Source organism: Trichosurus vulpecula, chromosome 2, assembly GCF_011100635.1.
Source record: "Trichosurus vulpecula isolate mTriVul1 chromosome 2, mTriVul1.pri, whole genome shotgun sequence".
In the NCBI taxonomy this organism is placed as follows: Eukaryota; Metazoa; Chordata; class Mammalia; order Diprotodontia; family Phalangeridae; genus Trichosurus; species Trichosurus vulpecula.
The window spans coordinates 96,681,852-96,826,030 of NC_050574.1; the positions used below are offsets into that span (position 1 = coordinate 96,681,852).

The 144,179-nt window shown below is 40.4% G+C and overlaps 1 protein-coding gene across 1 annotated transcript; it reads right to left on the minus strand.

Moving 5' to 3' along the window:
- Positions 1-2,394: 2,394 nt before the first annotated feature.
- FAM124A (family with sequence similarity 124 member A) lies at positions 2,395-113,725 on the minus strand. The gene is made up of 4 exons (XM_036742683.1): positions 113,421-113,725; positions 96,534-96,565; positions 51,292-52,025; positions 2,395-3,656 (listed from the first exon to the last, which is right to left on the minus strand). Exons 1-4 carry the CDS (start codon positions 113,489-113,491, stop codon positions 2,841-2,843), a joined length of 1,653 nt encoding a protein of 550 aa, XP_036598578.1. The 5' UTR covers positions 113,492-113,725; the 3' UTR covers positions 2,395-2,840.
- Between the last annotated feature and the right edge of the window lie 30,454 nt (positions 113,726-144,179).

Genomic DNA, 144,179 nt, shown 5'->3' on the forward strand with positions numbered 1-144,179 from the left:
TAATGTGATTTTAACAGTGGAAATGACATTAAAGATGCATTATCACCCTAAGGACCATGGGACTTTTTCATCTGACTTACAGCTGACACCTTCTGTAGGTGCCGACTCCCACCTTGAGAACAGGGACTATCTTACCTCCATGTGTACCCTAGTGCTTTGTATATACTAAGCACGTGATGAATGCTTTTTCATTCATTCATTCCTTGCTTTACGATTCTTTACCTTTTTTTTCGGCCTGCTTAGTCCTTCTCTGCTCATTAATACATTACTTATGATTACAACAATTGACTGAGTGCCAAGTTTATAGGGTGGAAGGAAGGTAGTGGAAGGGGAGGCTCCTGATACATCTCTAGGAACTAGGGCCATGAAATGAAGCTAGCTGTGGTCTTCAGTAACTTTTGACTTTGAACCATATTAGTTTTGACTTAGATAGTTTTATTGGAACTACAGACCCCAAATAGCCATCACTTATCAACATTGGAAGCTGTTTTAATCTAATTCTTTGTTCTTTCCTCAGTGGGGGTGAGGATATTGAATCAGTTTGTATCCAAACTACCACTGTAGGCTGAGAAGAAAATGTCACCTTCATGTGCCAGACTAGAACTGACAAGTCCAAATTCATCCTCCTTTCCTAGACAAGGTGACTAGTCTCTAGGGCAAACCCAGCCATATCCCTAGTGCCAGGGCTCAGCAGGGCCATAAACACAACCCTACTGGGACAAAGGATGAGATTTAAACATTCTTTATGCTATGATAGGCAGGGACAAAAGGCAGGAAATGTTCAGGCTGATCCCAGTTCTTAATTCAAGCCTCTATGAACGAGTGGGATGACAGTAACCTATAAGTGAAAAACCTCCACAGTTTCTGTTGAGGATGGGATGAGGGGGTTGGGAGGGCAAGGGAGACGCTAATGTTAAATTTCTTGTTTTTAGTTTTCATTTCTGTTACTCCCTGTAATTGAACTGTGACTAGCGTTCACATTTTTTAAAGAAAATCTTGACCCAAAGAAGATGAGAAAATGTGACTCCTGCTCCTAGCAGAAGTGGCAGTGGGCAGGTATTATAATAATAACAGTGATATCTAATATTTGATCCTCAAGACAACCCTGTAAAATTGGCACTATTATTATCCCCAGTTTTTACAGATGAGGAATTGAGGCAGAAGTTAAGTGACTTGCCCAGGGTCACACAGCTAACGAGAGTATGAGGCAGTATCTGAACTCAGACTGTTCTGACCCCAAGTTCTGTAATTCTATCTACTGTGCCACCTAGTTATGGGTTTAAACACAGGGGTGGGGAACCTGTGGCCTTGAGGCTTCCGGTTCCCTGCTTCTGGATAAGATGTTGAATATATCATCAGGTTTTGTTGATGGTTTAATTAGTTTCACTGAACTGATTTTTTTTCTCTTTCTTTTTAATTCTTTGTAATAAGGAATGGCTTGATGGGTGGGGTAGCAGACATATTTGGAAATGAAGGTGAGATAAAAACAAAATAGAGCCATAGAAATATAAAAAAAACACCCTTAAGAAGGAGGAAACTTCACAGTTAACTGAGGGAACACTATTTTGGGTTAATGGGGGTCCAAGTCTATTTTATGTGTGAGTATGTGTATATATACACACATGTGCACACACATGAATGTACACAAGAGTTCCTCCCTGCCAAAGGGTATGACTCACCGCAAAGCACAGTGACTAGACCCACTGGACTTGGAGTTAGGAAGACCTGGGTTTGAATCCTGCCTCAGATACCAGTTGTCACTTAACTCCTCTGAGCCTTTGTTTCTTCATCTGCAAAATGGGATAATAGTGCTTCCCTTACATACCTAGCTTATAGTGCTTAGTGTGACCTATTATTAATAACCTAAGAGAGCACCACAAATTTAGGACAGTAGACTAACCTCTGCCATGCCCCTTTTATATAGTAGGTATGGTCCTGAAAAGACACAAGCAAATCCAAACTTTGTAAAGCAAGTCACATTTTAAATGTGCTAAGGCAGCTTGTGACCTAAAGGAATCCTATTATGTCTTTTCACTAGCAAAAGAAATTCTTTTTTAAAAGTAGACAATCTGACATTTGTAAAACTCATTTTTTCCCATATATTGGGTTTTCTTACAGTGAGGTACACTATGGATAAGTAGGCACCTACATATATATTATCTAGGTGTTCTCTGGTGGCAGAATTTGCAAATATTTACCTTGTTAGAGAGCTATAAAACCTCTTCTAGTTACCAGAAAGAGCTTTTGTAGGTCTCTAACAAGGTCATTTTCAGGACCCTGTAATGTTATATTTCATCATATTATGTATTCATTATATTCATATTAATAATTATATTCATTATATTATACATGAAATATTTTACATGCTTCTTATAAAAGTAATAAAGCATCTCCCACATTTCCAAATTTTAGCATCCTGGCTTTAATTACTTTGCCTTCATAGTTGTAAGAATTATCAAACCATAATTACATAGTTTGGCTTATTTTTTTCCATTTCAGTGGTAAAAAGATGTGTTTGAGTTATGCAGGCAATAAATTATGTCTGTAACTTGAGTCTCTTTTTAAAACAATATTTTGCAACTTAAAGATACGGGTTATTGGCATAACAACATCAGTGTTTCTCCATTGTCTCTGGAAAGAGAGCAGCTCTCTGCTAAGAAGTAATGATTATATCACATATGCTATGAATTTCTTAGAAACAGGGCAAGTAATTCATTTCCAGAGGAGTACAGATGTTGCTACATAAATACTTGCAGTATTTATAACTCAGCAGTGCAGTGGGGACAAGAGTAGGTGGGAATTTTTGAGACGCCAAGAACAAGGCGATAGTGAGGAGAACTTCAGATGTAGAACTCTTCTATTTCATGAGGTGGGGGCCCAGAGGACTCTGAAAGTCGTTGGAGGTTGTCACTAGTTTGCCTGGCTTCTGAAGAATGGGAAGTGGGGGGCTCAGAGATCTCCTTGAGTGTGGAGGAGGATGCAAAGGGAGAGGCTGCAGATGATGGGGGGGAGTCAGATGACCCTTCAGTAAATGAGGAAAGGGATGTGCAGGAGGCCTCTGCTGGCATGCTGCTTGAAGCAGAAAGCAGCCTTCCTCTGGAAGTTCCCTGCTTTGGCCAATGGGGGTGACATTTTCTTGGGGGAAGAAAAGTTTCCAAATTATTGCAAAAGCCACTAGGAGCTGAATAAGCTGAGACCACAGACAAGTCTGAGAAGGAAAGCTTTAGGCCTGTGTCCACATCAGTTTCCTGGGCACCTTCTAAGTCATCAACAGACAGCTTGGGGTTCTGTTTACATTCCGATGACTCTTCTGCTGGGGAGCTTCTGTTTAAAAGCCAGAGTGGTTCGGCCAAGGGCAAGGAGTCAGAGGCGAGGGTAGCTCCTCCAGTGGGCAGACAAAACAATGACTTGCTCCTCTGGAATGACCAGGGAGGGTGACGAGCATTGCTGTTTCTTTGAGTCCGGCCTCCCTGATTCCCGGGGGGTAGGTCAGGCTGGTACAGCCCATTGGCTGGACCGCCTAATTGTTGCTGCTGGCTGCTGCTGAGTGTGCGACTCCGTGGAATGAAGCCAGATGAAGGGATGAAGGAAGAAGTCTTCTCTGGGTAGCACTGAAGCTTGCTGGCTTTAGAAGATTTTCTATATAAACTGTGTGCCTGTTGGGAAAACAGGAAATAGTCCATTAATGTGGGATTGTTAGTCTCCTGGTGGCACATTTGCAAAGTTATACTTGTTATGAATCATTGGAAAAGCCTAAAGGAATACCATGACTACTCAGTGGAAAGAGGATATCGTATTTAGATATAATTTATAATATTACAACAATAAAACAATTAATAATGCCAATGATTAATAATATTAAAATTTAAATACATTGTACTTATGTCGGCAAAAAAACCCTGCCAAATTTTATAGGAAAGATCAACCTAGCCCAAGCATCAAGAGTCCCCACGAAGACTACTTTATAAACCATGTGAGGGGATTTAAACTTATGGTGAAATGAAATGTATCGAAAGGGAGATTTTGCCCTTCCTGAGCAATAAATTCCTTTAAATACCAGAGAAGAGTGCTACCAGAGAAGGAAGAACCTGTTTTCTTTCTTTCCGGAGCTATTTTAATTTTAGTGAAAGGAGGAATGAATTTGGTGTCAGAGGAGGGGAGATTCAAATCCCAGCTCTGCTCACTTATTACTTGTATGACCTAAGGCAAATTACTTAACCTCTCTGGGTTTCAGTTTTGTCATATATAAAATGGAGAGAGGAGTATACAACATGATCTCTTGGGTTCTTTCCACCTATATATCTATGACCCTAGGAGCCCAGGAAAAAGAGGGAAAGTAGTAGCAGTAGTAGTAGTAGTAGTAGTAGTAGTAGTAGTAGTAGTAGTAGTAGTGAGAAATCATGGAGGGCAAAACAGAGTATCTAACAATCTATATAGACACTGATGGTAAAACTACCTATATGACCTTGGAGAAGTGACTTAAACTCGCTGGGCCTCAGTCTTCTCATGAATAAAACAGGAGGTTGGCTAAGATGGCCTCTGAGGTCCTTTCCAGCTCTATAAGGCAGGGGACATAGGGAAGCGATGGTGGCTCCTCACTCCATACTCCCTGTCCTTTGGTATTACAGCACAGATGGAGAATGCTAGTGATGTATTACACGGGATTAGAGAAATGCATGCATGTAGTTTTGGGTTGGATCAAATTGGAAAGGCCCAGACTTAAAACCAGCCTGCTCAATTTTAAAGCATATGTCTGGGTTAAGATAAAATCCTAGGATTTGCCACAACTGAAGACGCTACAAATGAGTGAAGCACAATTAAGAAAAAAAATTGACTAGGATTCCATGAATTTCTCCCCAGAAGCTTACAAACAATTAGGAGGTATTGATTGCTCTCTCCCTAGTAGCCCATCCACCTTTTATGGTAACAGGATTGTCCAGTAAGCTGTGGGAGTCATTAACTACCAGGCTGAATCCCAACTGCCACAGATTCTCTGCAGGGATCCGGCATTTGCCTGTCCTTTAGTACTTCGGTTTTCTGTCCACTGCTTTCAGAAATTCAGAAGAGAAACCTGCTGTTTACTGTTGCTTAGAACCTACAAACCTTGCCTTAAATGCAGCCGGCCACTCGTCCCCTCCTGTCTTAGCCTTCTCTCTATTGCGTATCCAGAGTCCAGCACATCTGACACATAGGAAGGATGTCATCAATGCCCATTGATTGACTGAATGTGAATCTCTCCCACTCCACCCAGGACCCATCCAGAGGGACTGGAGAGGATAGTTCTCTCTGGGCTTCGGTTCCTGATTTACGAAGTACTGGCAGTAATAACTTAGTCTGGGCAACTTATCCGGTCCCTCATTCCTCTTTAACCATTGACCCAATGCTTTACAAAGCACTTTCCTCAAAAACATCCCTGTGAAGTAGGCAGTACAAGCAGTCCCCTTTGACAGCAGAAGAAAGTGAAACTCAGGTGAAATGGCTCCCTCAGGGTCACTCAACTAGCATGTGTGATGGTCAGAGCTGAGATTTGAACCCGGTTCTCCTGGCTCCAAGTCCAGTGCCAATAAACCTCACTGCCTCTAACAGTAATAGCTCACATTGACAGAAAGTCTTGAAGTTTACAAAGAGAGTTAGGATGGCAGAGGGGATATGGAACCACACCAGTCACAAAGACCTCGGTTCAAATCCTGACTTTGACATGTACTAGCTGTTTGACCATGTTAATTGACAAGTTAATTAACATCTCAGTGCCCTGGGGAATTTTCTAAGATTATAAGGAGTTCCATTTTGACATCTGGGGTGTCAAACATCCATATGTGGTCTACCAGACTCCCTAGCACCAGGACCAGATTAAAATGTAATTGGGAAATATTTAACAAAATAAGTAACAATACAATAAGGTGGATAGTATTAATATGTGGTTTTCTAAATCAATATGCAAACTTCAGGGACTTCATGTATGGTTTAGTGGCCCCCTTTGATCTGAGTTTGCTACCACTGCCTGACACATATCAAGTGATGCATCCAGACTTGAAATTAATATTCAGAAATAACACTGGTATTGTGTTTTATCCTTCTCTGGCATTAAGACTATATTTTTTATTGGTAAAGTGCTTTCTTTCTCAGTTTTTGAGAATAATTTGTATGGTATAGGTATTAATTTTTCTTTAAAAATTTGATACGATTCTCAAAATTCATCAGGCCAGGACTTTTTCCCCCTTTGTTAGTCCCTTTACAGCTAATTCTAATTCCTTAATGAAAGTGGATTAAGTATTGCTACTTGGAGATCTGTTAATTTGGGTATTTTATATATATATATATATATATATATATATATATATATATATTTGTGTGTGTGTGTGTATATATATATATATCTATATATATAGATATATATATTTATGTTCTTAATTTTGTTGGCATGTAATTCTCCATAGAAGGTTTTCCTTTTATTTCCTCTGGTTTTATCATGATTACAATTTGTTCATTTAAAAAAAACTGCTGAACCTTGTTTTATTTTTCCTCTTTTTAGTGTTCCTAGTCAGACTCTTTTCATACTGACTTGGATTTATTGATGGAGCGGGCCTTAGATATGAAGCCCACCCAGGGGTGGGGAACCTGTGGCCCTCTAGGTGGACTTCTAGGTCCTTGGGTGCAGACTGAGTCCAAGTTTTACAGAACAAATCCTTTTATTAAGGAGATTTGTTCTGTGAAATTTAGATTCAGTCAAAGGGTCGCACTTGAGGACCTAGAGGGCCACATGTGGCCTTGAGGCTGCAGGTTCCCCACCCACGACATGACTCATTGGCTAGGGCACAAATATCACCTTTTCTATATTAGTATTATTGTACCCATTTCGCAGAGGGGAAGACTGAGAGGTAAAGTGACGTCTCATAATTGCACAGATAAATTCTGGAGCCTTCAATTCCTGGAATGAATTCCTGAATTCAATTTCCTAAATTCCACGTCCAGAGATTTCTACTACAGCAGTCTCTCTGCAATGTTTCCTGGCATCTGATGGATTGAAGACCTCTACTAGTCCTCTAGACATCAGAGAACACCCAGCTACACAACTAGGCAGGAGGCTGTTTTTGTCTCAAACACAGCCCTAGTGAAACCTCAGGAGAGGCACTGAGGAAACATATCCCTGGCAGCGGTGTCAGGAAAAAAACATGGTGGCAAACAGTAACCTCTGCATGCAAGAGTCAATGAATGTGTTCAGTAGAAAATGAGGCAGGTCGGGAGGACCGAGGGGGTACAGGGAATGGTCCTATGACCGACAGGGAGACAAAACTGTAGCTTGAATGTGAGACCAGAGGAGGCATGAGTGATGGTGTATTGAGAGAGTGAGCCCAGGTAGTTTATGTGTTGGGAAACAGGAAAAATGCCGGTGTATTGGAGACAGAAAGTGAGACTGTTTTCAGGAGCTTTGGTGGTAATTCTGGGGAGAGGAGTTAGCACGACCACTAGGACAAGTATGGAGGTCTGCTCTTTCTGCACTAAGCCCGGAACTGAGAAGGAATCCAATGTGGGAGGCTGAGATCTAGCGACTTTCACACCCAGCAACAGCAATACTGGGGAGCCATGATACGTCTGTCTCTATCAGATTATATTTATTTGAAGGGCAAATTACTATTACTTCTTATAGTTGCAATGTGAGTATAGATAATGCCTAGGGGATGCAAGAAGATCCAGACCTCAGGATCTGAGTGAAACCAGTGGCAACTGTTTAGGAGTGGATGGGAGACCAAATGGGATGTTCTGACTGAACCCATTAACTAAATGATGATAGAAACCAATGGGGAAATTATTTTGTTTATAAAAAGTCATCTTAGAAATGAGGTTTTAGGAGCATATCTGTCTTGTAAAGTAAGTCACACCGTGTGTAGGAATGCAAGACAGGACTTCATGGCACCACCCATCAACTAATTGCTGGACCATCTCGTGCCTCATTGGCAAGATTTGGGGCCTTACAACCTATCTGAAGTGAACAACACCTGAATTATCTGTGATTCAAAAGCTCTTTTCCTTCCAAGTTTCACTGATGTGCATTTCTGCAGCCTAGGTCCAGACCACTCACAGAAGTAATCCTTACTCCCCCTTCACTTCAGCTGAAATCTTTATTCAGGTTTAATCAGGTGTCATTTCCATAGCAACTTTCCCCTGCTTCCTCTAGTCCTATTTGCTCAGCCTCAAGGATTTGCTAATGCTGCAGTCAAACACCTCTCTCCCCTCACACTGGGGACATCTGGCCATACTTTAAGCTCCTTATAGAGGCTTCCCATCAATCACAAGGCTCTCTGGGTATTCCCTCCATGATGCCATTTTGATTCCTTCTAATCCTCTCCCTGGCTGAACAGGCACTCACGTATACTCAGTCACCTTTTCTTTCAGCTGGGCTGTGTTTAGCCTGGAGCAGACTAGGTCTTCAAGTACTTGAAGCACTGTCATGTGGAAGACGAATTAAACTCATTCCATTTGGCCCCTGGTTCTGCAGAACTTGGAGCAATTACTGAGTTGAGGGAAGATTTAGGCTTGATGAAAAAACAAACCAAAATAATATATAAATGAACACAAACAAAAAACAAACACCCCCTGTCCTCCACAGACCAAATCCTAACAATGAAAGCAGTACAAAAATTGGATGGCCTATTTTGGAAGGTAGTGAGCTCTCCTTCATTTAAAGTCTGCAAACAAAGCCTGAATCATCACTTTTTGACATAGAAAGTGCATAAAGTATTAGCCAGGTGTTCTGGCTGGTTGTTCCAGTACATTTGTCCCAACAGTCTATATATGCCTATGTTTGTTGGGGATTGTATAGAGAGGATTCTTGATCGAATATGACTTGACCTGGATGGAATTTGATATCCCTTCCAACTTCAAGATTCTGTGACTTTATTTTCCATTGTTCCCTTTCTCCCATGCCATGCCATATAACTCTCCCTGAATTTTTATGGACAGTCATCTAAAGGAGTAAGTTTGGCTAGGTGGTGCAGTGGATAGAGCACTGGGCTGAGAATCAGGAAGACACATCTTCCTGAGTTCAAATCCAGCCTCAACTATTTACTAGCTGTGTGACCCTGGGCAAGTCACTTAACTCTGCCTAAGTTCCTCATCTGTAAAATAGAGGAGGAAATGGCAAACCACCCCAATATCTTTGCTAAGAAAACCCCAAATGGGGTCACAGAGTTGGATGTGCCTGAAAACAACCGAACAACAAAGAAGTAGAGAGAAACAATTATGGAATTTTAAAAGATATTTTATGGGATATGGCCCCTGCCCCCAGGTAAAATAACACATAAGCAGTTAGCCAGAATTTACTTGTCAATCAACCAGCATTTATTAAAAAGCCTACTATGTGCCAGGTATGACACTAAGCACTGGGAATATATTTCTTGCCTAGGTGAGAAGAGGTTTTAGGGCATAGAAGAGTCCAGGTCTGCAAGTATGTAAGATGTGTTGGCTACAGCTGGCTAAAGAAAGGCTGAAAAAAGAAGCAGCTGAAGGTGGGTCCTGATAAGCATGCCGATAATGATGTCAAGGGGGCATCTCTGGGCTTCATGTGTGACAGTTTGCTTTCATCTGTTTCATGGTCACAAATGATGCCAAACCCTGGCCAGATGCAACATCGGAAATCTGGAGCAAAGAGTCATTAGTATCTATGCAGGGAAAACCTCAGCCTTCTCACTTCTAGTGGGCATACAATTTTTCTGCATAGGTAAATCTCCCTAATGGGTACTGCTCTTCATTGCCTTTGAAATTACTTTTATGTAGTCTGTAGACAGTTTGTTCCCGTAGCTTCCCTGACTTTCTTCAAGGTTCAGTTCAAATATAATTTTTTTATAGGTGATCTTCCCTCTGAAATTGTATTCCATTGACTCAGTATGTATGTTGTATGTAGAGTTGTTTCTACATTTTCTCCTCCATTAGAATATGAACTCTTTACACACTGTATAAATCTTTTATGTGCTTGCATATTTTCTGCCCCATTTGAATATGAACCCCTTGAGGGAAAGCACTATGTTTTTGCCTTTCCTTATATTCCCAGTGCTTAATATATTGCCGGGCACATTGTTGTTGTGGCTGTTTGTCCTGTGTTTTCAAAGAGGACCAGTGACATCACAGCTGATGTCTTAACTTGTGTGTAAATTGTATTAAAATGAGGCAGAGTTGCACAAAGTCGTCAGCCTCACTCTCTCTTCCAGAATCATAGAAGTCCAGCGGCAAGACAAAAGTCAAGGCAACAGGCACTGGCCTGGGATGTAGCGGATGACCTTGGCATCTTCGATGTTCAACCAAGCTCTGAGTGCTCCACAGCACCTGTTTCAGCCGCCTTCATGGCCATTGGAACAAATTGTTATCTTCTATCCATTCCGCCAGTGCAAGTCTTTACATACTTGGCATAGACACCCTCCCAACTCGCCGACAAATCTGAGGCTTGTCAGTTACCATCAACCTTGGTTTAGCCAGTCTGCTGAGACAGTTTACTGAGTTATGGCTGCTGTGCATGCTACAGCGCATTGGAGTCACAGGTGAGAGGTGGGTGACAGATGGACACCAAAGGTGGATAAGCAGCCCTGAAAAGGGCTTGGCAAGCCCTTCCTTATACCAGATATGCTGGTTCTGCTGAACCCCCATACGTCCCTGGCACCTACTCCTGGCACGCAGTAAGTGCCTAATAACTGTGTTTACTAATTATTTAATTTTCTAAGTATATACTGGTTTTTCCCAATAGAATGCAAGGTCCTTCAAAGCAGAATCTGTTTTGTTTTTGTCTCTGGATGTCCAGGACTAGTACAATGCTTAGCACACAGTAGGTGTTTAGTAAAGAATGAAGGCTTTGACCACACATGTATAACCTACATAGATCTGCTTGCCTTCTCAATGGGGCGGGGTAGGGAGGGAAAAAGAGAGAGAATTTGGAACTCAAAGTTTTAAAAACAAATGTTAAAATTGTTTTTACACGTAACTGGGGAAAAATAAAAATAAAATACTAAAAATAAAATACCAAAAAATGAATACTTGTTGAATTAAATTGTTGTGCTCATGGGTCTGTTACAGTATCAGGTGCCTTTGTAAGGTCATTGTATTTGGTGATCTCTCTTTCCTGTGTCTGACACATCATAGCAAAGAAAAGTTATGTAGTATATACACTGTATGTTGTATATGTAATATAACAATGTAATATAATTAAAAACAACACTTAAATTTCAGTAGCTCATAGCTAGGGTTTTTATTTTCTAAATGAAGGACTCTGCTAGGGCATGCCAGCAATGGAAAGAGATGAGAGAAACATGATGGTTGTTTCAGTCGGCTTTTTTGCCTTCTTTCTCGAAGAGGGTAATGAGGGCATCATCGAAATCTTCCCGCAGAGCACTCTGGCAACAGATAAAAGCTGACAAGTTCTTGACTTGCCAGGTTGACCATTTCATCACTCGGAATGCAGAGGAAATGGAAAAAGGAACCCACAAGGAGGAGCTGGCTGGTAAAAAACCAAAAAACCAAAAACCCAAACCCTACATAAGGGAAACTTTCTGAGGCTGATCTTATCGTCAAGGTCAGGATAGATAAGGAGAGAATTTCTAAGAACAGTCTGACATTGACCCAAGAGGTCAGGAAAACAGACCTCAGAGAGATCAAAGATGGGGTTCCTAGGATCTCATGGTCTGAAGATGACATCCAAGGTCCTCTCTGTATTTCAGCATTTCAATAAATCCATGATCTCATCGTTATGAACATCCCTCCCCTGAACCAACAGAGATCAGGACTCATTCACACCTCTGTATCTTATGGGATTCTTATCACTGTATTCATATACCACCACTCCCCAAAGAATTCTCTCAATCCTCCAGGTTTTCCACTGGTTCCTTTAATATTAAAAAATTGTTTAATGATAGATTTTGTTTATATATCAGCTACATTTTTCCATTGTTCTTTTTCTCCTCCCTAAAATGTCTCCCTTATAATAAAGAATAAAAAAGAAGGCAAAGAATTCAATAAAACTGACCAACATATAAAAGAAGTTTGGTGTTATCTGCGATATACCATGCTTACAGTCCCTCATTTCTGCAAGAAGGGTGGAGGGAAAGAGAGATTTTCTCATCTCTTCTTTGGGACCAGTTTGTTCATAAACATCTAGGTGGTAGAGTGGATAGAGTGTTGGACTTGGAGTTAGGAAGACCTGAGTTCAAATGTGACCTCAGTGTGTGACCCTGGGCAAGTCACTTAACCTCTGTATGCCTCAGCTTCCTCTTCTGTAAAATAAGGATGATAATGAAGGGTTAAATTTTTGTGTATGACTATTATAGAATAATTCACGTTGACCCACAAGGTTGCAAAACAGAAAAAGGAGTCCATAGAATCGCTGATAAAATGCGGGACTGGATTTGGATTTGCTCAAGGACTTGATCAAGTATAAAAATTGGAGCATTTTAGGGGAATTTTGTAGTCTTTCTGACGGAGTACTGTCATGCATGGATCTAGCCTATCCATGTGTGCGTTCTGGTTATTGCATATGGCAGTCACCAAACTTCTCATTAGCTCGAGATCATTTCTGTCCTCCTGATTTTTACAACCCAACAATATTAGCACCTACCTGCCAGGGTTGTTGTGAAGAGAAAATGAAGCAAATTTATAAAGCATGCTGCAAATCTTAAAGCACCCCATAAATGCTAGCTATCATTGCACAACCTTTGGCTTCTATTGTTTCCTTGTTGTTCTTTCTATTTACATTGCTCTGGTCATTGTGCAAACTTGTCTCCTGGTTCTGCTTACTTCACTTTGCACCGATTCATATAAATCTACCATGCTTCTCTGAATTAACTGTATTCATAATTTCTTATAACACAGGAGTATTCCATGACATTCATGTCCCAGAACTAAAATTAAACGTTTTCCAAATAGATAGGCATCTACTTTATTTTTGGTTCTTTGCTACTATAAAAGTGCCACAATATATATTTTGGTGTCTATAGAAGCTTTCTTTTTCATGTTGGCTTCTTTGGAATATATACCTAGCCGTGGAATATCTAGGTCAAAGGTCCACGGACAATTTAGCTACTCTCTTCACCTAATTCCAAATTGCCTTCCAGAATGGTGGGACCAATTCTCTTTTGATAATTTGTGCAACCCTCAGGGCTCTGATTTGCACTATATGTTTAATCTGCTTCCTTTTTGAGTTAGCCACATCTGTAGTGGTATCTTTTGTCTTGCTTTGCATACAAGTCATCACTGGTAATGTGCTGCTGCCTGTTTACCGTCTGACATATATCTTCTCATTGCCCTTTGGGTCAGCTGCAATTGTGAATCTTCTGAATCCATGTCTTGTAGCTTTCCCTTGGCATACTGTCATTAAAAAATGTGCTTTTGCTACAGCAAACACCTTGGGCTGACCAAAAGCCCTCAGCAATCTCCCAAGTACAACTAATGCAATGTCTTCCTCCTGTTAAAGTCTGGGTTCTCATTGTTCATCTCTAGTATTTATCCCAGGTCCCTTCTGAGTCTGTGAAAATTAGCCCACCTACTTCAAGTACGAGCTATTTGACTGTATGGGGTACTTCTAAAGACAATATTCAGTGACAGGGTTTTGGCCACTAGACCCATGATCCTAGCAGTTCCAAGTACCATTTAAAGTAAGGACATGGGTGTGTATGTGTGTATGTGTGTGTGTGTGTATGTCTGTGTGTGTGCACTCATGCATGCGTGCGTGTTGGGAGTAGGGTGGGGAGGTGGCACGCATATAAGGAAGAGAAATTCTGAACCCAGTTGGACAGATCAGAACTCGAGGAGTACTATATGTGACTCACTTCCTTGGTATGCTCCAGATCATTAAAACCAGCCTGAGACTTGACATGCTAACCTGACTTTGGACAGATCCATTTTGCAGGAGGGGACTTGGGGGCTGTCACCAAATGAGCAAGTGCTGGAATAATATGCATATCTGCCAAAGTTGGCTTGGAGGACTCCTAGTATGGGTTGGAATAAGTTTGTTGAGGAAGGGATGCCTGAATGTTATATATTTATAGAAGGAAAAAAATTATTTTTCATGATTTCAGCTTGGCTAAATAAGTAAGTCACAGGGTTTCCAGAAAAGGAAGACTTTGTGCATGAACTTGGCTTCCAGAAAACTTTGTAATGACTATGGCAAAAAAAAGTAAAGCTCGGCTGCACTTTCCCAGGAGTGTCTGTTCTCTCTGGTTCCCTATGTCCTTCTCTTATTATTTGGAAAAAATCAGTCTTTATTTGCAACTTTTGCAGTTTTTTTCCCAGGATTTTCAAAGAATGTGACCATTATAAGGATTCCTGCTCCATGAGTCTATGTTTTTAAAAAGTCCCTACTGCTATTAGTTCATGATGAGCTAAAGGGCAGTGTTCATTGCATGACCCTTCAAGAGGCTATCCAAAATTTTCCACTGTTTTGGAATTTGATTGTATTGAATATGGCTCAAAGGAATGGTCCACTGTCTGAGAATTGGGAATATTTGCTTTATAGACACTTGTTGCTATAGTATTTGGAATGGTATGCTGTTTAATTTTGTAATTGTATAATTCATGTCAGAGTTGGATTGATTCATATATTACTCATTTGAAAAGCAGACAGGTATATGAGGAAGGGGAATGTGCCCATGCAATGGGAAGAGGATCGTTTGCACACAGAATGTGAACTCCAGCTAAATAGCAAGGTATAGCAGAAGGAGCCCTTGCATGGGAGTCGGGAGATCTGCTTTCAAGTCCCAGCTCTGCTGTTGATGATTCTATTACTAGTAATAATAATAACTCACACTTAAGTGGCATTTTAAGGTTTATGATGTTAAGATGCCAGTCCCTATGCAGATGCTCTTCCTTGGGGGTAAGTGACTTGATTCTGCCTATGATTCAGATATATAATACCATACCTTTCATTGCTTATTCCACACTGTTATAACCTGTGTTTGTGCTGTGGTGGAGGAGATACTAGCAACCAAGCCCTAAACTTAGCCTTATTCCCAGTGGTGGCATTCAGCCGGTTTGTACAGGTTTGGTAGAACTGGTACCTAATTTTAGGTTGAGTTTGCAAAACCAGTTGTTAGCGGGGTCAGGGCCTGCACCCGCCATGTCAGTGGCAGGGGCAGCACCTTGGCTTGGTTCCAGGGAGAATTGGCTGTTATTTCATTTGAATCCCACCACTGCTTATTCCCCATGCACTCCACCCCGAAATACACACCATGATGACCATAAGAATTCCCAGCCACTCCTTCTCTTCCCTTAAGTAGAATGCATACTGGTACTCTGTGGTACAACAGAAAAAGCATAGGATTTGAAGCCAGAGGACCAGAGTTCAAGTCTTAGCTCTTCCTCTTGCTTTTTATATGACCATGGTTAAGATGCAATTTTCGCATCTCTATAATGAGGGAATTGAATTAGCTGATATCTGGGGGTCCCTTCCTACTCTAGAGCTATGAACTAATGATTACTACAAGTTAATAATGACTGTTGCCTTTTAGGGTGAAACACAGTCTTTCTTGCCACACTTGTGGATCTGATCATATCAGTCATCTTCTCAATAAACTCCAGAGCTCCCTATTACTTCCAGCATCAAATGCAAAATCCTGACATTCAAAGCCCTTCATAACCTGGCCCCTCACTACCTTTCCAGTCTTTCCTGCAACCCTTCAATCCCAGTACCACTGGCCTCTGTGCTCTCCCTCAAACAAGACACCATCCCCACTCTGGGCATTTTCTTTGGTTGTCCTCCATGCCTGGAATGTCCTCCCTCCTTATCTCTGTCTGCCTCCTGGCTTCCTTCAAGTTTCAGTTGAAGTCCCATCTTCTGCAAGAAGCCATACCCAACCTTTCTTAATTCTAGCATCTTCTCCTCTTTCTGTTATTTCTTATTTATCATGTATATAGCTTGTTTGTACATATTTATTTGCTAGTTGTTAGATCATGAGCTCCTGGAGGGCAAGGATTGTCTTTGTCTCTTTTTGTATCCCTAGAATACAGCAAGCACTCAACAAATAGTTATTGACTGACTGTCGTGGTACCCAGGTCAGTCTCTAACTATAATGTTTCATATGCCAGTCCTTTGCCTTTTTCCTGATGCCACTCAATGCCCCCTGTGGAATTGTACTTGGCATATAGCCACACCTGAGTCTGCCTTCCCTTTAGCCAGGACCTTAACTCATACAATGACTCTGTTAGACAGTACAAATGTTAATACTGCCATTTTTGCAGAGAAGGAAGCTGGGGCTCAGATAATTGAAATGACTTTGCCAAGGTTACACAGCTAATAGGCAGTAGACCCAGCCTTCAAATCCAGGTCTTCTGATTTCAAGACCAAAACTTTTTCCTGTTGTTTTTCAACTTTTTTTTCTGTGTTTGTATCCCTAGCACTTAGCTTGGTGCTTGGCACATAGTAGGTGCTTGATAAAAACTTACTGGCTGACTAACCAGCCGGGAATTCTTGAGTAAGTCATTAAATCTCTTTCAGCCTCTACAAAATGAGGGGAAGATGTAGGAACAGCAGGAGACTTATAGAAGGATTCCAAAGAATGAGGCTGTAGTCCTGGCTCGACCTAATTACTGCATGACCAGGACATATCACTTCTACTCAGCTTCAATATCCTCTAAAAGATTAGCGGGATTAGATTGGAGGATTTTTTTCTGTCTCTAACATTCTGTGCTGATGACTAGATGGCCTCTGAGCTCCTTCCTGGCTATAATGGTCATATGATTCCATGATTACCCAGGGCTAGACCAGGGAAGATATGCATGCATTCAGAATGCCAGGAATAGACAACAGTACAGATTCTGGAGTGGAGGAAGCAGGGTGCCAAGGCATTCAAAAGACCTTTAGCACCTGGAGCAGGGGTGTCATCTGGGGGTGGGAGAGAGGCTCAGAGCAGTCCTGGGGTCAGGGAGTTATGTTGGCAGGGTTCCAAGATCAGGACTGACCCTCAGCCTTGGAGGGCTAGGCTGATTGTGGCTAGACTGTAGCTGCAAAGCAGCTGATAAGCCCAAGGGATTCAATTACCCTATAAGAAAGTGTATGGAAACAATAGATAGTAGAAATGACTAATCACCCCGGGTGTCGCAGAAGGGGCCCTTCCAGAATGAATAATAACTGGTGAGCTTCATTATATTGGAAGTCTCTCCTGGACTCCCTGGAGTCACCTTAGAATTTTCCTCGCAGGCTACTCCCAATGACATTAACAAATTTACTGTAGTATCTGCTTCCTTTCCTTTTGAAGTAAGAGAGAGGGGAGAGAGAAGGGCTCACATTCCCAGACACCCCCCTTCCCCAAGTGGTTCATTGGTCCAGGGAATTCCTTTGATGTGCGGAGTAAACACCTTTCACTAAGTAACCAAATAGCCTTCCATAAATTAACCTGCCCAAGAATGCCAAGGGGATGGAGATGGATTTTCCTGGCAGAGAGATCTGGTTCCCTCCCAGAAATCAGCATAAAACCAGACTCCGGGGCAAGTCTTAAGGGTTTTTGATCTAACGTCTGCAGACAGCTGGCACACAAGTAAAAATACATTCAGTGAATGTTTTTAGCATATAGAAGGTTATTAGCATGGCTGAAGATGTCAGAAATGAATCCATGCATTTTCATGGTTCTTAATGACAATATTATAGCCAGTGAAAGGGGAGAGAGGTTGTTATCATCTAGTCAATGGTTCTTGAATTGTTGTTAAAATTTTTTTTGATAACTATTTCAATATAGTTGTTTTCCTTTTATTTGATACATTTAAAATCCTTATTCTGAGAATTTGCTGTTGTTCAGTTGTATTGGATTCTTCATGACCCCATTTGGGTTTTGTTTTGTTTTTTTTGGCAAAGATACTGGAATGGTTTTCCATGAGGAAACTGAGGCAAACAGGGTGAAGTGACTTGCCCAGGGTCACACAGCTAGTAAGTATCTGAGGTTAGATTTGAACTCCAGAAGATGAGCCTTCCTGATTCCCAGCCCAGTGCTCTATCTACTGCACCACCTACTTGGCCCTATTCTGAAAAAGGGTTTCACTAACTGCTTAGAGGGGCCATGGTGCCAAATTGCTTAAGAAATCCTATTCTAGTCCATGTCCCTGCAGATGGACAGCTATATACATACATTCATACATATATATATATATATATATATATATATATATATATATATATATGTAAAATATGTGCATGATGTATAAAACGTCCCAAGAAGGAGATTCCACAACTTCAACTACATTCACTGTGGTGTTTAATAATTCTCATGACAGAATTCTCTTTAATTTGTCTTCTCATCCTCTTCTTTCCCCTCCTACTCCTCTGGAACCTTATTTCTTCTCCCACTAATACAAGAGTACTTTCTTTTATTCTCTTCTGTGGAAATATGGTACAATGCAATATCTGAGCATCATTTTCTGTGTAATGATTTGGCCAAGAAAATCACATACCCATGACCTAAAAGAAATCCCAGAATGTCAAGTGGCAATCAGCTACAGGGATTAATAAAGATCAATCCATTAGAAGGAGAAGCAGGTCTATTTGTATACCTTATCTGGCCTTTCACTAGCCTTCAGGGAGCTGCTTACGCCATTTATCTTGAACGTAGTGGGCCCAGGCAGAGCTTGGACTTTGTCCAACTTAGTACTATGTGTCCCAGTAGAAAGAGGTGAAGACTGTTTGGAAATGGAGAAAATGGCATACTTGTAATAAGAATGCCTCAAATTTGTATAGAGGTCCCACAGATGGGACCTCTAAAGCCACTTTCTCGCTCTAACTCTATGACCTATTATTTCATTTGGTGCCAGCAGGACCAGTGATAATTTCATTTTCACAAGTGACTCCACAGAGACTGAGAGGGACACCCATGGCTTAGTAACATGGCAGAGCTGGGACTAGAATCCAACTGTTCTGTCCAATGTCCTTTTGACATCATGCTGTTTCTACTGAAAATGATGCTGCTTTCAACTGTACAAAAATCAATTTTTTTTGAGGAATCGTTTTTGAAAATTAGTTTTTTTAAAGTAAGAAAACAAGAAACTAGTTGTAAGAAAGTGGTCATTGTATGGTGAATATAGAGAACATAGATACACACGCACATATATACATTCACACACATATACACATACATGTACATGCATGTACATGTGTGTAGGAAGGTTTGTTTGTTGTTCAGTCATTTCTAACTCTTTGTGATCCTATTTGGGGTTTTCTTGGCAAAGATACTAGAGTGGTTTGCCATTCCCTTCTATCAGCTCACTTTACAGATGAGGAAACTGAGGCAAACAAGGTTAAGTGACTTGCCCAGAGTCAAACAGCTATTAAGTGTCTGAGGCCAGATTTGAATTCGGGAAGGTGAGTCTTCCTGACTTCAGGCCCGGTGCTCTGTCCTCTGCTTCACCTAGTTGCCCTCTGAGGCCTGGAGGAGTTGTTAAATGCTTTGGTGGTGGGAGTATTCATGAGAGCTATAATAGTTATGGTTATTATTGTCTGGCGGTTAACTCTCTGGTGAGAATGAACTTAGCCAGGCTGGCCCTTGGATGACAAACAGTCCCTTACTAGGCCTGTACTCAAAGTCCTTCTTGCTGGGTTAGAACTACCAGAGCTTAAATTCTACTGGCATAGTCATAGAGAATTATCAGACTAAGATGTTGTTAGAGGCTGTAATTTTATGAAACTCTGCCAGCTCCTCAATCCTTGGCAATATTATAAGTAACAACTGATATCTTTCGGCTATTTAGATGGTGATGGAGGAGTATAAAATAACTTCTCCCTCCTTCACTTGGCTCCAGCCAAGGTCATGAATTGAAGGAGAATCCTTCTGTTCATTAATGGGAGAGGACCTTTTTGATTCATAGCTGTGGTCTCTAAATGAGTCATGTAGACTAGATTAAGGAGGTGGTTTTTGGTTCACTGATAGAGTAGGTTTCCTTTAATTCAAAGCTGGCTTCTTTCCTGGAAAAATTCAGAATGTAGAAGGAAAGAGATATTGTCCTTACCCTTGGGAGTGGAACTGGGGAAACAGTCATGGATGCTAGCAAGAACCCACAAGGTTAGGAGCATGTGACCTGACATGACCAGCAGTAGGAGTCAGGGCTTCAAGGTCAAGGTCATTTGAAATTCTTATTTTAACCTCTCTTGTCTTCTAGTCAACCACGGAAGTAGTAGCTTCTTGGCCCTGTTCTGATTTTTCTCTCATTTCTCCTGGGTTAAACAGAGGAGAAGAGATTGGGCTTTCCCCCTTTTCCCTCAGGTTGAGCAGAGGAGCAGATGGTTGGCCATGTTCTTACATTCTTTCTATTTTTCCTTTTTTCCCCTGGATAGAGGTGAGAAGAGATGTGGTCATGCTCTCGTGCCCTCTCCTTTTTTCCTCTCTTCCTTGTCAGTTGGAAACATACTCTCTCTCCTCTCTCTCTGTCTCCCCCCTCTCTTTTATCTGTCTCTCTTCATCTCCCACCCTCATCTCTGTCTCTTCTCTCTCTCTGTGAGTCTCTCTCTGTCTCTGTCACTCTCCTTTGCTCTTCTGGAAGATGCAACAGTAAGGAATATAGTGATCTCCTCAAGTGCTCTGTGTGTGGGCATGGATGGAAGGTCACTCCTCTGTCAGACAGAATAGCTAGTAGTCTTTGTCTTCCCTATTCTTTCTTTGCCTCTCTCTATGTGGAGTTGGAAAATCAATGGGAATTTATTTCAAGGTAGACTTCCCCCCCAACTTATTCCTCACCAGGTATCTATTATTAATACATTGTCCTCTTTTCAGGAATAATTTCATGCCTTATGTTTTTAGGATCATCGCTAAAAATTCTATTTTCATCATATACAAGTCATTTTTGATAGATCTGTATGTTTGTATTGAGCTAGGAATTTCCCATGGTAGACCATATGTTTGATAGGTCTCAACTTTCACTGGATTTATATCTTCATTATTGAGCTAATAATTTCCCCTGGTAGTCTATGTGTTTGATAGTTTCCATTAAATCTCTCTCCTTTTTTCTCTCTCTTGAGCAAAATTTATCTTTATTTCATGGGATTCAGCTTCCAGGTACTCTCATGGACTATATCTAGAAGATCTTACAAACATTGGTCCCCCAAAGATCTGGGATGCAAGTAGGCTTGAAAACAATGATTAATAAACTCTTTTAAATTACAATTTCCTCTCTCTTCCCTTCTCACCCATAATAATAACTCACATTTATATATCCCTCTAAGATAGGCAACACTTTCTTCACAGCAGCCCTTAAAGGTAGGTAGTTCAAGTGTTATAACTTCCAAATTATAATTTAAAAAACTGAGGCTCTAATGTGTTAAATTACTTGCCAGGATCACAAAACTAGTATCTGTAAGGATTCTAACTCAGAACTCCTGACTCTAAGTCTCATACTCAATACCACACTCCTTCTCAAGAATATGTTCTAATTTGTTTTTAAAGTCAATTAGTTGTGGCTAACTCTTTGTGACCCCATTTGGGGTCTTCTTGGCAAAGATACTGTCATGGTTTGCCATTTTACAGGTGAGGAAACTGAGGTAAACAGGGTTAAGTGACTTGCCCGGGGTCACACAGTTAGTAAGTATCTGAGGCTGGATTTGAACTCAGGTCCTTCTGAATTCAGGTCTAGCACTCTATCCACTGTGCCACCTCATTGCCGTAGGATCTAAGAGTCATCCAATTATAGCAAAGTCCTAAGCCAGACTATTTTGTTTCTTATGGAATGTAAGATATGAGATTATCCGCATGAATTGCTAAAATGATCACAAAAGTCTGTTTTGTGCATCTGAAGGGTATTCCCCTCACATATGCTCTTTACATTTTTGGTATTCTTCTTTCTTGAATAGAGAAATTTAAAGTTAACACTGCACATCTCAGAATCCTTCCTTATCTACAATGGTCCTCTGAAGGAGGTGATTTTCAGGATGACTGAAGCCTCAAGTCATTCCTTCCATCCTTCCTTCCTTCTTCTTCCCTCCCCGCCCTCTATACTTCATCATTTCCTTCAGCAAGTATGAATCAGTCCAGCTATGTCTTTAATACAATGCTAGGTTTAGGAGCCATGAAGCATTAAAAAAGTTATCTTTATCCTCTCTTATGCTCTGCTGCATACATGGAAATGTCTTTTTTTTCTTTTCTCATTTTGTATTTAAGTTTAAAATGAAATAAAAACTCTGTTATCTTCCTTCAAAGAGTTATATACAATACAGAACAGGACTGGCTGAATGGTCAGACCCAAAGAATAGTAACTGGTGGATTAATACCAACCTGGGGGGAGATGTCTAATAGACTACCCCTAGGAAACTGCACTTTGGCCTTTGCATTTAATAGTCTCATCAATGTTTTGGATAAAGCTGGAGATGGCATGGGTGTCAAGTTGCTGAGACAAAATGAGGAATGAGTAATGTATTGGATAAAAGAATCTAGATTACCGCCCCCCCCCAATTCCATAGAATGCAATGTGGGGGTGAGTTGAATAACATGAAGTTTAAAAGGAATAAATAAAAATAAAAATAAATACAAAAGGAACAAATACAAAATAAATATGAGTCTGCATGTGGTTTTAAGCTATTAAAGTTGAGAAACTCACTAAGAATTTTGGGACACCCTGTATAAATCTCTCCCTGGAGTTAAAGTATTTATTGAGCCATTAAATATCCAGAAGACCAAATATGCCATGGATAGATCATACACCAAGTGATAATCACAATTCAAAAGATCTTGATAGAACAGAACATTGGGCTGAATATAAGAAGGTGAAATGTGAAGCTGATTTTTTGAACCCATCTGTAAGATTCTTAATTCACCATCTGGAAGAGATGTTGGGGTAGGGTAGTGGATTGCACCCTCAACATGAGCCAAAAGTATGATAGGAGAAGCAAAAACATTCATGTTATCATACACTGAATTAAGATGGGCGTGGTGTACCAGTGATAGTCTTACTGTGCCCTGCCCTGGTCATACTTCAACTGAGATACTGTGTTAAGTTTTGGGGATATCGATAAACTGGAAACCACAGAGAGGAGGGCAACAAGGATGGTGCAGATCCATGCCACTGGGGTGCCTGCTGATGGAACTGGAGATGTCTGGCCTAGGGGAGAGAAAACCCTGTTGGGGCAACATGGCAGCTACCTGTGAGTACAGAGGCTCCCACACTCAGGAGAGGTTAAATTTGTTCAGGCAGCAGTGAGAGGAAGTGGCAAACAGGTAAATTTTGGTTCAATATTAAGTAAACTTGCTAAAAGGAGAGCTATCCAAAGTTGGAATATGGGGCTTTGACAAGTAGTGAATCCTCCTCACCTGAGTTCTTCAAGCAAAGACTGTGTGGCCACTTTTCAGATGTTTTGTTGTGGGAATTTATTTGGGGTATGACTTGGACCAGTGGGCTTCTGAGGTCCCTTCCAACTCTGAAATTCTGCATTCTGGGTTACAGATCTGCTACACCTAGCCTCTGTATGAATACTCTCCAACAGGGAATCTGGAACAAAACATACACACATGCACACACACACACACACACACAGATACAGACACACAGACACAGACACAGACACACACACACACACACTGACCAGTAGGAAAATGGATACACAGTGAACTTCCTCCACCAGCTCAGAATAAGAAAAACATTGAGAAAGAGAATGATTCTGTATCGCTTCTTCCTGGATGATGTCTATAATCTTAGATTTATGCAATTCTAGATCTGAACTTGGCAGGATTTGGGAGTAGGGGAGGGTGGTGGTGGTGCTACACACTTGCGGAAAAAAAAACACAGTTATGGAATTCCTACCCTTAAATATTTAGGTACTTAAAAAAATACATTCAATTCTTAGATTGAGGGAAAGGATGAAAAGGGATATAACCCAGCTGTCTAATTTTTATTTCAATATTTCTACAATAAACCTCATAGATACCCATAAATAGATATACACAGTTGAGTCAAAGGGGAGCTCATTTCCTCAGAACTTCAGACCACAGAATATGGTTGTGGGATTTTCAACCTGGGAGAGATTGAAAAAGAGGCCTAAAGGTTGCTTGTCTTAGGTGGTTAGAGCTCCCTGGACAACTAGGACTTAGAACTTATTGACCAGTTCAATAATTCTGTAAATATTCAGATAAATAGCCCTCTGGGCATAAAATATTTTTGCTTGATAAGTAACATTTCATATGAAAGAAAAACATGATAATATTACATGGTGTAATGAAAAGAATAGTCAATTTGGGAGAAGAAGGTGAGTTCAAATCTCTATAGTCTGAAACCTTGGGCAAATCAGCTCTTCTGAGCCTAACCGTAAAATGGGAATGATAATACTCCTTACCCCCCTTAACTCTAGGGAGAGGGACTAGATCTATGATTTCATTGATATAAGATGAAGACAGTCCCTCTATTCAGGCAGGGACATTGCGTTTAACAGTCTTAGAGAGTTGCCCTAAACCCTGGACCATCCATCCAGATAGACAGATAGACAGACAGATGGATTGTATATATCCATATAATACACACACACACACACTTTATATATATATACATATATATATAAAATATATATATATATACACATATTATATATATACACATATGTCCATCCATCCAGATAGACAGATTATATATACATATTATCTATATCTATATATAAAATCCATCTATCCAGATAGATAGATTGTATGTATCCATATAATATATATATACATACACACTCACACACAACCCATCCCTCCAGATAGACAGAAAGATTGTATATATCCGTATTTTACATATATATATATATATACATATATATATATATATACACACACACACACACACACACATCCATCCATCCATCCAGATAGACAGACAGACAGACAGATAGATTATATATATCTGGTCACTCAACCAGTATATGTCAGAGGCAGGATTTGAACTCACATCTCCCTGGCTTTAAAGGCCCATTATATCACTCTACTTCACATCGTAAGCTGTAAGGCACTATAGAAATGTGAGTAATTATTACTGGATGTTTTACGAAGGATCCTTTTAATCCCTGTCTTCCTGCTTTCCAATTTATTCGGTACCCAGTATACAACCAAAAGCCCACTATAATTTGGTTTTGCTATGAATAGTGAGAGGACTGAACCTCCTTGCAAGAGTGAAAACAAGAGCCAATGATAAATGGCATTTCTCAAGTTGAGAAGAATTGCCAATGGGGATGCCACAGGGACTGGCTTTATTTATCACCCGCAGTCACTCTTGGGAAAAGGTAGGAAGGAGCACATTAAGTCAACCTCACAGAGTATATTAAATTGAAAAGACTACGAGCATTGAAGTGCTAAGAAACAGCCAGGTTATTAATCTGTGTTATATATTTAGAAAGCTTATAAATCTAAATAGGAAACAACAGAAGGACACCTAACTCAAATAAGCTTACTCATATATCTGGGGGGAAATGGGCTGAAACATAAATATTTGATGCTAGTGAGAGACATGCAGAATAAGATAGCGCAAAGAAAGAAATTTCTTTGACAAAAGAGTAGGCTGTTTCTCCTTCTGTGTAAATCTGATGAAGTTATTCCTGGATATTTTTGTTTATTGAGGAATATTTTTAGTGTGACATACATAACCCATTCTTCCTACTGGTTGTCACTCTCCCTCACAAGGCGCAGAGCTGCCCATATCGACTGGTTCCTATTTTCATTAAAGGGTGAACAGAATTTTTCCACCAGGTATTTTGAGTTTATTCTATGGACAAGTCTACAGCAGCAAGTAAAAAGCAATTAACCAGATAAAGCAAACAAAAAAAATCCATTTTTTTTTTATAACTTGGGAAATTATAGGGAGGAAATCTGGTGGGGGAGGGGACGGAGTGGGATGGGTTTCTCAAATAATTGCTTCAGTTCTCCATTTTTCTTTGCTGATGTAGAGCCGATTTGACAATTGTCTTCTCAATCTAGGTATTAGTCAAAGACGGTTTCTATTGCCGCTTCTCTCTCTGACATTATATTGTTTGATATTTTTCAAAGGGAGTTGTGCTTGAGTGCAGGATAATAGGGTCCTGAAGAGGAGGATGTAACTGAAATGACTTGGCAACAATGAGAAGCTATAGCCTGACAGCTGAATCCAGCTCACTGCCTGGTTTTGTGCCTTAAGTTAAGAATGTTGGCTTGTTGTCTTTTTACATTTTTGTAAATTAAAGCATTTTTAGCTCCGGGGCCATACAGAGAACTGTGTGGGAGAATCTGGCCCTTGACCTGCAGTTTATTGACCCCCTCCTTTAACGGATAGAGATAAAAAGACCTGGGTTCAAGTCTTGCCTCTGACAGATACCAGCATTTTGACCCTGGGAAAGCCATCTAACCTCTCAATGCTCTAGGCAACATTCAAAAACTTAAAACAAATTTCTTTTAAACAAACATCTGCCTTCTCTTCCTTTCACCTTCCCCATTAAGAAAGCCTAAAACCCCAAATCTCTTTTTACAAACATGTATAGTTAAGCTAAACAAATTTCCACATTGGCCATGTCCAAAAATACACATATAAATTATATGGCTATATACAATCTATCTGTCTGTCTATCTGTATGTATGTATGTATGTATATATAGGTATGTATATTATATATATAAAATATGGCTACATATAATCTGTCTGTATGTATATATACATTATATGAATATATACAATGTCTGTGTGTCTGTCTATTTGGATGTATGCATGTATGTACATATATATTACATGGATATATACAATCTTTCTGTCTGTCTATCTGGATGGATGCATGCATATATGTATATACATATTATACAGATACATACAATCTGCCTGTCATCTATCTGGATGTGAATATATGTTATATGGATATATACAATGTGTTTGTCTATCTGCATGTATGTGTGTATATATATATATATATATATATATATATATATATATATATATATATATATATATGTAATATGGCTATATACAATCTATTTGTCTGTCTGACGATCTGGATTGATGGATGTCTCAATCTGCACTCTGAGTCCATCACTCTTCTATCAAGAGGGAGGTGACCTGTTTCATCTTGAGACCTCTAGAATCATGGCTGGTCACTATGTTGATTAGAGTTCCCAAGACTGAAGACTATAAGTTGTAGAGAAGATGCCAACCTGCAAAGGGAGAAAGAGTTTCCTCATCTGGGAGTTCTCTATCCAGGGCTTCTTAAACTTTTTTCACCCTTGACCCCTTTTCCTGTTGTGGTGTTTGTTGACATTGCATGGTCTAACGGCATGCACAGTGCAGAGCGGGCATGCTTTGTGTTCAAGGCTACAGTGACCTTGTCTGATGCAACAGGGGCAAGCATGCCAGAAACACCTCAGATTCATTATGCATTTGATTTTTATTTAATTTTTGGTCGTTGTGCGTTCAGAAACCTTTTGCTGTTACTAAATTTTTCCTGACCCCTACACACAATTTAAGAAGTGCGACGTACTAATAAAAGTAAAGGTTCAGTCCTTATCCCTAAAAACTTCAGATGAAATGATCAAACCAAGAGGTACCAGATGAGACCAAAGAGCCACAGATCAAGCAAACATGAGCAAAAGGCTCCCAAGGTGGGATTAGTCTTGAGCAAATTTATTTTAACAGTTGATTTATTGATTATCCAAGAGAGAAACTAATTACTGTAGCAGGAACTTTTAGGGGCTATAACCACTATCCTTCTGTTTTAAAAGCTGGACTGCCTTGGGGGCTATGAGATACACAGTCCAAAGAACAAAACCGGTGTCCCAGTTTGGATACTATATACTCAGAGTGGCTCGGTGGATAGAGCGCTGGGTCTAGAGTCAGGAAGACCCAAGTTCATGTCCAGCTTCAGACACTTAGTAACTGTATGACCCTGAGAAAGTCTGACTCTGCTTCCCCAACCGTAAAATGGAGATCGTAATAGCACCTCCCTCACAGGATTGTTGTGAGGACCAAACGAGATAACCCTTGTCCAGCACTTAGCACCTGGCCTGGCACATAGTAAGCACCGTATAAATGCTAGCTATTATTATTATTGGTTGCCATGGTTGTTGTCGTTAAAGGAGATATTTGTAAAGTGCTTAGCATAGCCTGCCACATGATAAGCACCACATAAACGATAACTTTTATTATCACTATGATTATTGTTAAATGAGACATTCGTAAAGTGCTTAGCCTAGCCTGGCTTGTAGAATTGGAAGGTGGTTGATAGAAATTGGAGGGAGACATACCTTCCCTCCTCTCGTCATACCTAGGCTGCTTTGTTCCTTCCTTCCCACTCTGAATCATTCAGCCCAGTGCTAGGCACGTAGCAAATGCTAAAAAAGTACTTGGCTAATTGAATTGAATGTTAACCTTCCAGGGTGTCAGCTATAAAATGAGTACATCTCTAACATTCTTTTTATCTCTAAAATTCTATGATCCCACCAGGAGTTTGAAAGAATATTGCCTGACAAGGTCTAGTAGCTCAGCAATCTTTGAATGTTCATGTACAGGCTTTCTCTGTGATAAAAACATCTGGTATAATTGCCACATTGCATCATGATGGTTTGGTCATCATTCCACTGCTCTATAGTCTTCAGTGACTCCCAGTTGCCTACCTGATAAGTACCAGATACCTTAGCTTGGCATTAATGCCCTCTCTACTCTTGCTCTGACCTACTTTTTGCCTTTACCTATCACTCATATATTCATATTCTCCCTCATGTTCCCCTACCTTCCAATTAAATAGGAAACTTCACTGTGGCCAGACATCTTCCGTGTGTCTTGGTTCATGTCATTGTCTATGCTTGGAATATCCACCTGCTGCCCTCCTACTTAACCTTTAAGGTCTGGCTGAAATGTCACTGACTCCATGAAATCTGCCTTGATACCCCCCAGCAGGTAGCAATCTCTCCCTCATGGCAGACGTTTTAGACTTTCCTAATACACTTGGCACGTCCAAAATTGTACCATAGTTATTAGAGTACATTCCTTTTCTCTTTCCAGTTACTACTGATTTAGAGTCTTGTAACCTCTCTCACTTCCTCCTCTCTGAAATAGAGAGTGTAAAATTTGCCCTACCGCATTCACAGAATCGTGAAGAGAAAAGAGCTCCATACAGCATACAGCACCATGTTAATGGAAGCTATTATCACAAGACCCTAGGCAGGAGCCATGCCCTTATCATTGTATCTCTCCCAGTTCCAGTAAGTCAGTTTTGCAAACATACTGAACAAAACAGTCACTTGGCTCGCAAAGCTGGCTCTGGCTCCAGTCACACTGACCCGTGCTTTCCTCTTCCCCTCCCAGCCAGTGCTAACTTCTTCTCCTATGACACCTATCATTAGGCTGACAGAAAATGATACTCAGGGTTGGTTCCCTCAGAAACAGATTCACATGGAGATAAAACAAAGGGAGGAGAGAGTCTATTTCTTCAGCCCTCTGTTCGATTTCCCTTCATCTTAGGCTTGGGGTGGGGGGCGGGAACCTGTGGCCTAGAGGGCCACATGTGGCCTCAAGGCTGCAGCTTGCCCACCCCGTTAGACCTATTTCCCACACGGCTAGGACAGAGACTTACTTTAATGACCGCTCATCCTTTCTAAGTTTACAAAAAACTCCCCCCCCCCCAATAAACAACCAACAAAAAATAAATGTGTAACAGTGGCAGATCAGGATGGGCCCCTATCTGTGTATATGTGCTTTTCCACTAATCCTTACAAAATTGATGGGAACTCACTTCTGCTATTTCCTCTAAAATAGTATGACTCCTGAGTGTTTGAGATTCCTACAGTACATGGTTCCATTGCTGGATAAGGAAACTGCAACTTGAAAATCAGAGAGAAGGCCCTTTTCTATGGATGCTTCCCTATTGCCCCATCCACCCCCATCCTCTGTGTCTGGTCTAGCTGCTTTGCAAATCTACATTTTAGTAACAAAGCCCAAATGGATCCCACTCTTCTTTCACTGGTTGGATGTTTTCAGCAGTATCTATTACCTCCCATGAGCCTGACCCAGAGCTGTCTAATACACTTGTAATGTCTGTGCCAGAAACAAAATGCCACAACGATCAGAAGAGGCTTAGTTCTTTAAGAGAACAAAGGTCTATCAGAGAAAACATATGAACATTAGACTTCAGTCTTAACTTTTCATAGCAAAGGCAGAGTTAATTCTTTCCTTCAATTTGCTTGACTGGAAAACAAAAAAAATCTTGATTGGATAGATTAGGTTTATAATAATAATTCCCTTCCCTAGCAAATGCACTTTAGAAATACGATGCTAGATTTCTTACTAAATTGAAACTATTACCTAAACAGATAGGGGAATTCTATTCCATTCCATCCAATTCAACAAATGCTTAATAAGTTCAAGGCACTGTGCTAAGCTCTTGGGATACAATTTGGCATTTGTTAGAACTGTGAGCTCCTTGAGAGGGGAGAATTCTGCTTCCCCCACCCCTGCCTTTGTATCTCCAGAGCTCAGCACAGTGCCTAGCACATAATAGGCACTTAATAAAAGTTGATTGACTAAAGAATAATAAATGACTGACTAACTACGAAGATGAAAATGAAGTAGTCCCTGCACTCAGATGCTCTAAGGAGCTCACTTTCTATACTGTTGTAAACAAAATAAATATGAAGTAATTTGGGGGAGGGGGCATTAACAACTTGGGGGGTTGTGGAATCAGGAAAGGCATCTAAAGGCATCTTATAGCTTAGCCTTGAAAAGTTCCAAGAGGTGGAGGAAAAGAGGGAGAACATTCTAGGCATAAAGAGCAGTCTGTGCAAAGGTGGGAGATAGAATGATGTGTGCAGGGAACAGAAATTAGGTCAGTTTGGCTACAAGTCAAGAGTGCATGAAGGGGACCAAGACAAAGGAAGGTGATATGGTTTAGTGAAAATGGCATAGGGTATGTTGTTAATAGGACACAGTTCGGCCAATTACCACCTGGGGCCCTTTGCCAAATCTCTTGCCTTAGTTTCATCATCTGTAAATTTAGGGGGTTGGATTGGATGAACTCCACAGTCCCAGCTTCAAATCTATGATCTCAAGTTTGAAAAAATGCCTGTAGAGTCGAATTAGTTATATATTCCAAAGATATCAGGCCCAGTTTATCTGTGAATGAGGAAATTCTTTTGCACATTCTCCATCTCCTGATTTGGGGAGTTTTCACTGGCTGGCTGTCTTTCCAGGAAGGCTCTCCCTTCTTATCTTTGCCTCCTGGCTTCCCTGACTTCCTCAAGGAAATCTCAGCTGAAACACTACATTCTGCAAGAAACCTTTCCCAGTCCTCCTTAGTCTTGGTGCCTTCCCTCCGAAGCTTCTTCTAGTTTATCCTGTATATATCTTGTTCATACGTAATCGTTCGCCTGTTGTCTCTCCCATTCAAGTATGAACTCCTTGAGGTCAGGGGATGGCTTTTTGCCTCTCTTTGTATCCTCAGTGCCTGGCATATAGATAGTAGGCTCTTAATCAATGCTAGTTGACCGATACATTCTCTGGACTTTTGTGTTTTCCTGCTTGCAATTGGAAGTATCCTAGAAGGACTTTCTGTTTGTTATCCCAAAGTTTTTTTTTCTGTTTCTGCCTGTATATGAAAAGAAATTTCTCAAGCTGTTAGAAATAATTTTCTCTGGCAAAATGGTGCAAATACATCTGACTCCATTTACTTAATTCTCCAAGCCTGAGAATGAGTATTTTTGATAGAAACATAGAAGAAAAACAACGAACAGTAGGGGGCAGCATTCTGTACTGCAGTAGTAGTAAAAGTATTGTACCTAGAGTCAAAAATTTTGGGTGTGAATTCTGACACTTACTAGCTGGGTGGCCTTAGTTTGTTTAACCATAAAATGGGAATAGTAATTCTTGTCCTCCTTCCTTTACAGGCACTCCATAAGCCTCAAAGCTGTATAGAAATAGGTGTCATTGTCGGGCATGCTGATGAGCTTGGGTCCAATTGGTGGCATATTCATGTTCTGGAATATAAACAAATATTTCACAAAAGGTCCTTTGCCTTTTGTTAAAGACAAAGTGAGCGACTCTGCAGTGGGGACAAGGCCCTTCCCTTTACATCCTTTGTCTTTCCCAAAAGGCAGGGATGCTTGAGTAACACTCACAACTGCGGGTTCTGGGAATCTGGATATCCCAGATCTGCTCAACTGTGGCCAGGGACCTATTTAGCTGCCTTATTCTTCCCAAACTCTACATGGTGGGACAGGGCATGATACTTGCCAGAGAAATGTGAAAGATCAGCCGATCAGCAGTAACATGATGCTGCGTGGGGCTCTGCAAAGCAAGTTCAAGAGAGAACTTTGTGCTTAAGGAGAGGGCAAGTTAAGCTACTCATGTAAACATAATTACCTAAAAGAAAATATTTACACAGACACTCAACAAATTTGTCATTGAGTTGTCTCAGTCACGTCCAACTCTCTGTGACCCCCATTTGGGAGTTTCTTAGCAAAGATACTGCAGAGTTCGCCATTTCCTTTTCCAGCTCATTTTATAGGTTTGAGACAAACAGGGTTAAGTGACTTGTCCAGGGTCACACAGGTAGGAAGAGTCAGGCTGGATTTGAACTCAGGTCTTCCCGACTCCCAACCCAGTGCTTTATCCACTGAACCACCTAAAGAGTCTTTACATTATCCATAAGAAGTGAGCTTGTCAGTGTTTCTATTTTCAGAGGTGGCACTACTCTCCCAGTTCCCAACCGTGTCTTGGTCTTTCATTGGCTTTGGTCCAGTATGATAGCATCCAGGACTGGAGAAGATTTCGAAGTCTGGGCTAGGGCCAGATCTGAGGTTTCTTTGGGAAATCTCATATTGAAAAGGACTCCACATCACCGACATACCTGAGGCACAGCCTGAAAGGAAAGGTGGGGTGAAGTGGAGAGTAGAGAAAGAAGAAGCCAGACTGATGGAAAAAACCAAAACATGGAATGTTTCTTTCAGTAAATCTACAACGACTGGCTCAAAGGGGTAAAATGTGTGTACGATGTGTGTAGACTTTTAAGTTTGATCTGCATTATTAACATTTTCCCGTTCTTTTCTTAAGTCCGGACACAATCAACAAAACAATAAATGCAGCCAAGATTGGTTTGATGATTTCCAAGGTATAAATACTCACGCCAAAAATTTAACAATCAACTCCCTCCAATGCAGAAGGCTCGGCACCTCCCCTCCCCCGCTCCAGGGACGCTCACTCTGTCAACTCAAATACTCCTGGGATTAGATAAAATTTTACTCACTCAGATAAGAACTGGTAAAATCAGAAAAATTTAATGAGTGTTGGGGGTGATGGAAATAGGGAACTTGGAAGGAGATGAGGCTCAGAGGGTGACAATGTAATTGGTGATTCTTAAAAAAACAAAGCTCACATTTATATAGCGCTTCCTATGTACCAGGCATCATTGCTAAGCACTTTATAATTATTATTTCATTCGATCCTCACAACAACGCTGGGAGGTAGAGGCTATTATTATCCCCATCTCACAGATGAGGAAATTGAGGCAAACAGAAGTTAAGTGACTTGCCTAGGGTCACGGCTGATAAATGAGGCCAAATTTGAACTCAGGTCTCCCTGACTCCAAGTTTAGCACTTTTCACTCTCTCCGCCACTGAGCCATCTCTATAAACTTATATCTTGTATTTCTCAGGCTCCTACAGCTTGGATTTCTCTTTCATTCTCTTTACCTCTCCAAAGCCAGGCAATGAAATCCATCCATAACTTTTTTCTACAACCTCCCCTTAGGCCTTTAATGGCTAAAGTTCTGGACATCTAACACCAAGAGCCTTCCAATGACCAGTTACCACTTTCTAACTTATATAAGGTCAACAAAAATCCATCTTCCTTAAATTTCTGGGATAATCCTCCTCAGTGTTCGGTACCCCCTAATCAAATCTTTAAGGCCTGACACCAATGGACCCAGGCGGCGTAGCTGACCATTTTCATTTACTTCGTTTCAACCCTACGCTCTTGGCACAAGCAAAATAAATTGCTGTCGATAACATAATGTATGCTTTTCTCTCTTCCTCTTGCCATCTCATGGCTTTTGTTGTTCAGTCATTTCAATCATGTCTGACTCTCTGTGACCCCATTTGGGGTTTTCTTAGCACAGATACTAGAATGGTTGTTCTCCAGCCTACTTTAAGATTAGGAGCTAAGGCAAATAGGGTGAATTGACTTGCCCAGGGTCATACAGCTAGGCAAGATTTGAACTCAGGAAGACCAGTCTTCCTGACTCCAGGCCTGGTTCTTCAGCGTTTGAGCCACTTAGCTGCCCCATCTCTTATGGTATCTTCTCTATTAATTTCTTCAAAACCTAGGTCACTGCTTTCCTTTAAGATTCTTCTGTGAATCATTAAGCAGATGAGTTCTATCTAGGCAACCTAATTCACGAGTTATAATTTATAATAATTTAGCCTTTACAATAAATCTCTTCAATTATAATTGTTTATTCCCATATGTTATGTCTGTACGTATTTGAGTTCTGTTTATTAAATTGCAACTCTAGTGAGAAATGGTAGAGAGCATGATTGATTTCAAATTGGAGACTCTGTTTCAAATCCCAGTTCTTCCACTTAATACCTGTGCACCCCAAGGCAAGTCACCAAGCCACTCTGGGACTCAGTTTCCTTATCTATAAAATGACCTGGTTGGACTGGAGGACCTCTAAGTTCCCTCATATGTTGCAAGGGTGAGTGTGCAGGAGCCAGCTTGACCCAGCTTGCAAGGGCCGAATGGTACCTTTTCAGTGTGAGTATTTATAAGTTGGAAATCAGAAAACACTACCAATCAGGGCTTGATATATTATTCTGTTGGCTGTCTAAAGAAAGTTATGGAGAAAATGTTAAGAATGCAGTTAAACTTAAAAGCGAGTCTATTTTTTTTCTTTTGGCTCTAAATCCATTATCTTTCTTGCGGCTAAACCTGTTGGAATTTCTTCATGTCTATACAACATGAACACTCAGTATCTTAGCTAAGTTTATTTTCCCATCATGTTTGAATCGTCACAAATGAATAGGAAAATCTTTGAATTTAATTCACCTTTCCCTGAATTATACATTATAGCAGTATAGATTTGTGCTGATTTTTTAAGTACCTTATATGTAGCACTATTTTTTTTAAAAGTACCATTTGATTGTCACATGGTATAGTGAAAAGAACACTATATTTAGAGTCAAGAGATCTGGTTTTGAATCTTGGTTCTGACACTTGATCTGACCCTAAGCAAATCAGTTAATCTCCAGAAGCCTCAATTTTCTCAATCTGTAAAATGGGGATAAATAATACTTATATTATCCACCTCCCAGGATTGTTAAGAGGAGCGCTATAACAGCATACCTTACTGTTATTGTCATAGGCCTTCAAAACCACAGATCCAAACAAACTTCTAGAGGTCAGTTAGTCTCACTAGCCATCTCAACTCCACCTTAACTGAGACAAATGGATGTCTATAATTAAACATCCCTAGGGCTGGGAATTGTACATGTGTGTTTCTCTCTGTTAAGTGTACTTTTTACCCTAGGATCCAAATCTCTCCACAATGCAGCCCCAACTTCCTTTTCCAAACACATCTCCTAATACTTCCCAGTATGGCATCCTCACAGCCAGTTCAGTGCCTCTGACTCTGCCCAATACCTTTCCTGCCTTTTCTCACACTGTTAACTTTTCCTGGAATGAGCTCTGCATCTTCATTCAATCTCACCAGTTCTCCAGCATCCAGCTCATGTCCCAGCCCCTCCATGAAAGCTTTGCTGTCCTCTCCAGCCCACAATGATCTCTCCTTCTCCTGATTTCTCCACGTCAATCACCGGACACCTATTATATATCATCTTCCGTCATTAACTTTTTATGTATCTGCATGTCCTGTGCTCCTAAAATTCCACACTGTGTGCCAGTTCTTTCTGGAGAAAGCTATCGTTGAATCTCAGGACTACTTTGGGGTATTAAGTTCATTTCAGGCAGTGCCTGCCTCTTAAGTTTGTGCCAGTTCTTTCTGGAATAATCAAAAGCCATAGTTGAAAGTCAGGACCACTGTTCTTTTCAGGCAGTACCCCCATACTAATCCCCTACAATGGCTAGCACTGTGTTTTACCATGGTAAGTGGCCAATTATTTGTTGACTGATCTGAAAACAGGAAGCTCTTCTTTGTGGCTAACATGAGTACCTTTAAGCTCCAATTTAAACTCCTATCTTCTAGCTATAGAGGAAAAAAAAAACCAACCCAGTCCAAAGGCTTCCTTATAACACGTGAAGGAAACAATGTGTTGAGTTGTATGTGGACAATCAGGGTGCCACGAAGATGTTAAAGCCTTGGGAGACATTTCTCAGTGCCAGGCCAGCTGCCCATAGCTTACTTTCTGTTCTCCTTTCTCCAGAGCCCTGGGCTTTAATCTCTCTTGCTCCACTGCCACTGACCACCTCAGTAGGCCTCTCCTTTTTTTTCATTTCTCTAAAGCAAGTCACACACCTTTTTAGGATCTCCAAGTAGAAGGCTTCTGACTTTCATGGGGTTTGTCCCTCTTTAAGAACTTGCTGCCCACCCGAGCATCATTCCTGAGTCTCAGAACATTGATCCTGAGTTCAGGGTTTGATCTGGCTCTTCCCCTTTCAGTTACACAGATCTAACAACTTTTCCAGATTTACTCTCATAACTCATTTCTCAAGAAACTGCTGAGGAATTCCCCACCCCGCCCCCGACTTCCATCAATATAAATTTACAAGAGAAAATACTTTAAGCATATAGTAATAATAGGCAGCTTAGTGGTGCTGTGGATAGAGGGCTGTCCTTGGAGTTAGGAAGACCTGAGTTCAAATCTTGCCTTAGACATTTATTAGCTATGTGACCCTGAGCAAGTCACTTGACCTCTCTGCCTCAGTTGCCTCAACTGTAAAATGGAGATCATAATAACTCATACCTCCCCAGGGTTGTGAGGTCATGTTTGTAACGTCCTCTATAAATACAATCCCCAGCCGGGCCTTCTCTCTCACCAGGTATTTTTTCTCTTTCAATTCTTCAGTCAATAGTAGCAGCTCCTTCATACTTTTCCCCTTGCTCTCATTTTCTGGCCATTTAAAAATGCATGTTTATATTTGTATTTACATATATATACATATATGTTTATATGTGTGAGTATATATGTGTGTATGTGTATGTATATGTGTGTATATATATATATATATACATATATATTTGCCTCACCTTCCACATGAGGCCATTACTCACCAACCCCAAGTCACTAGACCCTATCCCCTAAGGTTGGGGGCAGCTAGGTGGTGCAGTAGATAGTATGCCCGCCTGCAGTCAGGAAGACGCATCTTCATGAGTTCAAATCCAGCCTCAGACACTTACTAGCTGTGTGACCCTGGGCAAGTCACTTACCCCTGTTTGCTTCAGTTTCCTCATCTGTAAAATGAGCCAGAAAAGGAAATGTCAAATCACTCCAGCATCTTTGCCAAGAAAACCTCAATGGGGTCACAAAGAGTCAGACATAACTGAACAAACAACATTCATCCCCTGAAATTACCTTGTACTTATTTCACATAGCTTCATAGGTGCAGACGTGTTACCCCAATAGAATGTAAGCTTTTTGAAAGCAGGCACTGATCCCTTTTTATGTCTGTAACCCCTACACCTAGCACAGTAAGTGACCCATAGCAGGTCTGCTGCATGATTGATTTCCACAAGCCTTTTACAATGTAACAAACAAAACTGGACCTGGTCCTCCTAAGACAGAGTTGACCGATACCAAATATAGGCAAATAGAGCACTCCTAAATCTTACCTATCCCAGCATTGTTCAGGGGCTCAGAATTACGTTAGCTTTTTAAATAGAAGCATTGAACTGTCCACTCGTATCTTAATGAGTCATTTCAGTTGTGTCTGATTCTTCATGACCCTGTTTGGGGTTTTCTTGGCAAAGACCCTGGAGGGGTTTGCTATTTCCTTCTAGAGTTCATTTTCCAGATGAGGAAACATAGGCAAACAGGGTAAAGTGACTCACGTAGCTAGGAAGTATCTGAAACTGGACTTGAACTCAGGTCTTTCTGATTCCAGGCCTGGCACTCTATCCACTGTGACACCTAGCTACCTGTAATACCTGCCCACTCATATACAACTTGCTTAAATGTAATTTCAAATCTGGAAAGGAGATGATCTTGCCTGAATTCCATATAAATGAAAAAACATTATGGGACTAGGAAGATTGTGAAACCTTCCTTCCTGGAAATGTTCAGAAAGAGAAAAAATAGCCAATTGCCAGGGGTGATTCAGGTGTGACTTCAGCCCAATAACTCTAGGTATTTTATTTCCTCTTCTATTTCAGCAAAAGGTTTCTCTCCCTTTTTGAGAACATTGCATTTTATTTCTCTGAAAGTCTTCAGACTTCTATTTTCCAAGTATTTCAGAGTAGCTGTAAATGTTTAAACTAATCATGAAGTAATAGATTTCAAAGTAAAAAGATGCAATAAAGGTTCTCCCAAAGAATTGGATTGGCTCAGGGTTGTTGTTGTTGTGTTTGTCCTTTGTTCTCAAAGAGGACCATGATGTCAGGGAGATGATGAAATAGATTGCATTTGACTTTGATTTGAGCGAGGGAGGGATGTTCCAGGTCACCAGCCTCACTTTCTCCTCCAGAGCCATCTGGGTCCAGTGGCCAGATATTCATCAGGATGACTGGAGATGGCCCAGGATGCAATGGGAGACCCTGGCCCTTTCAGGCTAAGGTCTTTTCAGGTTTTCATTTTGAGTGAGGTAATGCCCATTCAGTGAATGGGTCTCTTTAAGAAGTTAATCAAGGGATGGCTCCTTTAATCAAAACAAAAAAAAAAAATCAAACAGGGAGGGGAAGACCTTTGGGGCTCCTGGCCAAAAGAGAAAAAGCTACTGTTTGGTATTTACATTCACTCTATGCTGGGAGGGCAGGGACCTATTGTCCAATCTATGAGCTCCAGAGTGAATTGGATTTAAGGCTTGGTTTTTGAGAAAGAAATCTAGCCAGTAAATCCGAAGTTAAGGAGGCAGCTTTCAGCCATCAAAATGTAGCAGGGAGAAGAGGCAGAGGTTTAGCAAAGCAGGTAAAATACATTTGGATTAAATTTCTTCTTAGAAGGTCACAGATCCAACCCTAGAAGAGACATATAGGGTCATCACATCAAACTTTCCCATTTCATAGATGTGGACCCTAAGCCAGAGAAGTTAAGTGTCTTACTGGCCCAGGGTCATACAGGGAAGTGTGAACTCAGGGCCTGTGACTCCAGGGCCAAAGCTTTGCTCACTATACCATGGAAAAAAATAATTCCTTGGATAATGGGGGGGGGGGGGGGCGGAATGCAAGATGCGATAGCTATCTTTAAGTATTCCAAGCAATGCCATGTGGCAGAGAGATTAGACTTGTTCTTTTTGTCCCCAGAGTAAAGAACTAGGAGAAATGGCTGAAAGTTTCAGAGAGGCGGATTAGGGCTTGAGTTTACCATAAAGAAAGAACTTCCTAATAATTACAAAAATGAAAAAAAAAATAAAGCTGTCTCATAAGGTAGTGAGTTCCCCATCACTGGTAGTATTCAAGTGAACACTCTCTCCAGTAGAGCTGGGGGATATCAATCAACAGACAAGCATTTATTAAATGCCTACTAGGTTCCTGGCATAAGGAATAAAATTATAGAAGTAAAACAGTCCCTGCCCTCAAGGGAGGATATTAAGGTACTGTGGGGGAGACTTTTATTTGAGTATGGGTTGGCTTAGATGACTTTTGGGGTCTCTTCTAACATTGAGATCCTGTGATTTATTTAGGCATGGACAATTTTTTTGAGATAAGTTTGAGGGGTGAGTGGGTATTATGGTCCTGTGCTGATTTCAATGACTGCTCTAAAGACTAATCACCTCAAAAGCTTCCTTCAAAGGACTTTTCCAGCCTAAGGTTACATGTAAATATTTTAAAAGCAATTATAGTTTTAAAGGTGTTTCCAGTTTGAAAGAATGTTTCACATCTTCTAAAAATTATCATTTCACTTTTCTCCAATTGACACAGACAATCTCTTAGGTTTTTCTTAGAAGCTAGAAGTTGAAAAATATTCTTTGACTCCAGAGTCAGTCCCCACAGTAGGGAGGGAAGATGATCAGAGACCTGCCTGGGGACCTCCTGTGGAGATTCATACAAAGAGAGAACGGATCCTTCTTCACGGTCAAATGCAGAGCTGCTACCCAGGAACGCCACAGTCCTAATGAGGCCCTCTGGATGGAAAGTCAAGGTTTGTGGATGGAACCACTATAGGGGTGCTGACAGCTGTCATGGTCCGGATGGCACAGATGGCCAAAAGGATTATTCTTACCCTGGTGCCTGAGGGTTTTTCTCTCCACGAGAACAGAACCCTCTCACTGTTCTTCCCACCCTTTCCCAAGCCCTTGTCAAAAACAATTCATGTTTACTGTTAAAAAACAAAACAAAAACTAACATTTATAAAACACTTTAAAGTTCACAATCACCTTACAGAAGTGATTTCATTTGAACTTTCCAACACCCTCACTGAGTTGGTACTTCAGGAGGTATCACCCCATTTTACAGATAAGGAAACAGTCTCAGAGATGTTAAATGACTTACTCATGGTCATATGCTAAGTGCCAAGAGGTAGAATTTGAACCCAGGTATTTCTCGATCCCAGCTCCAGAGCTTTTGTTTTTTTTCCAGTAAAGCACCAGCTTTGGAGGTAGAAGACCCTGGGTTTGAATCCTGCCTCTGAAATTATCTGTATGACTTTGGCCAAGTCACTTAATGTCTCTGAAATTCAGTTTCTTCACCTATTAAATGAAACGCTTTGTCTAGATGGCTTCTAAAGGTCCCTTCCTGGTTCTTAACGGAAGATTCTACGATCCTGTTTTATATCATTCGTAGATATGTCATGTCCTCTAAAGCTTCAAGAAGTGTTTATCTGATTTTAATAGTAATTGTAACAGTTACAGTAATGCCAACATTTACAGGGCACTCCATTCACTGTTACAGAATATCTACTTCTGTCTACATCTCTACACAATGTACATTATCTAAAGAAAAAGAAAAGCTGAAATACAAATGAAGAACCCTGACCTCTGATATCATTGGTATAGGGGACTTCCAATGACGCCATTCCTTCCACCAATCTCTGCAATTTATAATCTTAGAGCTGTTTCTGGTTGGCAGAGAGGCTCAGTTCATGTCAGTGGTGGAACTTGAACCCAGGTCTCCCTGACTACAGGAATGCCCCGCTTCCTCTCTCAGGTCCATGCTATCACGTAGCACAAACCACCCAATGTGCTGAAAGTATTATGTATTATGGTATGTATTATGACTTCCCTCCTAAGCAATGCAGGCAATGTACAGTTCTGCATCCGAAGGGAATCATTCATATCTCTTCACTCCTGGTTCCCTTGGCCATAAATCCACTGAACCAATTTAGCCTCATGCTTATATGTGTGATTAACATTCTCATTGTAACTCATGTAGTGATGGGATGTCATTGTCGGCAATTCTTCTGGGACTTGTCAGCTGTGGAACAGATGCAGTGCTCTCCTAGCTGAGGAACAATAGCGCAGCGAGGAGCAGGATGTTCTGAGACAGTCAGTAAAATACACCACAGAAGAGAGAAGGCAGAGAAATAAGAGGCCCACATTAATGGAGCACAGTTACTTGGGTGAAGGCTCATCATATACCATTAATGCGTAGTCTCAATCCTAATTGTCCCCTTCAAACATACAAGAGAGAAAGGGTGACTATCTTTTCAAAAACAGAGGTGAGAAAGTCCTCTCCTTGAAGACGGAATCCAGAAGCCTTTTTCCAGGGGACAATCATTTCCCCAGATGAGGGGATGGAAACTTATGACATGTGCATCAAAAATGGGAAAGAATCAGCGAACAAAATTTGTCTCCAAAGAGGAGATGAGATGATGTAATTCCTTCTCTTCTTTGCAGAGGTGGCAGATTATGGTGCAATACTGCATGGATGGTCCGACTCAGGCAATGTGTGGATTACTTTTGCTAACATGCTTTTCTAGTCTTTCTTTTTTTTTCTTAGTTACAAATGATGGCCCTCTGGGTGTCCAAAAAGAGTCAGTCAATTCATAGACCCTCCTCCTTGGTTACCACTCTCCCTCCCTACTTTCACCACAACAGTTGCACTTCAGACCACCCCATCCCTTAACTTTTCATAATCAAAGAACAAGGGTTGAAAATGGGCACTCTACTTCCAAAAGGTTACCTTCAGTTCTGTAAGTTCTGAGACTTTATTGTAATCATATTTAGAAAATATCTGGCTGCAAAATGATGGCCCTAAACTTTGGGGAGAGTTTGGTTTTATATATAATGCTCTTGAAAAATGATCCTATTTTTGACCCCAGAGGAGGAAATATTCTCTCCAATTTGTTTAAATCTCTGGAAGACATCTATCTGGAGATTAATGACTATCTGTCCTTCCCAATGTGGGAACAAAAACTGGGTTGACATTTTAATGTCAAAATACATATTATAACTTCTAATTTTATTAAAAATATTCTGAGTTTTTTGTGTTAAAAAATCAAAAGATATAGAGCTAGAAGGGAACTCAGAGACTATCAAAGTCCAACTCTTTCATTTTTCAAGTAAGGAAACAGAGTTCCAATGCATTTAAACAACTTGCTCAAGGTCACTGATGTCATAAACGGGAAATCTGGGAACATTCTGAACCTAGGCACTCTGACTCTAGATTCAGCACTCTTTTTCATGGAACCATGTTATCAAATAACAAAGTGAAAATATGTTTTTCAGAAGATGGGACTATACATTTTGCATGGCTATAGTAATATATTCTTGTTAAAAGAAAAGGAAATAAGAAAAAATGCATTATGGAAAGTGATATTACTTGCTCAAAAATGAATGTTTTTAAAAAATTTTACCCAAAGTATTTCAGGTGTCTGTTATGATCTAGATTCCTTCATCATGGCCACATCATGTAGACCATTTAATGCACATACAAATTTTTCAGAAATAAAGGATCTTTAAAAAGATTGGGCAAACTCTGATCAAGGCAATGACCCAGGACAATTCCAAAGAACTCATGATGAAAATGCTCTCCACTTCCAGAAAGAGAATTGATGAACTCTGAGGGCAGATTGAAGCATACTTTTTTTGCTTTATTTGTGTGTGTGTGTGTTTTCTTTTGCAGCACAGCTAATACGGAATTATGTTTTGCATGACTTCACATATATGATTGATATAATAATGCCTGTCTTCTCAAGGAGTGGGAGAGGGGCAGGAAGGAGGGAGAATTTGGAACTCAAAATTTTAAAAAATGAATGTTAAAATTTTTTACGTGTAATTGGGAAATATTTAATGAAATTTTTTTAAAAGAATTGAGCAACTGGCTCTGTTCTCTATTAACGAAGTTCCACTAAACAGCTTCAGACACCAAACCATTTGAAAACTCACCCTTAGAAGGATGGGAATGCTAATCCCTCTTGGAAGCCGACTGACAAGGGAATATTGTGCTCCATGGCAGAGGCACCATGCTTGGGTGGGACTCCAACACCAGGCTGCTGCAGCATCACCTGCTATTCTAAGAGCACCCACGCCCAACTGACAGCAGCTGTTTCTTTGGAACATGCAGAATGTGATACGTTTTAGACTGAAGCCCCAGAGAGAACAAATTTAATGGACCATGTGAAACAAAAAGATATTTTTTGAAAGAGTTAATGCAGAAACTTTAAACTTGCTTCCCTCCAGGAGGCAGCAAGATACAGTGGAAAAGGCCTTCACTGGCTTTGGAGTCAGAGGACCTGGGTTCAAATGCCACCTCTGGCTTTTACTCCCTTTGTGACTGTAGTAAGCATCTGCTAGCTGCTACTGTGGCTGTGTAAGACCAACAACAACTAGCATATAGAAGGGCTGCTAACACAGGTTCTTTGATCTGCTTTACTAAGGGAAGTAACTTCAAGGGCTTAACAATCTTACTTTAATCACACATGCAAAAATAACTCACATAGTTCAGGAGGAAAAGCCAGCACCCTGAACTTTAGAACAAATACAAATAGAAATTATAAACATCCACAGACAGACCTGGTCTGATTCAAATCACAATTGTAGTTACCAGGAAAGCATCAATATCTGGGTTTGCAGGCCGGGGTGGGGGGGCACTCTTAAGGGCTGCCCAGAGTCTCTTCAAGTCACACACTGCTCTTCCAGTGAGTGAGAGCCCCCAAAACAAACATCTGGGTTTCTTCAGAGCTGGAGGGCTCTTAACAACAGCTACACAGAGTCTCCACATCAACACTCCTCCAGTGAGTGAGAGCCCCAGACAGAATCCTAACCTTTGGGTTTTTGTAACCCCTTCAGGATTCACACTTAATCAGCAAAAGGGTGTGAGCCTGGGGCTTAGTACCTAGTTAGCAAAAGGGTGTGGGCCTGGGGCTTTGCACCTAATAAGGCTTAACCAAAAGCATTTGACTACTTTCGCGTTTCTAAAAGAAAAAAAAACAGTAAAAAAGTCCCACCTTAATTAATATTACAGTGACCCTGTCAAATCAATTAGTTTTTTGGGCCTCGGTTTCCTCATCTGTAAAAGGAAAAGGTTGGCCTGGATGGCCTCTGAGGTGCCTCCCACCTTTATCAACCTATGAATGTTCCTTAAAAGTCTGACATGAAGTCATACCCAAGACCACTGGGCTGGGTCCTTTGTATCTTTTGAGAGAATCACTCTGCCTTCCCAACCTGAAGCAGCTACAAGGTCACCAACTCTTGGGCAGGAACATCAAACCAAGCTCTGGGAAAGTCTTTTCTGGGATTGCTTTTCCAAATACTCTGGGCATCATGCACGGGGAAATAAAACCCAGGTTGGGCAAAATTAACCACAGTGAAAAGTAACAATATATAGCTAACATTTATATATGGCGCACTACATTTTTAAAAACACTCTACATAAATTAATCCATGTCAGAGCTAATAGAGCCTAGAGATCATCTAGTTCAAATTCCTCATTGTACAGATGAGAAAACTGAGACCGAAAGGAGTGATAATGACTTGCCCGAGGTCACACAGCCAGCTAATGGTAGAGCCTAGACTGCATGGAACCCACATCTCTATGCTCAGCTCATCCCAATACACCGTATTGCTACTCAAGAAATACCATGGAATGGGGCAGCTAGGGGGCACAGTGAATAGAGCATCGGCCCTGGAGTCAGGAGGACCTGAGTTCAAATCCTGCCTCAGACACTTGATACTTCCTAGCTGTGTGACCTTGGGCAAGTCACTCAACTCCCATTGCCTTGCCTACCCCCCTCCAAAAAAAAAAAAGAACTATCATGGATTTAGCAAATACAAAGTTGTTGTAGAGTACTAAAATAAAGGTAACTTAGTGCTTTTCACCCAAGTGCTGCAGAGTACCTTTGTTTTAGTATAATAGTAAGGGCAGGAAGAGCAGGGAAAGGTACACTGACAAAGCCTCAGGGCCTCTTGAGGAAAGTGGTGGAAGGCTGTTGTCCTCTATCCACAAATTTGAGCTTCAGAGGATAATTCCAAGCGCTGGTGTTCCTTCTCTGATCGAGAGACTGCCTTCTTTCCTCTACCTCAGCCCCCTAGTTCGATGGTTCTGCTGCTGCCTGTCAGATTACCAGGAATCTAGATAAAGACCCAGGCAGCGCTCAGACACAGCAAGAGTTTGTTGGGCGTGTTTCTCCTTTTGTACCATTGTTCAGTCATTCAGGTTGTATCAAAGTCTCTGTGACCCCGTTTGGCGTTTTCTTGGCAAAGACACTGGAGGGGTTTGCCATTTCCTTCTCTGGCTCATTTTACAGATGAGGAAACTGAGGCAAACAGTGTTAAGTGACTTGCCCAGGGTCACACAGCTAGTAAGTGTCTGAGGCTGGATTTGAACCCGGGAAGATGACTTTTCCTGATTTCAGGCCTGGTGCTCCATGTGCTATGGCGCCACTTAGCTGCTCCTTTGTACTACCGCTGAACATTAAAAATTAAAGCTAGTATTATATAACGCCTACTTCGTGCCAGGCACTGTGCTTTACAAATATGGTCTCATTTGCTCTTCACAACAACCCTGGGATACAAGCGCTGTTATTATCCCATTTTATAGTTGAGGGAACTGAGGCAAACAGAAGTTAAGTGCCTTGTCCAAGGTCATGTAGCTAGTAAGTGTCTAAGGCTGGACCTGAACTCAGGTCTTTCTGATTCCAAGCCTGGCATTATTTCCACTGCACCATCTAGCTGCCTGCTTCATTCCCCATTCTGTTAGCTCAACCTTGGGGATGACTGCATGCCTACCTATTTTCTCTAGTGAAATCTTTTGAGTCTGTATTGCTGTTAGTGGATCCACCTGAGGCCCCGGGCCCATAGCTAACCAATGAATTTACACAGCAAGGTCAGTGGAAACTTTGTCCTTCGTTGATGGTTCCGAGTTAAAGGTGCCAGTAGGTGCTAGTCACAGGACCCCTATTCCCCAGGCTAGCCCATTCTGTATGACTTTCACACTAGTGTTCCTTTTCATCCTATTTCAAGGCCAGAATGTTTCCCAAGAAGTTATTTCATCCAGTTCTCCATAGTAAGGTCTGAACCACAATTCAATCATACCAGAAATGACAGCTTTAAAGTTTCCCAGTGAAGACTTCAGAACCCTCGGGAGGAGCTCATCTCAATTATTTATTTAGAATTTTATTTATTTGTTGAGAATATTTAGAACTTTTATTTTGTATCAGATAATTTTTTTCTATATGAATCTAAATCTATGGCATCAATTTAAGCCCATTCCCTCATCTAGCCTCTATGGTGATAAACAACTGGTCCCTATTTCTATGAAAGGGGCTTGCATATATATATATATGCATATATATGAATATCATTATTAAATCACTCTTCCACATTCAAGGACTTAAAATATATTCTTAGCTGGCTACAAATTCCCACTCCCTGCTCTGACACATGGCATCTTTTGTTCCATATCCCATGCATTCATTCAACAGATTTATTGAGCACTTATTACATACAAGAGAGACAGTGTGCCATAGTAGTTAGAGTGCTGACCTCAGAGCTAGGAAGACACGAGCTCAAGTCTCGATTTAGACGAATACTGGCCATGTGACCCTTGGGAAATCACCCAAGCTCCCAGTGCATAAGGCGAAAAGACTACATTGCAGAGACGCTGCCAACCTGCATTGGTTAAGGGGAGTTTCCTTGCAGGAAGATCCTCATGCCAATGAAATCACAGGTACAGTTTCTATCCCTATTACATGCAAGACATTGAGCTAGGTGCCACGAAGAATGCAAAAATGTACACGGTCCTTGCCTTCTGTGAGCTCATAATCTATAAATGCCAGCTAGGCGGGCACATTGGATAGAGTTGGACTTGGAAGTAAAAGAGACTTGAATTCAAATCCCATCTCAAATATTTACTAGCTGTGTGATCCTGAGGAAATCACTTAATCTCTATCTGCCTCAGTTTCCTGAACTATAAAAGGGAGGTGTGTGTGTATAATAGTACCAAATCCCCAGGATTACTGTGAACACAAATGAGATAACACGTTATACCTTTCCCCTGCAAATCTTAAAACGTTATATAAATGCTAGGAAGCTATTAAATAATAAAGCAAAATCTTCTAAGTTAGTGAATGACCAAGAGGTTTTTCTATGGGACCTGGTAAGTTTCTTCATGTCTACTTCTCTGTTTCTGCTGCTACCACAGCTTTTGTATCTTTCAGTCATGGATACCATAAAGAAGGAAGGGAAGGAGAGCCTACTATGGGGCAGGTTCTGGGCTAAATGCTTTACAAATATCTCATTTGATGCTCACAACAACTCTAAGGGGTAGGGGCTATTATTATTATTTTTAAGGTGAGGAAACTGAAGCAAATGGAGGTTAAGTGACTTGCCCAGGGTCACACAGCTAGCATGTATCTGAGGCTGGATTTGAACTCAGGTCTCCCTGATTCCAGGCAGAATACTCTACATTGTCACCTAGTTGTCTCTTAAAGACATATATAGGGAGTAGAAGAGGTACACAGAGAACTGGAACCTGGGGGCCTACCATCTCATCAGAACCCAGACTTATTTCTATCTACATTTTCAGTTGGTGCTGAACAGTTCTAACAAAAATATCTCTGCTATCCTGTCCTAAGCCACATGAAGTTTAGAGAATTTACAAACATGTTTTAATGTCAAATTTTTCTTTTCTCTGAAGAGGAAATGCAATCTTACTTCAAACACAAGTATCTACCTAAGGGGAAGCAGTCTTCCTGAAACATGGGAGAGGGGGAGTAGGGTTAAGTTGATTAGACTGAGAATGAAATACAATCTGTATTTGAAGTAAGCAATTAGACCATATTCAGTTGAGCCCGTCTTCCACCCTGATTTCCCACAAACTGAACAAAAGGCTTTGGCAGAAACTTGAGTAGAAAAAACAGCTTAGGAGAGGGGATGCTTTTAGTTGTAAACTTCTGAAAAATAGGGATAAAAACAGGTTTTCTATTACTGTTCTCCCACCAGACGTTGTGGCCCATGCCTGTAATCCCTGTTACTAGCTGAGGCTGGTAAATAGCTCAGGAGTTATGGGGCTCAAGCTGAAAAGGTGCATGCACCAAGTTTGTCATGGTATGGCGAGCCCCCAGGAAGGGAAGTGGGGGACCAGGTGGCCTAAAGAGGGCCGAACTGGCCCAGATTAAAAAATTGAGCTGGTTAAGGCTTCCATGCCCATCAGCAGTGGGATTGGCCCCTGGGTACCTTGCATTTCCAGGGTGGCTGAGTAGAGAGACAATTTTTAAAAGCAAACGAACAAATAAATTAGAATAAAATGACCAAATAAATTCTCCCTTCACGACATTCATCCCTACCCATGAATACCTTAATGCCAACCATATAATGTGCCATCCACGTTTGAAGATTCCTTTAAAGACCCTAGAGGCTTATATTCCGTGATAAAGCAAAGGATTCTTTTCTACCACAATCCACCAATGTTACCCCGTCAAACTAAGTGTTAAGCACAAGTTATGACTCCTACATGGCTATTTTAAAAGGGTCAGTTACTCCTTTCTGTCCACATTGATTTTCTCTCCTCCACGCAAAGTTCCCTTTTATGTCATGGATTACTGAGCCCAGAGGATGGCTTCGTTTCTCTCATGTTCTTCACACTTTGATGCCAAAGCCTCAAAAGTCTCCACTCAGATAAATTTGAGGGACTAGATTTGTGCGTGGCTCCTCTTTGAAAGACATCTCTCAGAGGTCATTCTGAACCAAACACAGGTCAAGCTTTCGTACTCTGCCTCTTCACTGGTTAGTGTGGGGATCAAAGAGAGGGAAAAAAGATTCTCAGTTTCTGGATTGTTTCATTTGCAAAAGTCGTTCTGGCAAGCATTTGATTCTTTCTGGTCTTTCAACACTATAAAATGCTAGCATTCATGAATTTTGATTCAATGCCACTGTCATGCCAAATGGTGCACAAAGAGTGTGGGCAGCCTGAGACTAGGTTTGCTGACATAGTCAGACCATGTACCCCATGGGTATAGAACATATTTTGTACAGAGGAGTCTGGATTATTTGCAAAAACATAAGAAAAATTCCTTCATATTATAAAAATGATTATAGAAGCAATATGGCAAAGTTGATAGGGATCTGACCTCAAAATCAGGAAGATCTGAGTTCAAATTCTGCCAATGACACATACTGACTGTATGACACTGGGCAGTCACTTACGCTCTCACTGCCTCAGGCAAAGCTCTAAAATTACAAATTGCGGAGCGGGTGCATTGGCAGAGGGACGTTCTTCATTTAGATTTCCTCATACCAACAAAATCTCAGCTCTAATTTCTATCCCTATTAAAAATGATTAGAGATCAAAGATTAGATTTGTAGTGTTTTGTTGTTGTTGAATATGAAGGAATAGATGATTGAATGAAAAAGCATGGATTAAGTACTTACTATGTGACTGTCGTATTACTATGGCACCATGTATTTAGCACAATTCCTGAACATTATTCAGCCAGCATTGATAATCAGGCTGAATAATTCCCATCTCTAGGTGGCCCTATTTTTGGCTTGAATTATGTAGCCTGACTGCCTGTTCTAAGCAATTAACCGCATCATTGCCAAATTGTAATTTCCGTTCATTCTGTGGGAACATAGTCCGTGTTTAAAGCCAAATATAGCAGATATGATACAGCTTTACCTAAATACGGTCATGTCAACGTTTTGTGACTTCAGCAATAACATCGGCTAATAGCATTTTCCCTAATTGCAAAAAGCTTCCTCTTTCTCCGTAGCTATCATATGGGAACTCCAAAGCTGACCACAGAGACAACTACAGAAGTAAGAGACCCCTTTGAGTCTCAGTTTCCCCATCCCTACAACAAAGGAGTTATACTAGACCCTTAAATACCCTAATTTCCACAGAGGTTCCTAACTTTTGGAATTAATTCACTTTTGGTTCAAAAATATCTTCAATCTGGAAAGCCCACATATGAAAGTAGCTTCCAGACAGATGTGGGATGAATTGAGGCTGTGGATTTTGAATTTTGGGGCACAATTAATTATCACTAAAGGGCTAAAAGGATCTAGTAAACCAACTTGTGGCATGGGGGTCAGGCGAGAAGGACTCTGGGATTGTCTGTGAGTCTAGCTACTATAGAGAGGCATATAGTCAACTGAGTAGATTTCATTAAACTTCATTTCCCTCCTCTTTCCAAGGTTAACCGACAAAATCAGGTGCATAAATTTCTCAGAAATAACTTACTCTTTAGATAAGTTTAAAAAAGAAGTATTTTTTCCCTAATGTATTGCTCAATCTAACAACCACATATAATGCCCTCTGAACAACTGGGGACAAGAGGGCATGGAACAATGAATAGATTCTCTCTAATGGACAATGATGTATTTTGCAATCAACAAGCAGTAGGTGGGCGCTCTCTGTAGTTTCTGCTTGGGGGCCCAGAATTGAAATTTCGGACAACTCACTGAATTCAAGAGGTTGCTCCAAGGAATGTTTAAACCAAAAATTGGCTACTTTGAAAACCATGCAGCATCTGCTCTATCAGAACCTGACAGCCACTGCAACTCGAACCCACTGGCATGCCTTGCTGTAAATGCAGGGGTGGATGCTGAAACACAGGGGTAAAAGAAAAGCTACCCCAAGAAAGCTGATTGCGCCAAGCTGAGGCACAGCAGGAAAACGAAATGATCCAGAGATCCAGAGATTCCTCCAGGCTTCTTACTTTCTTGGAGATAGAATAGGAACAACCTGCCTTGTACTTTTTGGTAAAGAAAAGTGGGCAGATAAAGAATGAGTGAGTGGGCATTTTTTCCTTCTTATTTCTTATAGGATCTAAAGATGGCAGCATGAGCCAGTTGACTCAATTCCCCTCACCCACAGACAGACACCTAACACAGGTACCTGCAGAAGGATCTTGTTCCCATCGTGATCTTCCGTCTGCCATCTTCCTTCACTTATTGGGCTACATGGATTGGGCAAAAGAGGGACAAGCTGCCCGATGTCCTTCACTCGGAACTCTAGCACAGAGGAGTCCGTGGGCACTGGTGTTTGGCCACTGGGGAGTCTTTTCAGAGAGAACTGGATGTCCACATCCAGATTCGAGTAAATGGGGAAAATGCAGAAGTCTGACTTCCTCTGACTTGGGTTCCTTTTCAGGATCAGCTCATAGAGCTTCAGGATGTCAGCAAAGTTCTCATGCCGGCAGTAGATGGAGAAACGGACAATTTCTTTTCCATAATGCACTGGGCGGATGGCCCACAGTGGGGTTCCTGGGGCTAGGGTAAAGAAATCCTGACTACAGGGTAGGTAGGGGAGGAACCTGCCATGAACTCGCTCTGTGTGGTGGTAGTGCCATGGTGGCCTCTGGAAAGTTTCATGGAGTTCCAAAATCTGCTCTTCTCCATATTCCTCCTGTAGGAAGAGAACCACAGCGAGGGCAGGCTGGGAAACCTTGTTCTGTCTTTTTCGTTTCCGAGCCACTCTCCTTTCAGACACACGGAAGAGCTGGAGATCTGGGTGGATCCAAGCCAAAACCTTGTCTATGGCGTCTTGGAGGGCTTTGGACTCACCTGGGTCTGTGATAACATGGACGCTGACAAGGAAGGGATCCTGGGTATCTTCCACAGAAAGCTCACCTGAGAGAACCAACAGAAACACAGTGTTAATGGGAAAAATTTTCTCATGTGTGTGCTCAGGAATCTTTTATGGTAAAGACTAGGCAGAAAAAGGAAAAGCACACACACCAGCCAGGCTGTCCTCCGTGAGTTCTGCCTGTGACTGTGTCTGCATCATCGGGAGATGTGACTAAGTGAGACTGCCCTGGAGAAAATAACCCTGCAGCTAAACATTTATTTGGGAAGGATTCTCATATGGTATTTGATCAGTCACAGAATACTAAACTGTTGCAATAGAAAAGGAAGCATCTGGCTAGTATGGGAGTTTGTTGTAGGGGCCAAAGACAAAAAAAAAATTAGAAATGAAATACTTGTCAGATTCAAACTATAAAAATAACAGGTATGTACTATTGCTCAGTTGTTTTCAGTCGCACCCAATTCCTCATGAAACCATTTGGGTTTTTTTTCGGCAGAGATATTGGGGTGATTTGTCATTTCCTCCTCCAGCTCATTTTACAGATGAGGAAACTGAGACAAACAGGCTTAAATGACTTGTCCAAGGTCACACAGCTAGTAAGGGTCTGAGGCCTGATTTGAACTCAGGATGATGAGTCTTCCTGGCCAGGCACTCTGTCTACCTCCACCTAGCTTCCATACTACCTACTACCAATATTTCCAAGGAGCTCAAATCAGTATTTATGTAGAGCCGCATTAACTCACATCAAGACATCCTATTGGACGAGTGTGGGTCATATAATCATCCCCATTTCCCACGGAGGAAGTTAAGGCAAGGTGAAGAAATAGGAATTGACTTGATCAGGGTCAAATAAGGAATCAGGGGCAGAGCCAATTTCCTCTTCTGGGCTCTTTTCAGACAATGTCATGTCTATGTTACCTACAGCTATATAAATACTTTCAATATGCCATGTGAAAGATTTGTAGTTTCTTCCACGTTGAAATTCTCTCTACCAAAAGCAAATCTTGGAACAGGTCATTGACCCAGATAAATAATCCTAGGGAGTTGCCTGCGGCCAGGATAGGTTAAATGTCTTGTCCCAGGTCATACAGTTAGTAAGAGTCAGAGGCCGCTTCTGTGAATGCTAAATTCTGAGCCCAACACTATTCGCTACACAAGTCTGCTTCTGGCAATTAATTTTTTTAAAAAAATAGACACATATTGAACATATGGTTTAAAAGGTAAGAAAAACCATCCAATACAAACAAACATATTTATCTCAAATCCACAACATAAAGCAATAGGATCAGGATGTTGAAAGGAAAAGTACCCAAACAAACAAAAACTTTGATGAAGAATGAAAAAAAACTAACAAGTATGGATGAATTTGGGATCGGAATAGCTGGAACTATTTCTAAAACATATGGCCTAGACAGAAATGCATCTCTCTTCCTTTTATAAGCCTAATCATATTCTAAGTTACATTGAAGTGAGCAGACAAAGACCTTGGTGCTGAGAAGCCCATGTAATGGAAACAAGGGAGAAAGCCACATTTTATTTCTTTTTCTCCCACCAGCAAAGTAATCAAGACCTCCTCTCCTCACCCCCTTTCAAAGGACCTAGATGAAAAAAGTTGTAATAATAAACATGCAAAAATTGTAAAATGCACTTCTGGGCAAGATAGACGCCTGAAAGGAGGTAGCTAGCTACCACATACTTTCTCCAGGAACAACCTGAAATTCACACCAGCCTTAATAATGATCAAGAAACTAAATGAGAAACCATAGTGACTTCTTCCACTTAATAGGAAATAGGAAAGGAGATCCATCAGCACCAACAGAGGCAAACAAGACAACAGCTTCCTAGCATGGCCAGAGACAAAACACAGATACAGGTAGTTTTTGAAGGCTTTGTGTCCGGAAGTAGCAAGAAAGGAGCCCTGAATCCCTCAACATCCCTGGGGAGCTCTAAAAGTCCCATGGCAGTGAGAAAGTCCCAGGGTGATGACCTCAGGAACCAATGACCAGTACTGTGCAGCAGCACTCGGACCAGGAGATTCTGGGTGTCTCTGGGCCCCTAGCACTTTCCTGACATGGTGGAGAGGGCCTTGAAGATGCAGTGCTCTGAATCTCAAAAATCCAGGAGGGCCTAAACCCTGGAAGGTAGAAATCAGGACAAGAACCAGCTCACCGAGAGGACCTATCACTGCAAAAGTATATCAGGAGCCAGAGCCTGGCCCTGGAAAAAAGTCCCAGTTTAGGAATTAAAGCTGGAGAGATTATTAAACCAAAGAAAACATTGACTAGTATACAAAATTACTGTAGATCTAGAGACGTCCCCCCCCCCCCCCAAAGAGGAAGAGAATAGTTATTATAGACCTGTAAGCAGAGACTCAAAAGAAAAAATGATTTTTCCACAAGGATTACATGAATAGCTCAAAGAACTGAGCAAGAGGTAAAACAAACAAAAACCAACAACAATAACAAAAAAACCCAACCCCACAAAATATAAACTCTGGAGAAAAAAAATTGGAGGGATAATTAGAAAAGAAAGTGGCAAACCTTATCTAACTGAGGGACTTCCTAAAAAGAATAAACAAATCAATAACTCCATGAGATAGCAAGAAATATTAGAACAAAATCAAAAGACTGAAAAAAGTAGGTGAAAATGTAAGATTACTGATATCCACAACAACTAACCTGGAAAACAGGTCAAACAAATTAGGAATCACCGAACTCCCTACATACTATAATTTTTTCCCTAAAAGCCTGAATATTATATTTCAAAAAATCATAAGTGAACATTGTCTATTAAGATCTATTAGAACCAGAAGGCAGAGTGAAGATAAAAAGGATCCACCAATAACATCTTTAAAGGAAAAATCCCAGCAATGTCATGGCCAAAATTCAGAGCTCCCACATCAAAGAAAAAAAACACTGCAAGCTTCTAGATAAAAGCCATTCGGGTACCAAGGAACCACAGTTAGAATCACAGAAGACCTGGCAGCTTCTACTACAAATGAGAGGAAATCTTGGAATACAATATTCCAAAAGTCCAAAGAGATAGGCTTACAACCAAGAATAACCTACTCAGCAACACCGACTATAATTGTATGGGGTGGGGGGGGGTGGGAAATGCATCTTTAAGAAAATAGAAAACTTTAAAGCATTCCATATGGGGGAAAAACCAAGCAGAATTAAAACAAAAACAAAAGCCAAGAAAAACCTAGGAAGGGAAATTTATTTGAGCAATTGGAAGAGGCCATATGATGTTGTAGTGTTAATATCCTGATGGGGGAGAAGAAACAAATGTCTGCTCAGAACCATAATATCTTCCAAGTGTACTGATGGAGTTAAATACGAAAAACATCAGAAGGGAGGGGAAGGTTGGTTTTATTAGTATGGTTTTAAAAGGATCAAGAGAAGGGAGGGCAAATGGAGGAACAGAAATAAGGGAAGGAGAATAGAAAGGAAGGAAAAGAAGGTGGAACTTGCTATGTCTCTTAATTGTGAATAATATATATAATTGTGAATAATATATATAAAAAGAAAAATATGCACTTAAAAGACTAAAGTTATTGCATGAATAAATACCAACTATCTGAAACTCAGCTGTGCTTATTGGCGTAATCAGTTTTATTAATAGTGTACTTTTTGTAGGTCTCGGTGGCAAAGTGGATAGAGTGCCAGCTTTGAGTTAGGAAGACTCATCTTCCTGAATTGAAATCTGGTCTCAGACAGTACTAGCTGTGTGACCCTGGACAAGTCACTTAACCTTGTTCATCTCAGTTTCCTCATCTGTAAAATGAACTGGAGAAGGAAATGGCAAACCATTCCAGTATCTTCGCCAAAACCCCAAATGAGTCACGAAGAGTTAGACAAGGCTGAAATGACTGAACAGCAACTGTAGGTCTACTGAACATAAAGCTGTCTAGCCATGTTTTCCAGAAGGATTAGCTAAAAAATGCTCACTTGTGTCCAGTATCCAATTCACTAGTTCTCCAGTCTTTGTAGATTCTGGTCACATGCATAACTATATTAGGAAGAGCTGATTTTCAACTGAAAAATAGACTCATTGCACTCTGGGGCAAAATCATGGGTCCAAGGTCTAGGATCCCATGGAAGGGGAAAGTAGAAGAGGCTGCGTCAAATATGTGTTTATTTGATGTGCTGTATCAAGAGTCAAAGATTAAAATCCAGATTCCTGGTAACTCCGACTTCTCATGTACAAATGCCCAATTTCAGGGGAGGGATAAACAGAGTGATCCGGCTTTATTTGTCCTCTTGCCTGGAGAGGCACAAAGGGAGCCACTGGTAGGCCACTCCTGTTGTCTGCAGCCCACTCTCACTCTTGGCGCTATGAAACGTCTGGGAGTGGAAGAGGTGAAGCTTCCATGTCAATGCTTTGCCAATTAATTTTTTCGGGTGGGTATAGGGCACAATTGCCGTGTCATCTGGCCCAAACCTAAGTTTACTTCGCAGCCTGGTTACTGTCAGAGTGTCTTCTTGCAAAACAGTGAAGCGTGTGTCCATTAGCCTTGAAAGAATGCATGCCTGGAGTTGGCTGTTTAAATTGGCCTAACCTTGCAAAACACTAAAACTTTTGGGGATATTTCACCAAAATAATGCTATTGCTTATTTCAGGATCCATAGATTTTTAATTCAGTTAACTTTGTCCCATAAGGGATGTATTAAACAAAAGAGGACTAATTTGAATTTACAAAGATTTTCAGGCAGATTAAGTGAATTTCACCCAAGAGATATCATTTAACCTAGAGATGACTTATCTTTGTTGGTGTATAGTTGTTATAGTCGTGTTTTGTGACTCTATTTGACATTTTCTTGGCAAAGGTAGTGGTCTGCCATTTCCTTCTCCAGCTCATTTTACAGGTGAGGAAACTGAGACAAACAGGGTTAAGTGACTTGCCCAAGGTCACACAGCTACTATGTATCTGAGGCTGGATTTGAACGCATGTCTTCCTGATTCTAGACCCAGGGCTCTAACCACCATACCACCTAGCTGCTCATCTAGATTATACTATACCGTGCACAGTTTTTTTTTTGACTGGTGGCTTGACTGAGCTGATTGGTGGTTTTGGCATTTGGGGTATTCAGCCTCACATTTATTTCTTTATGATCTTCCTCCTCCTTCCTTTCACTCGGTTCCAGAGCTAATATGTTCAATAACGCATAAGCACCAGGAGGATTCAGTTAAATCCAAGAAATTCATGCCTGTAACTGCTCAGTCAGTATAGGTTAAAAATTAAAATTTCTATTTACTTTTCCAAAAAAAAGAATATTCATATAAATTATAATGGCCAATGTTGGTCCTAGAGAAGAGTTGAGACAACACCTTTTCCTATCCCTTTTTGTAGGAGTGGAAGAATACAGATATGGAATAAAACATACACTGTCAGATTTGACTGAGTTGTTAATTGGTTCTGCTGAACAGCTTTAAAAAACTTCTTCCTTAATTTTTGTTATAAAGAATGACTCACTGACTGGTAGATGGGGGGGGGGACATAACTGTAAATGAGGATGATCTAACAACAAAGGACAGCAAGAAAAATCAGATCGAAAAATGTAGACAGAGAAGGTTCAGATTAAATTGATCATTGAGCCTTCAATGATCAACTCCAAGAGAAAAAAATTTCACTCTTTGGCATAATCCAGGCAACACTGCCACATGGCTCAGAACCACAGACTGAGGAATGGGGCTTCTGGAAAAGGCTCTCCAGGAGATCTTAGCATAGCGTGGTGGGAAGTACACTGGATTTGGAGTCAGAGGACCTTAGTTCAACTCTTAACCCTGGTCACACACTGCCTATTTGCCAGTACAAGTCACTTATGTTCGTGCTTCAATTAACTCATCTGTAAAATGGGAGGGTAGATGACCTCCAAAGTCTTCCTTCTTGCTCTAAACTCCTGACTCTTTGACATCTAAGTTTTCATCCCAACTCTGAGGTTAGAATCAATCGATCAATAAGTATTTATCAAAGCCTTTATTCTTATTTATACTAGCACTGCACTATATGTTTGGGATAAGAATCCCAAAATGAAATTATCTTGGCCCTTGAGGAGCTCACAGTCAATGGGGGAGATATACAAATATATAAATACCTACATGTATAAATAAATACCTACAAAAAAATGCATGGCAATTTTTGGAGGGCAGGAGGAACTAGAAGCTGGAGAGAGAAGTAAATGCTTCATGTGAAAAAAGGTATTTGAGTTGTTTTGGAGGAAACAGGGATTCTAAAGAGTGGAGGTGAGGAAATATTGCGTTCTAGGAATGTAGGAGAGTCAATGAAAAGGCATGGAGGCACCTAGGTGGCACAGTGGACAGAATACCAGCCCTGGAGTCAGGAGGATCTGAGCTCAAATCTGACCTCAGATACTTACTAGCTGTATGACCCTGGGCAAGTCACTTAACCCTGATTAATTCCAAAAAGAAAAAAAGAAAAAGCATGGAGGTGGAGGAGAGAATGTCATGTGTGAGGAACAACAAGGCCAGTCTAGTGGGACTATAACATGTGGGATATCTATAATATATAAGAAATACATTTACATAAATATATAAAATATACAGATGATATATTTATAATAAAATATATTTATATAAATACATAATATATAAAATATATTCATATATACTTATACAGATAATATATTATATATAAAATATAATATAAAAATATTTGATATATAATAATATATTAAAAGACTGGAGATGTAGGTTGGAGCTATATTACGAAAGTCTTTAAAAGCCAGAGTAGGTTATGTTTGATTTGAAAGTCATTAGGGAACCAATGGAGAATAATGAGTAGGGAGGTGACATCATCAGAACTTGGATTTAGGAAAATCACTTCAGTAGGTTTGTGGAAAATGAATTGAAGTGGAGAAGAGATTTGAGGCAAGAAGACCAATTAGAAAGTTATTGCAACAATCCAGATGAGAGGTAATTGCAGCCTGAACTAAGATGGCGGTGATACGAGTAGAGAAAGAAGAAGGATACCATGAATGTAGAGACAACAGAGCTTGGCAACTGAGTCTCTATGTGGGGCAGGAGATTAAGAGACAAGGATAAAAATGAGGCTGAGACTCTGGCTGACTGGAAGGAGGACAGCAGTCTTGACAGAAACAGGCAAGTTATCAGAGCACAGGGCTAATAGGGTCATGGGCTACATCCGCTTTGGTGGCAGTTGGCTTCCATCTGTTTCCTAACTCACAAGTTGTGTCCTTGACTCCAGTCAGCTGCCTGGCAAACGTAGGCACTTAGCCATAAGAGATACTTGGTGGGAGAACGCATGTGGATCTATGGAAATTTCTTATCTCTCCTAAAAAACATAACTCCAAATTGCCCTTTATTCAGCCCCATTACTTTGCTGTCTCCCTTTGACTGCATGCCCTTTGGCCATTTCACCGATATTTACACTACCATCAGAAAAGCATGGGAAACAAAAAAATGCTCAAACTAAAACCAATTAATTTTTCCACTTGTCAACCACTCTGGCAAGAGATTTAGCTGGGGGGAGGATGTTGACACTATGCACTAAAATAAGGTTTGGGGATTTTATGTGAATTTCAATTATCTAAGCTACCTTTGCCTCCTATGAGTATGAATAATTGTGATTTCTCTATATATTAATTGATACTCAGTCATAATGAAACAGGGAGGACAAAGACCTCTGAATAGTTGGAGAGCAAGGAAATGATTTAGGGAAAGCCCCCCCCCCCCATCTGATGCTTTCTTATTGATGTCACCTCTTGAAAAGAGGTTGTGCCTGGGTACTGAAGTAGAAAGTAACATTTGGAAGTTGGGGATAAAAAAAAAGCAGAACAGTGAGGCAAAGAGGATCGATCCGGTTCTATGAAGAGGCTTGAAAATTAAAATAATTTTAAGCATCTAAACAAAGCCATCAATGTGCCCGGTTTTCCAACATCTCTTAGTGAGACAAAGGTTTCTGAGAAGGCAGAGACAAGGGTCATTGTTGATGTCTATATGGATAAATGAAACCTTGCTGCCTTGAAAGGGGCCAAGACAAAAACGCTGAAACAAAGAGGCAAGACAGAAATCTTAGCCAAGACACCTTTCCTAGGAGCTGTTATATCTGTAGCCAAAAAGCAAACAAGCGAAGAAAATAGGATTGAAAAATGACCTCTATTCCCTTTGCTCAGCAAGAACTAGAGGACGTGAATACCCAGACCATGTCTAATAAAGAGGCACTGTGTGAGGACCAGCCTTGGCATTGGTATTCTAGAACCAAAGGAGTCCTCAGCACCAAAGGGTGAAAAAGCTTCCCAGGACAACTTAATAATCGTTTTAGATTTCAAGATTATCTACCCACCAGAGAAAATAAGCTCAGTAGAATCAGCAGAAACTGTTACAGTAAAAGAGGGGAAAGAAATTTATGTCACTCATCCATAGTTAATGACAATTAATAATTAATAATAATTTTGCTTTGTAGAAGCAGAGACACAGCTATTTTATCTTCATGCCTTCCATTATAATCTTCCTTTAGGATCTCTGATGCCAGCTACTCAGAGAGGGAAAAAACCAAACCAAACGAAACAAAAAAACCCACCGCCACTACCAACTCACAGAAGAAAGAATCTGATAAGTTTGCTGAACTTTCCTATAGTGATTAGAGAGGATATTTTCACAGTGAGCTTGGCTTTCAAATGAGTTTGATCTTCCCCCAAAATCATCATCATTATAATCAACCCTTATTAAGCACCCACTATATGCCAGGCACTGTGCTTAAGTGCTGAGGATACAAGAAGAGGCACGAGACAGTTACTGCCCTCAAGGAGCTCACACTCTAATGCAGGAGAAAAGAAAAAGATATATAACTCCTTTCCATGTAATCATATCCACTCCTTTCCTCTCCCCTTGCTTTTACTCCCTATGAGATTGTACTTCTGGGATGAAAGAGGAGAATCAAAACTAATTAAAGAGGACAGAAAAGGATTAAGAAAGAGTAAGAAGAATGAAGGAGAATTAGGGGGAAGATTTGAAAGAAATATGTTCAAGAAAAAGGAGAAGGTAGTCGGCAAGACAAGGCAAGGTTAGAAAAGGTAAGTGAAGGAATTAGAAGGTATAGCAAATTGATAGAGAAGACTAGTGAGGGGGTAAATTAGTGAAACAGAAGGCTGACACTAGGCTGAAGGGAGGTAGAGGGGACCGGAATTGTTGAGACTAAGAAAGGAAGTTGACTACCATTATAAAGTAATTTAAGGGGACAATTGTCTATGAAAGATTTAACTAGATGGAAATAAGTGCAAATACCAGCAAATCATTTTTTAAAAGCCAAGACTAAAAATCTCTACCATTATGGAGAGTAGCAGTTGCACAGTGTTAGATGTTTGTATATATATTATAGTATGGCTGAGTGATCTCCCTCCTGGAAGAGAAGGTTTAAAGAACAGAAACGCCTCTCTACCCTCGAGGTTTTTAAGGAAAATTAAGTTTTCTTAAAGGAAAGAGGATCTAGGCTTCAAAGGGGAACTGAGGGAATTGAAGTGGAGGAGGTGGGGACCTAAGAGTTATCTAGATATTAGAGAATAGAAGAGGGTTAACTGAGAAAATATCAGTTTTGTTATAAATACAAATATATCTTACTACACAAAATTGAATTATTTGACTCTTTGGGGGATAATAAATATCTCGTCTAATCTAATGAGTAGAAGTTGAAAACAAGATAATTTTGGCTTAATGTCAGGGAAAACTTCCCAATAATTAGAGCCACAAAATCGATTCTACATATAGTTTGTACTTGGTTACTTTTATGTTGTCTGTCTCATTAGATTGGAAGGTCCTTGAGGACAGGGCCTTTCTTGGCATCCTCAAGCATTTAGCATGGTGCTTGAAAGATAGTGGGTGCTTAATAAATGTTTATTGATAGATTGCCTGAATAAGTGGTAGTTTCCTTATCCTTAGAAGTCAAGCTGGACAACTGCTTATTGGGCATGTTACATAGTGGGGATTCCTTTCAAATATGGCTTGGATCTGATGGCAGAGATGGTCCCTTTCGAATTCTGTGTTTTTTGATTCTTTGACTCCTGACAGCCAATAAAACCCAGCAGAATAAAGCATCATGCATGGTTTGTTCAAAAAAAGCTATCAAGATAAATGGGGGATAATCGACAGAGAAAGAAGGCACTAGAATTATGAGGGATGAGGAAAGACTTCCCGTAGACAGTGGGAGTTTAGGTGGGACTTTAACCCAGGAGGTGGTGATGAGGAGAGGATGCATTCTAAGTATGGGGGACAGCCAGAGAAAATTCTCAGTTAGAAGACTGGGTGTCTTATTCAAGGAGCAGCAAAGAGGCCAATATCACTGGATGGAAGAATGACATGGTGGGGGACGGGAAATACAGAAAGGTGGGCTGTGAGGTTTAAGAGGATTAGAAAGGGAGTCGGGGAAGGTTGTAAAGGGCTTTGAATGCCAAACAGAGGATTTTATATTTGATCCTGCCTCCACAAGCAACCTGACAGAAAATAAGCATATATGTGCATCACTAATGTGTTGCTTTTCTTTTTCTGTTTTTGTATCATTTTTCTTATGTATATTTTGCTTTCTGTTGTGTGATTCTGACTTGATTAATAGAGTTGACTTGAAAGGGCAACTTTAAAAACACACAAAGATTATTTTATATTTGTTTCAATTATTTTTCAGCAAACCTGGACTAAATATGGGCAGGGACTATTTTTGCCTTTGTAATCCCAGCACCTAGTCTAGAACCTGGAATAGCAAAGGACGTAAATAATTGCCTGTGGTTGATTGATTGAAACCCAAATGGATCCACTACAAATTTATGTTACATAATCTCCACTGGGTCTTCCCTGCAGCAAGGCACCTTTTATACCTTCCTAAGTGATTTGTTTCCTGTTACCCTAATAGATTCATTATCCTACTCACCACAGCAGCTGTTCCAAACTTTTTACTCCTCTTCAAGCCTCCTATGGAACCCCCTTTTCCCATTTTTCAAGTGAGGACCTTGCCTCATATTTCATCAAAAAAAACCAAGGTGAGCTTTCTCTTCTCCCCTCCCCCACATCGCATATCACTCAAAGGTCTCCTCTCTTTCACCCTGTCTCACATGAGGAGGTGGTCCTTCTTTTTGAAGGTAATCCACCCTAAATGCATCCTTAATCTCATTGCATACCATGTTCTCCATAAATTTCCCCCTTTATCATCCCTACTCTTTCTCTGATTTTTAATCTCTCCCTGTTTTCCAGCTGCCTCCCTGCTGCCCACAAAGACTTGTTGAGGTTTAGTCTCTGCCCACCCCAAAAACTGTTCGAGTTTAGGCTCTGCCCACCCAGGGACACCAAAAACTGTTGTGTTTCATGATGTGTTGTGGTGGGACAGTCTCAAAGAATTCAGTCAGACCACCTCTAATCCAAGCCTAGGCATTTACCGAGATTGACGCCACTCACGAAGCAGGCTAAGTTTCAAGAGGAACCAGCAGCTTCAGAGAAAGCAAAATGGATTTTTATAGGGTAAAGATGCTGTTTACACAACCAAAATTTACACAGAATATAGGAATATGATTAATATGAAAAAGGCAGGAGGAGTTTGTTAAGGGATTAGGTAATGGAGGAAGGGTCCCTCCTATGGTTCTGTGGTTAAACATTCTGGTCGTGCAGCCCTCCAATTGACTAGCTGTTGTGTTCCTGTCTGGTCAAGATGGATAGTTAGGTATCGTGGTTCTGTCTTGGGCTGGATGAATGATGTGATTGTGGTTGAGTACAAGAACACATCTGTTCAAATATATGGAATGGGTCTGGGGGCAGTGACTGGGATCCCATCACATGGACATGCCTGTTCTAGTAAGCAGTGAGGCATATATGAAGAAGTTAAGATATTGAGTGTGTGTGGGGTGGGGTGGGGTGAGTGGTTAGGTAGTGGGCCTGCTGTTCAGTGGGGCCTATAAGGAAGTTAGAATACTGGGGCTGAGGACAGCTTTATTAGAATTCCATCACACTCCCACATCTTCCACATCCTTAAAAAAATCTTCACTTGATCTGACCATCTCCACTAGCTATCTTCCTATATCCTTCCTCCCCTTCCAGGCTAAATCCTTTAAAAATTTGTATGTACACGGCACTCCCACTTTCTCTACTCACTCTTTTCTAAACCCTATGCAATATGGCTTCAAATTTCATCACTGTATTGGAACTCCAAAGTTAACAAGACATTCACTTCATCATTTAATGGAAAATGTTCTCTCCAAAGTTATCCCCAATCTCTTAACTATTTTAATTATCTCTTAATTATCAAATCTAACAGCTTTTTTTTCAATCCACCTTCTTTACCTCTCTGTAGCCTCATTCTGTCAATCACTCTTTTTTCTGGGATACTCTCTGCTCTCTAGGTTTTCATGACACTGCTCTCTCTTGGTTCTCCTCCTACCTGTCTGACTGCTCCTTCTCAGTGTCTTTTTCTGAATCCTTATTCCAGTTATACCCATTAACCTTGGGTGCTGCCTAATGGTCTGGCGATGTCATTAGCTCCCATGGATTCAATTATTATTTTGATATACATGATTCCAAGCTCTATGTTTGCAATCTTTATCTCTCTTCTGAGCTCCAATCTTAAATTACTAACTGCCTCTTGAGGATTTCCAACTGAATGCCCCACAGACATTTCAAATTTCATATATCCAAAACCAGAACTTATTATTTTTCCTACTAATCCCATTTTTCTTCCAAACTTCCATGTATTGTTGAGGGTACTACCATCCTCCCGATCACCCATGCTTACAACTTCACGTGGTGCAGTGCTGGGCTTGGAGTCAAGAAGACTCATCTTCCTGAGTTCAAATCTGGTCTCAGACACTTACTTGTTGTGTGACCCTGGGCAAGTCAATTAACTTGGTTTGTCTCAGATCCTCATCTGTAAAATGATCTGGAGCAGGAAACGGCAAACCATTCAAGTATTTTCGCCAAGAAAACTCTAAATGGGTTCACAAAGAGACAGACACAACTGAACAGTAATGTCATCCTTCACTCCTCATTTTCACTTATTTCTCCACACAATCTGTTACCAAATCTTGCTGTTCCTAGCTCCGCCATATTTTTTATATGTCCCCTTCTCTCTACTCACAGAGCTGCCAACCTGGTGCAGGCCCTCATCTCTATGCCTTGACTACCTCAATAGCCTTCTGGTCAGTCTCCCTCAAGCCTTTCCTGACTCCACTCCATCCTTCACTTGGATGCCAAAGTGATCTTCCTGAAGTAGGTCGCTCTCCTTTTAAATCAACTCCAGTGTTTCCCTGTTACTTCCAGGATCATATATAGAACGTTTTCTTTGATTTTGAAAGCCCTTTAGAACCCGGCCCCTTCCTGCCTCTACAGTCTTTATATACAATCTACATACATTAACCTTCTTGCTTTTCCTATACTTGACAGTCCACAGCCCAACTCCAGGTCTTTTCATCGGGTATCCCCTATTGCTCCATATCCTCACCTCCACTTCCTTCTCAGGCTTCCTTCAAGACAGCTTAAATCCCACCTTCTGCAAGAAGCCCTTTCTGGTCCCTCCTCATCCCTATCTCCTTACCCCAATGATGCCTACCACACTTGCCCTCCCTCTGGCTTTCCCTCCATTTACACTGTATATACCTTGAATCTAATTTTTTGACATATTGTCCCCCCAATTTGAATGTGAGTTTCTTGAGCACAGGATTCCTATTTTTGCCTTTCTTTGTATCCTTCATGCCTAGCACAGTGCCTGGCACATAATAAGCACCTACCAAATGCTTGTTGCCTCATTGACTTTTTGCCAGAAGGAGGGGAGGAGGACAATATCTTTGGAAACAGAGTGATATAGTGGGCAGGTGTCCAGTGGGGCACTATTGCTGGGGAGAGACATATATAGTAAGACCCATATAGCCTTTCTCCCATCCCCCTCAACAGTATAAAGGTATAAAAGGTAGCTGAGGAATAACAAACCATGCTAATAATTTAGCAAATCATGCTAATAATTTAGCTAATAGCTAAACCAAACAAAGAGTGGAGTAGGCTTCAGTGAGAATGAATATGTTTGGGGGGGATAGGGTGTAAAGCACAGGAATAACTAAAAGGATACAGAGGATACATAGAGGAATTGACACTCCTGGTGTGGAAGTTCCTTCCACCAATGAAGAACAGCCCCTGATTTCTAACATACGGTCTTAGAGAAGTTTTTACAGGTAATAAATGATTTGCTTATGGTCACATGACCAATATGTTTAAGAAGCAGGTCTCAAACCTGGGGTTTCCTGACTCCAAGGCTGACACTGTATCCCCTATACCACTCTGTCTCTTTGTTTTGCTCTACCTGCTGCCTATCCAAGGTGGATGGTCACCACCCAGGGAGCAGGTGGATTAAAGGAACTAAATAAAGGACACCTACAAGATCTGGTAAGGGGATTGATCAAAGGCACTGTGTAAGTAGACAAGAGGAGCAGAGTTTTGTCCCTATGAAAACAGAAGGTCAGAAGTCTTTTCAGAGGATGGACAGATGGCAAGTGGTTTGTCCCTTCAGGGCACAGAAAGCCAGGGGTCTGTCCCTAAATGGACAAGAAGCCAGGAAGACCATGTAGAGGGTACAGGAAAACTGACTTAGGGGAGAGGGCTAAAAAGGGAGGAGTGGATTCTCCATTAGAGCTTTACAAGTCAGAGAGTCCAACATCTGACACAAACATATACAGAGCAACAGCTCAGCCAGAGACACAGCCCAAAAGATACCAACAGCCATAATGTGGATAACAGCTCTGTCACTATCTGCCTCACATGGCTGTTGTAAGGAAAGTGCTTTGCAAACCTTAGACACTATACAGGGTGTCCCAAAAGTCTGAGGGCACTTTCAAGCTTTAATAGCGTTAAATGCATACATATGCAAACACTTACGGAGAGTGTCCAAAAGTCTCAGTGCAGTTTTAAGCTTTTGAAGTTACAGGGTATCCCAAAGGCTTAGTGCAGTTACAAGTTTTAAGAGTTTAAAAATGCATTAAGATTTCAGGACACCCTATATACAGGTGATCATTATTAATATGAAAGGAAACCAAAACCCACTCTCTTCTAGATTATTGCTTACACTACAGATGAAGAGCTTTGTCCACCACAGAGATTAGAGACTCCAGACATTAATCAAGGGATCTATCACTGCTATCAGTATGGCAGCTCCCAGACACCAGGTGTTGGGCACCCAACACACTGGAAGGCTGATGGAACCTGGAAATGTCCCAAAGGGACAGAACTTGGCTGACCCAAGCTGCTGACACATTGGTGTCTGGGACTTTATTTCTGGAAAATTGGCCCCAGACCTTGGCTGGAGACCTTTTCAACCTCGAATGCCAGAGGTTGAATAAATATCTTGATTGTATCATGTCGCTTATTAGCTCACTCTGCCTGTGAGAATCATCTTCCAGAAAGGGGTCAAGTGGCAAAAGTCCCAGCTGAGACCATGTACCAGCATACCAAGCATGTAACATAAAGGTGAATAGGTCGTGACTGGATAAAAGTTCAGACTGTGAAAAGAGAAGAGAGTGCTAAGAAAAAAAGATCAACACTAAAAAAAAGAATTAAACTAAACAACTTAATAGAAATGGCAAAGTAAGAGAGGCAGCATGGGAGTAGTAGTGAATCAGCCTCAGAGTCATGAAGACTTGGCTGCTCCTGACACGTTCTAGTGCCCTGATCATGGGCAAATCATATCACCTGTCAATGTTCCAGAGAATTCCCCCAAACTCAATGGTGCAGATTAGATGCCAGTATACACTGGGGTGGGAGTAGGGGATTCCTTCTTCTAAAGTCCCTAAATTAATGAAATCACAGATTTAGATTTTTTTCAAAATGCAAAATAATAATGTTGTCAGAGGTTTCTAAATTTCTCATTGCTCAATACAGCAACTAGTGAGAAGGGACGTGTGAATTACAGGATGGTGACGTAAATGGCTCTCAACATAACTCCTAAACCTTAATAACTCAAACCAACAATAAATGCACAGTCATTAGCAATTAAAAACTGCACCAAGAAGTAAAGATGCTAAACAATTTCACACAACGTAAAGTCTTCCGAAATAAAAGAGAGATGAATAAAGACTGAAGCCCTTACCATCCCTCTAGCCCGCCCTATGCAACCTATCAGACAGGCTTCCATTTTGATCTTTGATGGTGGCCTAGAGGCATTCGCTAACTGGCGTACAGTGTGGGAAGAGTGCTGAATTTGACTAGCCCATGTGACAGAGAAGATTCAGGACTTAGAGCTGGAAAAGCCATCAGAGGCCATCTGGTCTAATCCCTTGGTGCTGCCAACTCCCCCCACTCCCAACCATGGAGTTTAATAACTCCCCTGGGGTCACAAAAGTAGTATGCGTGTGAGGAAGGGGGAAGGGAGGGGAGGTGAATGCTGGTCCACTACACAATGAGAGGGTAGATAACTTTATGTGTATGAGACCCAGCAATGAAAAGCTGGTCTTTCCTGTTGAAGGAGAGAGGAACATAAATCCAGCTACGATATCTCCCCAGGTATCTATGTGGCACACCAGGCAGCTAGGAGGTATAATGGATAGAGTGCCAGGTCTAGAGTCAGGATGACTCCTTTTCCTGAGTTCAAATCTAGCCTTAGATACTTCCTAGCTGTGTGACCTTGGGGAAGTCTCTTAACCTGGTTTGCCTCAGTTTCCTCATCTGTAAAATGAGTTGGAGAAGGAAATGGCAAACCACTTCAGTATCTTTGCCAGGAAAACTCCAAATGGAATCAGGAAGAATTAGATGCGACTGAAAATGACAGCAATGATATCTCCTACAGGAACTTTCATGAAATAGAGAATCAGTTATATACTGCCATTTGGATGTGCTGATAAACAATTAACTTTCTAGTGGAAAAAAAAGATGAGAGCTCATTTTAAAATTTAATCTGCATTAATAACATTTTCTCTATCACTTTCTTCAATCTAGGTGACCAACGAAACAATAAATCAAGCCTGGATTTGCAGTTTTGCTTTTTCCTAGGGTGTAAATACTCACCCTGAAATTTTTTTTTGACACCAACCAGACTTTATTTATTTATTTATTTTTGTTTTTTGAACATCTGTTTTTAAAACTTTGAGTTCCAAATTCTCTCCCCTCTTCACTTCCCACCCACCCTCCCTAAGAAGTCAAGCAATTCAACATAGGCCACATGTGTATCATTATGTATAACCCTTCCACAATACTCATGTTGTAAAAGACTATATTTTGCTCCTTCCCAACCTATCCCCCTTTATTACTCCCTTGACCCTGTCCATTTTCGAAAGTGCTTGTTTTTGATTACCTCCACCCCCATCTGCCCTCCCCTCCATCATCCCCCACCTTTTCTTTATCTTCTTCCCTCTTCTTTCCTGTGGGGTAAGATACCCAATTGAGTATGTATGGTATTCCCTCCTCAGGCCAAATCTGATGAGAGCAAGATTCACTCATTCCTCCCTCACCTGCCATCTCCCCTCTTCCCACAAAAGAGCTCCAAAAAGCCAATGAGAAGAATGCCTTGAAAGGCAGAATTAGCCAAATGGAAAAGGAGGTCCAAAAGACCACTGAAGAAAATACTACCTTAAAAATTAGATTGGCGCAAGTGGAAGCTAGTGACTTGATGAGAAATCAAGATATTATAAAATAGAACCAAAGGAATGAAAAAATGGAAGACAATGTGAAATATCTCATTGGAAAAACCACTGACCTGGAAAATAGACCCAGGAGAGATAATTTAAAAATTATTGGACTACCTGAAAGCCACAATCAAAAAAAGAGCCTAGATATCATCTTTCAAGGAATGATCCAGGAGAACTGCCCTGATATTCTGGAGCCACAGAGCAAAATAGAAATTGAAAGAATCCATCGATTGCCTCCTCAAATAGATCCCAAAAAAAATCACTCTGAAAATTTAACAATCAGGGAGATTTAACACCAGCTGGCTCCACCCCATCACTGCCTCCCACATTTCAATGCTTTGAATCTTTTGAAGTTTTTGAAGCTGCTCCACCTTAGTGGTCTGGACGGAAGAAAGTGATTACAGAAGTATCTGGGGAAGGGAACAAACTGTGCTGAAGCCCAACATAATGCTAACGTTTAGAAAGGAAAGGGCAATTGACAAGAGTCAACAGAGAAAGGCGATGGCAAGCTCCGGCCCCAAGCTGCAAAAAAGGGAGTGAGGCTCATAAAGGCAGAAAAGAAAATGAAAACTAGAAAAGTGTGCAAAACAATGCATAAATATGCAGTGAGAGAAAGCAGAAATCCCCAATGAAACAAAGAAACAGCAAGAAGACTACTAGGAATAATAGAATGACAGAAAATCCAGAATGGTTTTAAAGAGAAATAAGAAAACTAAAAGAGGAAATAAGGGTGGAAATCAGGATCAAAATTAAGGCAGAAATTAGAGCTGGCTCTCAAGAAAATAATATGACAAAGGAAAGAGGAGACAATTTAGAACACACATTGGAGAATCTGTCCAAAACTATAGAGGCTCTGAGAAAGAGAATGGTGGTTATGAAACTCAAAAATATAGATGTGGGGGAAATTTGATAGAACAAAGGAGAGTATCATTAGAGGAACATGTGACTTCTATACAATCCAAAGCAATCAACCTTGGGGATAGGATACATAAAAACAATTTTCTGGGTCTCTCAGAAAAACATCACTAATGGAACAATCTAAAAAATGTACTGCAATAAATAACACAAGCAAATTGTTTATAAATATTGAAAACAGACAATAAAGTACTAACTGATAGAATTTACAATTACTAAGAGAGAAACCCCAAGATTCAATCGTGAAGAAATAATAATTAGAATACAGTTAAACTTCTTAACACAGATGTCAAACAATATTGGAAGGAATCAAGAAAAAGATGTTTAACTATCAAGGAAAATTAATTTAAATAACCCAGGACTACTTCTTGCTGAAAAGGAACTGAAGAAGTTGGAATGTGATATTCCAAAAGGCAAAGATTAAACTGCATTCCAAAATAATATAACCTACGAAGCTGAGCATCAATGAAACAAAAAAAAATCACTCTCAGCAAAAGGGAAACATTTTGATTATTCTTCAAAAAGAAATCAGAGTTGAGCTATTTGATGTGTGAATATATCATATAAGAGAAACACAAGAAAGGTAAATAAATAGAATTAAAAACCAAAGACTAACTAAACAATGAAATCCATATTCTCAGAATTATAGGATAAAGCAAGGCTTCTATTAAAATTTTTTTTCCACTTTTGTTAAGTACCAAGAGGGAACAAGGAGAAATCATCTTGAATAAAGGTACTTAATCTTTAAACCATGAACTTGTTTTCCTTTATGATTTGGTAACTGTTTTTCAATATAATATTACAAATACAAAAAGCTGGAGGTGAATTTCCTCAGGTGGGAGAATGACTGGGCAATATCATAACATGTGTAAATGGAGGAGATGGACAGCAAAGACATCTTCATCGTTGGTTTCATTCAGTGGGAGTGAGCACCTCAGGAGATCACCTTCTCTGAGTAAGGCTTATGCTTTTCAGCTCTGCATCTCATCCTAAGAGATAGTATATGGGTCCCACGGATGTCCAGCACCCAGGGAAGACAGAGGAATATAGATCCAGAAGTAAGATATATAAATATGAAGATAGACAATGGTGTGGATTAGAACCCGTGACCTCCAAAAACATAGTAACATTCACTGTCTGGTCCCCAAAAGGTTTGCAAAATACCTCCAAACATTATCTGATTTGATCCTGATACAAAAATACTCAAGGATTCATTGATAGGTACTGATGCCAATCATACTTATCAACACAGACATTTTGATAATGTGTTTATTATGTGCTCAGAGCATAGTCCTACAGAACACAAAAATCAATGGGTCTCAATAACAGTTTCAGCAACTCCATTTAGTGTCCAGTTATATCAGCAAGATGGATACAGTTGGAAATTCCACAAAAGGCACAGGAAAAGGGAAAGATTTACAGATCGAAGAATGAACAGCAGAAGGGGAAGATCTACAAAAGGCAAAATGATAAACTTATTAGCAAATGCTAGGAGATTTAACTGGAATTTTCAGAAAGATAAAACAAAAACTAACCAGATAGCCACAGGGCTGCAGTTGATGTCTCAGCTTAAGTAAGTAGGGGTAATAAAGCTGAGCCAGAAATTCTTCTGTCACTGACCAGTTAATTACCTAAGCTAAAGTCTGATGTCTCTGCTAAATTCTGCAAGCTCTAGCTTGTGATGTGACTAGCTGTCTTAAAAAGAATTTCAGGAATACTAAAATCCTCTCACCACAATCCTCACGACAAATACGAAGAGACTCAAGAAGGCTATATGACTTTCCCATGATCACAGGGCTAGTTCGTATCAGAGACAAAATTCGAACCTCACAGCTTTCCTATTTCATGGCAAATGCTCTCTCCACTCTGCCATGTTTGGGGGGGATTTTTTGTTCATTTTTCTTTTGTTTTGGGTTTTTCGTTGCTGTTTTTCTGGTTGTTATTGTTGTCTTACCAATAATTCTAAGAACAGAGATCCTTTTAAGGATTAAAGCATCTTTTATATGTTAGGGCACCTAGGTGTTGCAGTGGATAGAGCGCTGAGCCTGGAGTTAGGAAGACTCATCTTCCTGAATTCAAATCCGGCCTCAGACCCTTGCTAGCTGTGTGACCCTGGGAAAGTCCCTTATCCTTGTTTGCCTCAGTTTCTTCATCTGTAAAATAGGTTGGAGGAGGAAATACCAAACTCCTAGAGTATCTTTTCCAAGAAAACCCCAAATAGGGTCATGAAGAGTCTAACATGACTGAAAAACAGCCAAACAACACAAGATGTTAGCTAAAAAAAAACTATCAAGTTTTATATAGTTAGAAATTTTATACATGAAGCGCCAAATCTCCCCGTTCTCTAGATCTATCATTGATCTCAAGACAGCACATTCTCAAGTTTTATTATTCATTTACTTTTTCTCACTTGTTTATTTATCCATCCTTCAATCCATTCATCTGCCTATCTCAGTCTGTCTACCTGCTTATTTATTTGTGAGGCAGGTCTCCGTCACTTGCCCAGGCTGGAAGTACAGTGGTCACTCACAGGCTAATCCCACTTTCCACTATTTATCAGCACAGAAGCCCCCCAATCCCAGGGAATAATCATATTGGTGCTAGACCTAGCAGGGACACTTGACTGGCTTTAGCCCTACTACCCCTCAGAACTCCGGAGCTCAAGCCTCTGGGATTATAGGCACGCTCCAGGACATCTGGAAAATTCTAATTAATTTTAATATAAATAATAAATTGATACATCTTGTATAATTATAAATAATAAAATATTATATATTTTATATAACTACATTAAATTTATAAATATTTATAAATAAATAATAATTTTCTATATCTTGTATAGTTATATATAATAAAATATTATATATTTTATATAACTATATGCATTAAATTTATAAATATTTATAAATAAATAATAAAAATAAATAATAAAAATAAATAAAATAACATAAAACGATAAAAAATTTATGCAAGCAGCAAGTTGAAAATCAGTCTTTAAGAATCTCTGTACCAAAAAAGATCTGAAATTATGTCTTATACACTTAATAGGAACCTAGAAATATGCTGGATCAACTTTTACATCTGTTACTGATCTTTCAATGTCTATACTAATTAAGGAACCGAGGCAATTACCTATACCAGAGGTATCAATCATGCTGCCAGCATAGCCACAATACTCCAGAGTGGCACCCCACCCCTCACCAGATTAAGATGTAATTTTGAAATATCTAATAAAATAAATAAAAATGTAATAGGACATAGTTAATATGAATATGTGGTTTTCTACATCAATGTAAGGCCAGCAGGGATCTTTTATGTGTGGTTTAGTGGTCCTGTTTCTATTTGAATGACACCACTGATCTATGCCATTCAAGGAAAAAATACTTTTGTCTCAAGTTATGTCAAATATTTTGATAATTCTTCATACTGATAGTGTAGACCAGCCTTGGCATCTTTTTCTCAGTTTGATAAAGAGTGTAAGGTTCCTTGAAGCCTTTTCAGAAGGACTTTGGAAGGACCAGTGAAATCTATGGATTAGCACGTATTTTTTGAATGCCTACTAGACTCACAGGCCTCAAACTAGAAGGGACCGTAACAAAAAGCAGTCTGGCAGAGTGGAAATATAATAGTAATAAAAACCACAATAACAGAAGAGCTTTATATAGTCCTTTAAGGTTTGCAAATCTTGTTTGGTCCTCACACAATGTTGGTAGGCAGGTGTTATTAGCATTCCCATTTTACAGCTGGGGAAACTGAGGCAGATGGCAGTTAAATGATTTGCCCAGGGTCACACAGCTTGAACGGTCTGAGGAAAGATCTGACCACAGGTCTTCCTGATTCCCATTCCAACACCGCAGGAGCCGCCACCTCCTCGCCGAGCTGTCCGGGTGCAAGAACCCGGATTCACATCCTAGTTGTGACCTCGGGAAAGTCATCTACCCTCCCGGGCTTCAGCTTGGGCATCTGCAGGATGGTAAATGGGAGGAGAAGGAGGAGGGAATGTCATTGACTCTGATGTCTGGCTCTACATTTAAGATCCTGCAATCTAGCCTGAGACTCTCCCATTGTATAGACATAGAAACTGAGGCCCACGGAGACAAAGAGACTTGTCTGAGGTCACACAAATACCGTCCTAGGGGAAGTCTGAAATTGGGCCCTTTGGTTACAGCCGATGCTCTTTCCACAAACGTACGGTTCCCCTCTAGTCCTAAATCCAGGGAAGTAAACTATCAACCCACAGTTTTTTTTTTTTTAACAATTAGTCCATTAAGAAGCATTTATTAATCTCTTACTGTGTGCTGGGTACTGGAGATACAAAGCCAAAAGTGAAAGCAATACTACCCTAGAGGAGCTAACGTTCTATTGAGGGAGACATATATAGAAGGGGATTGTTGTTCAGTCGTTTCAGTCCTGTCTGACTCTCCGTCTCTGCATTTGGGGTTTTCTTGGCAGAGATACTGGAGCGGTTTGCCATTTCCTTCTCCAGCTCATTTTACAGATGAGGAAACTGAGGCAGACAGGGTTAAGTGACTTGCCCAGGGTGACACAACTACTAAGTGTCTGAGGCCAGATTTGAACTACAGAGAGGAGTCTTGCTGACTAGAGCCCCAGCACTCTGTGCACTATGGCGCCTCCTAGGGGTCCCTCTAGGGATGGAAACCAGACCTGTCATTTGATTGCTATGGGGAACTCTGCGAGGAGGAAACTCCCTTCAATGAAGATTTGTGCCTCCGCAGCTTATAGTCTCAGAGTGTTGCCTAAAGCAGCCACATCTGCCTGCAACAGAAAAGTGGTCTAAAGACCATACAGAAAGTTCCCTGAAGGCCCCATACATACTTAGAAAACCACACATTAACATTTTCTATATTCTGTTGTATTTTTATTTTGTGAAATGTTTCCCAGTTATATTTTCATTTCATGGGAGAAGGGAGGAAACTGGAGTGTTTGTAGACAGCAATGCAGGTGTTGGACACTTCTGGCCCAGAGAACTGAGAGGTCATACAACAGATGTATGTCAGAGGCAGAACCAGACCCCAGCCCTATCTGTGTCCAAAGCCAACTCTCTAGTCTGCACCGTGTTGTCTCTATAAATATACAGTAGGGATATAAAATTAAAATACATTAATATACAAAATAGAGACAAGAGGATGAAAGAGTTAAGCCCTTATAGTTATAGCAGTCAGAAAAGTCTTTAAGTATTTTACAGATATTTTTAAAATTTCCCTTTATTATTTGGGACTTAGAACCATTTCTCCCACAGTTTTTGATTAACTAAAAGTCTTTTTATATTAACCTCACCTGAACAAAAGCTGTCCCATGGGATGTAAAAATTTACTTAAGAGTCTTAACAAGGGACTGCAAGGTGGCACAATGGACAGAGTGCTGGCCCTGGAGTCAGGAGGCCCAGAGTTCAAATCCAGCCTCAGACGCTTGACACTTACTAGATGTGTGATCCTGGGCAAGTCACTTAACCCCAATTAGATCCAAAAGGAGAAAAAAAGTCTATGAATTGTTGGGGCAGGTAGGTGGTGCAATAGATAGAACACCAGCCCTAGAGTCAGAAGGACCTGAGTTCAAATTTGACCTCAGACACTTGACATTAGCTGTGTAACCCTGGGCAAGTCCAACTGCCTCGAAACCCCAACTGTCTCACACAAAAACAAAAACAGTATTAAATATTCCTTAGAGAAGAAGCCAGAGGAAGAATCTCAACAGACCCAGACCCTTCATAATGTTTGACAGAATTTTGTTTCCCTAGCGGATATATGAGATTGTGACTCTAACAAAGTTTGCTCGATTTTTACGACATAGAAGAAAGTATGGGATTATGAATTTATCTTCTTTTTAACTTTTAAATGGCCTAAGAGGAATGTACAAGACTGCAATATGTCAAAGAACTATTTCTCTGTCACTCTGATGTAATTTTGTCTATGAGAATCCTTGTTGGAATCCTCACGATGGTTCAGGTTATCTTTGAGGCTTGAGCCTATGCGTGAGCACGATACTAAAGCCTAGATTTTTGCCCCCATAATTTCAGTGTTGCGGTAAATGCACATTTGATGGTGGTTGCCCACCGCATGATTTCAGAGAGGAGACATTTCTCCTGTAACAAGTAGAAGGCAATGCTTGAGTGAGACATGAAGAAGACAAGAGATTTGAAAACTCAGAGGAGAAGAACGAATGTATTCCAGGCCTAAGGGACAGGTGTAAGTGTACAGAGATGGGAAACGGAGGACTGTTTAGTATGAGAAACCGTTTGCTTCGCCAGAATGTAAAGTATGGGAAGGGGAAGACTATGCAACAAGGCTGGAAAAGTAGGTTGGGGGCTAGGCTGTCAATGGTTTCAAATGCCAAACACAGCAGTTCACATTTGATCCTAGAGACAATATGGAGCCACCAGAATCTATTCAGAAGGGGAATGACATGGGCAGATTTGCAAAGCAAACAATTCCCCAGGAGTTGCAAACACTAGATTGTTGAAGAGCTCCTCTTTGTTTTCTGCGACGATCTTGAACTTTCTGGACCTATGTCACAGGAAGTTACAAAAGCATATCATCATGGGTGCCAAGAATTTAGGACTTCAGCTAATCCCATTGTCTGGGGCTGATGGTGCTACAGTTTTCCCACAATAGATTCCCCCCTTCCCTTCTTCCAGTGGAGTCCAAAGAGTCCATGGTTCACAAAGGCAGAGTCTGTTACAACCAGAGAGTAAGGAAGTGTCCTGCAGAACCTTATCCAGTGTTATAGGCTACCTTGATAAGATTGCTTTTTCTACTTTTTGGCGGGGAGAGGGAGCTGCAGCATTATATCATCTCTTTTAAGTTAGAAAGCAAAAAAGAGGGGAAGCAGCACGATATAGAGAGAAAGAGCATGGGACTTGGACTCAGAAGACTTTGGGTCAAGTCCCCACTCCACACTTAGTAGCTATGGAGCTTTGGGAAAGTCATTTAATCTCTCCGAGCCTCAGTTTCTTCATCTGTAAAGCAGGACTAATGATAACTGAACTATGTATTTTAGGGGGCCATTGTTGAGAAAACATTTTGTAAATCTTAAAGCACTCTAGAAATGAATGATCCTTAATTCAGCACATATAAAATACCTACTGTGTGCAGATTACTATGATATGAAATGCTAGGGGCACTGAACAAATTTAGATCACAAAATTTGTGATCTGTTCCAAGCCTATCATTTTTTAATTGAGGAAACTCACCAAAATAAATGAAGTAACTTGCCTAAAATCATATAAGAAATACACAGCAGAGCTGAGATTTGGATCCAGATTCTCTGACTCCCAATTCAATACTCCTTGCACTATGTCATTATGGACTGGGAGGATGGGGTGGGGGTAGGGTGTGGAAGTAGAAAGAGGGCAAAGACTACAGAAGCCTGAAAGGGAGGGGATCATAGGATTTTAAGCTAGAGGGGATTTTAAAGATCACCTACCAAACACCCCATTTTATTTTATTTTATTTTATTTTATTTTCAAACACCCCATTTTATGGATGAGAAAATTAAGGGCTAAAACTTTGAAATGACCTGCCTAAAATCACAGAGGTAGGATAAACAGTACTTCTGAGATTCTAACCCAAGTCTTCTGATTTAAGGTCTAGTGTTCTTGGTACTATCCCTGATACATGAGACACCACCCTAGTGAATCACAGCCCAACACACTGATTTTCTCCTAACACAGATTGATTCTAAGAGCCAAATCGAACTCCTTTGAGAGGACTCTGTTCTCATTTTCCATAGCCCTGCCTATAAGGCTGCTACGTGCTCACCTAGAGAAGGCACTAGGTACCTCTAGCTTAACTCACAAATGACAGATTACTTGTTCTAGACCAAATCCCTGAAGGGGCACGGGCCAAAGAAGAGCATATAATCTGTTTTCTTTCTATATTGTGCAGTAAGATAATTTTGGTACTCCCTTAATGAAATATTTTCTCATTTTGTAACTGTTAAGAAGACTGGAAGATACAATGACCTCAGATTGTGAAAATTTTTATACAAGTAGAGAATTTTATTTTTGATGATTTATTAAAGTATTTTAAAATATATTTTATTTCTTCCAATTACATATAATGACAATTTTTAACATTCATTTAAAAAATTCTGAGTTCCAAATTTTCTCCCTCCCTTCCTCCTCCTTCCCTAAAATGGTAAGCAGTTTGATATAGGTTACATATGTGCTATCATGTAAACAAGTAGAGAATTTTAGGACTAGAATATCTTTATAGATTATCTAATCCAACCTTCTAATTTTACAGATGAGGAACTGAGGGCCAGAGAGTTCAGGTGATTTGCCAAAGGTACCTCAAAAGTAGTCAATGACAAAGCTAATGTTCAGGCACAGGTCTTCTGACTTCAGAACCAGTCTTCCTTCCATTAACCACACTGGTCCAAGTTAAAACTCTAGGAATTTATAGACACAATTTTTGGAAACAAGTAAATACATTTTATTTTCCTCACCCAGCTAAACTAAACTATTCATCGCGAGGCAGGACTGAACCAAGGCTTCTACTAAAAAAGAAGAAAACTCAAAAGTTAAAAACTTTGGCAGGAAAACTGAGGACTAGAAGGGCTTTACACGTAAATGTAATTATATTATAAGGAGTTCATACTATATAACTATTTCTTCTTCCTAAAATCTACAAGATAAAAGAGAATTCAAAGAAGTCAAAGGGAATGGGTTGAGAAAGAGGACTTTTAGCTGACTGCTGACTACAAATCCATCCATCCTTCTTTCCTTCCTTCCTTCTTTCCTTCCTTCCTTCCTTCCTTTTTTCTCTCTGTTTCTGTCTCTCTCTATCTGTCTCTCTCTCTCTCTCTCTCTCTCACTAGGTGGCACAGTGAGTGGATAGAGTGCCAAGGCCTGGAGTCAGGAAGACCTTAGTTCAAATACAGCTTCAGGCACTTTACCACCTGCGTGACTCTGGGCAAATTGCTTAACCTTGTTGGCCTCAGTTCCTCATGTATAAAATGAGCTGGAGAAGGAAATGGCAAACCATTTAAGTATCTTTGCCAAGAACACGCCAAATGGGGCCACAAAGAATCATACACAACTGAAAATGACTAAACAACTCTCTGCCTCTCTTCCCACTTTTTCTCCTTTTCTGTCTCTCTTTCCCACTTCTTCTTTCAATATATTAGAATTCCTGAATTTTCAATGCCCTATACGATGTAACTTTATTGTAAGCTACTTTGTCTATCCTCAGTGGTTAGCCTTATGCCTAGTACATAGTTCTTCATAATGTTTGTTGAATTTGAATTGCTTTACTAGGATGTCAGCAATGGAACATGATAAACACTATTAGAGTGTTTAATCCCTATGGAAATTTAAGAAGCAGGATATTTAAGAGTACCAACAAGTGGATGACTAGACAAATTTTCTTCTCATGTCTACTCTAAACAATGAGTAAATGGCTACTAGGATAGAGCTTCCATTGGCAAAATAAAGGATGCTGTGGACTTTCCTTTTTAACAAAGTAAAGGTCATTTTTATGGTATATTTTTGTTGTAGTATCTCGGAGTAGTTTTTAAAGCTTAGTTGCTAGTTTTACTAATAAACTAAATTTTATATATTCTATTTTATCTCTTTAATTTTTAGAATTTCTGCTTTTGTGTTTAGTTGGGGCTTTTTATTTATTGCTTTCCTAGTTTGTTTTTAGTTACCTGGCCAATCTATTAATCTGTTTCTTCTTTCTCTTTTTTTGTTCTACAAATTAGCAGTTTCTGGCACATGGTAGGTGCTTAATAAATGTTTATTTATTGATCGAAAGTGTTTAGAAATATACATTCTCTCCCCACCCTCCTCCTGGACAGCTTTGGTGATATCTCAAAAGTTTTGGTAGACCATCTCACCGTTGGATCTCTAGGATCCCTTTGCCATTTAAAGCATTCACAAGCTCACCCCTTCTTACCTTTCTAGTCTATGTATACTTTACTCCCCACTTCTCCCAGTCTACATTCCTGCCACACTGGTCTACTACCGCACTTCTTGCATGAAACTCCATCTCCCGTCTCCATGCCTGTGAATGGCTGCCCCCTAAGTCTGGAATGCACTCTCTCTTTGATTCTGCCTTCTTCATGAAACCGTTCCTGTTGCCTGCAGCTGCTAGTGTATCTCTTCCTCAAACTACCTTGTATTCACTTTGTATATACTCTCTAAGTATTCATGGTCCATGTTGTCTCTCCCATTAGAATGTCTGTATCCCCAGGGCATAGTACATTGCCTGGCACATACTGGGTGGTTAGTAAATGCTTCTTGATGGATGGACTGATGATCCAATACTCCTGGGATCCTTTCAGATAACTCCAAATTTATACATAAGCAGTACCAAATTTCCTGCTGCTGCTGAAGCTCAGCAAATTCAGTCTCTAAAATGACTCCTCATAAAAACCAGCAAATAGGCTCTTGTTTTGTCTAAATTTTATGTGATTAGAACAATAGAGATTATTCAGCAAAACACTGTGTGCTGAACACAGAATGTGAATTAGAAATGTTAAATTATAGCTTCCGTTTAAAATTGTATTCAGGTAAGGCACAGATATACTATGTAGAAGATAAGATGTTTTCCACTGTGTTAAATTCACAAAGGGAATATAAAGCTAAACTGAGTACTATAAGCCTTGCCATCTCTTTGAGGCAATCTGTGACAAATGCTATCTCTGTATGTGAGTAAAATCTGTAAGCCACTACTTCCTATTATAGAACAGAAGAAAAACAAATGATTGCTATTAATTTTAGTCTGAATTTGACTCTTGGATATTGTACACAGCTCATGTGCAATATTCTAAATCATTCATTAATTTTGCAACGTGTAATCAGCTCTTCAATTTCCTTGCTTATAAAAAAAAAAACCCAACCACTCCTTTTAAAAAAATCAGCTCATTCACATTAGCCAATTTCTTTTTAATGCAGAAAAGCCGAGCAGATGTGCACAAAAGCAGATGTGGGCACTTGACGCTTTCAAAATTCCTATTATAGCTTCAGCTATCAAAGCATGCTATGTTTCCATTTCTTCAAATTACAAGGTAATGATGTAATTAAAGGAAGGTTAGCAAACATGAGTGAGGGAAAGAACCATTGCCATAATTATTGGGGAAAGAGGTTAGTGAGAGAAAAAGCAGCAATGTGTGATCTGGATTCCTTCTAGAAGATTTACTTCTACGCAGTAAGAGAATTTAAACCCTTCTCATGAAAAAGCAGTCTGTCAGACAGAAGTCTGTAAGGACCAGTTCTAGACTCCCTGCATTGTCCAACATAGGACAATTAACCTTTATGTGCCTCAGGTTCCCATTTTGTGAAATGGTGGCTTTCTCAGCTATGGGTCTGACACTGGACTTCGGTAAACCTCAAAGTTTACTCGGGGCTGAGGAAGGGGATAGATTTTATTTATGGATAGTGTGGGAGTGACTACTCACAACCATCTGTTTCCATGTGCCACAGACACATGGGAGCCATGGACACCCCTGGGGAACCTCCTGCGGGCAGAACACTGAACCCAACTCACCATCCCCACCTCCTGTGTCTGAAAGTGTATTGAAAAGTACTAAGCCTTGTTTATACAGATGCTATAGAAGGCAACATATAGGCTACCACACCAGAGATCTGAAAGGGAAAATAGTGGTAAATCTTCTTTTCTTCTGCACTAAAGAATATGTTCAAATGTAAGGGAGGACTAAAGTGAATAATCTCATTTGTCTTGGTATTGTTCTGGGTTGTAAGATCTGAAGATCAAAGGTACCATAATAATAATAGCTAGCATTTACGTAGCACTTAAAGGTATGCAAAGCACTTACAAATATCTTATTTGATCCTCTTAACACTTCTCAGATTGGGGCAGCTAGGTGGATAGAGAGTGGGACCTGGAGTCAGGAAGACTCATCTTCCTTCCTGAATTCAAATCTGGCCTCAGACACTTACTAGCTGCCTGACCCTGGGCAAGTCACTTAACCTTGTTTGCCTCAGTTTCTTCACCCGTAAAATGAGCTAGAGAAAGAAATGGTAAACCACTCCAGCATTTTTGCCAAGAAAACCGCAAAAATGGAGTCACAAAGAGTCAGATAGGACTGAAAATGATTGCAACAAAGACTTCTAGGGAGTAGAATTTTACTGATTGGGAAACTGAGACAATAACTTGCCCAAGATCACACAACTAGTCAGTGTCTGAGGCCAAATTCGAACCCAGGTCTTCCTGACTCCAGGTCCAATGCTTTATCCTATACCACCTAGCTGCCTACATAAATTCCTCTGCTGCTGATGATATATGCCTACTATGAAAATACAAAGTAAAACATTCAAGGTTACATTACCTTTAAGAAAAAAGAAAAAGGAAAAAGAAAAACAGCCTTCAGATTCAGTTCTGAATAGTTTAATGACCATGGTTTTATTTATAAGAAAATATTTAGTCCTATCATGATGAGAATTTCACTAGCATGACATGGAAGTATTGAGTTTTCTTGGCATAACTGTTGCTTTTCTTTCCTGCTGTTTATAAATCCTCCCCCTCTTGTTTAAATCCATAAGAACACAAACTATACACTGTGGCTTACTAATCTCCTAACCAGACCTTCTGGAAACAGTTTAATATTCTAAGAAGGTAAATTCGGCGCATCTTCCTCAGGACAGATTGTGATTGCTAAAGATTCACCATGTACCAGTGATGCATCTCACTTTTTCAGAAAATGTTAAGAAAAATCCTGTCTGGTCTGTCAATCTAAAAAAAAAAGACACAGACGTATTTAGATGGGGGCGGGGAATCCCCGAACAAAACTGATGTTAGCCATGAAAGTAAAGCACCAAAGATGGGCAATAGATGGATCATGCCTCTCTAGATAAGACCATCCTAGTAGAAAGGGGAAGATTATGACTGGGTATCTACAGTGCCAGGGGCCCAAATGATTGACCTAGCCACAGCATACCTCACCTCACATATTATTCTCACCTCACATATTATCTTTGTACCAAAGGGAATAAGGTAAAGGCCGCTGCTGCCAACACACATGCTGTTGCTATAGTAACAGACATATAGATGAGAAAAGCATATGGATTCACTGGGAACTAGCTTGTGCTTTCTCATTAATGCTGAAGGCCAAAATAGGTATTTTCCACATTCTGCTAACCAACTTCTTTCTCCCAGGTTTTTAATGTGACTCACACGAAGCCATGTCTAAGAGGGTTTATCTTTCTGAAGATCATCTCGATGGCACGCAAATTGATTTAAACCTGATTCAGTTAAGAGAAGAATGAGCAGACAGAGAGACGGGTCCATGGCTGGGCCAGAAAAGATGGCCACTAAGTATTAATGCCTGATACTGGAGGAGGAACTTGCAACAATTTCTTGGGAAGACAAATATAAGACAGAGATAAAATACCATCATTCATATATCATTTAGTTAAGTATGTAAACTACACATTCACACAAAAGTCATGAGGCATTAATTATAAATGGGACATCTTACTCCATGAACACATATGTGGTTGTAGCAAAAAGAGGCATTGTTTGAAATGGGGTTTGGCTTAAATGGAGAGAACATCCATACCAATGAAATCATGGATTTACTAATGTAACAACAACAAAGAGGCCAAGTTGGCTGTGCTAGCCAGGCCATGGAGGGTCTGAGCTCTAGACCTAGTTAGCCCCGGGCACGACATTCCACATTAGGATATGTGTGTGTGTGTGCGTGTGTGCATGTGTGCATGTGTGTGTGTGTAAATAGTAAATACATGAGATGTAAAGGAGGGAGTACAACGTACATATTGAAGAACAGCTATGAGACAAGGGGAAAAAATTCCATTTTTTCATCACCTTCTTCAGTAAAGGGTACATGTACTCATTATGCAGTTTGTCTCAATGCAGAAGTTACCATACAAGCACGAAACTTGTCACATGGTCAGTCTCCCGTGTAAACAATTCCAATGGCAGAAGCCTCCAGCACAATTGGCTGAACAGGCTGCCAGCACCAAACACTAATCCCTTTCAGGACTGACAAATGGTGCTTGTGAAAGTGCAGTGGTAATCCCTGCCTTCTGGATAACACTGGTGAAGGGGTGGGGGGCGGGGGTGGGGAAGGGTAGCATCTCTGAGCTGCATTTGCCAGCTGCAGGGAACATGAAGCAGAGTCTTCTGATGGGGTAAATAATAAAGTTATTAGCCTTATAAGAAGGTTAATCAAGGCCACTCATGTCAGACACTACAACTTTCAGTTCACTGAACAGAAACATGAAAACACTCAATTATTTGCCCAACAAAGATCTCATTTCGACGGAGGTGAAATTTTGAGGATCTAATCTGGAAAACACTTTTCCTTATGCCTAGAGACATATCGTTGAGCTTAAGCTGAAGTTCTGAGCCGCTAAGCACAAATTTTTGGAAAGGTCACCTTTGTAATCTTCTGTTCACTGAAGCAAATAATCAGAGGCTAGGAGTAATAGGAGAATTGAGGAGCATTGCACATACTCACCTATAAATAACACAACATCTGAAAGGGAAAATTACAGTGATTTTTAAGTAGAAAAAAAATTGATAATGTAACACTGATACCTGTTGTGCATTTGTGATCACACACACACACACACACACACACACACACACACGTACCAACCAGAGAAATGCAATAAAAAATAATGGTGATATTGGAGAATCAATCAATACGCATTTATTAAGCTCCTACCATTTAACAGATACTTATAATATCTTAGGGCAAACAACATGCATACATGCACATCCACACATGGGACAGCTAGGTGGTGCACCAGGTTTGGAGTCAGGAAGTTCTGAATTCAAATATGGCCTCTGACACTTACTCACTGTGTGACCCTGGGCAAAAATCACATAACCCCTATTTGCCTCAGTTCCTCAATTGTAAAATGGGAAGCCACTGGAGAAGGAAGTGGCAAACCACTCCAGTATCTTTGCCAAGAAAACCTCATGGACAAATCTATGGGGTCACAAAGAGGTGGATACAACTGAACAACAATATAGTATATATGTGTATATGTGTGTGTATTTTATATATATATACACACATAATACAAACACATATACACACATATATACATATACACAGGTATATGTGTACACATATACACACATATATACATGTACACAGGTATATGTGTACACATATACATGAAACTATGCCTATATATATTCCCATATACACACAAACACACACACATATGTATGTAAGTATCTATGAAATGGATATAAACTCATTTGGGATGGGGGACTCACAGCTATGGTGATCAGGAAAAGCTCTTTGTAAATGGTAGTGGCTGAGCTTGGTCTTAAAGGAAACCAAGGGGTTTAAGAGATTTTGAAAACACTGTGCTCTCATGATTCTCTTCTTGGATCTCTTACCCCTGCTTTCTAGCTCATTCTCCTTCCTTCCCCTTACATAAAAATGCCCACTAGGTTTCTGTTCATAAGCCTCTTATCTTTACACATATTCTGCCTTAATTGGGGCAGAGAAGATGATTGAATCTACTCCTTTGGCTCCAATCATCACCTCCTACTCAGATGATCCCCAAATCTATATTTCCACCCTAACTTCTTCCCAGAGCTCCAGGAATTTATTTCCAATTGCCTATTGAATGTCTCAACTATAAAGTGGGCACTTACCTTACAGGGTTGTTGTGAGGACCAAATAAGATAATATTTATAAAGCACTTAGCACACAGCAGGAGCTTAATAAATGCTTATTTTCTTCCTTTTTCTCCTTCCTAGATGCCCTACTGGCACTTGAAACTCAGTATCACCAGTCTGACTGGTCATCTTCCTTCCAAAAGCTACGCCTCCCCTGACCTTCCCTATTTCTATTGATAGTATAACCATCCTCCCAGCCACCTAGGATTAAAATCCAACAATTGCTTTTTGACATTTTCCTCTCCCATGCCTTCCATCCCTAATCAGCTCCCAAGTCCCTTTGATTGTATTACTTCAGCCTTTCACATTAGTATCTTTTCCCCCATTTCCACTGTAACCACTAAAGTTAAGATACCTTTTCACACTTTTACCCTCAAAAAGAGAAAAAATAAGACAATGAGTCTCCTCCTTTATGGTGGACACATGAGGGACTATGGGTGAAAATGCTGCTTCCATTTTCAGACATGGCCAATATGTCAATTTTGCTTAACTTTTTTTTTCTTTGTTAGAGAACATTTATTAGGAAGGGGAGATGTAAGCAGTATATCCTGGAATGACTTATGTATAACAAAAGTCATCAATAAAACTTTTTAAAATGGTGATAAAAATAGCCTTCACAAAACAAACTACCCACTTCTCTGGCTAGAGAAGGTGCTTAACCTCTTGCCCAGATGGTCACGCTGGATTTACAAATTCAGCAGATATATTACAAAATCACTTTTCAAATTTAATGTCTTGGGAAGTATAGCCTCTTTGTGAGTGGCAGAAGTCTAGGGATTTCCCTAACTTTAAAACTGAAAAGGCCTTCAGGGGCTGAAAAGGTACACCTGCAAATCTGTTTGGCATTCCTTCTGATCCTTACTGACAGTCCTCAGCTAGCAGCTGCTCACGGGGCTATCAGCAATTACTCAATGCCCTTCTACCAACAACCAGAGTTTCTATGGTACCAACTTATTGCCTCAGAACTTACAAATATCAAGTACATTTTTTCTTTTTCTGATAGAAAATAACTTCACAACCAGCAAGTTGGCAAAGATGACAAAAGAAAGGAAAAGTAAATGATGGAAAGATGGGTACATTAATACACTACTGGTAGAGTTATGAATTGGTCTGACCACTCTGTAAAGCAATTTGGAACGCTGTTAAGAATGCAACAGGGGCAGCTAGGTGGTGCAGTGAGTAGCGCACATGCCCTGGAGTCAGGAGGACCTGAGTTCATATCTGCCTTCAGACACTTGACACACGTAGTAGCTGTGTGACCTTGGGCAAATCATTTAACCCCAATTGCCCCCCCCAATAAAAAAGAATGCAACAAAAATGTTTTAAGATGATAGACTTATTAGAGCTGACAGAGACCTCAAAGGCCATATAGTTAAACCCTCTCATTTTAAGATGAGGAATTCAAGGCCTATAGAGGTTAAGTTACTTGCTCAAAGTCACATAGATTCTGTCAGAAACAGGATATCCTGTGACCCAGAGATTTCACTGCCCCAAGAAGGCCAGTTACCAAAAAAACATTCCAAAATATTCCAAATTCAATTCAAATCCAGTTCAAAAATATTGCAAAATACCAAAAAATATATTCCAAAATAGTTACAGAAGTATTTTTATAGTAATAAAGGATTGTTTAAAAGGTAGATTCATATTAATTGGGGAATAGCTAATAAAATTGTGGTGCAGGAATGTAATGAAATATTACTTTGCCTTAAGGAATGATTAATCTGATGAAACAGAGAAACATAGAAGACTCATGAAATGAGGCAAAGTGAAATAAACAGCAGCAACACACACATATGTAATCACTACAATGTAAATGAAAGAACCACAAAATAATGGCAATGGAATGCTGTAAAATTATAAACGACCAAGCCTGACTCCAAAGAAAAGCTATGAGAAGACAGCTCTCTCCCTGCTTTGCTGGGATATAGGACACTGCAGGTAATGTCAGAGTTGGGGGCCTGGGGTATTGAACACTGCAGGTGATGCCAGCCTCTTTCATTGTTAGCTAGTTTTGCTGAACGGGGTTTTTTCTTTTTTTATCTTCTGTCATTAGGCATGGCTCTATGGGAAAGGGAGAGTGGTGAGATACATGGAAAAATCTAAGTGACAAAAAAATCATTAAACAGTTTTTTAAAAAGAACAAATCAGATTATCCATGAACAAAATAGTTTAATTAAGTGTTTACCTTCTAAAAATAGCCTAGTAGGCTAGTGAAATAAGCCAAATTGGACCAGGACTAAAAACTCTATATTTACTGATTCATTAAAAGATATAAATCTTTCATTGCTTCATAATTATTTAATGATTTTTATAGAAAAGTGACCAATCTGAATGACTTTGATTGCTCAAGCAGTAACAGTAATCCAATATCTCATGAAAAGAAGACAACTTACTAATGTCATCTAGTCAGAACTTGAAAAATAGTTTTTTACAGAAAAATCTGTTACAACTTGTGTTTCTGGTCCCGGACCAGCCCACAAAAACCTAGTTAACTCAGAATGCACCTGACATATATATATATATATATATACATATACATACATACATATATATACACACATATATATACACATATACACACATACATACTTGAGTATATATGACATATATATATAACATATACTTGACATATATATGACACACATATGCATATTTATAGATATGACACATATACATAGTATAAACCTTTGTGGGTAGCTATGTTTCTATGGGAAAATGCATTCTAAATACCATGTCATGCCAGAAGCAGATTGTCCTGCCCTCCTCAATGGCACCAGTGACTTCTCCCACTTTCTGCTCTAACCAAATGTGGGATTAGGGACTTCCTTAACTCTAATACATTATCAACGACTCTGTTGGCATGGAGCTCCTGCAGAGTGACAGCTAGGAGGTTATAGGATTGTAGATTTTGAACTGAAAGAGATGTTAAAGGTCATTTAGTATAACCCTTGCATTTTGCCCAGAGAGAGGAAGTGACCTTTTAAGATCACAAAGGCCGTAAGGGGGCAGGACTGGGATTCAAACTTAGGTCCTCTGGCTTCAAATCTAGTGTTCTATTTGGAGAACAAGTGGGAGGGATGAAGGCTACAGTGTCTTGGTTTAAGGAATGATGAGATGGCAGAAGTTGGAGACTGGGAACTTAGGATCACTGGGGTAGGGAAGGATAGCTGCATAGCATTACCTTCTGCCTCTCTCTCCCCCTCAACCTCACTAATATCTCCACAAAAGACTAAATAAAGACTTTGTCCTGGGCTGGTCCTTGTATGAATTGAAATAAGGGATGGAGTCAGGGAGGGCTTGGTTCCAGGCAACAAAGACTTCTGCAGCAAGAGAGAAAGGAAATGGAGAGAGAACAGGAGGTAAGTAGGGTCAGTGGAAAGGAGAGCGGACTATCACTGGGACACTGTACTAGGGAAGATGTTAACATAGAAGAAAGAAATATATGCCAAGAGGATTCAGGAAAACTTGGACAGACCTGTATAGGAGCTGATACAGACCAAAGTGACAAAGAGAACAATTTATAAAATGACTATAATCATGTAAACAACTTTGAAAGACAACTTTGATAATGCAATAGCCAGTCATTACTTTCCTTTGTATCTCCCACCCCCGACAGAAAGGAGATGGACTAGAGGCACAGAAGAAACATACATGTTCAGCCCCAGAGAATGTATAGATTTGTTTTACTCGTGTAACCCTATGTCAGAATTACCATGCAAAATCCATTAGCTAGTGATGTCATGGGACTGGGGTATTTAGAACTGTTTTGCAGTGAATCTTGAGAGAAGGACAGGGAAGCCAGGTCTACAATTGGAGAGTGCAGAGCTTCTTCCTCCATATTTGCCCTATGTGGACTTTTTTCAGAGTCTAGCACTTAGCTGGTCACCAATTTGTGCTCCTCCATGCTTCCCTAAAGGCTGCTGAGAGTTAGCTGTGGCAACTGCTACCATTAACAATATGGTTAATATTAAGCTAAAAAGAGACCCAAAAGAGTGTGTGACCAGTAAGTGTGGTGCTGACCAGAACTGGTTTGGAGACATGGTCCCATTTATCCCTTAGAGACAATATCCTTCTCCCAGAACTCCAAGCTGGAGAAAGAAGGAAGCAAGTGCCTTGACCTCTCTCTGGGACAGGAAGGAGTTAAATAAAGCAGCCAACTAGTTCTCCCTGCTGTAGTTGGCAAAATCTTATGCTATGCTGCCTGCAAACACACAGAGATTATTCCCCTCCCCCCATTGCTTCTCTGTTCTTTCCCTCAAAGCTGTTCATTTTCATTTTTATAAGAAGAAATTAGCGGCTACTAACCCCCATCGGGTGGCTAATGTTATCCACAGCAATGGCAAATGGAAAGTGGGGAGGCAGTCTGAGAAAAGTCCATGGCCCATCCAGCACTTAGCATGAGGCATAGGATGGGAAGGCAGCCAAACAATGCTTTCTACCCTGGAAGATTACAAAGCTTTTCAGTTACATTGCTCTAGTGTCTCTTAGCCAGCCTACCTAGGTGGTAAGCAGAAAGATATTCTGAACATGAATCAAAATCCCTTAGACTAGAGATATCTTGCGAGCCTACCCAGAACAAAGAAGGAGAGAGGAGGGTCCTTCTGAAATCATTTATTGGTGCACACTGGATTCCCTCCCCTTTAAGCAGCAATTTACAGATGGGTGAAGATACTTGTAGAGTGAGGGACCCTGCTTACTACCCTCTCTCCATCCCTATACCCATTACCAGTATTTTATATTGTAGATGGAGGATAGCATCCATAGAATTATTAATCATCTCTCTCAAAGAGATCAATCTTCTCAAAACGTATATGTAGGAGACTGGGAAAAGCATAACTCTCTTAAATCATGGGGACCCAGGATTCATTTTATTTGTGGGAGACACTTTTCTTCAACTTTATACTTGACTATGATTATTTGTTACCAGAGGCCTTCTATTTGTGGGGAGAGGGGGCATTGAGGAGTGTGTTGGTAATGGAAGTGATAGAACAAAGAAGGAAAGGAAAGAAGTGTTAATGAACCACGAAAAGTATGCGCAGAAGAAAGCAGAAGGAAATTCGGGAGGGTCACAGACAGCAGGGAAATTTCATTGCTATTATTAGATTTGCAGTTTCAGGTGCAATCATCTTTTTTATTATACTATGTTATGGAAATGCTTGTTTTATTCCAAAAAAAAAATAAAATAAAATTAGCAGCACAGAAAAAAGTTTGCTAGTACCAGGTTTGATCTGCATGTTTTTGGACCAAAATATGTAATAGACGTTCAAGTTTAACATACAAGCCTCTTCTGTTCTCTGCATATTGAAATGTTAATGTTTATTGAGATTGGTCAAGTTCAAAATTAAAAAGGAACATTAGAAGAAAAAGAAATATTTGTCAGGCATTCCTCAGTCAAGGTATCCAAGTCACATGTATATATTAGATATAGTCACATTTTTTTGCTCCCAAGCCTGCTGAAACAAAAATGTACTTTAAACTTGGGACAGGGCTACTCATCTACTCATCTCATGATTTCCAGAAAAGTCCAGAACAAGTGTCATCTGCTACAGGGAGCAGCGCCATCAAAAAGATGAGGAGAAGGCGCTACAGAATACACTGAGGGTAGCCATGGGAGGGGAGGAACTAAGTGGACCTACAGGGGACCTGCAGCAGAGCAGTCCAGCCCCAAATAGTCCAGATAAAAGGACCTCAGAGGGGAGTTCACTGGCAAGAATTTTCCCTCCTTACCCCCACCCAGGGTAATACTGTCAGACTAGCTTGTGTCTGGACCCTGGTGAGCCTCACTGCATAGAAGACAAGCTAATCCCCGTAGATAGGGGCAATAAGCCAGATAAATAAACGGTCCCCAAAGTGTAACCAGTTCTTCATTTCAGGAGCAAATCTCTGACACAAGGCTAACAAAAATAATCATGTTTCTATTGCTTTCATTTAAAGACCAACTTCAGGTTAAGGATATAACTTTGAAAAGCCTTTAGAGATAGGTGGAAGCATGTTATTTGAGACTTCTCTTTCAAAATTCTTCCGTCTCATTATTCTTATTTTGTTTCAGATCATATTTAAAGTTTAAAAAAAAGTTGGCTCCATTCTCCTCATCTATACTGATGTTTATATCTAAAGGATTCATTCACAGGAAAAGGTTTCTCTAAATACTGAGTATCTTTTAAACATGACCACATTTCTCTCCAGATACAGACACATTAGAGGGGGAAATCCCATGAGGCTTCTTTGTAAATTAGGTGAGAGTATAACCATGTGGATCTGGGGAATTTGTTTTCTGTCTGCCCTTAATGGACTTCAGTCTTCAAATGCTTTATTAAAAGTTGACCTTGCTGAAAACCTTAACATATTTTCTTCCACATTCCCAATCCCTTCAAGCGAATTATACTCAAGGGTCACAGAGCTAGGAGGGGCCTCAGAGGTCATTTCACAGTCTCATATGATAAATGACAAAGCTGATTCCCAAGAGGGTAAGTGACTCAAGACAAATCAAGAATCATTTATTAAGCACCCACTATGTGCCAGGCACTGTATTAAGCCCTGGGGATATAAAGAAAGGCAACAGACTTGCTCTCCAGGGGCTCACAGTCTAATGGAGGGGTGTAAGGGTAATGGGGAATAAGATCTTCCCTGCCTGTCAATAAGCCTCATGTGGAGCCCATCATGGGAAGCTTTCTTGCTTGTAGGAAGGCTTACACATCTTTTGCTAATTTCTAATTAGGCACTGAGCCTATTAGCTGAAGGAGTATATATTCTGAGAGCTTTTGCTTTGGGGGCTTGCTTACAAGAAGGACCTTTTGATTCCCGGGCTGAGACTCTTGAGTGGCTGTATGTTCAGATCCCCCGACTGCTCAGAGGTAAAGGCTCTCTCGATCCAGTGGTGAATGTAAAGTATATATAGCAGTACTGTTTTGATTCAAGCCATAGAGCCCTCTCTGTTGGTCTTTATTTCTCTTCTCTGTATCTCCTCTGTTTGTATTTTATGTGATTAAAGAAGATTGTTCACCCCTGAAACAGCTATCTTTCCTAGTAAAGCAGATCTAAGAACCTGGGCTAGCAGTCATCATGGGCGTGCCAGTATAGTTGCTGTTACAAGGGGACAACACGAAAACCACCATATAGAAACAAAATATATACAAGATAAATTGGAGATAATCTCAGAGGGAAGACACTAGCATTGAGGGATATCAGGAAAGGCATCTTATAGAAGGTGGGATTTAATCTGGGATAAGAAGGAAGCCAGGGAAGCCAGAGTATGGAGATGAGAAGAGAGATCATTCTGAACACAAGAGACTGTAGCAAAAATGCCTGGGGTCAGGAGATAGAAAAATCATGTGCAAGGAATAGCAAGGATGCCAGTGTCACTGGATTGCAGAGTGTGAGGGAGGTGGGAGCCAAATGTAAGAAGACTGGAAAGGTTATGAAGGGTCTTGAAAGCCAAACCAAGGATCTTGTATTTTATTCTATAAGTGGTAGGAAGGCACTAGAATTGATCAAATAGAGGGGTGGCATGCTCAGATATGTGCTTTAGGAAGATGAATTAAGCACCTGAGTAGAGGATGGACTGGAATGGAGAGAGACTCAAGGCAGGAAGACCAACCAGCAGTCTTTTGAAATGGTCCAGGACTAGAAAGATGATGGTCTGTACCACAATGGTGGCAACGTCAGGGAAAGAAAGGGGCATAAATGAGAGATGTTTTGAAGGTAAAACCAATAGTACAGGTTGACACAATGGATATGTGGGATGAAGGAAAGTGAAGAATCAAGGAGGACACTTAGGGTTGTAAGCCTGGGTGACTAGAAAAATGGTGGTGCCCTCCATAGTAATAGGAAAGATAAGAAATGGGAGGCCTTTGATGGAAGGATAAAGAATTCAGTTTTGAATAAGTTGAGTTTAAGATGTCTATAGGATATACTGTTAAAGATATCAAATACACAGTTGGAGATTCAAGTCTGGAAGTTAGGAGGTAGGTTAAGGATGGGTAATTAGATCTGAGAATCATTATCATAGAGATGATTGTCGAATCTGTGGTAGCTGGTGAGAACACCAAACAAAGAAGTCTAAAGGGAAAAGACTGGAGAGTCAAGACAGAGAACCCAGGGAGAGACCCACAGTTATGAGGTGTGGCTTGGCTGAAGCCCCAACAAAGGAGACTGAGGAGTGGTCAGAGAGGGAGGAGAAGGCTAGAGTAGTGTCGCAGACACCTAGAGGGAAGTCAAGGAGAAGAGGGTGACTGACAGTGGCAAAGGCTGCAGAGAAGTCAAGAAAGATGAGGATGGAGGAAGGGCTGTCAGATTTGACAGTTAAGAAATGACTGGTAAATTTACAGAGAACAGTTTCAGGTGAATAATGAAGTCAGAAACCAGAAGGAGAGCAAAGAAAGTAAAGGCATTGATTACAGATAGCTTTCTTAAGGAGTTTAATCACAAGAGGGCAGAGATTGGTGAAACAATAGCTTGTAGGGGTGGATGGATCAAGTGAGGGTTTTCTGAGGACAGGGGAGACAAGGACATGTTTGTAGGCAATAGGGAAACAGCCAATAGACAGGAGGGATTAAAGAGAAATGATAGAGCGAGGATGACAAAGTCAGTCTATTGGAGAAGATAGGATGGGGTGGGTTCACTTGAGAAGGCTAATCTCTACATGTGAGACGGGGTGGGGGTGGCGGTGAAGGAGGAGATGGGGCAGAAGGGATCAGAGTGATGTGAGATGAGGAGGAGGAGAGAAGAGAGAGCTCTTGGCAAATGGCCTCATTTTTTTTTCAGTGAAATATTAAGTAAGATACTCAGCTGAGAGTAGGGGGTGGGGGGAGGTAGAGGCACCATGGGAGGCTTGAGGAGTGATGTAACAGTTTACAAAAGACATTGTGGTGAGTAGGACAGGAATCAATTTGTTATTGTTATTTAGTCATTTTCAGTCTTGTCTGACTCTTCGTGACCCTATTTGGGGTCTTCTTGGCAGAGATACTGGACTGGTTTGCCATTTCCTTCTCTGGCTCAATTTTACAGATGAGGAACTGAGGCAAACAGGGTTAAGTGATTTGCTCAACGTCATACAGCTAAGTAAGTGTCTAAGACTGGATTTGAACTCATGATGATGAGTATTCCTGATTCCAAGCCCAGTGCTCTATCCACTGCATCACCTAGCTGTCCCCAAATGAGTTAGAGAAGTATGAAAGGATTACCTTGCTTCAGTGAGGGCACAGTTGAGATTATGTGACATAAATTTGTAGTGGACCCAGTCAGCAGTTTCATGACTGCCTCCAGCTTCTTTCAGGAGCATGTAAATAGGAGTTAAGGCAGCATATCTGAGAATAATCCAAAGCAAGGGTTGGCAGGGAGAGACAGGTAATAGGATAAGAGGACAAGGGACTCAAGAAGAGGTCAATATAGAGTTAAACTATTTTATCAAGGGGTCAAGATGGGTGAGGGAGGAGAGTGAAACCAGTGTAGGGGTGATGGTCTGGCAAAGAACTGAGGGGTAGAGGAATCGGAGATGGAGGTAAAGATAAAGAACAGGCTTTGTTTGGGGTTGCAAGGCAGAGGGAGAGGCGGAATGATTGTGATCAGATAAAAGAATTCATATAGTTCCAACAACCCAAAGGGAGTAAATAATGGGACCGGGGCTTGAAAATCAAGTCACAGAATCATAGATACGGAGCTAAAAGCAAACTTAGAAGCCAGCTATTCCAATACCCCCATTTCACAGACAAGTAAAACTAAGACCTAGAAAGGCCAAGTGATTTGTCCATAGTCACAGAGACAGTAAAGGGCAGAGTCAAGATTCAAATCCAGATACTCTGGTTCCGAATGCAGGCCCCTTTCACTTGCAAAATGATTTTCTGATTCCAGATCCAGTGATTTTTCCCACTTATTCCTTGCTGCCTATGATTCTCTTAAAGATCTCCTCCTCCACCAAAGCACTTTTAAGGTAGTTAAGATACAGTCTTTAGCATTTGATTTTGGGATGATAAATCTGCTGACGTTTTATGTTTGTTATTTTCACCATTATTAATGATATCTCACATTTAAAGAACATTTTTATAACTTATATACTATTTTAATAAAATAGCAACCTCACATTTACACAGTACTTTAGACTATCCAAAGTTTTTTCTTCACAGCAAATGTGTGAAGAAGGTAGTCCAAGTGTAATCACTCTCATTGTACAGATGAGAGAATTGAGGCTCAGAGAGGTTAACAGATTTGCCCATGGCCCCTAAATAACAGGTGTCAGATTTGTGACTGGTATCCGGGTCTTCTGATTTGAGATCCAGCGGTCCTTCCACTGTCCCACGTGTACATTAGAGAGATAGAAACAAGGAGAGGAATAATTTTTAAAAAAATGAAGAATGGTTTTTCAAGTGATACTTACTGCTGGTAGAGGACATATGGCTGTAGTCTGACCTGAAATATAAAAACCTTAGTATAAGTATAGTTGTACCATCTAATTTTTCTTTATCCAAACAATAGCAACAATTCACATTCACACAGCACATTAGGCTTTCCAAAGCATTTCCCAATAATAACCTTGTGTGATAACATGATTCCGCTCATTTTGTATATAGGGAAACAGTCCCTGAAAAGGTAGGTGACCCGCCCATTACCACAAAACCAGAATTTAAAACCAAGACTCCCAACTCTAAAAGCAATGCTGTTTCCACCATATCTAATGATTCATCCATGTATGTGTTACACATCTAGTCTGATGCAACATTCACCGGACTAAAATCTATGCATCTATTTTTAAAATCGCAATTGCTTCCATTGGGACTGGTCATCTGCCATTTAAAGTTTCATCAGACTGAATTCCAAAAAACAGTAAGAGTTGGCATTTCCACAGCACATCCATTAACTATGGGTATCTACCAAGGCTTCGTCTCCAGCCTTCTCTTCTTTCCCTGCATTCTTTCTGTGACTCCCATCAGGTCCCAAGTGTTTGATTACCATCTCCAAAGATTCTCTCCTTTTCTCTCTCCTGAGTATCACATCACAAACTGCTTAGTGAACACATCCAACTAGATGTCCTATAAGCGTCTCAAATTCAATATGTCCAAACCACAAGTCATCATCCACCCCACCCCCACTCACTCCTCTTCCAAACTCCCCTTTTTACTATCAAGGGCACTACCATATTTTCAGTCATTTAAGTTTCAAAATCTTGGTGTCAACTCCTCACTCTCATTCACTCCATACCATCAGTTGCCAAATCTCGTCATTTTGATCTCCATAAGAGCTATAACATTTCTATTCTTTCCACTCATGCAGCCATCACTCTAATTCAGGCCCTCATCACCTTTTTGCCAGGACTATTTATTGCTGTTGTTTCCTTCCCTCAGGTCTCTCTCTGATCCATCTTGATACAGCCATGGAAGTGATTTTTGTAAAACACTGTTCTAGTGTCACCCTTCTGCTCAAAAATTCCATTGGTTCCCTATCACCTAGAGGGCCAGATATAAACTCCTCTGCATAACATTTAAATTTCTTCACAGACTCGTTCTGTCCTACCACCCCAGACTTCTTACAGGATCCAGCCATATTGACCTACTCGCTGTTTTGCATACACAACCCTAGACTTCCCATCTGGGTGCCTTTGCACTGGCTGTCTCACATGCCTGGAATGCACTCCCCCACCCTTCACCCCCTTCTGCTTCTCTGAAGCCCTACTTTCCTACTAGGCAGTTCAGGCTCTACCTTCTCCAATTGCTGGCAAATCCCCTCCCCAAACTACCTAGTACTCATTTTCTATGGAATCTGTATATCCTTGTATGTCTACATGTTGTCTCTCCCATGAGAATATAAACTCCTTGACTACAGGCCACATTTATTTCACTTCCATCTTCGTATTCCCTGGTGTTTCAAATAGTGATTGGCAAAAACTAAGTGCCTGATAAATGATTGCTGATTGACGTGTGAACATTTATCACAATTATGCAATAGAAGTCACTAAACTGTTATTTTCTTGTTATTCCCACCCACATGGGTCTAGTAACCACCCTACTCTGACAATTAAAAAATGTTAATTGTTTTATGGGATGCATCCAGCATCTTGTAATCTTTGCTAGGGGATCAAAACTATCAGACTTGCTGTCTCCTTGGAAGAGAGAAAAACGTCTCTAATTGCATAAGGAGAGGCAGGGAAAGTTGACACGTCCTTTGGCGATGGTACCAAGTCAACCTGTGGAGCTTAAAGACAACAAAGATGTCCTGGAAGCATCCCAAGGGCTACCTGTATGAGAGATAACAACTTTTCTTTTCATTGTAACTTTAAACTAACTCAGAGGGAAAGCTAAATTCCTGAGCTCAACTCAACTGCTCAAAGGCAGCTTTAGGCAGATGCAGACTCAATCATCAAAAGCAATACAACATAAAATCAAATACATTGTAAAATCAATACAGTCGAAATCAATATAGGAGAAACTCAAGATAATATTAATTTGATCTTTTCACTACCACACCAACTGCCTCTCTATGGAAATTTAAAACTGCAGCACAATACTATTAGAAACAAACATGCATAACTATAAAACACAAACATAAATCTTATAAACATTCCTGTACCTATGTACCATTGTACATAGAATGGGCTATATTGCCAGAAGAAATTCTTCACAGTGGCACCTTCTACTTTGGCAACAGAAGGTAGGTACCACTGTTGTGTCTTTGGTTGTTTGGTACAATGAGGAAGGACATTTTGACATATTTCACCTCAATAAGAAACCCTGCAGGGGTAACGGAATAACAGAGGAAGAGAGAGGTGATGTGATGACTGGTATGAAACTGCCAACTGCAAGCATCCACACTAAAAAAACCACTCAGTGGAATTTGTCTCCCTGAGAAAGGGAACCTGACTAAGGATGCTTCATGACTTCATCTCCATTAAGTTCCTATTCTTTAGATGTGGATTCAAAGATGCACCCAATCTGGAGCTTGATTCATGAATATGTGATTTATATGTAGGGGGTGATCCAAAAGGCTGAATTGATCACTCTGATGAGTTTATAGGGTGGTAAGCCTTTGGGACTTGTGACTGTATGTGTCTGTAGCAGGTATGGATATGCCCATTAACATCCTGTCAACAGGACTGGAGCCATGGGGTTAAGACTCAGTGATATTTCAGGGTATTCTCTAAAGCCCAAACCTCACTTGTATGAGTCCAGGATGTAAGAGCTGCCAATGCAATTGAATTACTGCCTTTAACATCATGCATATTAAAACAGTTCATCCAGGATTGGTTTTTTTGGTTCTGATTTTGTTTTATAGACCTAAACTATTTGCACTGGTTTAGTGTGTACTCAAGAGACCACCCTCAAAACTGTCTGACACAAGTACATCTTCTGGGAATTCCTACTGAATTCAGGGCAATAGAAAGGGGGTTGCTGGACTCACTAGCAATCTTCAAATGCTTTTTCTTTGGAAGGGAAACCCCTTCTTTGCTTTTTTCATTTATCCCTTTTTCCTAATGTAAGATTCTAGTTTCACTTTTCCTTTATAGTTTTGCTTTCCTCAAAAAAAAAGGAAAGGTAGAGGAGTGCACCAAACACTGAGCTTGGAGTCAGGAAGACGAGCTCAAATCCATCTACTCATTAGCTGTGAGACCCTGGGTGAGTCACTTAACCCCTGCCTGCCTCAGTTTCTTCATCTATAAAATGGGGATAATAATAGCCCCTACCTCCCAGGGTTGTTGGGAGGATCAAATGAGATATTTGTAAGGTTCTTTGTAAGCCTTAAAACACTACATAAATGTGATATATATATATATATATATATACACACACACATACATACATTTGTATGTATACATACATGCATATACATACATATACATGTATATGGAGAGGGAGAGGGAGAGGGAGAGATCCTGCCAAGCACTAGGAAGCATGAGCCTGGAGGAACTTTATACGATTGTGTGTTTTTTTGGGAGGGGGGGTGGGGGGGGGTGAGTGTAAGCTCAAGGGCCATCAGCTATGAGAGGTACAATCTCTCACAATGGATTATTAATTTGGGGACTGTCTCATGTACACTATAGCGGACTCCATGCATAGACAGCTCTGGGGAAAGCAATCCCCCAAATGACAGTTCTGGCATCGAGTGAGCTGCCTTCCCACAGCTCCAGAGGGCTCTTCAGAATGAGGCTGTGGACCAGCACACCCAAAGGCATTGCTATTTGATTGTCGGGAACTACTAATAATTAACTGGGGCAAGAGTGTAGTTAATAAAGGCTGTTCCTCGTTTGGCTTAAAAAATCCTTTACAATCCAACTCCAGCTTACATTTGAAATTTCTCTCGCTCACACACTCTGTGTTTTAGTTAAACTTGCCCGTTTGCTTGCTGGGGCAGCTAAGTGGTTCAGTGGATACGATGCCTGGACTGGAGTCAGGAAGACTCATCTTCCTGAGTTCAAATCTGGCCTCAGACACTTACTAGCTGTGTGACCCTGGGCAGGTCACTTCACCCTGTTTGCCTTAGTTTCCTCACTTATAAAATGAGCTGGAGAAGGAAATGGCAAACCACTCTAGTATCTTTGCCAAGAAAACTCCAAATGGGGTCACCAAGTCTCAGACATGACTGAAAAATGACTTGAGCAGCCAAAAAATTCACTTGCTATTCTCTATATACGACAAGCCTTCTTCAATCTTTGCACAGGCTGGCTCCCATGCCTGGAAATGCACTACTTCCTCAGGTTTACCTCACAAAAACTCTAGTTTGCTTCAAAGCTCAACTTAAGTGCCCCTTCCTACAGGAGGCCTACCTGGATTCCATTGGTTGCTGGAGACTTCTCTTTGGAAATTATCTTTAACCCTGTTGTTGCTGTTTCAGTCATGTCTGACTCTTTGTGATCCTACTTGGAGTTTCCTTGTAGTGGTTTGCCATTTCCTTCTCGGCCCTTTTTACAGATGAGGAAACTGAGGCAAACAGGGTGAAGTGACTTGCCCAGGGTCACACAGCTAGTAAGGGTCTCAGGCCAGGTTTGAACTCAGCATGATGAGAGTCCAAGCACAGTGCTCTTTCCACTACCCCACCTATCTGCCATTAACCTACTTGGTATACATTTTAGATTTATTTTTAGTTGTATATGTTGCTTCTCACAAATAGAATGTAAGCTCTTTGAGAGCAAGAAGTGTTTTGTTTTAGATTTTGTGTCCCAGCCTCTAGCACAAGGCCTGGCACATAATAGATCCTTAATAAATACTTGATGAATGAATTCATCTGATTAGCTTGAGTGCAGAAAGCCTTTCATTAGGACTTTTGATTGCATCTCCCCATAAAGCATATAGACACATCTCTAGAGCAGGAATTCTTAATCTCATGTCCAGGAACTTGTTTTTGAAAATATTTTAATAACTATATTTCAATAAAATTTATTTTGTGATGCTCTATATTTAAATTTTTTTTTCTGAGAAGGGATCCATAAATTTTACCAGCCTGCCAAAGGGATCCCTGATACAAAAAAAGATTAAGAACCCCTAACTTAAAGGATAAGTTTTAATCATAGGGGCTACAAGATAAATTGGTTGTCTTGAACTCTTGGCAGGATGAACCCTTGTTGGAAGGAACTATCCTCATATGTTGTTCTATAAAAAGAAACCAACAAAACAGCTCAACCCTTTTCCCTCCTGTTTTAGTGCTGGAGACGTCCTGAGAGTGCAGCAGAAGGAGGGGATTCTCCTTCTCATCCAAGAGCTTCCTTGTGGCAGAAGCACATGGTAAGAAGGAACATGTGCTCACCCACATGGCCCAAGAGTGGATTTCCTAGACAATGTCATTCCTGAATCCTAGCTTCCTAGTTCAAGGAGAAAGCATTTCATAGGTAACATGTCTTGGAAGTTGCCCTAATGGTTACTTCAGGTTCAAAATCTCAGGTATCTGGTATTCTTTGGAAACAATGGGAATTATCTGAGAAGTATGAGTCAGAGAAAAATAGAGGAGAGGGGACAGAATGGGTGGGGGAGGGGAAGGAAAAAGAAAAAAGGGGAAAGGAGAGAAGAAAAGAGGAGAGGAGAAAAGAGGAGAAGAGAAGACAAGAGAAGAGGAGGAGAGAGGAGGAGAGAAAAGGAGAGGAGGGGAGGGGAAGGGAGGACAGGAGAGGAGAGGAGAGCAGAGGAGAGGGGAGGGGGAGAGAGGAGAAAATAGAGGAGAAGAGAAGGAGAGGAGAGGAGAGCATTTGACTTTGGTTATGGGAGTAGTGAAGAGGGACTAAAGACATAATATGGAAGAGGAAGGGACCTGGATTTTGCATTGTTATTACAGTGAGTTATTTGGATGGTATGGGTCCAAAATGCTTGTCTAGCATTCCAAATGTGTTTCCCTCCCAGAGGGGTCCAAGCCGTTAGAGTAGTGCCATAAGGCATGGGCATCTGTGGAGCTCAAAAAGGGCTCACTATAATGTTAGGGTGCTACCTATTGATCAGTTTCTTTCTGACGTCAGAGTCCAAATCATGGCATGTCACAAGTCTAGATAGCTTTTGTAGAAAAAAAGAAAGGGAAAAGGAAGGGAAATGTATTGATTGATTATGGGTTCCTACAACTCCTTTGAATCTTTTACCTTTTTGGTAAGGTGAAAAAAAAAAGGCTGCCCTAAATCCAATATAATCCTTCCTACCTTCAGGGCTTATACGGGATATGAGAGACCCTTTCACTGTAAATTGAGGGGAATGACCTAGGTGGCCTTTCAGGTCCCTTCCAGCTCTAAACCAATGGCCCTGTGAATCGCATTCATAGAGTCTCAGACACAAGATATATCCCAAGGTTTCTCTAGGTATGGGGTAAAGTACTAATTCCTTGGTTCCGCCCCCAAGGCTATTTACATAAATTGTTACGTTGGGCCATCTTTATTATACCAAAAGATTTATCAAACATTTTCCCTACAACAGCCCTGTAAGGTAAATAGTAGAAATATTATTCCCACTTTATAGATGAGGTAGCTGAGAGCTTGGGAGGTGAAATTATTTTCCCGATGTCACAACTGGCAGATGTTTGAGTCACAGTTCTAAACTAGGTCTCTTGACCCCAGGTCCTATACTCTCTCCATTATGACATGCACTCAGGCCTGCAACAGCACTCCATTCTTCATAGATCCCAAGGCAGCCTTGTTGATTAGCTAAAGACTTGGGCAACTCAATGACAAAGGCATTAGGATGAACTGATGTATTCTTCCTAATTTTACTGCTATATACTCCATTATACTCGCTCAACTTTACAGCTGTTATTAGAAGCTAAAATGTCATGGTTCTTTCCAATTTAAAAAAAATTGAACATATTGAACTAAAAATATTTTGGAAAGTATTCCTATTGCTTATTTAAGTGACCTAACAGAGAACATAACGCCAGTAGAAAAGAATGGAAGGAAAATAGCATTTGGCTTTCTCTTATCAAATGAAATTCCTTAATAATTGTGGAATTTGAAAAACAGAAGAAATCTTAGAGATCGTCTGATCCAATTACCTTGTTTAATGCATATGGAAACTGAAACCCAGAAAGGACTAAGTGATTCTCCCAAGGTTACACAGTCAGCTAGTGAAAAGCTGGGGTGAGAGCTTGGTTTTCCTGTCTTACTACTCTGCTACACCACAATCTCACATGTGAAAAATATACAAACACGAGATTTTATTCAAAGAATGTAAATTTTTGCAAATGCCAAAATACGACAAATCTACTTGGCTAATTCTATTATTAGTTTAAGATAGTAAGATCCTTAAGATGCTTAATGACTAGAGATAAAATACTATAACAATTTTGTAATAAAATGTTTAATAATTTTCTATTTTTCTCTCTTTGACTAATTCTAAAGTATGTGAGTAGATGCAATAGATTGCACACATGTGATAGGTTAACATAGGTAATCATGTAGTAATAATTTTGTTTAGTCATTTTTTTAGCCATGTCTGACTCTTCACGACCCCATTTGGGGTCTTCTTGACAAATTTACCGGAGTGGTTGGCCATTTCCTTCTCCAGCTCATTTTACAGATGAGGAAACTGAGGCAAACAAAGTTAAGTGACTTGCCCAGAGTCATACAGTTGATGTCTGATGCCAGATTTGAACTCAGGAAGATGAATCTTCCTGATTCTATGTCTGACACTTTCCACAGTGCCACCTAGGTGCAAGGATGTAGCATAATCATAGGACTTAGAATGAACTAAAGTTTGTTTGGAATCAAATGCTCCCATTTTAGAAATAAGAAAACTGAAGCCTTCCAAAATAACACGACTTGCCTAGGCTCACCAAGTGATAAGTAATCAGGATTTGCACGCATGTCTAATAACTCCAGAACCAGTGCTCACCCTTGACCATGCCACATTCATCTCCAGTTAGTCTCAGTGGATTTGGATGGAGCAGGGCCTGTTTCATTTCTTATTTTGCACCCTCAGCACCTAGCATGGTGCCTGGCACACAGTAGGCACTTAATAAATGCTTGTTTATTGATTGATTAATATATTTAAGAAGTTTTGTATGGGACACGTTTTATGAATAAAAAGTGGCATGGTTGCACTTTAGAATCATCGCTGTGTGTATGCACATATACATACACAATACGTGCATACACATATACGTACATAATATATACATACACACACACATATATATCTATATCTCTCTATCTAGATATGATCATCAGCTAGATGCCATACCAGAACTTCTCGCTCTAGCTAGTTTTTAATTGAGGAGCCTCTTGAGAGGCCTCCAGTAGGGCATAACCTACTATCAATTCAACACTATAGGGGCTGGAAAGTTAGGACTGATTGACTCCATGGTTAGGTAATTAGTAGATGGAACTAAATTGCATTAATCTGTCCATAACAGAGATATGAGGCAGTTTAGTTTAATGGTTAGAGTGTTGGTCTTGAAATTGAGAAGACTGGGATTCAAATCCTATCTTTGACACTTACTAGCTATGTGCCCTAGGAAAATACCATAAAAAATACCACAGCTTGTAAGCTCTTCCAGTTGACCTGGAAACTCCCCATCACTCTCTTCCCATTCCCCTACATTTACCTGATACCCATACATGGTAAGCACAAATAGTGAACAGTAGAGTTTTTTTTTGGCTAATTTCTGGATTTCCAATCATATTTTCCTAAAATATTCTTTCCCAGGAAATTGGTATAAAGTTTAAGATTGTAATCGATGAGCCATTTTGCCTTTATGCATATCACTCACTGCATCACAAACCTCATTGGTATTAACTTTTAGCAAGTGTCCAGGGCACTGGACCAGATACTATGTAAATTTGGTGAGCTAAGGAAAACAAAGATCTACAGTGAATAATAAATGTATCGCCTTCTCTTGATCAGAAAGAAGAAATACTATGACTTCTCCCTGCCTTTTTTCCTATCTATTTCAGACTTGGTTTCTTCAGTTTATTCTTTCTTATCTACTCATTCTAAAAATGCTAGATTCATGGCCTGGCTCTCACCTCCCAATTCTATGATATCATCAACTGGAGGGGAGCCACAGGTAAAGGGCACTGTACGACCCTGATTCAGTGGTTCAGGGATGACGCAAAGGGGGTGATTCTGCAATGTTTGATTACAATGTCAGAAGAAATGAATCCCCTTAGTGCAGCCCTACTTGAAAGGGAGGCTCGGTGGACAAATCTCACCAATGGCCATTCTAAAGCCAAGCCTCACTTGTTCTCCTTCCTTTATGTGGATATAAAACAATCTTGCCTGTCCCTTTGTTAAGGCGATTCAGTTACTTAAAATAGTTTACTACTGTCTAGCAGACTGCTTGTCAGCTGTAGGCACTAAAAAGCATGCTGAAGGACAAAGCTCGCTTTCAAGGGGATTTGGGAAATTGTGGCTTCCAACAGAAATCAATTAGGGCCGAAGAATACCTCCTTGCTTACGGTCTTGGCTTGAAGGATATGTTGGGCAGCAGCAAGGCCGTACCAAGCAAAGAGAAGGATGTCAGGGCAAAAAACATAAGAATTAATTAAAGACTGAAAGGATACAGTTATTTGAACAAATTAACAGTACGTAGGTGGCTGGGCAGATAATACTGACCATGAGGTTTGCCACTGGGCAAAAGGGCAAAAAGCCAATCGAGTAATCAATAATGAAAAGACAAAATCTATCTTTCTGATAGCTCTCTTTTTACACCTATACAAGGCAAGTTTTTAAGTGATTTAAGATTTAAACAGATTAACTGCAATCTATATTTATGGTGATATATGACCATATGGGCAGCTGGGTGGTACAATGGATAGAGTCAGGAAAGTCTGAGTTCAAATCAAGCCTTGGGCACTTACTAGTTGTATGACCCTGGGCAAGTCACTTAACCCTGCCTGCCTCAGTTTCCTCATCTGTAAAATGGGCTAGAAAAAGAAATCGATATCTCTCCAGTATATTTGCCAAGAAATCTCCAAACGGGGTCATGAAGAGTCAGATATGACTGAACAACAATTATCAGAGGGGAAGGATCACAGCTGTAGGCATGTAGAAAGGCTTTGTGTGGAAGGCGGCACGCACTGAGTTCTGAAAATGGCTAGAGATTCTAAGAGGTAGAAGGGAGGAGGAAGCTCTTTCCACTCATGGGAGATGGGACACAAAATGTCAGAGGTGTTTACCTACGCATAGATGTTTACCCAGCAAGAAAGCCAGTTTAGTTAAGACATAACGTACGGGAAGGCTAAAATGTGAATAAGCCTAAAAAGGCTGGGGGATGTCTCTATAAGCTTTACAATGCTGGAAAAATGTGAGCTGTTATTAATATATAGATAGAGATTTGGGATTTTATATAGAGAGAATTGGGAGGGAAGCTGAAAGGAAGGGAATGAACATTTATTAAGCAACAACTATGTGCCAGGCACTGTACTAAGCACTTTTAAATAAAGATTATCTCATTTGATCTTCACAACAACTCTTCAAAGTAGCTGCTATTAATATCCCCATTTTATAGTTGAGGAAACTGAGGTTAAATGACTTGCCCAAGGTCACACAGCTAATAGGTGCCAGAGGGCAGATTGGAACCCAGGTCTTCCTGACCACAGTCCCAGCTCTCTATCCACTGAGCCATCAAGAGCCTCTATTTGGCCTTATAGTCAAGTCATTTATGAATGAAATGAATGAATTAACAGTATTTATTAAGTACTTAACTATGTGCCAAGCACTGTGTTAAACACTGGGAATACAAATATACTAAAGCAAGATACTCTTTGCCCTCAATGAGTCAGTTAACAAGTGCCTACTATATGTCAGATAGTGCTAAATGATAAAGATACTAATTAAGACAAGAAAACCCCAGTCCCTGACCTCAGGAAGCATACTTTCTCATGGGGGAAACACCATATAAACTACTAGGTAGTGGTGTTCAGTCATGTCCACTCTTCCTGACCCCATTTGGGGTTCTCTTGGCAAAGATGCTAGAATGGTTTGCCATTTCCTTCTCCAGCCCATTTTACTGAGGTAAACAAGATAAATGGATTTGCCCAGGGTCACACAACTAAGTAAGTGTCTGAGGCCAGATATGAACCCACGAAGGTGGGTCTTCCTGATTCCTAGGCCAGTGCTCTATTGACTGTGCCACCTAGCTGCCCCACAAATTACTAGGTACATATAAGATATATAGGGAGTAGATGGAGGATAACCTCAATGGGGATGGAAAGAGTGGGGATAGGGGGAATAGACAGACCACAAAAGGCCTCTTAGAGAAGGTGGACTTTGTTCTGAGTTTTTAAGGCAGCTGAGAAAATTAGGAGGTAGAGGTGAGAGGGCAGAGCATTCCGGGCTTGGTGGGATTGCCTATGATAAGGCAAAGTCAAAGATGGAATGTGAGGAACAGCAAGATCAGTGTGTCTGGTCGCAGAGTGTGTAGAAGGGAGAGAAGCATAGGAAGACAGGACACATAAGAAGGGGTTGGTGTACAAAAAGCTTTATATCCCAAAGTTTATGTTTGATCCCAGAGATAACAGGGAGTCACCAAAGCACAGGGAGCAGGGGAGTGGCGAGGTCAGACCTATACTTTATGACAGAAATCATCTTGGCATCTTAGCAAAGGATGGGTTGGAGTGGGGAGAGACCTGAAGCAGGAAGATCAACCGGAAAGTCACTGTAGTATCCCAGGCAAGAAGCAACGATGGTCTGAACTAAGGTTGTTTCTGTATGAGCAGAGAGAAAGAGATGGATATGAGATGTCATGAAGGAAGATTTGAAAAGAGATTGAGTATGTGTGGCAAGTGAGAGGGAGGAGTCGATGATGACACCAAATTTGTGAGCCTAGATGAAGGGGAGAATGATGGTGCTCTGGACAGTGATGCAAAAGATGCAAAGATGGGAGGAAAGGGAGGGGACAAGATCACAGGGTCTGTTTGAGTTTGAAATGTGTTTAGTTTGAGATGTCCAAGAGACCATTGGAGATGGGTGATGACCTCAAATGAGAGACTAGAGCTGGATATACAGATCTAGGAATTAGCTGCATGGAGATGATAACTGAATCCACGGGAGCTGATAAGACCACCAAGTTAAATAACGTACAGCAAAAGATAAAAGAGCGCCCAGAGAAGAGCCTTGTGGGACATTCATGGACAGTGAGGATGACACGGATGAAGAACCAGCAGAGGAGACTGAGGAGTGGTTGGATAGATGGTTGTTGTTTGTCCATTGTTCTCGAAGAGGACCATGACATCAGGAAGATGATGCCATGAATTGCAAGTGAATTAGATTGAAGTGAAGGAGGGCTGTGCAAAGTCACCAGCCTCACTTTCTCCTCCAGAGCCATCTGGGTCCAGTGGCAAGATGGACAACTGGAGATGGCCCCTGGATAGATAGAAAGAGAACCAGGAGAGAGAAATATCATGAGGAGAGAGTATGAGAGAGGAGATGATTGACAGAGAGGAAGGAAGGAAACAATATAAACATAAGTACCTACCATGTGTCAAGCATTATTTCCTGTCTATCCTGTACATGGCTTGCTTTGTACATATTTTGAATGTTGTCTGGAAAGGTGATGGCACTCTGACAGTAATACAAAAAGATGAAAACATGGGGGGGATAGAAAAGGAGATTGATGGATTAGCACTATGCTAATATTATCTCATTTGATTCTTACAGCAACCCTGAGATATAGTTGATATTAATTTCCTCATTTTACAGTTGAGGAAACTGAGACAAAGGTTGACTTGTCACACAGCTAGTAAACGTCTGAGGTTGTATTTGAACTCAGGTCTTCCTAATTCCAAGCCCAGTCCTCTAACCACTGCACCACTATTCGAGAAAGACAGAAATTGAGAAGAGGCAATTAAGATTGGCAATTAAGAAACCATCAGTAATTTTGGAGACTGACATTTCAATTGAATAATGAAATCAGAAGCAAGATTGCAGATGTTTAGAAGTGAGAGAGGAGAGAAAGTAGAAGAATGAGTGAAAGCATCATCCTTAAGGAGTTTAGCTACAAATGGGAGGAGAGATATAGGACAATTGTTACTGGGGATGGTAGCACCAGGGAGAGTTTTTTTCCAAGATGAGGAGAAATGGGCATATTTATAGGCAGAAGGGAAGGGACCAGTAGGTAGAGGGAGACTGAAGATTGGTGAGGAAGGAGTGATGATAGGGATAATTTGCTAGGGAAGTCAGGAAAGAATGGAATTGAGAGCACTAGGGTTTATCTTGGTAAGGACAAAGGCAACCTCATCAATTGAGACTTGGAAGGAGGTGATAATGGAGAAGATGGAACATTTTGACAACTGCTCTCTCTCTCTCTCTCTCTCTCTCTCTCTCTCTCTCTCTCTCTCTCTCATTGGTGAAATATGAGTTAAGGTCATCAGTAGAGATGGTAGGAGGCTTAAGGAGAGACAAGAATTTGAAAACCCATCTGCACATTTTCATGATTTCTTTCAGCTCCATTCAGCAGCACATGAATAATTAGGGAGGTAGACAATGAGATTCATCTGAGCTTGGGATTTGGTAAGGCATGATCAGCAACAGAACGTTAGGAAAGGGAATCAAAGTTAGAGGATAGTGAAGAGTTGTTCACCATTAAATTCACTACCAAGAGTTGGTTAAGCAAGAGAGGGGCTGAGAGAAGAGAGGAAGGAGAGTGTAGCTAATGCAAGGATGGTTGCCTGAAAAAGAGCTGAGGGGTGCAGGGTATGGAGGTCATAGTGAGGAGAAAAAGTAGTGTGTGTGTGGGGGGGTGTTAAAAAGCGTAGGAAAAGATGGAACAACAAAAGATTATGGTCAGAGAAAAGAATTTCAGGGGCCATGAAAAAGAAAGTAGAACCTTTCTGAGTGAGGGCAAAATCAATATGTATGTGAGATGGAGCAAACGAACATGGAAACTGAGTAAAATTGAGGAACTTGAAAGTTAAGGTATTTGAAGGGATATCAATATGCATGTTGAAGTCCCCTAGTATGAAGGAAGGAGCTGAGAAGGTGGGAAAGCCTATGAGTCAAACACTGAACTCACTGAAGAATGAAACAGAATCATCTGGGGGTCAAGTGATAGTGGTCATCAATATCTGGCATGGGCAATAAATTTGAAAATCATGAACCTCAAAAGGGGAAAGGTTGTTTAGAAGTGACAATGATGAGCTAAGAGAATTCTGATTTACAAGCAGTGAATTACGGAGATGTGGAAGTGTGGCGAGTATAGGAAAAGCTGATAAGAGAAGCCATGTCATCAGGAAGCAGTCATGTCTCATTGAAGAGCAGGAGATGGAAGGATTGAGAAAGAAAAAAATTACAAATGAAAGAGATCAAGGATCTTACATTTAGTGGGAGAGACAACACGTATAATGGAGTGAGGTCAAGGCATGGAGTTACGGTCTGAGAAGTCACAAAAACATTGTGTGTAATGATAGGGTAGTCAGTCTCTTTCCAGAGGTAATAGCAGTATTGATTATAATTTAAGACTAGGTTCTCACACATGAGTTGTATGAACATGGGCAAATCACACTCCCTAAAACTGTGTTATAGACAGGTTACTGATTCACTGGAGGTGGAAGTTTTCACACCAGAGGAACTGAAGTCACAGACCTCCATGAAACTACATAAGAAAATCACTATGAAAGTTTTCAGGATGTAAATCCCCCTAAATTCAACCCAAAAGTCAACATATTTTGTTTCTTGACTGAGATACCAGAAAACAGACTTGAATTCCGACCTAGCCAATAATTACTTGAGAGAAGGGTAAAGGGTAGATCTGGCAAAAGGAATTTTGCATTGTGACAGGGAACCAAAAAAAATAGAGAAACTAGAAATAGCTCTTTTGGTGACAAAACTAAGATTTAAATACAAATTCTCATTTAAAAGAGGAGAAAATAAAGTCTATGTGTCAAAGATCAGGCAACCTAATAAATATAACTAATGATATCTTACTTAGATGCATCTATTTCACTTTTCTCCTCAAAGTTTAAGGATGTTATTGAAAATAAAAATTCTTCACTTAAGCCTGCACTGTGTCAGTCACAGTTTTAGTACCACAGGCTCTAAAAAGCTCCATAAAACCATTAGCATTAACAGCCCATTGCTGGCAGACATAAGCAGATGTCCTGCTGACTGTATAAGTCTAAAGGATAATGTCACCATCTGGGTCAGTGCCTTCCACCAGCCTAGCTAAAGTCCCTTTTTATCTGTTTTAAGTAGAAATTACAAATTGGAAGTGAATTGAAATGTCAGAGGTTTGAACCAACTAAGAACAGGTTCCTTATTATGGATGGCTTCTTGGATTCACATTCCAGGTCATAGGAGGCAGAAAACAAAAGCTCTAAAATAAAAGTTGATAAACTTCACAAATTTACGAAAACAACAAAAGAGCTGAAAATTAGCATATTGTCTCTTTAGATTATAATTAGCTTTCAAAGCCAAAGTTGAACAGTAACAGGGAAGTCCCCAGCAAAGTCATGATGGTTAGATTTCTCAGGTTTGGGATGGGGAAGTCTATGAAGGGCTCGCAGCCCCGGGCTAGTTCAACTCCAGCGCTAAACACTCCAGTCTATTCTAAGGCTTGTTCTCTCTAGGAACTCCCCCAGGTCTGCTCTGCACTTCAGCCAAACCCCAAAATGAGTCCTAAATGGCCCCTGGCTCATTCTCTAGTTTGGAAATAACAAGATTCATGAGCAGAGAAGAGATGCTACCCTCTCCCCTCCAGGTCATCCCAGGTCGGTAGCTACATCCTGAGGACTGGGCAGGGGAGGCCTAGGAACTGGGTAGGAAGCACTGGCAGGAGCATTCAGCCTTTTGTCCTACACAGGAAAACAGTGGTGGTTAGGAAAAGGGTAATTATTCTTCTACTGATATTGTGAGCTAATTATTTCATTTTGCTGACTGATAGGAAATGATATGTCATTTAACTAATCAAAAGTGTATTGTACTAGGTTTACCCACTTCCCCTTTATCTCAAAAGTTGAGAGTCTGAGACTCAGGAAGGGAGGGAAACACTCTAATGATTCAACTGAGGTGGGGAGGGTTGGAGTGGGGGGAGAGTATGGCCAGGAAGTTTGTGCTAACGCCCCACTCTAAAGCCAGACAGACAAAAAATACCCTGATTTGTAGGATCTAAACACCTAACATAGAACTACACGTATAAATATCCACACGTATGTATACATATGTACACACAAACACAAGTGTGTCTGTGTATTTGTAGGTGCCAGATGCGAGCAATCTTTTCTAACCCTAATCCCAACATCCCAGACAGAATAGTCTTGCTTGGGCAAGAAGAAAGCCAGCCCAGGGCAGCAACAAGTGCAGCAGGATCTCGATCCCCTCTTAGTAGGTGGTTCGGAGGCAGGAGACAGGGGATGGTGGAGGTGGGTGGTGGACGAGCCGGTAAAAGAGCTCTCCTTCCCCTCGAGACCCACTCCTAGACTCGCCCCCCAACACAAGAGGGCTCACCTATCCCCAGGCCCCGGCCGGCAGGTCCCATCGTCCCGCCCCTTCAGAGCTTGGACCTGGGGATCTCCTTCCCTAGTAACTGCCCCCAACCCCCCTAAAACTTCTGCTTCTCGAGAAAGACTGATTCTTCCCCAGGGAGGTACTTGATCTACAGCCCAGCCTGGAGAGCAAGGTAACACCCACATGTAAACTCTCCCTACTCCACTCTAGCTCTCTCCTCCCATAGAGGAATAGAAGGGTCCAAGGATGGATGCGGGACCCCGCGTCCCCGACCCGCGCCCTTCCGACGCCCGCTTCCCCACCGATCTTGAGGGAACCCCTGCCGCCCCCCGCCCTTTTCGGTGCCCAGCTACAGCTGAGCCTGCGCTCTAGCTCTCCAGGCGCCCCAATTGCGCTCCGAGATCCGTATCCCTCCCATCCCTCCTCACCCGCCGGTCTCAGCTCCCGAGTCCACACAGTCATCTTCCTCTTCCTCGCCCCCGCCGGCCTTCGGGTCCATGGTAGGCTCGAGTCACCAGTCCTCCTCGGGCACCCAGGATGGCAGCAGCAGCAGCGGTGGCATTATGCTTTCCCTCCTTCCCTCCCACCGGGGCCCGCCTGGCTCCTGTCCGGGGACAGCGGTCGCTCCCTGCTCTCCGGCCCCAACTCTCGCATCCGTGCTCTGGCTGCGACGGCGGCCGGCGCCTCTGCCTCCTTTCTCCGCCTCCTTCTTTCTCCTCGCTAGGCTGTGCACACTGGGTGTCAGAGCGTCCCCCTCCCTACTCCTCTTTCCCCTCCCCCTTCTCCCCCCTCCTCCTTCTTATCCCTCCCCCTCCCACCTCCTCTCCTGCCTCTATGGCCACGCTCCTCCCTCGCAGAGCTCTGCGAGTGTGTTTGTGTGTGTTTGAGTGCGCGCGCGCGTGTGCATGCATGGACGTTTGTGTGCTGCCTGCGCTGTGTACATTTTCCCTCCTGTCCATAGTTACCTTCAGCTCAAAGATTCTTTGTGGTAAGAGAGCGAACAGGCGTAGGGTATTGGAGGCAGGAGGACCTGAATTCAAATTCCACCCCATTCATTTCCTCGGTATGTGACCTTGGGCAAATCACTTTGTGTTTCAGTTTCCCTTTCTGCAAAATGAATAGTGTTGGCCTCAAATAGTCTATGTAGCTCTAAATCTATGATGTGGTCAAAATGAATGGGGTTGAAGTAAATGGCCGGAAAAGTTCCACCCAGTTCTAAATCTGTGATACCGTGCCTTGATTTCCTTATCTGCAAAATGAAAAGATTGGACTAAATAGGGCTGCTAAATTCCCTTCTAGCTCTAAGTCTCAGATGCCATGAAGGGGAGCAGGAGGGTGGGTGTTTCTATGAAGGAACTTACGCTAAGCCCCCCAGTCTCTCCAAATTCTGTTTGAATTAGAGGAGAGAATTTTGAAGTCGAGATAAGATGCGCCAGGATCTCTTTTCCACCAGTGACCTGGTTTGACACCTAGGTAAGTTTTTCTTCTTTTTTTCTTCATAGTTTGCAGCACTGAATTCGTTATTACCTATTTCAAGATCAGTCTAACTGCTATCCATCCCACAAGACTGTTCGCCTCTCTACCTTAATTTGTCTTGATTTAAAAAAGTATTCTTTAAAACAAACAAACCGGGATTATATTTGTCTCCAGGGTTTGCTGTATTAATGAGATCCCCACTATCAGTAAATCACCTTGAACCCTAGAGAAAAAAGCCCTAATAAGTGGGAGGCTACTCCGAGGATAATTAACAAAGACTCCGCGGCTGGAAAAGCCCTCCAGAGGTCAGGGTAGTGCTCACCCCCAGCTGGCAAGCTGGAGTTCATTTAAATTACCCAATGATGATGTCCATAATATCATCTTGTGTAAATCCTGCAGGACTTGGATATTTCTCTAGACTGCCTTTATGTACAGGTAAGAAGCTTGGTTCTGCTTTTTATTTCTTACTAACACTCTGGGGAAAGCTTAAACCACATTATTCACTTTAAGCTGGTAAAATAGATCGGCAGAGGGACCTGCTGAAGTTGAATAAGAAAATGCCTGTAAGGGACTTTGTATCCTGAAGATCGGTGCTGTTTATGTAGCACCTGGACCCTAAGCATAGCTTTCCCAGATTGGACACATTCTATGGGTCAGCACCCACTCTAAATCATAGCTTAAAAGCAGCCATCTCCCAGCCCCCAATGTATGTAGCTTTTGCCAGTAAATACTACTTAAAAACAAAAGCCATTTACTCAAATGGCGTAACTTTCCTCCTCCAGCATTTTACAGTTGAGGAAACTGAAACAAAGGTTGACTTGCCACACAGCTAGTCAATATTTGAACTCAGGTCTATCCTAATTCCAAGCCCAGTCCTCTACTACACCACTAGTCAAGAACTCTAGTATCTTTGCCAAGAAAACCCCAAATGGGTTCAGGACTGAAATGACTCAACCACAATCATATGTTGTCTCAGAGTTATCTGTGGGAAGAGTGAGTGCCACTTGCCTAAAAGATTCCAATTATTGCCATCCTAGCAAAGAGTCCCTCCTTGTTGGAGAAGAATAGAACATTTTCCTCCTTGTTTTTTCTCTACTTTTTGAAGGACAAAATCATCACTAAGGTAAGTCAATAAATTATTGACTGCTCTGCTTTAGGAGGAGAGAATTCACCAGCAGATGTCCAAATAATAGAAGGCTGCCCCCCACCCCCACACCTCATCACTATTATGTCATGTGCCAGGCTTGTAATCTGTTTTCTTAATTTCTCATCTATTTTCCCTTTCGGTTCAAGTGGTCTGTAGTGTACATAATGTCACCCTGGAGGGAGGTCTCCATTTCCATGTCCCAGAAATGAGCACTTGGCTCTGGACTGTTTCACATTTTTATCAGTGATTTGGATGAAAGTATAGTTATATATTTGTCAAATTTGCAGATGACACAAAGCTCAGAGGAACTAGCTAACATGCAGCACCCACCCAGCTTCTTTATTTTTCATTGTTTTTTAAATTAACAGCAACCTATTTTCTCTTTCTCACCTCCTCCCCTACCTCACTGAAGAAAAAAAAAAGAAAAAAAATACCTTTTAACAAATACGTATAGTCAAGCCAATCAAATTTCCTCATTGGGTGTATACAAACACAACAGACAGATATGTCTGTTCACTTATCTGTGCATTAGTTCATGCAAGTCTTTCTATGTCTTTTTGAAATCATCTATTTCCTAATTTCTTAGAGCACCACATTGTTCCATCACATTCATATACCATAACTTATTCAGTCATTGTTCTGTTGATGGCCATCCCTTAACTTTCCAGTTTTTTGCCATAACCAAAAAAGAAGCGCTATACATATTTTTCACATGTAAGACCTGTTCCTATTTCTTTGATTCCTTTTGAGTACAGGCCTAGCAGTGGTATAACTGGGTCAAGGGCCCCTTTAGTAACTTTTTGTGTTTAATTCTGAATTGCTTCCCAGAAGGCTTGCACCCATTCACATCTATGTGCCCATTTCCCCGTATCCCCTCCAACGCTGATCATCTTCCTTTTTTGTGTGTGTAATTTTTGCTAATCTGATGGATATGAGGCAGAACTGCAGAATTGCTTTAATTTGCAATTCTCTTGTAATAATTTAGAGCATTTTTTCATTGTTTTGAAATGATGAAAAGAAGTAAGAACAAAGAGGGCTTAGCTGTGCCTCAGTTTATACTACAGAGTTGTAATTCTCAAAACTATTTGGTCCCAGTTTAAAAAAAGTGAGTTCAATCAGTGGAATTGAGTAACTGCACAACATACATTGCGGGTCTAAGGATTTGCACATGTAGTTCCTAGGGAAGAAATCCAATGTGAAAAAAAAATGCTCCAAACCAACCCTGGAGATTTCCAGACCAAAACTATCCCTCCTTGGCCATCACCTTCCATCATCCCACTTGGCCACTGTGCTGTTTTCTCATATACATACACACACATATACACATACATACATACATACAAACATACATATGTATGCAATAAATTACACTGACTCTTGCTTCTATGAATATTTTGGTGTGTACAGGACTTTTCTTTTACTCTTTGTCCTTCTTGGGGGTTTATGCCAAAGAATGGTCAAAGGATAGATCATGAATTTTAGAGCAAAAAATTTTAAGAGGGGAGAAAAGCCTAAAAATTAAGGGGTTCCAAGTTGACCTGGTGATAGATGCAGGATTAAGGAGTAAAATGGCAAAATTTGTTGTGGTGGTGGTTGTTATTGTGACTGCTGTTATGATTGTAGTTGAGTCATTTCAGTCCTGTCTGGCTCTTTGTGACCCCGTTTGGGGTTTTCTTGGCAAAGATACTGGAGTGGTTTGCCATTTCCTTCTCCAGTTCATTGTATAGATGAGGAACTGAGGTAAACAGGGTTGAGTGACTTGCTCAAGGTCACACAGCAAGTGAGTGTCTGAGGCTGAATTTGAACTCAGGAACACGAGTCTTCCTGTTTCCATGCCCAGTGCTTTATCCACTGTGCCACCTAACTTCCATTTCTTATTTCCAACCTTGCTACTTCAGCTGATAAAGAGTCAGCAGTAACCATGAAAGCTTATAAGTGATTCTAACATTCACTATCTATGCAACCAACAGTATTGAGAATTGGTGAATAAACATTTATTAGGCACCTACAATGTACCAGGGACTGTGCTAGGCGTCCAAAGAGAGCTGAAAGAGCAATTATCTTGTTTTAGAAAAGTCTTTCTCTAGACAAACAAACCCTTTAAAAATGAGAAAAACCCAGAAAATAATTTTTCTGCCAAGCCCTCAAAGAGCCTGCCACATGGAACGTAAATATTATGACCACGACAAGAAAAATGATCAGCTATTGGCAAATTTAGTTAGACAAAAGAAACCACTAGTGCTACATGTAAGCGGGAGGAGAGCAGATGGCAGAAGGATAAATGAAGCTAAAGATAAGCTGTTGAGAGTTAGAAAGTCTCAGGACAACACAAATAGCTCTTCTTTAATGAATGGAAGCTCTGTTCCTGCTCCCAGCACCATCCAGCCCTTACCTACACTGAGCTCTCACAGAATGTGCAAAGGTGTCTGTCTAGATCGGAAGTAGAGCACCACACTCTCAGGCTTATGCTACATAACTTCCAGGGACAAAATGCAGTACCATTTATTAAAATGCTTGGAAAAATCAAAAGTGCTTGGGTGAAGAGGCATGGTAATCAGGGGACTACTGACAATTGAGTGTTTCCAATTTACCTAGTGAAATTATAGGATGTTAAAAGGCAGGTAACCAAGACGATGAGATATAAAGGCTTGCCCTGGCTAGGCTCTGAGTGGCCTGTTTGAACCTTGTAAAGGACAGTAGGGGATGCTAGGTGGTAGCACAGTTGATAGAGTACCTGGCCTGGAGTTAGGAAGACTCAACTTTCTTAGTTCAAATCTGGCCTCAGATACTTAATAGCTGTGTGACCCTGGGCAAGTCACTTGACCCTGTTTGCCATAGTTTCTTCATCTATAAAATGGGCCGAAGAAGGAAATGGCAAACCAAATGCCAAGAAAACCTCCAAAATGGAGTCACAAAGAATCAGACACAACTGAAACAACATTAACAATAAAATATCTGTATGTCCATATCTATAAAGATATAGATGTGTAATAGTTCTCAAGAACTAACTGGCGACTTGAGGTTTGCACTTCAGTGGGACAAGCATTCACTTTCAGCACTGAGATTGATTTGCATTTTGGGGATCTCTGAGCCAGAAGGCAGGTGGTGAAGTCACACCCAGGGCATCTGCAGTCTGTGAGAGAAAAGACTGAAAGAAAGGGTTGGGGACTGCAAGAGCTAAGCAGAAGCAGTAACATGTGAGGTTGGTGTCGAAAAGAAGTAAGATATTTAAAATGAAATTATAAGTGAATTAAGAGCTCTGGTGTCTTAGAGGATAGAGAGCTTTCTTTTAAGCCAGGAAGAAGTGGTTTCGAGTACCAGTTCTAGGCAAATCACTTACCTTGTCCATGCTCTACACAGTACTCTAAGTTAAGGAAGAGGGGCTGGCCTCCATTGGTAAAGGGAGTTTCTTCACCTGGGAACATTCTATACTGGGGTGGGGGGTGGGGGAGGGGAGGGACCTGCAGCCTCGAGGCCACGTGTGGCCTTCTAGGTCCTTGAGCGGCCCTTTAATGGAATGGATTGAGGGCCACATATGGCCTCCAGGCTGTGAAGTTTGGATTTAGTCAAAGGGCCGCACTTGAGGACCTAGAGGGCCACCCGTGACCTCGAAGCTGCAGATTCCCCACCCCTGCTCTACACTAATCAAATCATAGTCCACTACCTATCCCATAAGAGCTATGAAAGAAAAATTTGGCAGTAGAATAAATAGCTTAAAACTGAAGCTGAAAAATCTTACCCAATAATGGAAAATTAGAATGAAGCAAGCAGAACCCAATGACTCAGTGAGATAATGAGAAATATTACGAGATAATTTTTAAAAATTAAATAAAATATAACATATTTTCTATATTATAAGACTCTCTGAAAATCATGACCGAGCAATCAACCTGAACACTATATTCCAGTAAATCATAAAAGAAATTTACCCAGATTTGTTATAACCAGAAAGCAAAGTAAAACTAAAAACCCCCAAATCAAAACTTCCAGGAATGTTATAGCCAAACTCCAGTTTCTAGGTCAAAGAAATTTTTTTCAAGAGACTAGAAAGATTTCAAGTACCTAGGAGCCACAGTCAAGATCACAGAAGACCTAGAAGTCATTGTTTTAAAGGAGAGAAAATCTTGGAATCTGATATTACAAAAGATAAAGACTTATGATCATAATAATTTAGCCTATAAGACTAAGTATAATCCTTGGGCGGGGGTGTTGGGGGGTGAGGAGTGAGATGAGAGGGTGGAGGAAATATGCCTTAAATAGAATAAAGAATTTTCAAGTATTTCTGAAGAAAAGATCAGAGCTGAGTAGATAGAGCATTTATTAAGTGCTTGCTGTGTGCTAATCACAGTGCGAGGTGCTGGAGATACAAATATAAGCAAGCAATACAGATTCTGAGTTTAAGAAGTGTTCTGATAGGATAAGAAAGCACATATTAGGGGGCTGAAAAGCAAGAAGTGAGAGGGTTATATGTGCATTAATGTGACCAGGAAGTGAGGTGGACACAGAAACTAGATATAACAAGTCACATCATAAACAAACTAGAGCAGCAGAAGAGATAACATTTGCAGCTGTGTCTAGGGAAAGATTTCTTCACCAAACAAGAGAGACAATCAAAGGAGGTAAAATGGCCAGTTTTGGTTAAGTAAAATTGAAAAGTATTTGCACAACCAAGATCAATGCAGTTAAAATTGGAAGGGAAATGGTTAACTTGGAAACAATCTTCAAAGCAAGTTTCTCTGATAAAGGTATGAAATACAAAATATGTTGTGGGAAACTGGTTCAGATATGCAGGAATATGAGCCATTCTCCAATTGATATATGGTCAGAGCATATGATAGGTAGTACTCAAGGGAAGAAACCTTAGCTCTCAACAACTGTGTGAAAAAGAAAATGCTCTAAATCACCAGTAATGAGAGGAATGCAAATTAAAACAGGAGGTTTCATCTCATACCCGTCAGTTTGGCAAAGGTGACAATGGAAAATGACCATTGTTGGAGTGACTATGGGAAGTAAGATACACCAATGCACTGTTGGTGAAGCTGTAATAGCCTCTCTGAAAACCAGTTTGGACTTTTGTCACACAGGTTGCTAAAGTATGAATACCTTGTCATCCAGGTATACCACTACTAGGCATGTACCCCAAAGAGATCAAAGAAGCCATGCACACAAAAATGTTCATAGTAGCACTTTTTGCTGTAGCAAAGAACTGAAAACTAAGGGAGATGTGTGTACCCAAATATTGGGAAATTGTTGAAGAAATTATTGTGTATGAATGCAATGGAATACTATTGTACCTTAAGAAATGTTAAAAAAGGATGGATTCATAAAAAACTTTGGAAGGCTTATATGAACCAGGACAGAGTGAAGTGAGAGGAACCAGGAAAATAATTTATTTATACAGTGGCTACAACTTTGTAAAGAAAAATAAACTTTGAAAAACTTAGAACTATGACAAATGCAGGGACACCAGAGGACTGAGAATGAAACATGCTGTCCACTTCCTAACAGAGAGGTGATGGACTGCACCTGTTAAATGAGGCACTTATTTCTGGACGTGGCCAATTGGTGGGTTGGTTTTATATGATTATGTTTCTTTATTACAGGAAAAAATGTGGTGGGAAGAAAGGAGTGTGATGATTCTAATGGAAATAAAACAAAAGAAAGAAAAGAGTGTCATTGCAGATTTCTAAAAAATTCACAGAAGAAAGCAGAATGGAGTGCAGGGGAAGATAGAAGTACGTCTTTGACAATAATATGGTGAGTTTGTTTTATATGTTATAATATATGTGTGTGTGTGTATGTATATATATATAAATAAGGTATGTCCATAACCTATATACAATTGAGACCAACAATTTTATATCTAATCATCTTTTTCTATTCTTCCTTCTAAGTAGAAATGTTCATCTTTGTTGGTATTTTCAAATTCAGAATAACCAAAAATAAAAATAAACAACCTTAAAAATGCAATGATGTTTCAGTCTTCTCTTTGCAAATGAATTTATTTTCTTCTCAGTCTTTCTGATCAGTCATCTCCAATTGTGGCAGTATACTGTGCTTTATCCCCCCATAGTTCTGGGAGGGTTGTTGTTGTTTGGTTATTTGTTTCAGTCATCTCCGACACTTCATGACCTCATTTGGGATTTTCTTGGCAAAAGATACTGCAGTGGTTTGCCATTTCTTTCTTCAGCTCATTTTACAGATGAGGAAACTGAGGCAAACAGGATGAAATGACTTGCCCAGGACCGCACAGCTAATAAGTATCTGGGGTCAGATTTGAAGTCAGGAAGATGAGTCTTCCTGGCTCCGGGCCTAATACTTTATGTGCACTGAGGCACCTAGCTGCCCTCTGGGAGGATAGAGGTGTTAAAGGTTGGAAGTGGTTATTGACATACACAATCTAGTGAAATGGAGACACTCAAGAAAAGACACCCAGGGGCAAGACTTCTAGCATTGCCTTGCTCTGTTGGCCCATTCTGCCCTGCTGCGCAGAGGTCTCATCTGGTTCCCCCTGCCTTATCCCCATATGGCAACACTTGGACTGTGTAGTTCTGTTTGAGGAAATGGGATAGATTAATCAATTCCTCAGCCTCTCCTCCTGTGCTGTAGCTTGGGGAGATCACTTAAACTCTCTAGGCCTGAGTTTCCTTATCTATAAAAGGATGGGGTTAGACTAGGTAGCCTCTGAGGCCCCTTTGAGCTTTAGATCTATGACCTAAGATCCCACAATCCCATGTTCAGCAAAAGGTCAAGTTTATAGCAGTTCTGTGAGGCTTCTGATGTTTTCTATTGAGGAATAAATTTTTTTTGGGGGGGGGAGAATATACGACTTTGTTTTGTTTCTAACTGTGTGTTTAGGCATAGTGACTAACTATAGTGTGTGGGACAGTCTTAGGGGTAAACACCAAAGATCAAGATAGAGCTCTGATATTAAGCTAGCAAGGTAGGAACATGCCTGTGGGTCTATCACACAACCATTGGCCATGCATATGGAAACTCAGATAAGAAACTGTCAAATTCAATAGGACATCAGTCTTTTCCTACACGTACAAAAAGGAGCTGTTGAAAATTTTAGGAAGAAAATTAGAAACACATCCACATATTTTTGTCTATGCAATGTGAAATATTAGAATGTTTCAAAATATCTAGATGTTTGTCACCATGTAAACAAAATACACAAACATTCGATCCATGTTTTCATGATTCATCTTGCTTTTTGGCCTAAGACTTTTTGGCTTAAGACTTTCCCAATCATAATTTCTTTTCTCAAAATGACTGATCCAATGCCCCACCTCTTTAATTTCATGCCAGGGTGCATCTTACCAGTTCATATATTCTTTGGATGACTATGTAATGACCAGATTCAGTTTTCCCAGCTTCACAGATAACATATTAGTTCATGTACTCTCTACTAGCATGAAGTCCAATATGAGTCAGTAATATAAGGCTTCCAAGACCTGCAGTAATCTTGCTGTTGCCAGCATTCTCAGTGATGAAATAGTTTCCCTAATCACCGAAAAATAGGCTCAGAAAACGAAAAAGAGGATATATTTCTCCCTCTTTTCCCAGTGTCAGCCTTAGGAGGAAAAATTTATGTGTCCATGGAATTGAACAACATAGACTTGCCTTTGCTGTTGAACCTTAATAGGATCTTGGAATCAGCATGGGGAATGAAGATAACTTGAGATCACAATAGAAGTTAGGTGGTTCAGTGGATAGAATACTGGATCTGGCATCATATTCCTGAGTTCAAATCTAGCCTCAGACACTTAATAGGTGTGGGTCCCTGGGCAAGTCATTTAAATCTGCTTGCCTCAGTTTCCTCACCTGTAAAAATAAGCTAGAGAAGGAAATGGCAAATCACTCCAGTATCTCTGCCAAGAAAACCCCAAATGGGGTCACAAAGAGTCAAACATGACTGAAAATGACTGAATAACAACAGCAGGCTCATTCCAATTACCCATCTATCAGATGCTCTTATGTATCAGCCCTATCCAAGGGGACTGAGAAATTGTGAGGGATATTAGAAAGACTACTGGATTTGTTTGATCTTGTGCAAGTCACTCAACCTTTCTGGGCCTTGGTTTTCTTATCTGTAAAACAAGGGGATTGGAATAGATGAACTCTTTGAGGTCCTTTCCAGCTCTGAAACTTACCACCCCTATGTTCTTTGAATTTCAGGGCCCCCATCTTTAGAGAGGTATCATGATATAGTGGTAAGAAAAATCCAATGTTGAGACCTGGTTCAAATCTTCTTCCTCACACTAGCTGAGTAATATTGGATAAACCACTTAACAACAACAAAAATTGTTAAGTGCCTCCTATATAAGTGTTTTTAGTCTCTCTGTTGGGGATGTAAAGAAAGGAAAACAGTCCCTGCCCTCCAGAAGCTTATATTAAAAAATAGATTTCTTATTGATATAATTTGTTTTTCACAATACCTAGAGGCACATTAATGTATTGTTGGTAGAGCTGCAACCATTGTGGGATTTAGTGCAACCATTGTGGGAAAACAATTTGAAATTAGGCCAATAAAGTGGCTTAAAATGCTCAGACCCTTTAATTCAGAGAATCCATTGCCAGACCTATGCCCCAAAGAGGCCATGGACAAAGAGAAAGTCTCCATATTCACCAAAATCTTTAAAGCAGAATTTTTTTTGGCAGCAAAAAACAGGAAACAAAATACCCATTCAATCGAGAAATGGCTAAATAAATTGTAGCATGTGAACATAATGGAACACTACCCTTCTGTAAGAAATTGTGGACGTGGTGAACATAGGGAAAAATTGAAAAACTTACAAGTACTGATACAAAATAGAAGTAAGCAGTCAGAAAAAATAATTTCCACAATGACAATAATATAAATGGAAAGAAAAATAGTATGAAACACTAAATGTTGTCAAATTATTAAAATCAAGCTTGGCCCTAAAGAAGAGATATATGAAGAGATATACTTCTCCCTATTTGATTGCAAAGATGAGTGGTCTTTGGGTGCAGACGGTGAATATGATGTCAGATTTTTTGATATGTAGATCAGTTTTGCTGAATTTTTTCTCTTCCTCTTTTTCAAAAAAAATCTTTAATATAAGGGAAGGAGGAGGAGATATATAGGGCAGAATGTAGGTTATATGAAAACAAAATAAAGTTATTATTTTGTTATTATATCACCTGTATTTCCTCTTGTATCCTTCCTACCCCCTTCCCGAAGAGTTATCCCTTATAACAAAGACTAAAAAATTTTAAAGAAAAAAATAAGCAAAAGCAATCAACACATTTCTCCCTTTAGCCTTCCCAGAGAATCTTGCCTTATAACAAATACGTTTTTTTAAATTAAACTAAAGGAAAAGGAGAAAAAAATAAAAACCAATGAATGCACTGAAAACAAGTATGCAATGTTCTGCACCCAGAGACTACCCCACCCCCACAGGAGTTGGAGCAGGTGTCTTCATATATCTCTTCTTTGGGGCCAAGCTTGTTCTTTATAATTTAGCAACATTCAATTTCAATTGTTTCATGATTCTTCTTCCCATTTATGTTGTCAATGCCGTTGTATATATTGTTTCCTAGAAGGGCTTACTTTGCATCAGTTCACTGATGTCTTTTTTTTGACATTTTTTAAAATTTATTTTTTTATTTTTAGATTACAACACTCAGTTCCACAAGTTTTTGAGTTCCAAATTTTCTCCCCAAACCCTCTCCTTCCCTCTCCCCCCAAGACACCATGTAATCCAATGTAGGTTCTACACATACCTTCACATTAAATTTATTTACGCAATAGTCAAGTTGTAAAGAAGAATTATAACCAATGGAATGAATCATGAGAAAGAAGAAACAAAACCAAAAAAGAAGGGGAAAAAAGAGAGTAAATAGTTTGCCTCAATCTGCATTCAGACTCCATAATTTTTTCTCTGAATGTGGATAGCTTTTTCCATCATGAGTCTTTTGGAGCTGTCTTTGAACCTTGCATTGATGAGAAGAGCCAAGTCTATCAAAGTTAGTCATCACAGATACAGTATGTCTGTAATCGTGTATAATGTTCTCCTGCTTCTGCTCCCTTCACTCAGCATCAGATCATGTAAGTGTTTCCAGGTTATTATGAAGTCTGTCTGTTCCTCATTGCTTATAGCATGATAGTATTCCATTACATTCATATACCACAACTTCTTTAGCCATTCCCCAATTGGTGGGCATCCCCTTGATTTCCAATTGTTTGCCACCACAAAAAAAGCTGCTATAAATGTTTTTGTACATACAGGTCCATTTCCCACTTGTATGATCTCTTTGGGTGGTATTGCTGGGTCAAAGGGTATGAACATTTCTATAGGCCTTTGGGCATAGTCCCTAATTGCTCTCCAGAATGGCTGGATCAGTTCATAACTCCACCAACAATGTAACAGTGTTCCTATTTTCTCCAAATCTTCTCCAGCATTTATCATTTTCCTGTTTTGTCATGTTAGCCAATCTGACAGGAGAGATGTGGTACCTAAGAGTTGTTTTGATTTGCATTTCTCTAATCAATAGTGATTTAAAGCATTTTTCATGTGACTATAGATATCTTTAATTTCTTCCTCTGAAAACTGCCTATTCATATCCTTTGACCATTTGTCAGTTGGGGAATGACTTGTATTCTTATAAATTTGACTCAGTTCCTTGTATATTTTAGAGAGGAGGCTTTTATCAGAGACATTGGTTGTAAAAATTCTTTCCCAATTTTCTGCTTCCTTCCTAATCTTTGTTACATTGGCTTTGTTTGTACAAAACCTTTTCAATTTGACATAATCAAAATTATCCATTTTGCATTTCGTAACGCTCTCTGTCTCTTGTTTGGTCATGAATTTTTCCCTTCTCCATAAATCTGACAGGTAAACTATTCCTTGCCCTCCCAAATTGCTCATAGTATCAGCCTTTATATCTAAATTGTGAACCCATTTTGACTTTATTTTGGTATACAGTGTAAGATATTGGTTTATGCCCAGTTTCTGCTATACTGTTTTCCAGTTTTCCCAGCAGTTTTTGTGAAATAATGAATTCTAAACCCAGAAGCTGGGCTCTTTGGCGTTATCAGAGAGTAGATTGCTCTAGTCATTGACTATTGCGTCTTGTGTACCACTTATGTCTTTCCATGAAGAGCTTACATTCTTCTGGAGATTTCAGTATGTAAATAAATAAGTAAATACAAGTTTATTTGTGGAGGGAGCATTATTTTAGCTAGGCAGATCAAGAAAGGGTGTGGCAAACAGATTGAGCCATGAAAGCAGTTAATGATGAGAAGAGAATGGAGCCTCTCCCCTTCAAAATGGGAGATAAGAGCACCTGTTATTACCCTACTGGGCTGCAGTGACAATCAAATGAGAATGCCAGTAAAACACCTTGTAAACCCTAAAGTAATATAAAAACATTGGCTAATATTTAGTAATGCCATCCTTAGGATTACAGGCTTTCAAGTTTACTACTGATCTTCTGCACCAGCTTAGGGGGAGGGAGGAGGAAAGGAGAATCTCATCACAGGTAGATTTAAAAGTGATTTTTCCAAAAACGTTTGTCTGCCAGAAGGAAAACCTTAGTTGTACTTCCACATCGAACAATTGTGCTACTGAATGACAAGGCTAGCCCCTCAATCTCTTGTTTTTCTTACTTCAGTAATGAAGATGCTTAATATCTCTGCAAATAGCATGCTGAAACTGTAATTTATTAAATAGTACTCTGAAGTACCATTTGCACAGTGGCAGAATTGGATTAATAATTCAATTTGATTCAATAAGCATTCAGTTAATGGAGCTGATTCTTCTTATTGTGTAATCCTCAATGCATTCCTCAGTCACAAAGAGGGAAAAAGAGAGGAGAAGAGCCTTTTTGGGATCTCAGCAGGGGGAAAGATTCTGGCTGTGCTCCTGGTGGCTTGGCTATGCCCGGGAGAGAGGCACTCCTTGTACACACAATTAGCCCAGGGAAGAAAAGTCCTGTGCTCAGAGGAATAATAATGGCAAGGGCCAAGGGACATGGGGCTAGCTGGGCTCCCTTATTGCATGGCTTCTCCTTTGCCTATTCTTCAAAGAGCCCATACAGAGTCAGGCTCACCAGAGTTAGGAGGGAGTGACAAGCCCCGTTTGTATGGTCACATGTGCTTGTCCAGAGCTTCATGGCCAGTCTCATATGTTGGGGTTCACTGTCCATGAAGAGAACTCAGGAGATCCATGAACCTGAATAGGAAAAAAGTTACATCTCTATTTTCACTAACCTCTAAATGAAATTTAGTATTTTCTTCAATTGTTTTAAAAATGTTATTTTGAGAAGAGATCTTTTTAGGCTTCACCAAATTGCCAGATGGGTTCACAACAAAAAATGGTGAAGCTTCACAGTTTTAAAGGAAACACGAAAGAAACTCAATGACAATAAAGCAAAAAAGCAATGCAAAACAAACAAACAAAAAACAAACCTTCAAATACAACAAATAGAATATTGGCAAAAATAAAGTAAACCAGATTATGTATAAATATCACTATCATTTAGGTAACCCCCTCCTTCACAGGAGAGCTCCAGAAAAGCTGCCCCAGATTCAAGACTTTCTGTGCATTAGCAACCTCCTCAAAACCACAGTTCATAATCCTCCACTGATGTGTTTACTTCTACCAATCAGCCACAGAACAAAAAGCTATTTCAGTCAGAGAATTTGGAAGTTAGAACAGACTTTGATCAGTGGTCATCTCCTACAATGTATATTCATAAGGTGTTCCCATGGTATCATACCCAACAGATGATCATCTAGCCGCTGCTTGAAGATCTCCCAGGATTGTGGATCCTCCATCTCTCAAAGCAGTTCATTCTGCTTTTAGACAACACAGCCAATAAAATGACGGGTGAAGATTCCACATGCCCATCCCCTTGTGCACGTCTGATCTGCAGGTTACCCGTACCACCAGTGGGGCAGGGCACACCTACTTAGAACACATGTGTGCATGGAACGTGCACAGAGGGTACACAAGTAGGGAGCACATTTAGCCAGGGAACGTGTATAAAGGAGGATGCACCAAGAACCCATGTGTACACATTTGCAGAGCACATGTAAGGGACAGTATGGCTTAGGCCCATATATGGCATCTTTGTCACACTCTGATTCTGTCCAGTGGCCAGTATTCTCTGATTACATCATCACAATTCTCTCTACTTCTCTCTGTTGGGTGTCACATTTTTTTTTCCATTGCTCCCAGTCATTATGATCTCTGCTAGCCTTCTCTATTGGCCTCATGGTCACTCCATGACTGGGGTGCTGTAGTTAGGAAGGCTCTTGCTGATAGGGCCAGGGTGAAACTCTTTTTGTGTACACTCCTAAGGACTGTGGGCCACCACACCCAGCCAAATAGCCAACAAAAGTCAGTTGAATGTCAAAGACTAAGATTATTTACCCTTCCTTTCTTCAAATTCCTTAAGGGAGAAAATAGAGGCCAAAAATTGGGGTCAAAACAGGGAATAGAATCCATGTCTCCTGACTCCGGACCAGGCTCTTTTGGTCAAGTGGGTGAAATTTATTCTTCTGGTATAGTCAAGTTTCAGTCCTCATCATTGGTCTTTCCAAAGAACCACCCACAGTTTTCATAATTCAGGACAAATAGCTGAGTGGGAAGGGGAGTCTTTTGACTTACTAACTTATGGTATAATGAAGACATCTTAGATGTCTTAATTCTGGCCACTAAGTCCAAGCACAATGTTTAATCTCTCTTCTGTACAACAACCTTTCAAACTTGATAACAGTTATCATCTCTTCCACCCCATCCCTCATTCTCAGAGTTTTCTTTTCTCTGGGATAAATATCCTTGGCTCCTTCAACCCACCTTTCACTTCTATTCCTCTCATCATTTAGATTGTCCTTCTCTGGAGTATTCCAGCAAGAGGGCAGCTAGGTGACTCAGTGGATAGAGTACCAGGCCTGGAGTCAGAAAGACTCGTCTTCCTGAGTTCAAATCTGGTCTCAGACACTTACTAGCTGTGTGGCCAAGTCTCTTAACCCTGTTTACTTCTGTTTCCTCCTCTATAAAATGAGCTAGAGAAGGAAATGATAAACTACTCCAGTACCTTTGCCAAGAAAGCCCCAAATAGGGTTACAAAGAGTGGGATACAACTGGAAACGACTGAACAACAGCTCCATCTAGTCCATGTTCTTGAAATATGGCACTCATGTCTGAATACAGTTCTCTAGAAATGTTCTGGCTAGAGTGAAATACAATGGGGAAATCACTTCTTTTCGACATTAGGCAATGCAAGATCACAATAGCTTTGTCTGACCAATCACATTGTTAATTCATATTGAAATTGCAGTCCATTTATACCTCTAGGTCTTTCTAGCAACTTCTGTTTCATCTTGTGCTTGATTGGTTGATTTGTTTAATTCAAGTACTAGACCTTTCTCTAGCTCAAAGTAGATCCTTTAATCATTACTCCTGGCTCTGCTTATTCAACCAATTCTGAATCTAACTAACTATACCACTATCTAACTCACACTTCCCTATCTTGTAATTAGTAATTGTGAAATTGCTGAGATTTATTCTTTTGAGATAATGAGCAAGGCTCAGTTCTCGTCAGTAGTCCATACATGCAGAATAAGGAATTTTTGTACCTGGAGGAATATCACAGATCATGTTCAGAACAAGCAAAAGACACTTTCTCTCAGTTTAATGGGATTGGGGGGTGGGGAGTGGGGTGGGGTGGAGATAATCAGCGGTACGTGATGAGACAGAGACAACCCCAGAACGCCATGATGCTGCCCCAAGGAGAGAAAAGAGAGCATCTGCTAGTTTTGTACTTTAATACATTAATCATGATAAGAAGGTGCTAAGGTCAGTTGTTCCTTTACACTCGGCATCAAAAAACCTGATTGGGGTTTTGGAGGGTGTAGAAAAGTTATAGCAAGCTGATTGGTACTTTGGGGGAGGGACTAATAAAAGACCTTAAAGCCACATTACCCCTCACCTCCAATGCCCAAATTTCAAGTTAGAACATTAAGGAAACTTTGTTGTTTAGTCACATCCTGCTCTTTGTGACCTCTTGGAACGTGCCAACACTGTCTGTAGTTTTTCTTGGCAAAGATATCATAATGGTTTGCCATTTACTTCTCCAGTGGATTAAGGCAAACAGAGGGGGACTTTTCCAAAGTCACAGAACTAGTAAGTGTCTGAGGTCATATTTGAACTCCGGTCTTCCTGACTCCAGGCCCAACATGCTATCCACTGAGCCACTTAGCTGGCTCCTGAAGGGAATATAGGGATCACCTAATCGAACTCTTTCATTTTAGAGAGGAGGAAACTGAGTCCCTAGAAAAAGGAAGTGCTTTATCCAAGGTGATTAAGAAAGGTTTATTCATCTTGAGTGGAATGCTGAAATAGTGAAGGCCCCTCAGTGTGGAATAAGACCTTACTTCTCCTACCATCCACTCCCACCCTGCACCCCTTCTATATTTTTAGAAACTGCTCTGCCAAGAAAGTAGAGATAAGAAATTACATCAGGGGACAGACACCTGCAAGGTCCCATTTATCAAGCTTTTACTCCCTTTTTGCTGAATACTAGTCCCTGGTCTCACGCCTGTCTTTTTGTTCTTTGTCCTCTGTTGCTGGGAAAAGATTCCGCGTTTAGAATGTGAGCTCCAAACCCAGTCGATGGGAAGAGGAGCCAGTGGGGAGGGTGGGGAGGAGGACTCTGCGTTAGGGTCTACATAACTTGCTTTGAGCTGTATGCAAGACACACACACTTGCTGGCATTATCTTGGGCCATTCTAGGTGTTTCCTTTCTCATGAGAAAGCAATAAACTCCTTTTCACATTTTCTCAAGAACAGTCTCTGTTAATTTTTAATGTGAGTAGTGGTCTCAGACCCACACAATCTTACTGAAATTGAGGCTGAGTTCAGGTGGAGTCCAGGGGAGCCCAAATCTCACAGACCACAGACATTAGAGCTGGAAGAGACATTGGAGATTACCCAGGCCAACACCCCCCCCCCACCCCCTCAATTAACAGAGGAAGCCATAGAGGCCCGGAGCTGGTGTGGCAGCAGGGAATAGAAGCCAGGCATTCCAATTCCCAGTTTGGCGCTCTAGGCTAATGGCTTCACTTCATTCAACAAACAAGTCAGCAAGCATTTGTTAAGCACTTATGCTGTATCTGGCACTGTTCTAAGCATTAGGAATACAAATACAAACAAAAGAGAGACAGTTCCTGCCCTTAAGAAGTTTATATTCTAATATAGAAATATAACATACATAAGAAAGAGGGTAGAAGGAGGGGAGAAGGCGGGAGAAGATATCTACCGGAGTGTGAGCACAGCACCATAGAGAGAAGTCTGTAGAGACAGAGTGAAGGGGTTAATATAACTGCCATTGGGTACTTTCTTCAAAATGGAGGTTCCAGGAGGAGCTGACTAATCAAAGGAAGGGACTATAGGGACTGAGGGATTTTCCAGGGTGAGAAAGCTGCTGGATCTTGGGTGTGGAAGCATCTTCTAGGGTGGGAAGATAACTCACAATGTTGGAGAAATAAGGCCAGAGAGACAGGGATGGAACCTGGAGAAGAAAAAATGATATGGTCAAGGCTCAGCCTTTAGCACTGGTCCTTCCCAATCACCAAATCTTGGTTTTGTGAATTAGGAGAAACAGTGGAGTGGAAGAGGTATTCCTTCCTGAATAAACTCTAGGGCTATGTTCACAGATAGGGCGGCTTATCTATTATTCTTTTTTTGGAGGGTAGCAGTAGGGAGATGTTGCCAGATCTATGACTTCATCAGGGTTGTAAGCTTCTGATGAGCAACTTTCTCCACCAATGCCAATTAGTATTTTCTTTGCAACTTATAGACTTTAATGAGTTGCCTGTGGCACTGAGTCTATGGCGGAGGTAGCACTTGAATCCAGATCTAACTCCAAGGCTAGATTTTAAATCCATTGTGCCTTTATTTGCTTTTTGTTTATTATTTACTATTATTAAACCTGGAGTGTGGAAAGGGAGGAAGATTTTTAAAAATTAGCACATGTCCTTTAATGGATTAGTATTCTTGTTTTAATTTTTCAACCAAATAAGACCATAAATTTAGGTGCAAATATAAGCCAGTGAGAAGGTTTCTGTAAAATTGGAGAAATGAAAAGGAGAAGGAATGAAGCCAAGTTAAATCATAATCAAATCCATGACATCCCTAAATTCAGCGCTTTGATTATTTACTATCCTTTTCAAATCATATATGGAAAATTGAAAAAAAAAGTTTAGTCTAGACCTACCAGAGATTTCATTAGAATGGAGGAGCACCTTCCCCATCGGCTCCTCACTATGGTGGACTGGTAACTTAGCATGTTGAGAGGTTAAGTGACTTTCCCATTGTCTCACATCTGTTAATTGTCAACTGTAGGACTCAAACCCAGGTCTTTCTGTCCCCAAGACCAGCCCTCTAACACTATACTACATTTCCTTGCTAAGTAGAAAATATGCTTAAAAACAAAAGACTAGCCATGCTGATGGCTCCATTTTTTGCACAATAAATGTATTTATTTGTTGGCTGTTAAGCCCAGACTTAAGAGGCAGAAGGAAATAAATGTCAGTGAGGAAGAATTTAAAATCTCCCTTCTGGGTATCATTAAACCAGGATCTGTCCACATCTAGTAGAGATGACTTGGGTGAGAGCCTGAAAGAAAAAGAAGGCTATAGGAGATGATTTGTCCAGTTTCCCTAGAAATACTGCTTAAATTTGAAGATTTATTGTTGCTGTTTATAAGAACCTGAGAGGCTGACTTTGTGTACCTTTGTAGGCATTCTGTAGCCTTGTGTACCACTTTCTATGCAAGGCCAATCCTTTGCCCCCACTCTTACTTGTGCAACTTTTGGCCCATGCAGAAGATAGTATGCATACTATCACAATATCCAGATGAAAAGCTACAAAGTCAGTCACACTTTGAATTCATGCTTTGCATGGTGCTAAATCCCAGTATTGTGCAGGCAGCTTATACCACCCTCGTCCCATCCTTGTCATTGGCATCTACCAACCTCTAGGCTCTCCTTCTCCCAGTCTAGCTTCTTAAACGGTTTTATTTTACTTCCATTCATTTTAATTTGTTTCATCATTGCCAAACACCAGGCACGTATTTTACCTCGAGTCTGTGGCCTTGAATAAGTCCCTTACCCTCTGTGGGCCTCAACTTTCTCATCTTAAAATGAAGGCTATGGGCTAGATCTAGGTCTCTGAAGTCCTCTTTAGTTCCAGACCTATGATTTAGATCCATCTTTGATTTAACTCTCAGCTTGCAGTTTTCCTTTCTCCTCCGTGTATTACCAACACTGGGGGTCTTCAATATTCATGTTGATAGTACTTAGAATACTTTTATTGTGACCTCCCATCCCTTGACCCCTCCTATTCCCTTGCTCTATCTCCATACTCATGATAAGCTTGCCTCCAAACCTAATCTTGACTTCATGGTCTGCTACTTGAATGATCGATTGCCCAGATAATCACTCTATCCATTGCCCTACCCTTTGCCTCTATTGCCTTCCGCTCTTCCTGACCTATCCATCTTGAATTCTGAGTTTGTCCTGCTATCCGACTCGTTCACTTCTCCAACAAAATAGAATGTTAACAGGAAGAGGTAACAAAACTTTGGTCAATTTCAGCGGCCAGTGTAGGTCTTAGGGACTGTCCATAAAAGTTCCTTGATGAGTATAGCTTTTGTGTTGAACAGGTAAATAAAGCTTCCACTGCTAAACTGAGCCGACCCATGCTGTGCTGGACTAATACTTCACTGGACAGAACATCTCAGCTGGATAAATTGATATGTCAAGCTGCTTCTCTGCTCTGCTGCTAAATTATTCCTTTACTCAACTTGGCTTGCCCCTCAATGGTGAGTGTAATATCCTAGTAAGGCTGCTAGGTGGCACAGTGGATGGAGTACTGGGCATGAACTCAGGAAGACCTGAGTTCAAATTCAGCTTCAGGCACTTACTAGCAGTGTGTGTCAGGATTCAGATTCAGACCTTCTTCACTTCAAGTCCAGTTCTATATCCATTACATTAGTAGTTTTCAAAATGTAGTCTAGGGATCCCTGGAGATCCCCAAGACCCTGTTGGGAGATCCATGAGGTCTAAACTATTTTTATAATAGTGCTAAGACATTTAAATTTCTAATATGTTATTGTTTTTGTTGCTGTTGAGTTATTTCAGTTGTGTCTGACTCTTCATGATCCCATTTGGGGTTTTCTTGGCAAAGATACTGGAGAGGTTTGCGATTACCTTCTCCAGCTCATTTTACAGATGAGGAAACTGAGGCAAATAGGGCGAAGCAACTTGCCCAGGGTCACACAACTAGCGAGTGTTTGAGTTCATATTTGAACTCAGGTCTTTCTGACTCCTGGCCTGGCGCTTTATCCACTCTGCTATCTAGCTGCCAAAAATGTCTAATATGGTAAACATCAGTTGATATAACCCACATGAATAAAAGCTTCTTTATGATTCTCAATAATTTTTGAGATAATAAGAGCATCCTGAGACCAAAGTGTTTGAGAACTACAGCACTATGCCACCTACCTGCCAAATAATTGCTAGGGATTGTTTTGTTTTATAGCTCACAGGTTCATAAATTTAGAGCCAGAAGTGCCTATTCCTATTCCTATCTCCCTAAAGCTCCACAAAGACAAGAAATTTTAAATGTCTGTTTATATTTTAAATAATAATATTGGTAAAAATGATAGCTAACATTTATGTAGAATTTTGAGGTTTTAAAAGCAGTTTCCCACTTAACACCCAATATGTACTTTGTGCATTTTAACAGACATTTTTAAAAGGTCTTGTTGCAGGTTGCAAGCCAATGATTGGCTAACTTTTCTCCTTTTTATCCAGATGTTTTAGTGTCATGTAGACACAGCCAGGAAAGATTGAGAATGACAGATGAATATCTCGATACTGAATTTTAACCTGGACAAGATCTCTGATTCTGACTTGAAAACATACAGAGAATGTGGCTTCCATGTTAGCAGAAATCAAAGCCAGCCAAAAAGGAGATGAAAGCCAGACAAGAGTCTGGGAAATTTGTCAAAAAGATTTTTTTAAAATTTCACTAGCTAGAGATGAATGATGATGTTACAGCAGAGATCAAACAGTCATTGGAAATGAAAACTGCATGGGAAGCAAAGGTCAAGGATTGCAAGAATTGAAGAAGACTTCAGTGAAACAGGCTGACTGGGAAAGGATTTCTGAAAATCAAGAGAGGCAGAAAAGAAGATTTTCTGAACAGTTTGATCTCTTATTTTTACCTGTAAACTAGGTCAGGATTGGTTGAAGCAAAGGGCAAGCACACAGCAAATTACATTTAAATTTAGTGTCAGGTTTAGTAGGGGCATTTTTGAACAGTGTGCTTTAACTTGAATAGTTAAAATCTCATATAATGGAAAGGACAAAAAAATTTTTAAAGGACCTGATCTATGTTCTAAATATCATAATAATTGACATTTATGTATGCTTTTAGATTTACAAAGTAGTATTCGTGGATACATATATGATCTTTGATTTTCATAAAAAAGCTTTCATGATAAGTACTATAGGCATTTTATAGATGAGGAAATTCAGGGTCAGAGAGGTTACAACTTGCCTATGGTCACACAGGTAATAACTGCCAAAGGTAGGACTCAAATTCAAGTGTTTCTTGATCTCAAATTCAGTACACTTTTCATTTTTGCCCCTAATGCTTAATATAGTGACCAGCATATAGCAGGCACTTAACAAATGCTTGATGATTTGACTATAATGCTATTAGATTGTAAGCTCCCTAAAGGAAGGCACCATATTTTGTGGCTTATCTAAATATCAAAGTCCACTGCCTGGCACAATGCTTTGCACACAATAGTGTAACACCAATGTTACTAGCAGCTGCTATGGAGATGTAAGACCAACAATACCAGCACACAGACGGACTGCTGGCACAAGTTCTTTGATCTGCTTTTCTAAAGGAAAGCAACTTTAAGGGGTTAACAATCTTACTTTAATTAAACATACATATATCATTCACTTAGTTCAGGGGAAAAAGTCAGCACCCTGAACATCAGAGAAAATACAAACAGAAATTGCAAGCAGAAATTATATAAACAGAGCAAATAACACAAATCAGCAGACAGTGCTTCTAACTGTCTGTCCATAGCAATACATACACAGTTACTAGAGAAAGAAGCACCAACATCTGGGTTTTCAAAGCCGGTGGCCCCTTAACAGCTACCCAGAGTCTGGTCTGACCAAATCACATGAACACTCTTCCAATGAGTGAGCCCCAAAGCAAAATGCTAACCTCAGAATACATGTACACTTCTTCAGGGTCAGCCCACAGAGGGCGTCACAACCATGTGACTCAAACTCATGTGACTTAGGCTTTCTTGTGACTTAAGCAGGTCATCAGAGACTCTTGATTCAATCAAAGGCAAGACTCAATCAAAGGCACTTGATCCCCATAGTGCTGAGAAGTACTCCAAAAGAAAAAAACAGCAAAAAGTCCCACTTTGCTTGCCATTACAAATGGGTACATTATAGTAGGTTTGTTGAAGTGGATTAATGAATTGTGCAGCACCATGTTGGTGATTAATTTAGTAATGATAGGAATGATGGTAATAATAACATTAATGTAAATAACTTAATTAACAAGCTAAGCCCTAGCTCTTGAACAGATGTGAGGAATAACTATAGTGGAATAAGACTAATTTCTTTAGCAGCCAGATCAAAACCTGTCCTTACTAGCTACCTGTGTGACCCTGGGCAAGTCACTTAACCTTGATTGCCTCAAAAAAAGGCCTGTGATCTGGGTTAACTCCATACCACAATAATTATAGTGGGGGTTGTCATATACATGGGAATTGGTGGGGCATAGAGGCTAGTGTAGTAGATTTGAAGGACTCAGAAAGACCTGGATTCAAGTCCTTGCCTTAGACATATTCTTTTTGTGTGACTAAATAAATCACTTAACTTCTCTGTACCTGAGGCTACTATTTCTTTTGTAAAATTGTTTTTCATTTAACAACCATTTGTTTCTTCTCCCCCCAACCTCTCTCTAGTTTAAAAGGGAGGGAAAAAATCTTTATAACAAATGTTATAGCCAAACAAAACAAATACCCACATTGCCCATGTCTAAAAATGTATGTCTCATTCTGCATCTTAAGTCTATCACCTCTTTTCCAGTAGATGAGTGACATAGTTCAGCATCAGTATTCTAGAATTATGGTTAGTCATTGCATTGGTCAGAGTTCTTGAGTCTTCCAAAATCATTTGCCTTTATAACATTGTTATTGTATAAATTGTTCTCCTGGTTCTGTTCACTTCACACTGCATCAATTTATATAAATCTTCTCTGGATTCTCTGGACTTATTCTTTTCATCATTTCTTAAGGCCTGAACGTAGCTTCTTACATTCATATACCATAATATAATCATAAACCCAAATGATGGGCACACATTTCATTTCCCATTTTTCACAACCACCAAAAAGAACTGCTGCAAGTACTTCTTTATATGTGGGACCTTTGGCTTTCTTTCTTTCTTTGATCTCTCTAGAGTATAAACCAGTAGAGGTGTCACTGGGCCAAAGTATATGTGACTTAGGGGAAGTAAGTCTAAACTTCTTTCCAGAATGGTTGGACCAATTCACAGCTCCACCAGCAGTGCATTACTATGCCTGTTTTCCCAGACTTGCTCCAGCATTTATTATTTTCCCTTTTTTCTCATTGCAGCCAATCAAATGGGTGTGAAGTGGAACTTCAGAGTTACTTTAATTTCCATTTCCCTAATTATTGGGGATTTTGAGCATTTTTAAAATATGGCTGTAGGTAGCTTGGTTGTCCTCCTTCAAGAATTGCCCCTTAGGAAACTCCTTAAAATCATAAGTTACAGATAAGTATTCTCACACCTGAGAAATCTCAGATCCTTGATATATTGTGTTCATAAAACTAAGTTACAAGATGAAATCAATATCTATTTGCCTTCTTTAATGAAATCTAAAAGGGTGCAGTGCAACTTTGTCTATTTTCTGAAGCATTGTCAAGTTTCTTCCTTTCCTTCCTTTTCTACTGTGAAAAGCTATTCAATTGATCACTAGAGATATTTGCAGTTCACCTTGATGACAAAGGACAGATGGTGGCACAGAACTTCTATATTGCTATGACCATGGTTATCCAATGAATTGATGGGTCAGCGCCCTCAGATTGTCCAAACTGACAGGTCCTAGTGTTGACATAGCCTCAGGGTCTGACCTTGTAAAGGATTCCTTTAGAACTGATGGACTGTCAGAGCTGTGGTTTCTGGATTTCAAAATTATTATTTTGGGGGTTTTGTTTTTGGAAGCAGTTGGGATTAAGTGACTTACCTACAGTCATGCAGCTAGTAAGTGTCTAAAGCTGGGTTTGAACTTAGGTCCTCTTGACTCCAGAGCCAGTGCTTGGATTTCAAAATTATTAACCTATGAGGTCAGCTTGATACAGCTTTGTCTGCTTAGAGCTGGGAGCCTTTGTCTAGCTGGGTAGCTCTTACTATGTGCAATCTGAATAAACATACTCACAAATGAAAAACATTTTGTCCTGTTGGAAATTGTCTGAGTACTAACAGTTTTCATTTGTGTTTGCTTTTTATTATAACTAATGACCAACAGAGATGTAACCAGGGACAGCCAAAAGAAACCCTGATGTGACCAGGAAAGGGAATTGTAAGGATAAATGAAGGGAGCAAAACAGTAGGAAGCTGACATACTATCCTGATTACTCTCTGCAATGTCATTGTATCTGTGTATGGCAGGATGTGATAACACATTTGGAATATGCTGATTTCAATGTTTCTTGGAGCTGCAGTTTCACCTAAGATAATCTGACCACACACACAGACACACACACACACAGACACACACACACACAGACACACACACACACACACCACCCAATCTTCTTCCTCTCTTTCATCTTCTCACACACAACTGACCCAGTCCATACGTAATTACTCCAGCATCACATACAAGCTCCCCTGTTGGACTTTTCAAGTCCCTCACAATGTAGTTCCAACCTACCATTCTGGTCTTATTATATACATTCTTCTCCTTCATGTATCCTATGGTTAGGCCAATCTGTCCTTGCTGTTCATCACACACAATGTTCCATCTCCGTGTCCGGGCCTTCACATAGGCTGTCCCTCATAGCCCTGCATTTACATGGATGCTTTGTTCTATCTCTACCTCTCAAAATCTTAGGATTCTTTCAAAGCTCAGTTCACACAAATACTAGTCTCTTTCCCCAAATTACTTTATATTGAAAATTTTTACGTTTGGTGTATACACACACACACACACACACACACACACACACACACACACACACATATATATATATATATACATTATTGTGTACATCTTGTCCTCCCCATCCCCCTATAGAATGAGTGACTTGAAGTAAAGCTATATCATTTTTATCTTTATATCCCCAGAGCCTAGAACATGCTAATCTTTCAAATCCTTGTTTACTGGTGAATTGAGTCATTCAACCTGTGCTTAAAGCTACCAATACCCAAAGAGAATCAGTCAGTCAACAGACATGTGCCAGGTACTATGCTAAGGGCTGCTGCATCTATATAGTTTGCATCTTTCCATTTCCTTATGCGGAGAACACAGCAATTTTTGGTCACCACTGGGAGGAGAGCAAAGGTCCTCAGTCTCACAGTGCAGTGGAGAAAACAACTCATAGCCCAGTAAGGGCTAGCCAGAAGACATCAGCAGCTCCATAGGGAAGTAAAGGGCAACATGAGCAGAGCTGCCATGACTTCATGTTCCCCTGAGAAGGCAACTATATGGCGCAGTACATAGAGTGCTGGTCCTGGAGTCAGAGTTCAAATCCAGTCTCAGGCACTTACTAGCTGTGCCACCCTGGACAAGTCACTTAACCCTGTTTGCCTCAGTTTCCTCATCTGTAAAATGAACTGGAGAAGTAAATGGCAAATCACTCCAGTATCTTTGCCAAGAAAACCCCAAATGGGATCACAGAGAGTTGGACATGACTGAAAATGACTGAACAGCAACATGTTCTCCTGGCCATGAAGGTTCCTCAGCTATATAGGGGTATGCGTATGTGTATAAATATGTATATACATATGTGTATGTAGGTACATATGCATATGTACATGTATACATACATGTATATATTTCCCCCATGTATTTGTATATACATTTTCCCCTGTATGCCTTTTTCATGTCTTCTAGTCATATATGTGACCAATGTGTGTCCCCTTCCCCCCATGGAAGAGTGTAACTTTGGGTGTATGGGAAGAATTTTTATTATCTTTTATTTTTCTATGCCATTTAATTTTTTTTTGTTTTAAAAAAATGTCTTCTGTTGACTAGGGAAGTATGTTAGTAGGGGTCCATGCACTAAGGATTTGAATGGATGTCAACCCACAACATGCCTTGAACCTAGAGTAGGTTTTAGGGGATCTGCATGTGGGAAGGGATCCAGCCGCTATACTTAAAAAACACAAAAGCAGTTTTAAAAAACTAAAACTTAAATACACAATAAGAAAAGAAAAACACATTATTATAAACGTAAATATTGTAACTTAAATACAAAATAAGAAAAAAAAAAGCATTGTCATGGATACAGTGGAATGTAAGAGAAGATTGAAAATATACAACAATAAATTTCCATTTCAAGAGAGGCTATGTAATAAACCCTGCAGTCCATCTTCTCTCTGCTGCCTTGCAAGTTTTTTGTTCAATTAGAAACAATTTTCAGAAAATGGGGGTTGATGAGTGTCCGATCAGAGAGAGCTGGCCTAGTGGTAGTGAATGGTTTCCCCTTTATCATCTATGAAAGAGTGGAGTTTTGTGCAGAACAGAACTATCTAAGTATACAGTCCTTAGGATTTGTCGGTTCCTGGTCTCTTGATGTAGAGAAGGGAAACTAAGGTGAAAAGGAAAAAGATTTCTCTTTCAAAAAATAGAAACCTAACATAAGAAATGACTGAATTTATAGTTTCTTAAACCAATTGAGGTTTTATTCTGTCTCTTTAAGCAAGTCTTTAAGAGGAGCGTGCAATATTATTATTTTACCTTTAATGGACTGACATCTCTCCTCTTGCTGTTCAGCTTTCTCTCAGATTGTGACTAATGCCCAGGCCTTCCATTGAAAGAGTTTAAAAAATCCAACACTTCACTACTCTAATGGATGTGTCATTTGTTTCATCTATGTAAGTGTTTCCTCCAGTGATGCTAATCATTGTCTATCTATGCCTGCCCATCCTGTGCAACTATCATCTATTCTTTTCCATAATTCACTACAGGGGATTCCACCCAATGCACTAGGTGTGGCCCTTGCATTCCCTTGATGTCACAAGGATACCAATGGAACTCAAGGGCTTTCCACAAATGATCTCTCACTCTCACCCTGTAATAGGCCTATTGTTCCATTTGTTTATCACTACTTTTCTTGAGTGATGCCTTATAACCTGTAGCTTCACTTACCATATGCCTTTCTGTCCTCCTTTTGATCATCCATAATTCCAGTTGTTCAGAGACTGTAATATTCCATGGCTCCCAGCCATACAGCATTGGTGAAAGAATGTGCTTATGAATATATATAATATATACATAAATAAATATACAAACACATATGTGTGTATACATATCCTTATACACATACACGTACACATACACGTACACATACACAGACACAGACATAGACATAGACATAGACATAGACATAGACATAGACATACACACACATACTTCCTTTCACCAAGTGGCTACTTTAGGGAAGTGAACTCACCTCTCTGGGTCCCTGGTCTACCTTATCTCCTGATCAATAATCTCCCCATAGTGTGTTGAGGAGGCACAAAGGTGACTCCAAGTGGAAATCATACCTTTTGTTAGAAAAAAAGTGATGCTTCTGTTGTTGCTCTTTGTCTATTGGATGTCCATCTACGTAGAGCTAGGTCATGTATAGAGCAGACACCCAATCCGACTCCTACACTTTAGTATCTCATAGAACTGACAGTGAATGTACCAATATAAAATGCCACACAATTGTATGATTGCTTTAAAGTCTGGTTTTGGTTGTAGACTTTTCTCCCCCTCTTCTGTAAGTTAAATGTGTATGTGTGTGTGTATAAATAAACAAATGAATGTATATGTGTATATAATATGTTAAATTCAAATACCTTGAATTGCATTCAATATATATTTCTTTCTATTTAAAAATATTAATTAAAAATTAATATCTTTTGTTTTTTACATCACTTTATCCTTCTCCCCTCTCAAAGAATCATCCCATATAACCAAGGAATATTTTTAAAGGGTGGGGGGAAAGAAAAAGAAGAGATGAAAATCAGCAAAATTGATCAATATTGAAAATGTGTGCTGTTTGCCACACTTGCATATCCTTTGTCCCTTCAGGGGAGTGGGGCGGGGGTGTCTTCCCATATCTCTGCTTTGGAGCCATGTTTGTTCTTTGCAATTTTGTAGCATCCACTTTCAACAGCTTTGTGGTTGTACTTTCTATTTACATTTTGCAGTCATTGTTTATATAGGTTTTCTTGGCCCTGCTGACTTTACCCTGAATGAGATCATGCAATCATTTCCATGTTTCTCTGCATTCATCATATTTATAATTTTTATGGTCCAATAACATTCCATTACATTAATATACCATAATTTCTTTAGCCATTTCACAACCAATAGAAATCTGCTCTGTTTCTAGTTTTTTTGCTACCACAAAAAAGTGCTGCTCTGCATATTTTGGTGGATGTAGAGATTGTCTTTTTTATCAATGACCTTCTTAGGGCATATCTTAGGGTACGGACACTTTGGTCACTTTATTTGCATAATTCCAGGTCACTTTGCAGATTATGGTACTGATTCACAGCTCTACCAAGAGTGCACCATTTTCCTCCAACCCCTCCAACATTGATTCTTCTCATTTTTTGTTATCTTTGCTAACTGTCAGGGTATGAGATGAAATCTCAGCATTCTTTTGATTTGCATTTCTTTTATTAATAATTTATAGTATTCTTTCATATGGTTAATAGTTTGCAGTTTTTCCTTTGAGAACGATTTCTCTAAAAATCTGCATTTCTCTTATTATTAGCATTTGCAGCATTCTTTCATATGGTTAATAATTTGCAATTTTTTTGAGAACTATTCATATCTTTTGACTACTTCCTTTTGGGGAATGATTTTTGGTTGTTTATCTATATGTCTATGTACATGTATATGTATATGTATATACGTATATGTGTATATGTATGTGTATTTGTTATTTGTCTATATATCTTAGATATCAAACCCTTACCAGAGAAATTTGACTGAAGGGTTTTCCCCACTTGACCACTTTCCTTCTTATCCTAGATGCATTAACATTGTTTGTTAAGAAGTTCTCAATCTTCAATCTTAATCAAAGTCAACTATTTTATCTCTTGTAATGACCTCTTTCCTTTGTTTGATTAAGAAGGCGTGTCCTACCCATAACTGTAAAAGGCACGTGATCTCGTACTTCGTATACTTTGAATAATGTTTTCATAAGCCTGTATGTGGACTCTGCTCCCAGAATC

Excerpts from the sequence above, each read along its gene's own strand:
- FAM124A (XM_036742683.1), bottom strand. The coding sequence starts at position 113,491 with ATGGACCCGAAGGCCGGCGGGGGCGAGGAAGAGGAAGATGACTGTGTG. Across the intron at positions 52,026-96,533 it reads CCATATGTCCTCTACCAGCA|GTGAGCTTTCTGTGGAAGAT; the intron begins GTAAGTATCACT and ends TGGTTCTCTCAG. Across the intron at positions 3,657-51,291 it reads GGAACAAGATCCTTCTGCAG|GCACACAGTTTATATAGAAA; the intron begins GTACCTGTGTTA and ends TTTTCCCAACAG.